The 143724-nt window shown below is 40.1% G+C and overlaps 7 protein-coding genes across 13 annotated transcripts; 6 read left to right on the top strand and 1 right to left on the bottom strand.

The window, feature by feature from the left end:
* Nucleotides 1-5049: 5049 nt before the first annotated feature.
* Nucleotides 5050-19957, top strand: gapdhs (glyceraldehyde-3-phosphate dehydrogenase, spermatogenic). Its single transcript, XM_033640167.2, has 11 exons — nt 5050-5149; nt 14193-14248; nt 15683-15779; nt 16136-16242; nt 17039-17129; nt 17227-17345; nt 17493-17574; nt 18482-18633; nt 18744-18906; nt 19226-19323; nt 19467-19957. The coding sequence occupies exons 2-11, from the start codon at nt 14220-14222 to the stop codon at nt 19534-19536; spliced, it is 1008 nt and encodes a 335-aa protein (XP_033496058.1). The 5' UTR covers nt 5050-5149; nt 14193-14219; the 3' UTR covers nt 19537-19957.
* Nucleotides 19958-25875: 5918 nt separating this feature from the next.
* On the top strand, nt 25876-27949 carry LOC144464426 (lymphocyte antigen 75-like). The gene is made up of 4 exons (XM_078171227.1): nt 25876-26162; nt 26264-26331; nt 26620-26894; nt 27743-27949. Exons 1-4 carry the CDS (start codon nt 25876-25878, stop codon nt 27947-27949), a joined length of 837 nt encoding a protein of 278 aa, XP_078027353.1.
* A 1573-nt stretch (nt 27950-29522) lies between these two features.
* Nucleotides 29523-36206, top strand: tmem147 (transmembrane protein 147). Of its 2 annotated transcripts, none has more exons than XM_033639933.2 (8): nt 29523-29623; nt 30460-30565; nt 31913-31982; nt 33092-33157; nt 33307-33443; nt 33553-33637; nt 34046-34167; nt 35347-36206. In XM_033639933.2, exons 2-8 carry the CDS (start codon nt 30489-30491, stop codon nt 35465-35467), a joined length of 678 nt encoding a protein of 225 aa, XP_033495824.1. In that variant the 5' UTR covers nt 29523-29623; nt 30460-30488; the 3' UTR covers nt 35468-36206. The 2 variants fall into 2 exon arrangements, with proteins under 2 accessions (XP_033495824.1, XP_078028064.1); XM_078171938.1 differs by having other exon boundaries at nt 29559-29623; nt 30463-30565.
* An 8583-nt stretch (nt 36207-44789) lies between these two features.
* sult2st3 (sulfotransferase family 2, cytosolic sulfotransferase 3) lies at nt 44790-59029 on the top strand. Of its 2 annotated transcripts, none has more exons than XM_033640048.2 (6): nt 44790-45021; nt 53579-53787; nt 54423-54549; nt 54745-54839; nt 56002-56182; nt 56460-59029. In XM_033640048.2, the coding sequence occupies exons 1-6, from the start codon at nt 44886-44888 to the stop codon at nt 56573-56575; spliced, it is 864 nt and encodes a 287-aa protein (XP_033495939.2). In that variant the 5' UTR covers nt 44790-44885; the 3' UTR covers nt 56576-59029. The 2 variants fall into 2 exon arrangements, with proteins under 2 accessions (XP_033495939.2, XP_033495938.2); XM_033640047.2 differs by lacking the exon at nt 44790-45021 and adding an exon at nt 46987-47182.
* A 24558-nt stretch (nt 59030-83587) lies between these two features.
* On the top strand, nt 83588-92671 carry ncam3 (neural cell adhesion molecule 3). 3 transcript variants are annotated; one of them, XR_013492223.1, is made up of 17 exons: nt 83588-83877; nt 84609-84680; nt 84812-85012; nt 85189-85326; nt 85583-85726; nt 86266-86383; nt 86861-87015; nt 87662-87795; nt 88092-88227; nt 88384-88551; nt 89057-89176; nt 89665-89792; nt 89911-90079; nt 90194-90383; nt 90505-90630; nt 91220-92334; nt 92453-92671. XR_013492223.1 is itself a non-coding variant. In XM_078171937.1 (16 exons), exons 1-16 carry the CDS (start codon nt 83811-83813, stop codon nt 91260-91262), a joined length of 2106 nt encoding a protein of 701 aa, XP_078028063.1. In that variant the 5' UTR covers nt 83588-83810; the 3' UTR covers nt 91263-92671. The 3 variants fall into 3 exon arrangements, 2 of the variants coding, with proteins under 2 accessions (XP_078028063.1, XP_033495901.1); XM_078171937.1 differs by having other exon boundaries at nt 85586-85726; nt 91220-92671; XM_033640010.2 differs by having other exon boundaries at nt 91220-92671.
* Nucleotides 92672-98197: 5526 nt separating this feature from the next.
* On the top strand, nt 98198-135675 carry mroh1 (maestro heat-like repeat family member 1). 3 transcript variants are annotated; one of them, XM_078171935.1, is made up of 46 exons: nt 98198-98355; nt 99925-100004; nt 100255-100400; nt 101982-102113; nt 102210-102372; nt 104610-104708; nt 104917-105068; nt 105835-105975; nt 106095-106187; nt 113304-113382; nt 113763-113876; nt 114102-114175; nt 114336-114458; nt 114936-115043; nt 115296-115440; nt 115898-115938; nt 116437-116578; nt 116804-116856; nt 117098-117205; nt 117689-117808; nt 117955-118077; nt 118190-118336; nt 119365-119391; nt 121407-121529; nt 121631-121710; nt 121846-121987; nt 122634-122729; nt 123239-123343; nt 123597-123732; nt 123948-124060; nt 124255-124407; nt 124581-124637; nt 124847-124944; nt 125091-125256; nt 125550-125719; nt 125837-125974; nt 126365-126479; nt 128350-128496; nt 128629-128695; nt 128934-129055; nt 129297-129446; nt 129568-129702; nt 129972-130074; nt 130821-130886; nt 130977-131078; nt 131119-135675. In XM_078171935.1, the coding sequence occupies exons 2-45, from the start codon at nt 99983-99985 to the stop codon at nt 131051-131053; spliced, it is 4911 nt and encodes a 1636-aa protein (XP_078028061.1). In that variant the 5' UTR covers nt 98198-98355; nt 99925-99982; the 3' UTR covers nt 131054-131078; nt 131119-135675. The 3 variants fall into 3 exon arrangements, with proteins under 3 accessions (XP_078028061.1, XP_033496399.1, XP_078028062.1); XM_033640508.2 differs by having other exon boundaries at nt 130977-135675; XM_078171936.1 differs by lacking the exon at nt 119365-119391 and having other exon boundaries at nt 130977-135675.
* Nucleotides 135676-136399: 724 nt separating this feature from the next.
* ccka (cholecystokinin a) lies at nt 136400-142023 on the bottom strand. The gene is made up of 4 exons (XM_033639929.2): nt 141912-142023; nt 139444-139523; nt 138662-138851; nt 136400-138089 (listed from the first exon to the last, which is right to left on the bottom strand). The coding sequence occupies exons 2-4, from the start codon at nt 139519-139521 to the stop codon at nt 137950-137952; spliced, it is 408 nt and encodes a 135-aa protein (XP_033495820.2). The 5' UTR covers nt 139522-139523; nt 141912-142023; the 3' UTR covers nt 136400-137949.
* Nucleotides 142024-143724: the final 1701 nt, after the last annotated feature.

Raw genomic sequence — 143724 nt, 5'->3', positions numbered from 1 at the left:
TCGATGGTGAGTCTTACTCTTAAAACTTGATGCTTCTTTGCGCCTCTTTATGAAAATTATGGCAGTGCTTTGCATTTAGTATTGGCAGCTGTGTGCTGCCCTCTGCTGGATATCTCTGACGCTGAATACACCTCCCATCTTTGTTTTCTGTTCTGTGATTTGATTTGAATGTGGCATAGAAAATTCCTGTCACAATGAAAAACTATTCACTCAGTTTCATTTACACATAACAATGTGTATTGTAGGCTGTATCACTTTATTTCACTGTTGGATATGCTTTCATTTCAGCATTAAAGGTGAAAATAGACACGTTTTTTGCTTTAACTTATCATTTTTAAGTAAGTGTTGATTGCACGCTGTAATGGCTATAGAATAATGACATCAACGGCGTTTAGATTGGTCCTCTATAAGTCTCGCTTTCACTATGCAAAATTGAAGGCTTCATTTACAGCACAAAAGAAGTGCGTCATCCATTGTGCAACCAATCAGTCGCTATACCTTGTTACGAAATAATATCAGTGTACGTTCTTTGCAGCTACTATGCCCAGTAGATGAAATGGCAGACGGTGGAGCAACTGAAATAACTGTGGAAAACAAAAACTAATGTGTCCTGTTGTTGATTGTTGCCAGGCTCCGAGGACGACTCTTTGCGTCAGTGCCACCAACAATAACACAACTTGGAAATGCTAGGGTCTGAAAAGCTGTCTGTTTCCACTTTAAAATTTTGTGTACACTGGAGGTAAAACATCGTCCTCAAGAGTATCTTGAAGTTTACTGTTCAGAGGAGAGAATCATTCATGTTCCCCTTTAGATTTATTCAGTCAGACAAAGGATTCAAGCCAGGACGTTTACCTTTAAGCGGTGTCTGTCATTGTTTGGCTACCGTTGCTTTCTGCCATTTTCGAGCTCTGCCAGAAAGTTTGGAAAAATTTTGTAAATGCTGCAGCCCCAGGCGCACGCCATGTATAAGTGGTGTCAAAGGTTTAAATCTGACTAAAGATGGCTTTGCTGTATTTCATCCCCTGTCCTTCCCATCTTTCCTTTTATTTTCCACTGTATACTTTCTTAAAAGGCAGATACGCCATAAAAAATAATTGTTATAATGAATGTTTTAACTTTGGCTAAAACCTGGCCCTCTAGGCTCTCTATCCAGACTTTGTGGTTTACTGATGCTAAGCAGCTCTTGGCATGAGCGTAACTCTGCGATTAGTGCCCCTTTAAACACTTATAATTCACAGCCTATGAAAATATTATCAGAGAGGGCCAGCTCTCTGCCTGAGGGGGTCAGGAGGTTGTTTTAATGGTACCATGGGCTCAGTGTGTTGAACTGTTCAAGCTCACAGCATTAGGGTTGTCTTAAATCACTTTCTGTGGGTTGAGAATGTGAAGAATAACTATACGAGATATAATCATATGTGTATGGAGTAATGTAAACGCGAAAATTAGGCATAATGCTCTGGCTATTAAACCCATGACATAACTGGAACATGTGGAAATTATTTCAAAAGTTTGAATTATAATGACAAATGGTTTGTTTTTCCAATGTTGTGTATGAGGGAAGCTTGAATTCTCATCTGCACACCCCCACACACCTCTGCTCAGACCTAAATTTCCTGTTAAGTAGTGGTAGGAGGTGTATATGACAGATTTGTCATTTGGCTAGTGGCTCATTTCAGCTGACGGTTTACATAAGGAAGTTTAAATATCAATAAATACTTTGTTCTGCCTCACAGGTGCTTTCTGTTTCCAAGACATAATCTATAGTGTGTGGAGGAAAGAAATGCCAAAAATAAAAAGAAATGTTTTGACTTTGTGAATGACAACCAAAACCAGAGAATGCACTAAAGATATGGTTTTCCACATATCATGGTTGGATTATTGAATGGGCCTATGGGCACGGGTCCAGGGGCCCAAAGTGTCAGAGGGCTCCCCTAGCCTGCGAAATGTCACTCAAATTAACATGTACCGACCTGGAAGAGACTCTAAATGAACACAAAGAGATGCAAAGAGACAGAAAATGACTGTAAAGAGACATGAAACAACCACAATGAGAGGCAAAATTACAAAGAGATGTATAACAACAACAATAAGAGACAAAACTACCACAAAGTCTTTGTCTTCCTATGTAGGAGAGTTGGTGGGGCCTTTTGCCTGTCTGTGCCCAGAGGCCTATTGTTTAATAATCCGCCTATGTCCTACATCATTTCATAACAGATTAATGAATTATATACGGTTGTTTTTATTTCTTATATTTTAATTTCCTGGCAATTTCCTAGAGTTGTGAGGAAATGACCCACTGGAGCAATGCACAGACTGATTGAAATGGCATGTTTTAAGTTTTAAAAATAAGTGTATAGTTGTGAAAGTTACAATTTTGTTATCTGTCTCCATTTTTTTCGACCCCCTGTCAAACAAGTTAAATGACTCACTCTTAATAACACAAACAACACGCACATGACATGGTCTATGCATGAGAATCATCTGTAACCTTCTGAACTTCTGCCTTACATCGAAACTGATTATTTACAGTTGCTTTAAACTCTTATATGAAAGAGATATGGCGGTTAATAAATGGATCACATTGACACATTCATAGTATTGTGCATTCATTATACCCTGCTTTATTATTTATTCACTCTAACAATCGTTCTTAGATAGCAGAGACATTTGAATAAGCATGAAACACTGGCCCTCAAGAGATGCGCCGGCATACTACTGTGTTACTGTAAGGGCAAGGTCGCCCCCTGTTGCACAATAAATAAATTGCATGGGGATTCATCCTGCCCAGCCATGCCACAGTGCCAGTGATTATGTTCATTTGAAATTAGGTTTAGGGACCAGGCAGAAATTGGAATATTACAGAAAAACAGATAATTCGACCATGGACCCTGAAGTGTCTTCAAATCCACACCGTCACCCTGTTATCACAGTTACTGCCTGTCCAGTATGGTATGCAATAAAGATTTATTTTGAGTTTCAACTTCCCGTAAAGTGGCTTCACTTTCATCAAGGAAATGGTTACTAAGCATGTCTTTGGTTTGACAGCAAACAGTTATTCAGAGGCTGAAGGTAATGATTATTTCAGCCTATAATATCACCCTGGACAACCACAGGACATTTCCACATCTGTATCTCCAGATATCCAAAGCATTTACATTACAGCACTCACTAACTCTTCCTGACCTAATGCCTTCCCTGCACTGTTTTGTTGCATCTATGGCCCTTTCACCTCCCTCACTTTGTACAGAGCTGTTTCGTATTACAACAGGGCCTCTTCATAGTGGTGAGACCCAGCGCGAGGTCAGGTCAGACCAAACATAATGATAGGTTAACGTTTACTGCCCCAACTGCTTTTGCAACAACATGCTGTCTTTTCCAGTAATGTTCACGGATAAAATATAGTGTTTCCACTGCAGTGAGCACCACAAACATATGAGCTGAGCTCCTCTGTGAAGACAAACAGACGTCCTCCAGAAAACCATCCCGAAACATCCTCTATTATGCATGTACTTGTCCAAACTATACTGAGAGTCAACAGAGATAGTTGTGGCAAAGAGTCTTGTTAGGAACTGCCTTAAGTCAGCCCTGCACAACATTGCAGCAGTTCTTTATTTATTTCATCTAACATAACAGAAATTCTTCACGCCAGTCTTGCTGTGTAGGACGGTGGTTTGTCCAGGAGGTGGCGCCACAGTTTAACTTGTGGTCCCGAGTGAGCCCTGTGATGGTGCTGAGATATAAAAATGTTTAGAATTACAAAAAAATAAATAAATTATTACATATTTTAATTTTACTTTATTATGTGTCATAAACAAGGAAACAGAGCAAGGAAAATGAAAAGACGAAAGCAAAAAACATTGATTCAATCAAACATTGATGAGGCATTTAAATGAAACATTATCTGATTCATAGCTCAAACTAAACTTCTCTTTACATTTAGACCACTGTGAGCAGGGCCAGTTTGCTTAATATATAGGTTACAGGCCTTAAATATGATCTTATGTTGCTTTACAATGCGGAAATCAAACGCCAATCCGAGATGAGGAAGTGCAAGACGGAACGTGCCGTGTGCAAGTAATGTTGGCTAAGGAGCGTTCCTTCCTACTTGCGCAGACTGCACTGCAGGGATTTCCCATGTTACACTACTGTACTGTACGTACGCATCTTCCCTCACGTAGGCTCGTTCACACTCTGACACGTGCTGTGACATGAGGAGAGGATAGCAGAGGAGAGGACAAAAAAATTAAAGGGAAAGAATAGGAAAAAAATATCAGAAAAGAGTAATTCGACCTCAGTGTAATTAAAATACACTTCTTTTTTTATCGTTTTTCATCTACTTGCATCTACTTACATGCAAACATACAATAAATCAAGCCTGTTTAGTGGCAGGATAGCATCTCTCCATGGCAGCGTGACATGTTAGTTTCATGACCTCTTACATAACAGTGCTGCATCCATCCATAGCTACACTGACACACACAGCATCCATAGGCGGTCCAGTCTACAGTCCTTCACAGATCAATGCACAGTGGATGCCTGGTTATAAAACATGTGCCTGTATAGACCAACAGCCCAACAAGGCCCTGTCACATGCAAGGAGACCAGCCAACCAATTGCACTAATACTGTGTGGGTTTTTTTTTTTATTTTTTTTTTTTACTATTGTGACCTCCAGCTGCTCGTTTCCTGTCTCTACCCATTACAAAGAAATGGTGTCCATGTATATGCTTCCCCAGTTGTCCATCATATGCACGTGACCAGCTCTACACATGGTGGGAATGGGACAAAATGCTTCATCATTCCCCATCGCTTCCACGTTGGCACCCTGCCAGTGTCTCTGTCCCTTTGATGTCTCATCCGTCTTTTCTCTCTGTTAAATATCATCTTCCATCATCGACACAACCCTCGGCTTTATCATATAAATAAGATGTGTGAAAAGGATGTTAACCAGACCAGTGTTTCATCTAGTTACTAAGGCAGCCGTTAAGAGCCCGTGACTAGTCCCTCGTTCCAAATGGAGCCCAGCAGCAAGGGATGACGTGACGTCACGTCGCCAGGGCGACCAGGCTCCCCGAGGCACGTGTCTTGTATAAAAGCAGAAGGCGGCACTGTGAACTGCGCACACAGACTCAAGAAGCATCAGCCGTGAGGTAAGCTGCAACACCGACTCACCCTACAGTGTGTAGAGGCCCTTGCGACGACGAGCTGATACGCATTTGCTCAGACTATCTAAACTGAAGACGTTGAAAGTATTTGACAGGATTCAGACGTCACTAGTTTCAAAAGTTAGCTTATGTGTCGGTGCACTACAGTACATCACCTTGGTTAAGATACTAATGCAGTAAGCTGACGCAGTTTTAAATGAGAAGTTTAACAAATAACGGTAAATTCGTCGTGAATTTCCCCCAGACTGTTGCTGCTAAAAGCCGAAGATGAAGTGCGGAAGCGACCTTGTAGCCTTGAATTTCGTCTACCATCTTTAATTTAATCAGCCACGCAGCCGTTAAGTTAGCGCACGAGACACAGGCACGAGGATGAGGAGAAGAATAAGGTTAGCTCAAAGCTCATATAGCATATGGGTCTATAAAACAGCCTCTTTCGCAGGATGCACGCTGTAATGGTACAGGAAGAGAAAAGCGAGGGTGGGAGGGGATGCAGTCGTGGCCTTGCAGTCTGGGGAGAGGCTGTCCGTTGTGTAATACTGTGTACTTGAGTCGTTTCGTTGCATCATATGAAAAATCCAATGCAGCTATAAACATCCCGAAGCATTTGAATGACACGAAATTTAGCCTTGTTGTAAAGAAAATCTGTATAATTGAGTTATAAAGCATTCATAATGTATAATTCATTCATCTGAGGCTAAATTGTAGAGGGTAACGTGACATTGGCAGCTCCCATTGCTGCATCTTTGCGGAAGTGGATTAGACTCCATGTTACGTAACGTTAACCTAATACAAAAAATATATATTTATCACAGCAGAACAATAACCTATATAGGTAGACATGTAGCCGGGATTAAAATGGGGTTTAGCAAAAGATGTAATTTTACTGTAATAGTTGCGCTAAAATATTGTACAGAGCTGTAATGATGCACGAGGTGAATGAGTGCATGTGAATGGAGGTGAAGCTACGTGCTCCTCCTGGTCCTCACGATGAAGTCTGTCGTCGTTGCGTCATTAGATTTCAGAGATGAATTGTACTCTCGCAATGACAGGAAGCAGAGGTCTTTGTGATGCAAGAACCGAAACGGGTCAAACGAATAACCTTGGTTTTATTTCATGTCGAAAGATGAGAGAGGCGTGCTGAAAGCCTTCCTGTGATGACTCTGAAGGGCACAGAGACAGTGTGTAATGTCGCATGATTCTGCCGCAGTTTGACTTCAGACTCGACAGACCTGTTGATGCGGTTTGCAAAGAGGCTTGTGCTTTGGAAAATAACAATAGATAAAGCTCAAGTTAATTTCCAAATTATAAGGCTGCTTTATCATACACACAGTGTACCGGTGCAACAAGGGTCTAATTAAAAAACTGAATAGTGGAATCAGTCGAGCTTGTTTAATGGGGGACATTAGGGGGACACTAACAGGAAAATGATGTTTTATAAGAGTAATTATGTCAAAGCTACACAGTCCAGCTGTGCAAAAATAGACAATACTAATATTTATGAACTCATTAAGTATTTAGTTTTATTTATCATAGCAGTAATACAGTACATACTATTGACAATCCTAATGTTTGCTTAACGTTAGCCCCATTCAGCTCATTTAGGTGTGGTACATGCAGATGCAGCCATGTCTGGCCTTGTCTCACTCTTCAAGGTCATTACTCCAGCTGAGGAAGGTCAAAGTAGGCCCAGTGCTTCTGTTGTGATGCTGACCAGCTGCTAACCCATATTCTCAAACTCCTTATTAGTTTGAATAAGGTTATTCTTACTGTGCTTATGGATTTATGGATGGGGAGCCACACCTCCTAGCTCAGACTCCCTGGATGAGTGAAGGTCAATAATAACAGGCCCGATGCTGCCTGAGAAATGTTAAGTATTTAGGCTGTCTGTGTTGCCAAGCTTCAGGCTCTATGATAATAGTTTAGGAACAAAATTACATTTGCCATGCATCAGCAGATAATAGCTTTGCAGTATTTTTAATTAACATGATTTATGATTATAGTCTCCCTCTAAATTGATTTCTGAAACTGCCTTTCAAAGCACATGTGTAATTTTATTTAGAGTAGGCATTTCTTGTCCAAGATCCTGCCTAGTGAATATATTAAAATGGCACTAACAAGATCTTCAAATGAAATTAATCTACTAGTTTCATCAATACATTTGCAGTATTAAAATGTTTCACAGATACATCGTGACAGGATAGTACTGGCCGAAGATGTGCCTGCTCTGAGTAATATTATTATTATTTATTAGTTACTCCTTGCATATAAGGTTCAAAAGGTAGTAGCTTGTCATATCACGCACAATTGCTTTGACAGTCATTATGCTTTTGCAGGTGTTGCAGAATAGGGTGTCAGCTGTATATCTGAAGATGTCAGCTAGAACATACAAGCAATACACAGGACATGTAATTATAGCTTACCAAGGACTACAGCCATGTTATTAAAGAGATATGTACACATATGCTACTCGTGATGTCTCTATGACACTAGTCAAAGAGGTGGACTAGGTTTTCAGGTGCTTGCCATTAGAAGTACATATGCTTATTTTTATTGTATTAGATTAGTGTCTGTGTGTTACTCATGTTGGTCAGGCCAGAAAACTTTCCTCTTTTCTCTGTTACACACGTCAGGGCAGGCTGCCTGGGTCTCTGCAGTTAGTGAATACGTCACGCCCACTAAAAGTACATTTTGTTATGAGACTAATTTACATACAGTCATTCGTTCCTCTTGAGTTGGTTATGACTTGTTCTTTCTTTCTTAACACAAGTTTTCCACTTCAAGGTAGTGTGGCTGTTTCTAGATCGAGGTTTGAATGAGTGTCCCTCTCCATTATGCTCTGCAGCTGACTTATCAACCAGCCATCCTGTCCAGGATGTGTGTGTGTGTGTGTGTGAGAGAGAAGGAACTCCAGAGTGACTCAGCATTCTGCACCAAACTGTCACCAATTTAAGGGAAATAAAACCTAAAATAGGGAAGGACAGACACAACTGGGACATAAAATGCCCTTACTTGTACTACAAAGCAGTTTGGCCAAGTTTTTTTATATGGTTATTCAAAGGTGCAGATGTTTGCTACATTTCTTATATCATGCTAGCTCTGCAAACACAGCATTAAACTGTATTACTGTTCATTACTTTGAGAGACAAGAGGCAGCAAATGACAGGGTGCAAGTCTTAGGAAGGATATCTGTCATCTGCTTGCTGACATAAGCTCATACAGTGGACAGAGGGAAGTGTGTGTGTGTGTGTGTGTGTGTGTGTGTGTGTGTGGTCCAGCATTACCTCTGCAGAGTAGACACATGTCTCTTTCCTATTAACTCTTCTGCGGTTTGATAGAGCACACCTTTTCATAATTCATGATGGGTGGTGTATGTTTGTTCTTGTGTGCATGGACAAGTCCTGGTTGAACTGCAGTAGTAAGTTACTATATTCATAAAACCTCTCTCTTATCAGCTTTATCTAGTCTTATCATGAATATATAAAGTTATTAAATCATCAAACTACTATAAATTCAGTTTATGCTTATCATGTTAATTTGCCTCTGGTGAATTGTCTCATAGAAACAGTGAACCTCCTATGCGTTTGTCCCTGTCAGCAGGAGATCATGCCTGCTGAGTAGGACACACAGCCTGCGGTGTTGTGTGTACATGTGTCTGACAGGTGATGTAATGGCGTTGGACACTTAACTGACTAGTTTACGGCAGCAAAGTGACATTGTCTCAGTGATGAAACTATTAAAAGGAAGGAAGCATGTATACTGCTAAAGAGGAGACAAAAGAAAAGATATGCAAAAGAGAAGTTGCTGATGTTGAATACATAAAGTTTGACTCCACTTGTGCGTGTATGTAAAGGTGCATAACTGGCATTTATGGTTCAGTCACGAATGTCTATCATTTATATGTTTCAATGAGAGGCGTGCAAGGAGAGAGAACATTACCTAATTGGATAGTTTGTCTGGCCTTTAGCCAATCAGCCCGCTGCAGTGGAAAAACACCGGAGAGAAAGAGGGTGTGACAGAGGAATAAAAAGCTGGAGGACGGTCTGAATAGGCAAGATACACTGAAAGAAGGGCGGACGAAGGAGGAAGGCAGGGGGAGTGGTGTAGTGGGCAGGAAAAGCGAGAATGGAGTCAGTGAGTTCATTCACTCACAGTGGCAGTTTTACTCTTAAACTGTAACAGCTTTAGAAAACAGTGACTCGACAACATATTAATGGTCATCACTCACAGCATCACCATGGATAACTATGAATATTTTATTTAGTCTGTATCCTGCTATTATGAAAAAAGAAAGGCCTGACCTTGACTCAACTATGTGAAGGGAAAGGTGTACAGTGATCTGTCTGTGCTCTTCAAAACTCAGGTCCATATAAGGGTGAGACTGGAGTCCACACAATGTCTCACTGCTCGTCTAAGACTGTTGACATATTACAGGGAAAAGAGGAATCAGTGTTTGTTTGGCAAAGTGTTGGTGCTTGACAACAGAGGAGGTGTTGGCAGAAGTGACATACCCTGTCACACTCTTTCCTCTCCTACCACTTTCATTCGCCCAGCAGATTTTGTCTCAATTTTAAGATTTTACCACCTGATGCAGCCAGATTTCTTTGTGCTTTTCTGGTCGACTAGTTATGAGTCATCTTTCCCGCAGTGGGCCCTGCAGGGCACGCGCATACACGCTGGCATGGCGACCCTGTCCTGCACCTCCCGTGGTTAAACTTCATGTTTGTGTGAGGAAAATGGGTCGCAGCTCAGAGGGAGGGTCGGACTGTGCTAAATGAGGGGGATCAGACTGACAAAGATTTGCGAGGACAGGGAGAAGGAGGTAGCGGGTTGAATTTTAATGATTAGTTTGGGTGGTGAGGCAAAGAGGAGGGGAGGTTGGATATTCATGAAGCCCAAAAAGTGGGGAAGAGACAGTTAAGAGTGAACCAGGAGAGGATTTAAAGGGAAAAGAGAGATGTAGCAGGTGGACGGTGAAGCTGAATAAGCCAAACAGATTGAATGAGATGAAATATTAGGATGGATGAAAAATAGGTAGAGTATACAAGTGAGTTGCTGGGTGTACTCCTCATTAATTAGGATTGAACACAAGTAAAGCTCCTCTGGTTGGCTGGTTCCTCGCTTTATCTAACCAATCAGAGGAGGAGATGGGTGCACCACCCCTTGTCAAGAGACTGAGTCCCAGGTTTGGTCTGATCTCAGGTTGGTGATAAAGGAGATGTGCGATTTATGGATCAGGGAGGTAAGACAGAGGTGATGATGAGGGGGGAGGGTTGAACGGTGAGATAGAAAAAATTGGCTGTTGACTGGCCCGCCAATCAGAAGAGGAGGTGGCTGCACTGCAAAACAGTTTTGACCAAAATTGTGAGGAAGTAACTTTACTACCACTGTATACATCTGGCCGTCTGTTTGCCCCTTCTTCCTACATTTAATGAGTGTCAGCAGATTGCAAACTGCAGTGAACAATGTGTACCCACTTTGCTCTGCTCCACTCAATACACCCTCTATGAGCTGAGACATGTCTGTGTGAGCTCTGCCACAGACTGTGTGCTGAATACCAGATCAGGGCTGATTGGCCTTCAGTCAAAAGAGGTGGGACGATGTGGTAGAGAAGTAGGAAGAGCTGTTGGCTATATAGTATGCATCAGAAAACATACCGCACATAAAATTATAATGTTAATGCTCGACATAGAAATCTTATTATATTTTGATTGAACCATATTTTAACCATTTTGAGCAGAGTGGTTGTAAAGGTTGCTATCAAAGATTACAAATTGTATTACAACATATTTTGCATATCTCACAACTGCCTAAGACTTATCCAACACTAATTTGTAAACTAAACAGTGATACTGAAGTAGAGTATGATGTTGCAGCACCAGGTTTTGGTTCCTTTTATTCATTCATTAAAGCTGCATTGAGCAGGGTTTTGTCTTGGCTGCTCAGTGTGACCTCTCCCTCTTCTTTCATTGATTGGCCAAAGCCCCACACTGTTGCTAAGCAACAATAACAGACATGGAGGGGGGAGTGTCAGCAAGTTGGTACTGTGCAGGCAGTGAAAGCTTGCGGCTATGGATTAAACAGAGCAGTATCACCAGAGATCGTGAAGGCAGTGTAGTATAGTTCAAACGAGACAAGACCGTAGGACACCACGAAGACATTTTAAAAAATGACGTAATGACACAAATCCACAATATAGTGAAAAGAATACTCCTTCCATACATCGTGATGTATTTAGTGACCTCACAGACCACCACCATCTACAATGCTGCCTCGGTAAAAGGTACAATATTACGGCCTCGTCTGCTGTAGCCTTGTTTCTTGTTGTCTGAAATTTTTGACTCTGCCTTCTAGTGCCATCTGTTGGCTATAGCTATACTATCATAAAGGACACATGGAACTATGAGGGCATTGACGTTTACAAGGATTGAAACAGACATATCTATTTTTCATAAGTAAAGGGAGGATAAATGAGCCTTGATGCAAAAACTATGGCTGCCAAAGGGTGGGGAAATTTTTGTGGACTGACCAACCAACAGAGGGAGCTGTCGAGCTGCTGGCTCAGCTAAAAATCATTTTCGATGCACAGTGAAGTAGTCAAGTTGTTAAATTCTCTACATTTGGAGCCACAACCCTGTGTCTGAGTCAAACTTTCCACCTGCTTTAGTGAAGCAGAAGAGCCCACTCAATTCATTCAAACAGTAGTTTCATTTGTTTATAGAGCAGCCATTTTCTTTTGGAAAACCAAGGGCAACTGCGCTGTTTAGAGAAAAAGGAGAGGTTAGCATAGAGAGAGAGAAAGCCAGCAAGTGAGACAAAGAGTGAAAGTGCACAGGCGACAGGGGGAAGGAGGGTTCAAAAGAGAGGAGAGAGGGTGACTGCAGAGTTTGTGAATGCACAATAGGTAATGGTGGGAACCAAGTATAAAGGAGAGGAAGAGAAATGTGAGAACAGCTTGGCCATACTGTATGCACCCTCTCTCTCCTTTCTCTCTACCTCTTTCTCTCCTTTGGTGACCTTGTATAATGGATGCTAGCAGCAGAACACAAAATGGCTGCTCTATACCCTGAAAGGAAGGTGCTACAAAAGGCACACACAAAAATGCCCCAGAGAAGTGTGACCCTGTTGGAAAATTGACTGTTCACAATACATTCATTTTGACTGGCATCAGGCTTACAGTTCCAGTGAGAAAAAGCATCTGATTGTGCTCAATAACAAGTGAATAAATCCAGGTTAAAATGGTCAGTAATTATCGACCATTGTTAGAATGAGAGAGACGATTTATCCTAATCTGGTTGCCCCTTTTGTCTATTTAAAGTGCTCCCACAATGCATTTCACCAGATCGACAGCCTGTCCTACATGCTCTCCACTGGGACACACACACACATACACTCACACTCACACACACAACAGATTAGGAGATTACAGTAGTCTAAAATGACAACCAACCAGTTTCAAGGACAATCTGGGTTGCCCTTCTTTACTTGACCTGCGCCTGTCTGTCTCACTCACACACATTAGCTGCTGGTCAGGCTAGTACCTGGTCAGTGCAACTGAGCTGCCTGCTCACCTGCATGTGTAAATGTTTGGGTACATGTTACATGTAGAACTGTAACAAATCCTAAATAAGTCCATGAAGTAATTAAGATTTTTAGATATTGAAACACTCCTCAAATCAGGCAGTTAGTGCTAAAATATAATGATAAACTGAAGAATCAGCTCCCTTTTTATGCCTAAATTAACCTACTAGTCCACACACAAAATCTATAATGCAGTTTTAGGCAGTTTTCTTTGCCAAAAGGCAAGTCACATGACTTTGGAATAGATTTGGAGCTAAGTATAATATCAAAGTGCGTATCCCTTCTTGCACAGACAGATCAAGGACAGTAAAAGAGAGGAAGGAGGTGGAGTCAGAAGATGAATGACACGAAGGAAGGAAAGAAGAGGGGATGCAGTAGGTAGAAAAGATGAAAGCTGGAAAAGTAGCAGGCGAGGACAGAGGAGGTGTGGAGAGGAGAAACGGGCAGTATGAGAAGGAGGAGGAAAGAAGGAGGAAAAGGAGGTCACATAGTTGAATCAAGGCCAGGCTTTCTCTTTGTTCCCTCGGCAGACAAGTCTCTATTTGTTGCGTACCAACCACTTTCTCCCTCCCTTCTTATCCCAGTTGTTTTCTAAACATGTCCCAGCATGACGCACCTCCCTACTCCTGCAGCAGATGCACGTAAAACATGCCATTTGACTGCCTGTATTTTTCTGTCACTGACAACAAACAGAATCACACCCCTGCGCAGCTGCAGTTTGGTGTTCTGGTGCTTCAGCTCAAGTGCACACCAATGTACTATATCACCTGGGTGTGTTTTCACCCTTTAATGCTAATGCGTCACACTGCCTGTCTAATGCACTGTAAGGCTACAACTACTGTATGTTATTATAGTATTTGCATTTTCAAATGCATGAAGCTACATGAAGACAGCACATTACTACTAGCACATTACTACACTTTACTCTGTGTGTTTACACAAAAAGATAGGGAGGACAAGGCAGTGGAGAAGACATGCAGGGCAGATAGAAGAGCACAGATGGTGACAGTGTGAAGTGCAAATTGCAGGCTTTAAAATAGCACATGGAATAGATATTTTTTTCCTAACGGTTTGTGGAGCCTGAACAAGAGAGTGTTCACAATAAAATAGTGGATTATGCATGGTCATGTTACAACAATGTAACACACACACTCATTGTGTGTTGCCAACAACTGAACTAACCTGATTATTAAAGCCACCTCCTGCTGCCAGGACAACAGTTTATCTCACTACCAAACACTCGCGTATACTTCAAATGTTTAAACTCTGTGTAAAAGAAAAGAGGGCATTTGTTGGCACATTGTTAAGCCCCAATGATTTTTGGTCATCAGACTGAGCGTGTCTCCAGCTAGCTAAATGAGATTGGATGCATTTTCATGTTATTTGTATCATTTTGTTGCTGTTACTTTCTAATGTCATTGGTTTCTCTGTTTCTTTTATTTCTCCCTAGTAACTCAACCCCCCCCAAGCAGCAACCATGTCAGACCTCTGTGTTGGAATCAATGGGTGAGTTTGAAAACACACACACACACACACACACACACATACACACATACACACACACACAAATTATATGTACAGGATGGTTCAGATATATAGATTATATGATGAGGTTAGGATGTTGATGAAGCACATTTTTGGGATGGCAGTTCACCATTTTTTACAAGTTAGTTGACTGTCTTAAAGAAAAGGGCAAAATGCATTAGCTGTCAGAGTAAAATACATTTAAAATAATTTTAATAAAATCCACCCTTAATTTAGTATGCCAAATTTTGATATGACAGTGTGCCCTTGTGGTACCATGTATGAATATTATGTAGAACAGCACAAATGGACTTTATCAAATAATAATTGCACAGTAAAAACTGTACTTAACTTTGATCACATGTTGGTGGTTTGAAATTTGCCTTGTCACATGCAGCTCTTCACTGTGGCTACATGGTCTTCTTCTGTTTCTTCTTTAACTAAAATGGAAGGAGTCTCTGTCTGTATGTCAGTCCTTCAATTTTCTCAACAACCGCTCACCCAAACAAACTTCACACTTGACACATGTATTGCTGAGAACCCAAGGGAACTGCAGTGTCCAGTACAAGCCCTAGAGATCTATGGGACATATTTATTAGTTGTGTGTTATGTACAAACTGTGTTGTGTATTGAGAGGGGACATTGATTAACTGTTTCATCAACAAATGGCTCACTCTCCACTGCTTGCTTCAGTACATTCAAGAACAGATGAGGAAAGATAGAATGGAGATGGTTTATTGTAGTAAATTCAAAATTTTAAGCTTTAGGGATGTAACTTTCAAAATAAAGGATTATTTTCCTGGAAATAGCCTGATCCCAAATATCTGGCTGTTAGCATATGATGTGTATACTCTAGCATTGCTTGGGGATGCAGCAATGTCAGAGCAGGTGTATTGAAGCACAGTGTTAAATGTGACGTTGATGAGGATGAGCGGTTTTCAAAAAAGCTGCAAACAGCAATTTTAGAGGCCAAACCATCAACTGTTGCAGGCCAATTTTGAGCGGGCTTTGCACACGTAATAATGATATATCAAAATGACCTGACAACAAAAATGTCCCATGAGTATGGATTCTCTTCCTGATTCACAATAAAAGCTTTTAAGCTGTTGGTCATAGAAAAGCTTTTATTGTGAACTAACAGCGAAAAGTGTTTATCTGACATTAATCAAAGCTTCAGCAGTACAGCTGCAGGAGTGCAAGAACTCACGATTTCTGTTGATTGGCATTAATGTGCAGGGCTTCTCTGTAGCAGGTAAACTACTGGAAGTTTTGTTGGACTCTAATGACATCACAGATTGTGGCTTTGTTAGAGGATTCATGTGAGCTCCCACGAGTGGTCCGACATCCTGAGGAAGTTTCCCACCATTTTCCCAAAATAGCTATTATTAATAATCTCTCTCCCCCCTCACTCTGCAGTTTCGGTCGTATTGGCCGTCTGGTCCTGAGGGCTTGCCTTCAGAAAGGCATCAAGGTTGTGGCCATCAATGACCCTTTCATTGACTTGGATTACATGGTGAGAAAACTTACATGCACATACTTGCTTACAAATAATAAACATTTAAACTGCAGTATGTTGTTGAAAGAATCTGGTTCACAAAGCAACAAACAAAAAAACTGACCCATAGTTTCTACATTATCAATACCTGAGCTGAACGTGTTGCTTTCTCAATAGCTTGTTTGTCATTTGGTTTTAATTCTCTATCAAGATTACAAACCTAAACACTACCAGTAACTCTCCAAATTCAAAAAAGGAAACTGAGAAACTGTCAAGTATATGAAATAAGATACTATAGTGTGATAGTAATAACTTAGAGTGTGTCTCTCCCATCCTTGTCCTTATAACCTCATTATTTTCCTCCTGTCTCCTAGATCTACATGTTCAAGTATGACTCCACCCATGGCCGTTACCATGGTGAGGTCTCCCGTGAAGATGGCAAGTTCATAGTTGATGGCAATGCCATCTCTGTCTACCAGTGGTAAGTGAAGTTGATGTTTAGTTGTGAGTAGCATTTGCTGTGAAGATATCAAATATCAATGAGTTGCTGTTGATGTAAACTGGTGGCAACAAGCTTAAGTGAGGCCAAAATCCAGCCAACTGATTTATAATGAATGAAATATTTACTCACGTGCCACTTACGTACAATTTTTATTGTATCAGAGAGATCTCTGTAATAGATGCAGCCACCTCAGTGTTCAGTTTGAATTATTACAGACTTTTTGGTTTCCTGAGTGAATTCCAGGCAGTGGAATGAGGCTTTCTGTTGACTGGGGCCTCACTCATACAGCTAACCCTCCACTGACTGTACAGGCTGTTGTTTTAGTCCTTTTGAGTTAATGGCGCCTCCCCTCTGCAAAAGACAACACCAACAAAAAGGAGGGTTAGAGAAGAGACATTCCTGTTCCACTCTGAGCACTGAGTGTAAATTATTGAGGTGCCTCTCCTTGAGTATTCGGTTTTTACAGCACCATCTGCTTTTTTGGCAGACTCTTAACCTCTACATACCAAGGTGTTCATTGAAAAATTATATATATGTTTCATTACTTGCATGACGTTATCCAAAGAGGCTCTGCAGGCAATTTTAGAAAGCACAGGATGTACTGTTCTAAGATTAACCCTCACTTCTCTCTCACCATATGTAACTTGCTCATTATCTCTTTTCTTGTGTAGTATTCTTGTGTTCCTTGTCTTTTGTCAACCCCAAGTTTAACATTACTAAATGGTAGTTATAATAATTTCATCTTAGACCGACTCTGTTCTTTATCTCACTCTAGTATGAAGCCAGCAGAGATCCCCTGGAGCGACGCTGGAGCCCAGTACGTTGTCGAGTCCACTGGAGTCTTCCTCACTGTGGAGAAGGCCTCTGTATGTACACGCATGCACATACACAGAAACAATTATACAGGCTGCCAGATGGTCCAGTTTCTAAATTGTGCCCTTTTTCTCTCCTGTCCAATTACAGTCTCACCTCCAGGGTGGAGCTAAGCGCGTGGTTGTGTCTGCCCCTTCACCTGATGCTCCAATGTTTGTCATGGGAGTTAACGAGGACAAATACGACCCTTCCTCCATGAACATTGTCAGGTAACACCCCCTTGGTCTTGAACATACGTTCACACTGTACATTATTAATTTTAACAAACATGTTCCTTTATGTGGAGCAATGTCATTACATATGTCAAGAGAAGTGACTGTAGTAGTTAATGAGCATGCCTGTTGTTCTTTTCATAGCAATGCCTCCTGCACCACCAACTGCCTGGCCCCCCTGGCCAAAGTCATCAATGATAACTTTGGCATTGAGGAGGCTCTCATGGTAAGTCACAGTAAATCTGTGTCCAAATGTAATACTGAGATTTTCAGCCATTGTTGTGAGGAGGCCTTTTTCATGAATGTTACTGTATTTGCAGCCTTAAAGAAGTATTTCACTGCTGGAAAGAAAGATGTTTGGCTGTCTATGCAGTAGAAAGGCAAAAATACTGTTGAAATTGGTGCTACATGACCAGAGAAAACAGAAAAAAAGGCTGTGGCATTTGCTTTTGCTTAAGTAGTAGAAAACCTGTAATGACAATAAACAGTCCTGTGGTGGTGGGTGACATAATGCAAGTTTCTCATCCAAAAACAACATGGTGGCCAGCTGGTAACAAACAGTTTTTTATTACAGTTGTACTTGAAGTGAAACTGGTACTGCAGCACTGCCTACTTTTACTGTTTGATATCACTTTTATTCAGCCTATGTTTGCACAATACAGGAAACAGTATGGAGCCCACCTCCTGTTCACAAACTCTCGTAGTACAGCTAAACAGTGCACTAAACTATGTTTCAGCAAACATTTTAGGCGAGAAATAGGCAACGCAGAAACAGAATATCGGTTCATTTTTTATCAGCACAGCCTAGTTTTACTGTTTGATCTGAGCTTAGTCCCAGTTTGAGGTCTCTCTCTGTCTCTCGATCTGCTTTTTCACTCCTCGTGTCCTAATGCAGAAGTACATTCTGTAATTTGAACAACAGCCCTAGAGCCAAGGAAAATATGCAGGATGATGCGAAATCTGTCATCTGGCAGATTGACGTTGAGACATGATGGAACAAAGTTTACCACAGTTTATTTACACATACTATGCACATTGTTATGAAAGAAAGCTGGTTGAAAATCAGTGGAGTATCCCTTTAGATGTATACTAGAGTTACTGATGTTTCATGTAATATACTCTCCACTTTGTAGACTACAGTCCATGCATACACAGCCACCCAAAAGACAGTGGACGGCCCCAGTGCCAAGGCCTGGCGTGATGGCCGCTGTGCCCACACAAACATCATTCCAGCCTCCACTGGTGCCGCCAAGGCAGTGGGCAAAGTCATCCCTGAGCTCAACGGGTAAGGACAAACACACTTGCTGTCAGCCTGATAATCAGATGCACCTTTTGTAATTCTGCAAGCAGGTTAATAAAAACTAACTTTTTTTTTTGTCTGTCTTCTCTCTCTAGTAAGCTGACAGGGATGGCATTCAGGGTGCCAGTTGCTGATGTGTCAGTGGTGGACCTGACATGCCGTCTATCCAAGCCTGCATCTTATGCTGAGATTAAGGAAGCCTGCAAGAAGGCCGCACATGGGCCCATGAAGGGAGTGCTGGGTTACACCGAGGACCAGGTAACACTCAGTGTTATTTCACATGTACTGTGAAGCAAATACAGGGCTAGTGATAATGTAAGAACTAAAGCTTTAAGTTAGTGGAAGTAGAGTGAGGTGTGGTAAAGAGGTTCAGGATAGGTTATGCGCTTTTGTCCATTTAATTTGGGTGCATGGATTAAGATGAACATTTATTCCTATCTTTAATGGATTGTGATTCATTTAATTGAATGATGTAAATGGACACTCAGAGATATGCCCATTGTGACTATGAATGAGGTTGTTTTTTCCAGTTAATAATGACTTGAATCTGACTTGTAGTGGGGTTTGTGTTTTGCAGGTGGTGTCCTCCGACTTCATCGGTGACACTCACTCCTCCATCTTCGACGCTGGTGCCGGCATCTCCCTCAACGACAACTTTGTCAAACTCATTTCTTGGTTAGTTTTCAATGTCTTGGTCAGTCTCATATGTGAAACAGGGAGTTAGTGTTCATTTAAAGAGGAAAATGAAAAAAACAGTTTAACTTTTTCAAAGCCAAGCAATTAATTTCTTCTCTTCTTTCCACTCTGTCTCTCTCCAGGTATGATAATGAGTTTGGCTACAGCCACCGTGTCGCTGACCTGCTGCTGTACATGCACTCCAAGGAGTAGACACTTCCTGTCCAAAAAGGAAGTCAGGAAAGGGACCACCCCAACCATTATCCCTCACCCGCCCTTCTCTTTTACACACAGGCCCCACCCATAGCCAAGTCATAGCATCACAGCCCTTAGCTCTACTACAGTATACGTAGGCAGCAGCAACAGTGTGTTTGAGTGTTCTGAGTTTATCTGTTTTATTTTCCTTTAATGAGACGATCGGTGACAGTATTTGTGTCCGTGTGCCCCCTCTCCACCTCCCACTGCCACTTTAGATGTGTCCTTATGGCTCAATGCTATGGTAACTACTGTATCCATCTCTGTTGGTGTGTTTTAAAGGCTTAATCACCAGTGGACGGAGGAAGCTGAGAGGCAGAGCTACTGTAACTCCGCTTAAGAGTAATGAGACCAAGAAATAAAACTTAAAAAACCTTAAGCTGTTGTCTTGTTTTATTGTCATTTTTCTGTGTACTGTTTCCTGTGGAGCCTCGAAATGGACAAAATGTAGAAAAAGGTTATCAGACCAATCAAAATATAACTAAATGCATCAGTAATATTGTTAGTGAAACAATTAACTTAGCACAGGAACTATAAAGCCCTATGCTTTAAATCTCCAAGCACTTGGTTGAAAAAAAAGGCTTTTTTTTATTACTGCTGCTCAGGTCATGAAATAAATTAAAGCTTAATTTATTATAGTTTAGTTTGGGACTAGATGTTAAAACCCCTGATGCACATACTTGAGACAATGAGTGGGAGTGATAGTTTCCAAGTGGGAGCCAAAAAGTTAATGTTAGATGGATAGATAAGTAGGGAAGAGCATAGGTAGGTAAAATAGTATGGAGCAGAGGGAGGGCAGAGCCAAGGAGAGATGTCTGTGCAGACTTAACTCTCCTCTGATGGGCCATGCACTCTACCTCGCCCTGCTCCCTTATTTGATGAGGGAAGAGAAGAAACTAAAATTCCTTAGTTTTGGGGTTTTTTTGGTATTTGTACATGCTTAATCATTTACCTAGTCCCTATTTTCCCCATTCCCCATTTTCCTCACCTGTCAAGGGAGAAAGATCATTATTGTGAAGACATGTAAAAATGATGTTAACATACAGTACAGGCCAAAAGTTTGGACACACCTTCTCATTCAATGTGTTTTCTTTATTTTCATGACTATTTACATTGTAGATTCTCACTGAAGGCATCAAAACTATGAATGAACACATGTGGAGTTATGTACTTAACAAAAAAAGGTGAAATAACTGAAAACATGTTTTATATTCTAGTTTCTTCAAAATAGCCACCCTTTGCTCTGATTACTGCTTTGCACACTCTTGGCATTCTCTCCATGAGCTTCAAGAGGTAGTCACCTGAAATGGTTTCCACTTCACAGGTGTGCCTTATCAGGGTTAATTAGTGGAATTTCTTGCTTTATCAATGGGGTTGGGACCATCAGTTGTGTTGTGCAGAAGTCAGGTTAATACACAGCCGACAGCCCTATTGGACAGCTGTTAAAATTCATATTATGGCAAGAACCAATCAGCTAACTAAAGAAAAACGAGTGGCCATCATTACTTTAAGAAATGAAGGTCAGTCAGTCCGGAAAATTGCAAAAACTTTAAATGTGTCCCCAAATGGAGTCACAAAAACCATCAAGCGCTACAACGAAACTGGCACACATGAGGACCCACCCAGGAAAGGAAGACCAAGAGTCACCTCTGCTTCTGAGGATAAGTTCATCCGAGTCACCAGCCTCAGAAATGGCAAGTTACCAGCAGCTCAGATCAGAGACCAGATGAATGCCACACAGAGTTCTAGCAGCAGACCCATCTCTAGAACAACTGTTAAGAGGAGACTGTGCGAATCAGGCCTTCATGGTCAAATAGCTGCTAGGAAACCACTGCTAAGGAGAGGCAACAAGCAGAAGAGATTTGTTTGGGTCAAGAAACACAAGGAATGGACATTAGACCAGTGTAAATCTGTGCTTTGGTCTGATGAGTCCAAATTTGAGATCTTTGGTTCCAACCGCTGTGTCTTTGTGAGACGCAGAAAAGGTGAACGGATGGATTCCACATGCCTGGTTCCCGCTGTGAAGCATGGAGGAGGAGGTGTGATGGTGTGGGGGTGTTTTGCTGGTGACACTGTTGGGGATTTATTCAAAATTGAAGGCACACTGAACCAGCATGGCTACCACAGCATCCTGCAGCGACATGCCATCCCATCCGGTTTGCGTTTAGTTGGACGATCATTTATTTTTCAACAGGACAATGACCCCAAACACACCTCCAGGCTGTGTAAGGGCTATTTGACCAAGAAGGAGAGTGATGGAGTGCTGCGGCAGATGACCTGGCCTCCACAGTCACCGGACCTGAACCCAATCCAGATGGTTTGGGGTGAGCTGGACCGCAGAGTGAAGGCAAAGGGGCCAACAAGTGCTAAACACCTCTGGGAACTCCTTCAAGACTGTTGGAAAACCATTTCAGGTGACTACCTCTTGAAGCTCATGGAGAGAATGCCAAGAGTGTGCAAAGCAGTAATCAGAGCAAAGGGTGGCTATTTTGAAGAAACTAGAATATAAAACATGTTTTCAGTTATTTCACCTTTTTTTGTTAAGTACATAACTCCACATGTGTTCATTCATAGTTTTGATGCCTTCAGTGAGAATCTACAATGTAAATAGTCATGAAAATAAAGAAAACGCATTGAATGAGAAGGTGTGTCCAAACTTTTGGCCTGTACTGTAAATGTTATATAACAGGGGTCTTCAATGTTTTTCAGGCCAAGGTGCCCCAAGCTGAAAGATAGATGAAGCAGGGACCCCCTACTACATACATAGTATAAAATTATGGTTGCATATTTAACTCGATCTACATTAATGCGTAGGTTCGGCCTAAAGTGCCATGTAGACATAAACCATTATATGGTGCATACAATACTAAGCTATTAAAATTATAATTCTTCACAGATTCATTAATTAATGCATCATGGTCTCATTTGTCATGGATTCATGGGTAAGTCTATCATCAGTGTTGTGTGCTGTATATTAAATAGGCTGTGATTAATCTTTGACAGTAATATGTTGGATTCATGTTCATATGTAGTTTCAGACATGACAAGAAAAAACTTAACACATGTACTCAGAGCATTCCCCTGGGTGCTTTCAGTGTCATCTATAACATCTTTCCCAATGCACTGTCTAATGAGCAGCCACTCACTTTATACCCTATGACATCACAAATTTGAGTTTTAGCATTCTAGTTTTTGGATTTGGGAGAGAGCTGTTAATGTTCACCAAGATTTTTGGATTGTTTTAGATCTTAGTAGTAACATGTATACATTTTGAAAATGGGCGTAGTTCCACTTTAAGACATATACCATAACTAATAAGTCAAAAGCTCAATTAAAGAGGGAGAGGACAGATAAAGGGAAGTATTGCTGGACTACTGAAAAAAATAAAATTCTTTCCTCTCGGCCCAGTCACCACCTCTGTATTCTTAAAAACTAACCTTTTTCCACTCTATGGGTCCCGTTACGCCTCCTGTAGGAGCGACTCAGACAAAACATTTGCATCTCCTTTAAGGAGTAGAGGGAGAGTGACTGCACTGTCACCGAGTCTCCTATTTCCCCCAAGTGATCCTCTGTGGGGGAGGATGGACAGAGCACCCACTGTTGGGAACCCTCAGAGCCACCTGCTGCCTGTTTTAGAGCACTGCAGCCAAACCCAGCATACAGGATGCATCCTAATATAGAAGAAATGTCTCCCCTCTGCTTTTTATTGCCTTCACCACGTTATTCCCCATATACAGGAACTGACATGAAAAGCTTATAAGATGTTTAGAGCAAGTTTGCTGCAGTGCCACCTACTGTTATACTGAACATACTGCAATAGAAACAAAACATTTCACACATCTATGGGCGTGTCTATGAATTGGTTGCATATATTCAGAACAATATCACCTTTTTTTTACTGACAGAATTTAAAGTCATGTTCACAAAGACTGAACAGAATGTCTCCAGCTTGTTCAAAATACTACAACTAGAATTTTAACATGCACTAAACATTAAGACCATAGTACCACAGTCTCAGCACATCTGCACTGGCTACCACTAAGATTCAGAACTGATTTTAAGATTTAAAAGCATTTTTTACTGATTGCTTTTAAATCCCAGAAAGGTCAAGCCTCTAGCTATTTACTGAACCTTTAACTCATTATGAGCCAGAATGCAGCCTTACATCCTCAGGCAAGGCTCTTTTGGTTTGGGTTTAAATGTTATTAAAGCACTTCTTAAACACTGATTTTATCATTCTGCTGACACTCACATTTCAGACTGGTGTCAGCTGCTTTTGGACTAAAACACAGTGACACATTTTGTTTGAATGGAAAATATCTTGCTGAAATCTTTAGGTAAAAGGAGCCAGGTGGATAGAGGTCAGCCAAGGATGTGACCTTTAGCATCTGTCGACTGGAAAGATTAAAATCTGGTCATTTGCCTGCAGCCTGATTTCCCCACCATGCGTGGAGACTGGACAGTATTGAATGTAGAACATTTGAATTTAGGTTTCAGATTCAGGGGAACAGAGCCTTTCACTGCATCACATGACTGAATTTGGGTCCAATTTGTTTTTGTCATTTGTTTAAGTACAACATGCACTGACATGAAAAGCAAACTGAGGCCACACCCACACTATGGTTCATTGTATTTTTTGTTGTTGTTGTTGTATTGCGTTGTATTTTGTGTTTTTTCTCAGTAGATTAGATCCAATGACTTCTGGTTGTCTCCTGTTTCCATTAAAACTTTGATGAGTGAAAAATAGAGATTTCACTTAAGGCTAGAGAAGAAAAAATGAACATCAACACTTGCATTAATTTGTGTGCCCCCAGACTTCATCACAAATGGTCCTCCTTTTATGTAAGTTTTATGAAAACTGTTTATGTTTAACTCTTTTCAGAGTAAAAGTTAATATCCTTATGATTTTAAAGATAGGCTTTATACTATGCAGGAATTTCCTGTATGAATATGAATATATAGACTTATGCAACAGCCAGCAGCCAGGTGCCAGACCTTAAGCAGCAGGCATCCAAGAGACACAGTGCCAAAATAGCGAGGCAAAATGCCAAATGAGAGTGAATCTGGGGTTGGTTTTTAGTTTCACTTTTACTTGTGAGTGTTTACAAACAATAACCGACAATCCTTCATAGTTCACCTTTGATGAAATCAAACCCGACTTTTACTTTATGTATGGCCTAAAATTCTACATGGCCATTAAATATATTTGCACCCTATGTAGTAGTTTTCATGGTTAGCGGTGGAATCCGCCATTCCTGCCCTTGATTCAAACAGCCTTTACCTATGGATACCTACAACATGAGTTTGTTTGGCTGCACTATAAACACATACAAATTTGGTTCCTCTGCTGTAATAATGACAAAGAACTGTAGCTGCTCAAGGAGCGTTTGCTGTAGTATTAAACCACACTAGCTGTTACCATGGTAGCCACTGGTGTCATCAAATCAACCAGAGCTCAGATCTTACAACCTTAAGGTGACAAGACTGATTCAGGTCAAAGAGAAACTGAGGCATGTCCTGTATCACTGTGGCAAAAAATATACTCAGCATCACACCAATTTGTAATCCTAGTTGTATGCTGATTTTTCCTCTAACAAAAATATGTGGATGTATGTAAGATATGTGTATATGCTTTTTAAAATGTAGGAATCCATACCTCCATTGTCTGTAACCGCTTATCCTGGTAAAGGGTCGTGGGAAGCTGGAGCTGATTCCAGCTGACACTGGGTGAGAGCTGGGGACCAGGTGCAACCTGGACAGGTTGCCAGACAATCACAGGGCTGACTAATCAAGGCACACTCACATTCACGCCTACAGGCAATTTAGAGTCAACAATTAATGTCTTTACACTGTTGGGGGAAGCCAGAGGAAACTCAGGCTAATGCGTGGAGAACATGTAAACTCCACAAAATAGGGTCAAGTTAACTGCTGCACCACCATCCACCTTAATCCCACCTCAACTTTTTTTTTCTTGTATAAAATTAACTGAGTTACTTACCAATCTTATTCTAGTACCCCTGGTTGGGAATCACTACTCTAGGCTACCTGAAGGATCTTCTTATTCTGATAATACAATATAAAAAATGGCATGACTAACTCCATCTGGACTGTAACAGTGGACTGGTTTGGAGAGGTAATACTGGTCAGCTGCGTCAGGTGTGAGTATGTGGGAGGGACTAGGTATGGAGTTGCTTGCTATAAGAGCAGTGATAGCTCCTCGCCATCCACTGACTGGGTTGGTAATAAGGGTGTTGCAAACAGACACATCCTTGAGTTGATATGAAGGCAAGACCAATCATGGGGAACAAGAGCAGCTTTGAGCTAACACTCTCCTTCCTGCTCATTGCCTCTCTCTGTTTGCAGGCATCTATCATAAGGAGGTACAGATACTATCCAGTGGGGAAGATGAACTGGATAGAGGCGAGACAGTACTGTCAGAGGAACCACATTGACTTGATTACTGGGAACAAAGCACAAGGCTTTAGTCTGGCTAAGGAATTAAAGGAATTTAACATTGAAGAAGTCTGGATTGGTCTACTCAGAGACCCTGTGAATGACACAGCCTGGAGGTGGATAAATGTGAAGTGAGTACCCTGTTTGAATTTATGCAGATTTCAATACTATGAAATATACACATGGTAAAATTTACTTGCTAAGCGAGATTTCCACCATTTGTTTGTTTCAGAAGTAGAGAGGGGATCTCAGGAAATGACGTCTCACAGAGCAGCAGCTGGGCCGTTAGACAGCAGAGTAGTCACTGTGCAATTGTGGCTGATGAGTTTAAGTGGTACAGTTTGAGATGTTTGAGCAAACGTAACTTCTACTGCTCACAAGAGAACAAAATTAAACATCACAAAATGTTGCTTACCTGGTTCCACGCTTCTCAGTACTGTCAGAGTAACAATACTGGTGAACTAGCCACCATCACCAACGCAGATCATTTAAAAAAGACTGGCTGGATTGGACTGTATCGAGAGGCTGGTGAGACCTGGAAGTGGATTGGGGATCAGCCATCTGACTATCGAAACTGGGCACCCAAAGAGCCACTCAGCTATGACTGTGCCTCTTTTAATCTTGGAACTAAAAAGTGGTTCAGCAGAATGTGCTCCACAGAGCTTCACTTTGTCTGCCATGATGACAACCTGGTGGTGGTGAATGAGAACAAGACATGGGAAGATGCCCTGAGTCACTGCAGGAGCATGAAAACCCCATGTGTGAACCAAAGACCCTGCAAATACAAGCATGACCTCCTGAGCCTTGAACTGTCTGACTACAGCTATGTCAGAGACAGGATCTACAGAGCCACGACTGATGAGGTGTGAGACTGGGTAGCAGGGTTACACATTATCAAAAAAAAAAAAAAAGGAAGTTATTTTCACTGCACACTGTCTTAAAAAATGAATCAAGTTACTAAAAACTTTTTTTTCATACAGTACTGGCATGTGACCCTTTAAAGTGATGCAAAGTATGCCACTCTGTGGTTGTGTATTGTAAGAAATTCAACCAAATAGTGATTTTCCCCAGTTTATTTTACAATTTTTTGTATCACTGGGATGGAATTTGATGGACACATTAAATGTAATAAGCTTCACATGCATTTTTAGATTTCAAGGTTTTCAGTTATTAATAATTCAGTTAAAGACAGAAAATAGAACTGTAAATTGGCATTTTGAATTTAATTTTTTTTTTCATGCTATCATTAATTAATTCATTCATTCAGTATCTGTAACCACTTATCCCATTCAGTGTTGTGAGGGGCTAGCTGTCATGGAGCGAGGTTAATGTATCATTTAAAACGAATTATTATTTAAAGTTATAAAGGCTCTTTAAGATGCACCCATTTATTGATACATTAAACATTAAACACTGAGGGGTGGCATGCTCCAGTTTTTAAGACAAGTGCACCTTTTGAATAGATTGAATTGCTTTATTTCTTTTTGCCAAAAAGTAACTTTAAACTTCAGCAATTAAGGTCATGCACTGTCTGAACAGCGAGATAAGAGATAAATGTATTTTTGCACCCTTATTTTCACAAGCTCCAAGTTTCTTCAAACTACAGCCTCCTTAACAAACCAAGCATGATGGGAGTTAAAGTGTGAGGAGTCACGGATTAAACATTTTTAAAAGACAGACTGACACTCAGAGCTTGCCCTGTGTTTCTCAGGTTTGGACGAGCCTGCACTTTCTGGGAGGGAAGTGGTGTTGGGTGAATGGAGAGATGCTGGAAGACCAGGGGATGCTGCCAGACTGTCCGTCCCAGTGGAGGCACTGTGGGACCCTGTCCAAACATGACACAAACAACTGGATCATCAGGGACTGCTCTGAAAGAAGAAACTTCATCTGTTACAGAAAATTATTCTGGATAGTGTAGACTGTGTTGAATCAAAAGCTAGTGTTTAAAAACACTGGGCAAGGTTAGGTTTTAGAGCTTTTCAGTGCTCCATAAGACATGACTGTTTTGTCTATTACAACGTTCTGTATTCTATAGTGATAATCTTTTGCTTTAATTATAATTACTTATAATCATTTTTGAAAAAAGAAAATTAGATACTAAGAAATGTGTAATTCCTGTTTTATTTTGCTTGTTTGTTACCACACAGAGGAAGTGAGAAAGTCCTTCCTCTCTGACCTACCTTTATCAATAAGAGATGTTTGTGGTTGAAAAAATATATACATTTTTGCTTGTTTCTGTGACTGTTCACACATCATTATGCTTGTGTATCTGTACTTGAACATATTATGGCCATACTCTAACTTTACCCTGCTTTTCATTTAATCACTTATCAGTCATGTGAACGCATTACTTGCTCCAGCTGGGTTCCTTCAGTGCTGCAATCCTACTCTAACTCCCTAATGCTGTAAATAAAACACTTCCTAGGGCCTAGTCATCATGTACGTGTTTATGACTGGAGTTTTTGTTTATTTTTTCATAAAAAACAATAAACAAGAAAGGTAACACTTTTTTTACAGAAGTAATAGCAATCAAAATGAGGTAATAATACATTTTCACACATTTATGTGTTAATAGTGCAAGTTCATTTTGGCTTTCAGATTTTTGAAGGTTATCATCAGACACTGAGACATTGCAGTTCAACAACCAACTGAAAGTAAGTGCAAAAATATGTGAAACTTTATTGGAAATTAAAGCCAGTGTAAATATTATTCATGAACCTCTTATGTCCAAAGAAACAAACTAATTTTAATCATTTGGGTATTCAAATAACGTGTAGCTTATTATGTAGCACCTTCTCAGCACCAGAAAGTAGGCTATACTTGTCCGACTTTTAATTCTAGGAATGTGACACTAACTGCTCTAAATGCAAGGCAAGCAAGAGAAGGAAAACAGTGTGTCTGTTTTTTTTGTTTGTTTTTTTACAATACTTAAAGACAGCTAGAGTGGTTATAAACATTCTACAGTTAATACCAATAGCTAGCTATTGTGACCTGTGTTTCGATGATTGAATTTCTTACCCCTCAGACAGGCATTAGTTTCTATGAATTGCCCTAAGCATATATTGCATGAAATCCAAATGTTGCTAATCCATCTCAATGAACAATTCATCCTCTTTTTATATATTTAGCTAGCCTATATGTTTGTCTTTGACTATCTTACATTATCATGACAAATGCCTCATTCTTTTGTGAGCTGGTACTTATTTTGGAAGCTCAAAATCTACAATATTATTTAATGTCCATGTTTGCCTGCTTGTCATGGGGGTTGGATTTCTGACAATATAATTGTCTCGGATGTCTCGGAGCGTCATGAATGCACCAGAAAAGGTGGTTTTGAAAATAGTAACCAGGATGTAAATGTCAATAACTTACCCATATTTACAATACTGTGTGTGTGTGTGTGTATTGTGTTTATCTAAGTGTGTTAAAGCACGTTATGACGCTGCGTGGAGAGCATCTTGTGGAACATATTATTAAGTTCCCACCGATGACGGAGTCGGAGGCATTTCGGGGTTGCACCAACCATATTTCCGGTTGTCATTCATCGAGACAGTTGAACGACAATCTGCCTCTTTTCGGCTCTTCAGACACAGTAAGTGCTGGCTCTGAAAAACTCTGCTTAACAGTCGCTACCGCGTGTTTTAAATGGTAATTTAATAAAGACTAGCTTTATGGTTAAAGTCGACAAAGATACAATATCCCCGAGACTTGTTTGCTCGATACAGGAACGTGTCTGTAGTGACACCAGCGTCGGGGTTGTAGCTTAGCTAGCTAATGTAACGTTACAGATCACTCATTTCTTTAATGGCGTTATGGTTACGCAGCTTTGTAGCTCTGTATATGAATAATGAAATACACCCGATAAACATTTTACCTGGCGGTGACAGACTTGTTATTGCTTTGCAAATGCTGTGTGTCAACCTGTTTGTATCAGTGTAACGTTAGCTTCAGTATGACGGTAACGGTACAGGCGACAGTATAACGTTAACATCTTACAAAACTAACGGTCTAATAAAGTACCAGAACACATTTAAATGTAACATCAGTGATTTAAAAAAATAATTAACATGTCTTCAAATAATCGTCATACAAATATTGAAGCAATTAAGCAAATAATCGATTAGTCGATCACAGAAAATTAACCAAAAAAACATTAAGACAGTCAAACTAGTGAGCAAGATGCTACATTCCCTGGTTTTAGCATCTGGCATGCTCAAATCTCAGTTTTTTATAAATGTAAATGTATTTATATTTGAGTTTGAGGGTGTGTGAGAACTTGTGAGGGGCACTTCTCTATTTTGTAACGTGTGTGTGTGTGTGTCTGTGTCTGTGTCTGTGTGTGTCTGTGTCAAAATGTTTCACTAATGAAAAAAAGCCTGTTGTATCAACAGTGTATTAACCCCTGTGTTCTGTATCCCTCTTTTTCAGCAGGGAGCTGAATTTTGTGACCAGACATCATGACACTTTTCCACTTCGGGAACTGCTTCGCTCTGGCGTATTTCCCTTACTTTATAACATACAAGTGCAGCGGCCTGTAAGTATTTGTTTAAAGCAGGGATCTGCAACATACGTGGTGAATGATGCATGACTCTGTACCATATCATATCCATTATGTATGCACCAGTTGTGAAATTTTGGTACTATACCTATGATTAGAATAATAATATTGGTGATAGCCAGTACCCATGTTTTTCGTCATTGATTTGTTCTTTGTTTTGTTATTTATTCCCCCTTTTGTGCCAGGGAAACCAAAGTCATTCAGCCCTTCATTACACTATCTTTGAATGAGCTCATACTCAGTCACACACATTTATAAAACAACCTTTGAAATAACCTTCACAAAAAAAACCCTAACCCTTCTCTAAATTTATTTTATATTGCTGTGAAAACATAAACAAATTTATCATTTAAACAACTGTATTTATTCAAGTTTCTCACCAAAAACTACATTGTACATGATCACATTTGAGCACATCATGAGAACATTATTATTATTTACCTTCACCCAATACTATTTTTTTCTGAAAAGAGCTTGAAGACATTACGTCTCAGTGTGTCCTCCAACTCAGCAGTTAGTTCCAGTCATTAGCTGCTAACAGCTAACGTTAACTAGCGTTCCTCCTGTCAATGTCAACTTGTTCACAATTAAGCATTATCAGAGAAACAATAGGGGTGTTCCTGACGCATTGGTAGTGAGTTTACTACTCCCTTTTGTTCAGAAGGTGTCCAAATGAAGATCATCTGTTCCTCACAAACACGTTTTCTATTGTCCCTGGGATGACGGAATGATGGTAAATTCAAGCCCTGCTTTTTTAACCTGCGCAAGATTGATGTGACACAATGGAAAAACATCGGCCACTGCCATCATTGAATGTCATCTTATTTGCTGATAGGCCGATTGCAGTTCACAAGTGGAATATCTGCAGATACCAATGTGCAGCCAATAAATTGGTGCATCCCTATATCCATCTGTCCAGTCATGGCCAATGAAGCATAGTAAAGAATAAAAAGTAAAATACTGTGTTGTACTACTCTGAAAATTTACTGCCATGGCCAATTTTTGCATCATTATTGCATAGTTTCTCTGTAATCCCATGTTCCTAGGAACATATGGTCAGAGACAAAGAAGTCTGTTCATAATCTACTTAGTAATGTCCAAGGTTTGGGAGGGGGTCCACATAATCCTCTTAGAACTGTCAAGCATGCTCTTGAATTTGGCAGTACTTTTGCTTAACAACATAACTTTTGTTATTGTCAACATTAGTGCACTCTAGTCTTAAAAACATTGTGCCAGTTTCTCACAGGACTGCCTTGTATCTGTGGTGCCTCCTTATTTTACTGTTCTGCAATTTAACTCTGTGTTTGTGTGTCCAATCTTTAGCTCAGAGTACAATGCCTTCTGGAGATGTGTCCAGGCTGGAGCAACCTACCTGTTTGTCCAACTCTGTAAGGTGAGTGGGCCTTCTGATAATTAAATATCCAAGACCCTTGACCTTATATTGTAAATGAGCAACTATAACCCCATAATTTATTATTATTTATTTTCAAATTTGCAGTACTGACTTAATGATACAATCAATTTGTGGAAAGTTGTCTTACGTGTACAATAATTTGTGCAGCAATTCAACTGCTGCAATATGCTTTTCAACTAATAGTCTTATTTAAAGAATATTAAATAAGAATGTGTGTAGGATTAAGGAAGCTTTAGTAGCATCTAGTGGTGGGGATTGCCGATTGCAACCAGCCAAAACTTCTCTTGGTTAAAATTCCTCTAGTGTTAATTGTTCAGGTTTTTACCAGGAGCTGAATTATCCACAGAGGTCTCGTCCTCTCCAAAACTGACAGACAAGATGATTAAAATGGGTAAAAAAAAAAATACTGATTAAATCAGTTTCGTGTTAAAAATTCAGTGTTTTTCTGACGCTGCTCGTTGCTGAAGATCTGTTAACTACAGTGGCTGATGTGAAAAAGCAAATGGCCCCATCTAGAGCAAGTGTTTGGTTTGTCCATTCTGGGCCACTGTATAAATGTGTTGATGCAACATCGCACTCTCCATTAACGAAGACCCACTCTCTATGTAGATATAAATGCCTCATTCTAAGGTAACGAAAACACAAGGATTCTTACTTTCATGTGATTTTACACTAAAGAAAACATACTTATTATATTAGATTTCCATTTCTGCTGATATATCCCCCTAAATCCTGGAACTTGAATTCTTACTTATACTATTCTTGTATTTATATTTAACTCACTTTGTCATACGATGAACATATATGTACATATTTATTATTTTGTCTTATATTTAGTTTTATATTTAGTAGCATAATGCACCCATTTCTATTTTTATACATACTTCTTATCTGCTTTTTCTTGTGATTTCTCTAGGCTTATATATATAAGAGCAGCTGTAATGTGTCTTAATTTTCCCTGGGGGTCAGTAAAGTACTTCTGACTCCGACTCCATTATAAGGTTGAGTAGAGGAGATTGAGGAAATAAGGCACAAACTGATGTCATTAGTGTTTGTAAACAGGATTTGCTTATCTTTCTGTGTTTCAGATGCTGTTCCTAGCTACATTTTTCCCCACATGGGAAGGAGGAGCTGGAGTTTATGACTTTGTTGGGGTGAGACTTGTTCCATCACAGTAACAACATAAAGGAAGATTCATATTTTCTCATATTTGTTAATTATTATAATTACAAAAGAGAAACAAAGAAAGCTGGTAGAATACCAGATTGTGTGGGAACCTGTAATGTGTGCTTTTGTTTTTCAGGAATTTATGAAGGCAACAGTGGACCTGGCAGACTTGTTGGGTCTCCATCTGGTGATGTCTCGTAATGCTGGTAAAGGGGAGTACAAGATCATGGTGGCTGCCATGGGCTGGGCGACAGCAGAGCTTGTGATGTCCAGGTGAGCACTAATTCTGGTCCTGCTGAAGGAGCATTAGCTTTACTTTGTGAAATTATTAAACATATATAACAATAAAACTTACAGTTTGTGAACTGTTACGGTTCTTCAGGTGTCTTCCTCTGTGGGTGGGAGCCAGAGGGATTGAGTTTGACTGGAAATACATCCAGATGAGTTTTGACTCTAACATTAGTTTGGTGAGTAGCTGTCCTCTTCTGCTTTCTCACTACTCCCCTCTGTGTGTGGGTTTTACATCAATTTCTCTTTTTCCTCTCATCCTGCCGTTTCACTTCCTGCCACTGTGTTTTCAGTGCTGGCACATTTTGAATTTTCCTTTGCAGTTTTTGTCCCCACATTCACTCACATTGTTGACAGCAATGATTCATAGAAACAATTGAAATAAAATAACTGGTTATTGTTCCTGTGTTCAGATAAACATGGATCTTCAAATGTTTAATTCTCAGTGTGCTTTCTCTCTGTCTATCCCTAGGTTTATTATATTGCCATTGTATCTGTAATGTAAATGTTTATATGATGTGACTGAAGTGTGTAAATAAAAATATTTATATTTATTTATTTATATAAATAATTATTTTTGTTTATAGATTCATTACATCGCCATGGCAGCAGTAGTGTGGATGTTCACACGATATGACCTTCCTAAGAGCTTCAGGCTTCCTGTTACTGTGCTGCTGGCTCTTTGTGTCTACAAGGCCTTCTTAATGGAGTAAGCCTGACACACTTTAACACATACTTCTATGCTGAACATTTATTTATATACATATATATCTATATAGCATTTTGTCTACGGGGAAATTCAGCTTTGGTGTGATGTGGTGGCTGCTGTTTATTTTGTGAACCACAAGACGGCACTAGTTAATGGCATATGCATAGTAAAATTAGCCTGGAAATCCAGACCCAAATCAAGAAAGATTTAATTCAAATTGTGCTCTTGCGAGAACTCTGGATTTCCAGGGTATAGTAAAATACAAGTGCAAGTAAAAGAAACATACAGTTCACTTGAAGATGGTTTTACGGAATTTCCATTTTGTAAACGGGTTCATTGTCTTGGTGTCTAGATGTTAAACAAAATGCCACCACTAAATACTTGACTGTTTACTTGTGTGTTTTATTCACTTGGAAGAATTTTAGAACTGAAGGCTTTAAGGCATACTTCACCCACAAATTGACCATTTGTATATCAGTCAGTCATGCTGTGTTTCCTTGAATACGTAAAGAAAATGTTTTTCTTGAATGCCTCCATGGAAAACGGCGAACATAATGATTTATTGATCGACTGGGGACCACGTTTAACAACAGCAAAAGCATGTGAAAACATCAGTTTACAAACACTCTGTTGTATAATCCAACCAAATATTGCCTAGTCCTTTCCAGTCCAGTCCTTGCTTTAACCTTAGTAGTCTGGCTTTGAAGAGAGAGAAGATACATTTCACTTTCAGTTCAGTTTTAGATTGTAATGTTTTAGCAAAAGTGCATGTGTTTGTGAGGTATTGAGCGTATGACTGGAGAAGTGAGACTTGGATTATACTGCACAGGTTGTGTGAGTGTTTGTAATCAGATGTTTTGATATTATTTTGCTATGTTTGCCATTTTCTGTGGAGGCATGAGAGAAACAAAGCTTTCTTCACAAGTTCAAGATAACACTACACTACACACATTGATTTACAGATGGTCATTTTGTGGGTGAAGCATTCCTTTCAGTGTGGTCCAAAGGGAAGAGAAGAAAGGAGTTTTTAAAATCTCTGACAGTCAGTCGCTCTGATGGATGGTTTCAGCAACGCCCGTGCACCACTTTTCCTTATTTAACATTATAACTCACGTTGTTTTTCTCTCTCTCTCTCTCTCTCTCTCTCTCTCTCTCTCTCTCTCTCTCTCATGCCTTCAGGTTGTTTGTCCATGTCTTCCTGTTGGGCAGTTGGACAGTGTTGCTGGTGAAAGCTGTGCTGACCGGTGCCATCTCTCTCTGCTCACTGTTTCTCTTCGTCACTCTGGTCCACAGTAACTAAGTACAGCTCGGCACCCTGGGAAAAGCCTCTTTGGTCCAGACTGGACCCTGGTTGTGATAAATCAGAAGCTGACTCCTGATACCTTTTCAGTCTCCATATTCACCATACAATCTACCAAAGACTACTGGAAAATGCTTGTTGATACTGGGTAGCTGGACTGGTCTGATGAATAAACAAGGTCAAGCTACCAACCAGTAAGCTAACCAGTGCTACCAGTTTGTTTTGATCAGTCTGTATGGACCATTGATGGAAAACATGCACTGAAGCTTTGTTTGTGTTTAGTCCACCAGTTCTAACTGCAGGTTGAGTGGAGACATCGGGGAAGGTTCCTAAATGATTTGTTTACCTGAGCTGTATTGCTTTTGTTAAAAGTTGAATTTCGTACAAAAACACCCACAGATGAACCGAGACTTTTTACATACTTCATTCTTTTTTATGTGTTGTCCAATAAGCCAGCGTAAATGCTTAGATCATACAGTAAAGTGAATTTATAACAATCACACTGATAGTTCCTCTTTATCAATTTATTTATATACAAGTAAATATTACAATTAGTTCAAACCTAACTGTCACTAGATTTTTCTAATTATTGAAGAAATTGTATGAACAATTTAAAGTTTAACTCAAAAACAGGCCCACTGAATGAATAAATTGAGGTCCACTCAGCATTATGACACACTGTGTTGTATTGTAACACCTGTGATTTTGTCATGAAAATAATAAATGTTTTTTTGTCTTATCTTGCCCTCCGAGTTTTGATTGATCAGACTGTGGCGTTTGTTTGCTGTCACAAATGATCATATGTAATATTGAAGAAAATCATTTTAAACTCTTGAAAATCTTTTGGGCTCAACTCAGGGACAGATCATCTGAGCATGCATGATGAAAAAAAATCACTGAATTTTAACTATTAATTGGTTTTCACAAATAGATAAAAGGTTTCACAAATATGAAACATGATTTTAAACAGTCACTAGGGTCAACACGTGCATGCAGTCCAGGTTTGGTCTAAGTACAGAGGTTTTTATCTAGACCTGGTTTTTGGTGGTCTCTACAATGAAAAAAAAAATCAAAACTGGCTTTTTATCTGTTTTCGAATTGGAAACATGGTTAATTATATAATAAATCATATAAATGATCATTGTATTTAGTTATTTATTATTAAACCAATATTAGTTTAAGGTTAGTCCTTGAGTCCCCTTACTCCGTGTTCATAACAGCACATTGTTCAAAGCAGTTGTTGACTCATTTTTGTGATTCACACGCACCAAAATTCACCAGAATGCAGAAAAAGAAGTCCTGAAACTAAAATTTTCCTGGACGAGGGCCTCTCGACTCCCTGCCTAAAAAGTGTCCAGACTGGGGCTACATGTCACATTTTATTTCCTGGCCTGGATGATTTTCCCAGTTTGGCCCAGTCTTACCCTGAGCAGTTATGACATTTATTACATCCAATTGCATGGGTGACAAGATGCCAGTAAAGCAGCCCATTTCCTCCATTGCCTTCTGCAGTGCTGCCTGCAACGCGGCCAATCCAGGTGACACCAAAGCATGGTTGCAGCCTCTTTTCAATAGGTCTCAAGCTCCACTTGCCATGCTAGCATAGGTAGCGCGCTGCTTAGCGCTCTTGGTTTTAAGTTAGTACTCATGACTGTCATGTTGAAAATAAGCTAAACTAAAATGCATTCACTTATTATTAGTAACACTATTGCAGGTTCATTTAAGCAAAATATTGAATAAATTTTGATTGATTTTGTTTGAATGAAGCAACTCACGTTCATCATATTAATATGTCTAACATGACTCCTGCTTTCTCACTTTTTGATATTTGATATTTTTGTAGTAGACCTAAGCTGATCAGAATTGCATCACTACTGCTAATAATAAGCTGATAGATGGATTTCAGTTTTCTGTATTAAAGCTATGGTCTACGTTTAGAAAGATGATGAGAAAGATTTGAAAAAAGCACCCCCCCACACACACACACCCACACACACACTCCTCCCTCTGTGCTCCATGATCCCTCGTGTCCCCCTCCCCTCGGAGCCTCCTAACGACACACCCCCTCCCGCATAGCAACACACATACAGCATACAGTTATCTATGTCACAACATCCACAATAAAAACGAAATATTACCTGTTCAACAAAAACTCTACTGTATCAGCATCACTTTTCAGGCCCAGATCTTGCCAGAGCTTTCTACATCGGTCAAAGGATGGCCCAGTGTTTATTCTGCTTTGAGCCCCCAATTTGTCGCATTTCCTCTTCGTTTCTGCCTTTTCAGAGGCAGACTTACGCATCCTTTCGGCCTTTGCCAGTGGTGCAAGCAGAGGCCGCTTGCTGCTGTCGCTCTCTTTATTTTCCATATCGAAACTCATGTAGCTGAATCGCTCAGGGCCTTACAAACCGCTCATACTTTCAAATGCGGAGGGGGGTTGGACGAGGCGGGAGGAGGAGCAGAGGAGTGTCAAAATGGAGCAAGGGGATTGGACGGCGGGTAAGAGAGAGAGAGAGAGTGCAAATTTGAGCAAGGAGAAACTCCCATGCGGACCGGATGGCTTTGATTGGTCAATTTCTTTGCAGGCCTGCAGCCGCCAGAGAGAATGGATTTTTTTGGTTCCTTTTGCTCTTCACATTGTGTAGCTAGCACTATTGGGCCATAAACACCACCATGTTAATAATAATGATCAGTCTTTCCTAAACATAGACCATAGCTTTAATCAATATTCTGCAGGCCAGATGGAAAGCTTTGGTGGGCAGTATGCGGCCCACGGACCGCCAGTTGATGATCACTGCTTTAAGTCCACTAATGCTGAATCTTCCATTGTGTGTTTTACTGTTGTTAATTACTAACTTGTCAGATGTTTAAAAGCATGCAATTGGTCAGTCTGTTACATCCACAAAAATGTTCACTGCAGCAGCTCAGTGTATTTCTGCCAGACAGATGCCAAATAGTTCTCTATCTGATCCCACACTTCTCCTATTACATTTGACAAAGAAACACTGGAGTATTGAGGAGGCGCACTGGGAGAAAGAACAACCTGAATATGCCTGTGAATGGACTGGTCTCCTGATGGAGGGAGGGAATGAAAACATTTTAAAGGAGTGTCAAAGAAAAGGAAGACAAAGAGACTAATGGACGTAAAAGAATTTGGTTTCAAAAACACCTTAAGTGTTAACAAGACAAGATGAAGAATAAAAGAAAAGAAAAGAAAACATGATCAGAGTAAAAGGTAGAGAGAGGGTCTTTAGAAATATCTCAGCATTTGAGATGATACCAGGAATTTCCTCAAGTATCTAAGGTGAAACTGTCTCTACCTTGCCTTTCTCACCACTGAGTCAGTATGCAGCTCCCAGGTCAGGCCTTCGGTGAAGCGGACACCAAGGTATTTGAAGCTATCCACCCTCTCCACCGAGGACCTGTTGATATTAAGGGGGGCATAATTTCTTTGCTCCTTCTTCCCAAAGTCCACTATCATCTTAGTTTTGCTGACATTCAGGAGTAGGTTGTTGTCCTGACACAGGCGGGTCAGGTCCTCTACGTCTGTCAGGTAGACATTATCATTGTTGACTGGCAGCAGGCCCACTACAGCTGTGTTGTCAGCAAACTTGATGAAGGTGTTAGGGTCTGAAGTGGCTACACAGTTGTGTGTGTACAGGGACTACAGCAGGGGACTCAGCACGCAGTCCTGAGGTGCTCCGGTATTAATGATGAGGGTAGAAGAGGTGTGTCTGCCGATGTCATCACTGGGGTCTGCCTGTCAGGAAGGATCCACATGCACAGTGGAGTGTTTAATCCGAGCCCCTTGAGCTTTGTGACCAGCCTGGAGGGAACTATGGTGACAAACGCTGTACTGTAGTCAAGGAACAGCAACCTGACATAGGTCCCTTTTTTACCCAGGTGAGATAGGGTCGTGTGGAGGATGGTGTCTTCTGTAGGTTGGTTGGGACAGTAGGCAAACTGTAGTGGGTCCACTGTGCTGATTCATGAGGAGCAGATGTAATCCTTTACCACTTTAAGAAGCATTTCATCGAAACACTTCCTCATTACAGAGGTGAGAGCCACTAGACGGTACTCATTCAGGCAGGTTACTCTTGTTTTCTTGGACACAAGTATGATGGTGGACAAGTATGGTCACTTGTAATCTGTCATACTTTTTAGTCCTTGCTACATGCTTCCTAGATTGCCTTCCTGGAACTGTAGGTCCACTTTCTTCCTGTAGTCCCTTTTGCCTCTTTTACTGCTCTCCTTACACTGATGGCTGCTGCTACATGCTTTACTTCCTTATTTTGAAGTAGGTTTAGTTAAATAAATCACCTTTGTACCTTAAATTGTTTGTGTAGACTCTCTTTTGTTGCAAACTGTGAGCCAAGTTTGTAACAAATGGGGGCTCGTCCAGGATGAATTGTCTACTGTGGTGAGTAAGAGACAGTGATTGCTACTTTGTAGCAGTAGCTTAATGGTACATATGTGGTGAGTCAGTGTGGCTTGGATTTCAGGCTCAGGTGGTTACACCTGTAGGTGTTTGTTAACCTGCCTTATTTTTGTGTTTGCCTCTGATCTGGTGTGAATAAAACAGCCTCGTCAGTGGAACTACTTCCCCGATAGGTATTAAAACAACATCCATCAGTGGATTTGTTGTTTTTTGTTTTAGTTTGTTGCTTTTGTGCATTAGTATGGCCACAGCATTTTTTTTTGCTTTGGGTACACTTCCGTGATTGTCTAGGTAGGTTGCCATTTTAATGGTTGCCTGGCCGGGTCATTGGGCTAGGTGTTTAAATCTCCCACCAGCGCTATTGCATGAAGTCTAGGGTTGAGACAAACAGCTAGTTTCCCGGGTAGATAGTTCGCCAGGGGGAAGGACGTTCCACATTGTGGCTGTCACATCGGGTTGGTAGTAAACTTTTGTGGTCAGTTTGGGGCAGGTTAGCCTAGAGTGTCAGGTGTAAGTATTTGGTTTGTGTGGGCCAGCTATTGTTCCAATCATGTCTGCGATTAAAGATTTTGTGCAGAATCCCAGTGAAGGTCTATTGGAGACTTACACCAAGGATCGGTTGGTAAAGGTGGCAGAGCATTTTGGCGTTGAATCCCCAGTCAGGGACATAAAGATCATATTTTGTGTGCAATAAAGGATGGCTTGGTTCAGTTGGGGGTTTTGTCTGCTGCAGGAAAAGGTAGTGACACCCAGTCAGCCAGTGAAATTTCTCCTCAGGTCAGTCAACCAGAGCTGTCTCAAAAGTTTGAGGCCTTTAGCCAGGATTGGGGTGACTTTAACTTTTGAACAACAAAAAGAACTGTTGATTTTGCAGCATAAATTGGAAATGGAACAAGACCAGGCTGTTCCTGCACAGGAGCATGCTGTGGAAATGGAGAGGTTGAAATGTAATGTGAAGTTACGTGAAGCTGAGCTGCAGCAGGAAAAAGTGTCAGGAGTTTGAGCGTTACAAACTGGAATTAATCAAGGAGGCACTGGCCCTTGACGTTCTTGCATTCCCAATAAAACCCAAATCAACGGCTGATGCCTTGGTGTTTGTTCTTGCAGCCATTTAACCTTGACATACGCCACATTAAAGGCTCTGCAAATGTTGTGGCTGATGCATTGTCTCGTGCAATTCCTCTCTATTGTGTTTTACCAGGTGTCCCTTTTTGCTCTGAACTACTCTTCTCTCCCTCCTGCTCTGAATCTGTTTCTCCAGGTACCGGGTTGCTGAGTGGGTGTGGGTTGGGTGAGTGGTTTGGAAGTGGATTGGGCTGTTCCGGTAAGACGAGAGAACTATTGAAATGTCCCTGTATTATATAATATGGTATTGTATGGTTCAGCTTTTGAGGCACCCTTGGGGCCTCATTTTTATGGGTGGGGGTGTGATGGCCTTACTAATGTGTCTATTCCTTCACAGCTCTTCCTTGTGGCTGAAGAGGCGGGCCTCCAATCTTCCTGGCCACACCTAAGGGTGTGGTCTCACCTTATAAAAAGGCCTCAGTTGTCAGCTTGCTCATTCTCTCTCATTCTCTCTCCCCTGACTGAGCAGCTGACTGCTGCATGGCCAACATGGTGTACTTTGTTTTGCCTTTGTTTCATTTGTTCTGTTCCACACACACACACACACACACACACACACACACACACACACACACACACACACTGCAGCCACTCACGACACGACAACATGCTTTACTTCCTTATTTTGAAGTAGGTTTAATTAAATAAATCACGTTTGTACCTTAAAGGCGCTGTATGTAAGAATGTGGCCAAAATGGTTACTGCACTCAAATTCAAAATACTGCCGCGGGTCGTGTCCGTCCCCCCTCCCCTACAGATTTGAGGTTGCTGGACAGCGGCACGCTGGAGATTGATTTGTTTGCCCACGGGCGGCTGCCGTGGCAGGGCTGCGTCGCCGCGTCCTTGATCTTCGGTTTTCCAGCGAACCGTTCAAGCAAGTCCGGCTTCTCTGCTGCTAACGCTGCTGCCGGGATACAGCTGAGGAGGAGCCGGCTGCTAATGTTATGTACTGGAACACTGCTAATGCTGCTTGCCGTGCTGCTGTAGCTCAGTCGTAACTGTAAATGATGCTGAGACTCTACTGACTGTGTGACTGGTAGACGGCGGTGAGTGGCGCAACAGGCCAAAACACAAATTCAAAACATAAACATGATTTGTGGACTGTAAATTTTTTTTTTAAATGCGAATATTATGGCCGTACTATTGTTGTCGATGAGATCAGTATGTTATATGAACATTATTCCTTAGTCTCTGTGCCATATTAGGAGGATTTTATGACTATTTGCTTTAGATTTCTTACATATAGCTCCTTTAAATTGTTTGTGTAGACTCTCTTTGTTTGTAACAGTATCATCCAGTGAGCCAGCCTAAATGCTTTGGCTGTCCTTTAACGAATTAGGAGTATTCCCCTCCCTCTCCTGTCCTTTAAATCCACTAATGCTGAATCTCAGATGTGTCAGACGAGGTGTATTTTACCGATGTTAATTAGCAATATTTTAGATGTTTAACCCTATGTGCACAAAGTCGTACAATTGCTTTGTTGCTGCCATGTAGTAAAATGCTCTCACTCTGTTCCCACACCTCTACTATTGCACTCCAGGGAGAGAGGGTATGAAAACACAATAAAGAGGGAGACAAAGAGTTTAATAGACGTGCAATCCAGTGAAACATCTTTGTGTTTAGAAAGGTGAGGAGCGGATTACACAAAAGTTGTTGCAACAGGAAGAATGGTTCATAACAGAGGGGGATGCAGCAAAAATTTCTGACACAATCAAATTCAACTCCAAGCATGTGTAGTAAATAAAGCTAGTTAAATTCACAAGGGTTATGCTCCAAATATTTTATATTCTACCTTCTCTTCACACAGCACACCTCCTCTGTAATCACACCTCATGTTTTTCCCCTGTTGCCCCTTTTGTGTTAGTGTAGCTCACTCTGCCTGCACTCTCTGCTTCTCTCTTCCTCCTCTCTCAGCTGGGGTCCCTGGAGTCCAACAAAGCTGTCATTATTGAAATGCCACAATAGGCTTTGCTGTTACCTAATACACATGCACACTACCTTCTCTGTTTACTGTTGCTGCTTGTGCCGTTGCTGCAAAAATCACGCTCGTTTGTCAGAGAGAGAGAGAGATGGCTGCAGTGACACACTAACATGAGCCATGCCCTCGTGAATTTCAGTGGAAATAAGACAAGTGTGACTTCAGGATCAGGGTGGTACCAACCCAGGCCCGTGCATGTTTATGCACACTTTATGGGATTAATAGTATGGGCGTGCTGGACATTAGGAGCACCATTATTTCCATTCCAGGAATGCATTAACATGGAATCACAGCAACGTTTTGTGTCAAGATAAGTTTCTTAGCACCTCCTCAAACAAATCGTAGATACCCAGAGTTACACAGAGGAGACTTTTGAGAGTGCAGATCCCAAAGCACCCGCACATTTAAAATAAATGATTGTGCATACCAATCCTTTAAACCTGGCCCTCATGGTCATGTGGAGGACCAAACTCCTGAGCAAGAAAACAGCTGGGGCCAGAAACGGAACATGAGATGATGAAAAAAGGGTCCAGCCAACAGGAGCAAGACACACAGACTTTTGGGTGGTTTTGCCTCTTATTTTGTTGTTTTGCAGCTCTTTGGAGTCATTTGGGTCTGTTTGATATAATTTTGTGTCTTTTTGGTCATTTTGCATCTCTTTGTGCCTGCTTTGCCCCTCTCTGTAGTTATTTTGCATCTCTTTGCAGTTGGTTTCCACAATCAGTGCAACTGGCAAACAACTTAAAAACAATGTTATCTGTCTCTCAATTTATATTCAATATCCTCTTTATTATTTCACCCACAGCTATTTCAGCTAAAAGGCGTGTATGCCTGAGGCCTGTGTTATGAAGCAAGATTTGGAGTTAGTGGTGTGACTTCAGGGTTTTAAGAACTATGAAGCTGGTTCTCTTATTACCAGGATAAATCACTGTGGTAACTTACGCTGGACAGCTTACCTGCTCTGGAACAGGTTGGCCGTTCAAAGTAGCGCATCACGACCCGTCAACACCACTGACCATCAGATCACTGGAAAAAGAAATATCCCAACATGGACAAAAGTCCGGAGTGACATTAAAAGAGTGGGCATATATATTGTTATAGGTCAGAAGAATAATTTCATTGCAACTGATTTTAAAAAAATAACATGAGACACCTGTGTGATGAGAACTAGAAAAAAAAGATTATGATTTATCACTGACTGACTCCCACTATTATTAATGCAACAGATGGACCCCATCAGTCATGAACTACATTCCCACCCTTCATTTTGCTATCAGAAACAGTCTGGTATCACTTTAAAGTGTTTTATGTGACATAATCAGAGTAGTTAGTTCAGGCAGTGTTTTACATTTCACACTGATGACCTTTTACTGTCCCCAAAACCAAACATTCCCCCATATCGTTTCATCTCATCATAGGAACACGTGGACGTGCTGTGGCTGAACTGATAACTGATAACCAGCTTCATGATGCCGGTTTTTCAGACTGACAGTGTTAGGGCCAGATAGTAAAAGATATCCTTGGTAAGTTGAACTGGCTTCGTAGTAGGCTGCATTTTTCTGGTCTGAGGAATCATGACCAATGAATCACCTCACAGTCTTCCTTTATAAATACCAGATTATGTGTGGTGGAAAAGGCATAGGAGTAGTTTTTGTGCTTACACATCGTTTATGCATCTGGCCCCTGATTGTTTGCAGCACAGAGTTTAAATTCATAAAAATGTAGAAAGAAAGGAAGGCTCAGAGAAACGTGACCATATGTAACAGAAGAAACTCCCACACTACCTCAGAGAGGCAGCAAGGGAGAGAGGAAGGAGCAGCGCGTAGGTTATCCAGTTCCTTGCGCAGCTTTAAACTCTTGAGCCGGCCACAATCATCATGTCGTCACCCCAGTACATTGAGTACGGCGGGTTTCTCCTGCCATCTGAGGCGCACAGCGCGGAGAGCTTGGAGTACGCGCAAAACTTCTCTGTGGAAGACACCGACGTGTTTGCTGTGACTTACCCCAAGTCAGGTACGGTGTAATGGTTTAGACTTTTCAGCTGTTCGACCAGTCCCTGGGAGATATACATTTTAAACGGCATGAGCATGTTGTACGGAAATTCACCCTGATTCAGTATCGAAGTCTGTATAGGATTTATGAAATGATAATTTCAGTGGCTGTGTTTGGGTGCCCTAGAGTATGGAGTTAGTTAGTCTCAATCGAATTGACAGCTGGGTGAGGATCGTCTTGAGAGTGGAATTCAACTGAATCACATCATCTTACCCAAACATTGGAGTCTCCGCTCCCAGATAACGCAGCGCATCTATGCCGGTGAATCGACCATGGCGGATGAATGATTCAGTTGAATTCGACCCCCAAGACGATCCTCACCCAGCTGTCAATTCGATTGGCACTTTTCTCCCACCCCACCACCCACCCCAGGGGACAAGCAAAAAAATGAAAATAAAAAAAAAGATACAGGAGGTTTCTTTTTGAACAGGAAGCTTTCTAATGACTCCTCTCCTCTCTTTTAAAACTAACACTTCTACTCCTCTTGGACTCATAGCTTGTTGGGCAAAATGTCTAAAACTTAACATGACGTGTAAAATCTTGCAGTATTCTATGGGGTGCCGTTTGTAAAGTGGCTCACGCTAAAAATAACATCAACATTTTGCCACATTTAGTTTCAAACAATGTTTAAAAAAGTGTTGTGAATTTTTTAACGTCACCTTTTACCACATTTAAAGCAATATTTGTTAACTTAGAAATATATTAAATAGTTAAATCTAAATATTAAATGTGGCACCTAAATGTTAAATGTTAAATCTAAATATTAAATCTAAATCTAAATGTTAAATCTAAATGCTAAATCTAAATCTAAATATTAAATCTAAATTCTAAATCTAAATCTAAATCTAAATGTTAAATCTAAATGCTAAATATAAATATAAATATTAATGTTAAATCTAAATATTAAATCTAAATCTAAATGTTAAATCTAAATGCTAAATCTAAGTCTAAATGTAAAATGTTAAATCTAAATGTTCTGGGTGAAACTAAATATTTAGCTAATATGCAAATTCACATTGTCGGTCACCGGAAGTACCAAAAGAAAAGCTCAAGATGGTCAGACTGTGTTCATAGAATCAAATAACGAATTAAAACCAACTTATCGGGGGAAATGAACACTTGAACATACATTAGCGTGATAATAACTACTAGGGACACTAACAACTCAAAGGGAAAAAAAAAAAATTTCTCCAAACACGTTTCTTGTTATTTTAGGTAGTTATTATCACGCTAATGTATGTTTAAGTGTCCATTTCCCCCGATAAGTTAAGTTTCAGTTAAATGTTAAAACGGCTTGCCATAAACTTCCAGAATATCTGAGGTCGGCTGAAACTGTCAACTCATTTAAATCAGGGTTTAAAACATTACTATTTACTGCAGCTTACCAGTGAACTAGATATGTAACTTATTGTTAGGATAATCTGTAGCTATTGTTTTTATATTTGTCTGCTGTTGCTTTTGCTTTATATTTGCTTTTTAAATGCATTTTCTGCACTGTTTTTAACTATTTATTGTCTTGCTTTTAGCTTTTGTTTTTAATGATCTATTGTTCCTTTAATGTTTTATTTTAATGTATTTCTCTTGTAAAGCACATTGAATTGCCTTGTGTATGAATGGTGCTATAAATAAAATTACCTTGCCTTGCCTTGCCTTGCATGTGGGAGCAAGGTGCTACCTTCAGGGCACTCTTGGAAAGTTGGGGTATATATTTGTGTTGTTTGATTTAAAATGGTTTTGTGCAGTCGGTTGGTTTTGCTCATGTATAATAACAAAATGAACGCTTCACTAATCGGATATTCATCAAAGAGATGCAGTACATATCTAAATAATTTGTGTTTAAGATTAGGGGTCGTGAAGTTTCAGTAGCCTAAGTTGCGACTTTTCCCATATACGAGAACGCAGCAGGAAAGGATCTTCCTCTTCTTGTGATCTCGTGAGATTAATCTCGGCTTGTTATCTGAACTTTATCCCACATGAAGCAAAATGTCTTCTGAGGGAAAGTATCTGCTGTACAATGGACTTCTTGCTCCCAAAGAGACTCACTCTGTGGAGAGCTTCAAGTTTGCGGAAGAATTCACGTTGAAAGACGATGACGTCATCGGCGTCCTTTATCCGAAGTCAGGTCAGTGTTCTGTAACAATAACAACAACTGTCAGACACAAGTTGCTCTTGTCTCACCCATAGACTGTATAAAATAGGTATCAGTGCAGAGTCATGACAGAAACATAGTCTAGTCTATCTAACTTTTTTTTTTTTTGTTGTCCCAGCTTTGAGTTAAATAAGTGTTGTGTTCTGTACTAGACTCTCTCTTGGGAATGTGCGGAATGCTGCAATATTTTACACGTCATGCTTTAGACATGCCCAACAAGCTATGAGTCCAAGAGGCGTAGAAGTCTTAGTTTTAAAAGAGAGGAGAGGAGTCATTAGAAAGCTTCCTGTTCAAAAAGAAACCTCCTGTATCTATTTTTTTATTTTTATTTTTTCTGCTTGTCCCCTGGGGTGGGTGGTGGGGTGGGAGAAAAGTTTGTTCTTGTATCTATATATATATAATGTTTCATTTTCGACTGTGAAAACTAATAAATAAAGTGGAAAAAAAAGAAACCTCCTGTGAGTTACATCCATAGGTCACTGCACAGCTGCACAGCTGCAAGAGCCTGAATTTATTCATAATAAGCTTTTCGAGACAGAGGTACAAAGTGCTTTACATGGTTGAACCAGGTTTTAAAGCAATGCAGGAAGCACATATCACCAATGAAACAGATAAGCAAAGACTGTACTGAGACTTGAATAATACAAAAGAAAAATAATACAATACCCAAATAACAAGATAAGATTCAAATAAGACATGTTTAATATAAACAGTATGATAATATTAATAAAAGGCTTTTTTGAATAGACAAGTTTTACAAAGTGATTTAAAAGATGTCACTGATTCAGCAGCCTCAGGCCCTCTGGCAGTACCAGAGCTGTGCGGCCGCAAAAGCCCTGTCACCTTTAGTTTTGAGGCGGGACTGAGGAACAGCCAGCGAAGCCCTGCCTGAGGATCTGAGGCTGTGACCTGGCTTATAGTGTAGCAGCATGTCAGCAGTGTAGTTGGGGCCAAAATCCTGAAATGCTTATAGGTGATCAGTATAAGCTTCACTCAATTCAAAACCGACTGGTTACCAGCGAAGAGAGGCTAAAACAGGGCTGATACAGTCATGGTATCTAGTGTTTGTTTAAGCTGAGCAATTGCGATTTGCATCAGATGAAGGTGGTGTGAGATGGCTTTTGGCTCAACACTGTGAAAAACAATGAGTTTGTCCCACCTTTGTCCAGTACTTTTAACTAGTAATCATTCAGAGAATGTCAGAAAATAGTTTGTAAAATGCCTATCACCATTTACCAGAGCTTCATATTCTTTCTGAAAATAGTTTGTTTTGTCCGACCAACAAACTGAATCCCGCTGATATTTAGTTTACCATCATATTAGAGAAGCTATTTACAGAGTAACTTAACATCTGTCTGATAAGCAGTGTTTTACTGCCCTCTTTGGTGGGGAAGAGTTGCTTTAACATCATCACTACATGTTATTTGCACCAATGACACTGTGGTCAGCAGGGTGCTTTGTTCCACCTGTTACACACCAAACAGCGATGTGTGCTGGAGTACACCTGTATGTCACTGCAGCAAGGCAAGAACTTGAACCACTGGAGGTCAAACAGAAGATTTTTAGTATGTGTGAAGTAATTCTTCCTATCATTGGCAACATATCAAGTCTTTGGCCAAGTTAATATCAGACAGAGAAATCAAGCAAAGCTGCTGCTGAACTTTCTGTCAATGGAAAAATATACTGATTGACGTTCTACTTGTTAAATCATTCACCAGCATGAACCAAAGAAGCCTGAGTCCATACTGCCAAGTAAAAACACTGCACTGTGTGCTTAATTTGCACAAGATAAAAGATCATGTCCTCTCTCCTTTGACTGAGTAGGGCACAAATCAATCCGTTCCTGGAGGAAGGACGGCAGTATTGTGTAAACGAAGGTGTGCAGGTGGCAAGCCCATTTCTGATATAACCACCTTGTGCAGCTATCATGTTGCCTCTGGTGAACAGAAGATGACTGAGTGTCTTGGATTAAATAAAATAGTAGTCCTGTTCAGTTGAAACTTTGCTTCTTGGTGGTGTCCTCACTCCTGAAATAGTGGGGTGTTGATGTCAGCTTTGATATTCCTCCATCAGCCTTTTTCTAAATATACTGCCACAAGTTCAACCCTGCTGAATCTGCTTGAAGACCTTGATCTGGGAACAGTCATGTCCGCCGACAATTACATGTGTTAATGTGGCTTTCTCATGCCCTCTGAGACTCATTCTCCATGGAGGAAACCGATGTATTTGCTGTGGTGTACCCCAAGACAGGTACAGTGTATTTACAGCAAATGAGGATACAAACTGAATAATAGTCTGTTTTTCACAAATTCAGAATACATATGCAGTGGCAGACTCAGGCTGTCTGAGGGGCAGGGAATAAAAATGAGAAAGGGCATAAGCTACATACAGTGGTGCACCAGTGCATAGAAAGTTTTCTCACACTTACGGCAGCCTATATGGCACTGAATAACCTTTTCTCAATTTTAAGGTCCCCCAAAAGGGCACTTCATCTTTGTTTCTTCACTGGAATGCACCATGCAGGTATAGGGCTGAATGACTGAATGAATATAATTGCAATTTTTTTTAAGACTAATGCAATTCATTATGATTTTTTTTAATGCTTACCTTCTGTATTATTCACTACACAAAAGCAGTAAATTGTTTCCATAATATAACCAGCACAGCACTGGATATAATCAACATATTCTCTGCTCCGCTGTGTAGGCCAGACCTGCGTGTTAGGATGAAATGAGATGAACTGATATGAATAACATTTATTGAGCGATTGAATAGAGTGCTACACGTATGGCATTTTTTTGTTGGCTGACATGGAAGTTAGTGTCATCCTGATTCACCTTGACAAAGAGCCAGTGGGATTTTTCCTTTGGATTTTGGATTATTGCAGAAAATAAGCTCAGTGGTAACCAGACTTTATGATATGTGCAGGTTTTATTCAGCAAGATAATCTTAACAAATGAACACCACTTAATGATTTTTGAAGCTAACATTAGGCTATAAAAGAACTACACCATGGTCACATGCCTTCAAGACACCACAGCAAGGCTGTAAAGCTGCATTTGGCATGATAATGTTCTGTAGTATCATTTAGCCACTTGTTAGGAACCACCTTTTTAAAGACACAAAAAAGCTTAAAGATTCACCAGTGGGGTATTTACTGACACATTGTTGATGTCATAAAACAAAACAAGAAAGTCTCTTGAGCTTGTGTTAACCACAAACCTTATTTCAAGCATCTAACCATAAACCCATTCAATAAAGCCATTGCGTTTGAGATGAGTGAACAAGGAATGTGTTGGAGCCAAATGCTTGATTTATGTTTTGAGGAATATTTTATTTTTTCTAGTTTGCTATTATTATTTGATTGATTGGTTATGAGATATGAACATGAAATATTCTGGTTTGAATTATGAGTTGAATTGATAACAATTATGAAATTGTGAATTGTTGCTAATTTTGATTATTCGCTGCTATGCATAATTGATGCCATTTCTCACCTCCGCCTCCTCTTTGTAGACAGGTGACTGCAGCACCTGGGATATATTAGTGTTGGCTATTGGGGCCGGGAGAGCTCTCGGTTTTCAGGCACGCAGCCATACAGTTTTAGACCGCTGCTAAGTGTTGTTTTTTGTTTTGTTTGAATGGATGGAAAAGAAAGAAATGAACCGATATGATCTGTCTGTCACTCCATGATGCAGTAAGAAACCCCTAAGTTTTTTGGAAATAAACGTTTTGAACCAGAGGAGAGAAGTGTTTTGGATTTCATGGTCACTTTAAAACATTTGACAGCGCTGTAGCGCGTCGGACTTGGATGCATGTAGGCCGAAGAGCCAAGAGCATCTTTATAAGAAAAGATCATGCTTATAGAATGGTTGCACATGGACTATGGCTGTATTGCTTACCTCATTGTAAACAAGCCGTTAACTGTTCCTGTTTCAGCTTCCAAGTGACAGTCTGGAAGCACACGGGCTCTTCGCACGGATCACAGACACCGGTCTGCTGTCAACTCATCGACCATAACGCTTTCTCTCTTGCTCGACCCAACACTTGCTCACAACAGCAAAAAATGTAATATGCAAACATGGATTGCACTCAAACCTGGCCTTTGCCATTTTCACAAAGTAGTGATGTGAGCATTAAACCTTCTTGCATGCGGCGTTTTACAAGTTTTTTCTTCATCTTCTTAAAACCCACCTGTTTTCCCTGGCTTTTAACACTGTGTAAGATGTTGTTTTTATGTGTTTTTCACATTTTCTATTTTCTAATTATGCAAACTGTGCATTTCAACCTATTGTGTATTTTATAGTGCTTCTTATTTTCTCTGTACAACACTTTGGGACCTCAGTGGTTGTTTTAAAGCGCTTTATAAATAAAGTTGGATTGGATTGGATATACTCTCAGTCACATTTGTCAGGTGGAGCGTAGCGAAGTGCAGAGGATGAGTTGTTTAAGACCCGGTGTGTTTTTTATGCCTTTGCACCAGTGATAGCTGTGGCTGGCCTTTTTATCAAATTTGGTACAAACGTCCACTTGGACTAAAGAATGACCAAATTAGAATTTGGTGATTGGTCAAAGGTCTTTGTGACCTCACAAAACATGTTTCTGGCCATAACTCAATAATTTCTATGTAATTCTGACAAAACATCACACAGATGTCTCAAAGGATATAATGATGAGGTGATTACATTTTATATCCAAAGGGTCAAAGGTTAACTTCACTGTGTCATCATAATGTTCTGCAAAAACACTTTACACTAATAAATTGTATGTGCAACTTGAGAATAACTGATTATAACTTGGTAATTCTGTTTTGTTTTTGTTTTTATTGCAACTTTGGAGATTTAAAAATGGCGTTCTATTACATCACAATGTCAGTTTGAGTGTGTTTTATCATTCAGCCCTTCCTAGAGAGCACTGCATCATGTTTTATCTGTCATAGGTCACATCAAAGAGCGCACTTTAACTGCTTTTTCTTCTTTTTTTCTTGGAATATGGGGGCAGCATGCCACCTCCCTAATTTTACCATTACATGTTATGGCTGATATAAAGTACACACATGTTCTAGAGAGCAGAGGGCTGTGCCACAAAGCAAGTTCAATAGAGCCAGGCTCTTTTTGTCCGAGCTGGCTCAACAAACCCTTAAGCCTCAGCCAGAGATAACGTGGATTTCTAACATATTCCCTCAGATGACAATCTGTATCACTCATATATTGAATATTTACTATATAGTATGGCGCTACTTAAAGGAGCAATGAAAGGTGCTTTTTAAAGCCACTAATCTCACTTTGTGGTTCACCCCTCAGGTAATGGGAACAATGTGTGAACTGGTAAATTAATTCTAGTTAATACTTTAGCAAAATAAAAATATGGCACAGATACTGCACATTGTGTCTGCTGCCTCAGCACAACACAAATGGTTACACACAGTCAACCAAACTCTTCATTCAGTTACTCTCCAGCCAGCATGTGGGAACACTAGTGCAAGTGAATGAAAGTAGTCACTTCACTACTAAATTAAATTAAGCTCTACCATGTGATTCTCTCAAACCATGAGTAGTCTTGTTTGCATGTTAAAAGTCATTGGTGAGCTACTCTGACATTAGTTACGAATGATTTCAGGATATCTTTAAAGAATGTCTTTTTTTTCTCTACTGTTGTGTTGATTTTGATTCATTTCCTCCGTGGTTCAGATTGTGTGTTTGCACAGAGTAGAGCCCTCCACACATTACAATCAGTTCTCACAGAAAAACAAGTTGCAGACTGAGAACTGTTTCCAAGGGGTATAACCTCATTAGGATAACACTAGCACATAGTGTGTGTGAGCGTGATGTGCGTTTGAAATGGAATGTGCTCTTTTGCTCATTCATTGATTTACTTTCCATACCTCATTCCCAGCCAGGGTCATGGGAACAGAGGCTTTTGAAGGACGTTATTATTTTCAATGTCAATTGCAAATGAAAATCTGTAAATCTGTTTAGAAGTCACAGAGCAAGGCTGCTCTTTATAATGCCAGAACTTGCTTGAGAATCATTTCATTTTTATGTTTTCTTCAGTATCAAAGTAATCCAGTAATAAATGTGTGTATATCCATACAGTGCAAACAGGAACTTGGTAATTGCTAATTTGGCATACTTTTATACTTTCATTAAAATGTATACAGATACAGACTAAAAACAGGGCTCAAGTAGGAGGTGTTTGGGGACAGAGTTGTTTTAATTTTCTCTGAGGGGGGACCCACAGTGTCAGACTTTGAAAACCCTTGATTCAGACCATATAATGTTGCTTCACCTTGCTGTTGGTGCATTTCCTTAAAGCAGAACTTGCAGCAGTATTCTTATGTATCATCTGCTGCTCTATTCTTCTCTGCAGGTACAATCTGGATGCAGGAGATCCTCCCACTGTTGCTGAATGGAGGCGATCTGACACCGATCCAAACCATTCCCAACTGGGACAGGGTCCCCTGGCTGGAGGAGAAAAGACTGGCAGAGGTGGTGGACCAGTTGCCATCTCCACGGGCAATGGTCACACATTTTCCTTACCACCTCATGCCCGCCTCCTTCCACACCTCCAAAGCAAAGGTAAAAGTATGACATCAGCAGCCTTGAGAAATCAAAATATTGTAGATGAGAAAACACAGATATCTCATGGTACATGAGCGATATGAATGAATCATTGATCATCTTTCTGATGTTTGAAAATAATGATGATTGAGATTTTACCGCAATGGTTTTTGGAAACGTGATGAATTAGTGGTGCTGCTACAAGTTGTCACAGCCGTACATAATGACAGCTGCTCTGGCACCGTTGAACAATCTTGCCGATGAGACACAGTCGGTCAAATTGCACTTTCTTTACCGCATCTCTCATTGACAGGTCTAATGAATGGTTGTGGGCACAAGTATTGATATGCAAACAGATGTTTGAGGGCATTTCTACATCCATTTATGGTGAATTGTGGGTGAGGAAAATGAGGCTTGTGCACGTGCGCCAAGTGCCACAGTGATTGAGATTTATAAAACAGGATCAGATGTACGCATGGCTTTATAAATCTGAGTGTGCATACACACAGGTTTAGTCATGAATCTACACAGTTTTATGCATTTGGCCCCTGATCTGTAACTAACATCATCTTTGTCATGGCCTCTTTCTATAATTATTAGTACACACTTCACTTGACATATTATTGAATAAGTCTCATGTTTCTTTGCCACAGGTAATCTATGTCATGAGGAACCCTAAGGACATCCTGGTGTCTTCATTCTACTTCCATCAGATGGCTGAATTCCTTGAGGATCCAGGAACCTTTGATGAATTCATAGAGAAATTCCTAGAGGGCAAAGGTCAGAGATGTCATACCACATAAATACTTTACTCTGAAACATGTATGAATTTCAGCAGTAGAGTGGTTCAGCATGTTGGTGTATTACCACATGAACAGATTTTGGATTTTGATAGCAGAAGAAAGACAAAGTCACCCCTATTGAGCCGTGGTTGTGTGTATTTATACTGTGGTCTGTTGTCCATGTTGTCTTCAGTGCTGTTTGGAAAATGGACAGACCATGTGAAGGGCTGGAAAGACACAGACCTGGGAGACAGAATAATGTACATCACATATGAAGAAATGGTTCAGGTAAGACACTACCCTGAACTCTCACAGGCTCTTAATGTGCTGTCTCAATAGACCCTTTTACATAGCCTGCTCAAGGCCAGAATGTTGCGCAGTTATTCTGCTTCGCAAATTTGTATTAAAGGCAAAACAACAACACAACAACAAACAAGGAATGGGAACAGAGTTGTTTCACCTTTGAGCTGGCAGTGGAGGTTGTAGAGCCAGTAGAGCAACTGAAGTCTGTTGAAAAAGTGTGAGCAGGCAGGACAGGATGGGTGTGACGTTTTGCTGACATGTTATGTGCAAATGATTGCTAAAGTCATGTTATGCTATGGTTATTGTTTAGAAAGCACTGCCTGATGCTTGTGTTATATGTCACACTGGATGCCAATGTAGTTGTGCTACACATCACATCTGTCAGCCCGCTTGTGCTCTTTCATAATTACACTACATTGATCAAAAAAGACACCACTTTATTGACAGTAGACATGTCAAATTTATCAAGAAGTCTGCAGACTCCCTGACAAATCACACAGTTTTGTGAGTTGTGGAGTTAAGGGAAACTTAATAAACTCTGTGAAACGCTGATTATGGCAAATTATTAGTGCCTTGTTTTAAATTAGGAAAATGTAATACAATATGTTAGTTCTTTCTTTGTGTAAAAAAGTTTGTGTCTTGTCCTGGTCTGTTTAAGATCCAGTGTGTAGGATTTAGGGCAGTGGTTCCCAATTGGTGGGTCGTGGTCCAAAAGTGGGTCGTGGGTCCATTCTGAATGGACCGCAAGTGACTCAAACACATGTCACGTTTGTAAAAAACACACTTTATTTTGAAGTACAGTAAATTTCTGGCACATTGTGCCACTAAATCATCCTAAATCTTACACACTGAACCTTTAAGGTATCACTGCAGATAAAGTCAGATGAGTGCCACAGATGCAGTTATTTCTTAATGCATTTCCCACCCGTATTGCTTTGTATTCAGTGCAGTTCTGTTGAATAAGAAGGTATAATCAGTAACTAGACATGTCTCCCTCAGCCATCACACTACAATAGCCCACTTATATTTTATGCATTAAAAAAAATCTGTGTCAGTGTTTTACAGAAAGCATCAGTATGATATTTTAATGACCTGATCATCATGCTATGATAGTAATCATTTAAAGTATGCTGTGCCCCTCTTTTAGGACCTGCCTGGAGCTCTCAAGCGCATGTCTGATTTCCTGGGCTGTAATCTGAGTGACGAAAACATTCAGAAGATAGCAGAACATTGCTCCTTCAAGACCATGAAGACCAACACCATGTCCAACTTCAGCCTGGTCCCTAAGGTGTACATGGACTCAGACAAATCTCCGTTCCTCAGGAAAGGTGAGGCTGAGTGTGTTTATCATTACCTTCTCTGCTTTTGTCAGTGGCATTTACCTGTCTGACTGGATTGAAATGTCAACCTGAATGAAAGCTGATCAGGTCAATTTAGTCCAACACCAGTGTTCAAGTTGCATTACTAGGACTTAGACTCATGTTATTGGATTTCAGTCTCCATAAAAATATTTGACTTTACTTTATCTACCCAACAGTTCATTTTCTTTCATGAGAGATTTGTTGTGTTTATGTGACCGTCTTGGTGTGTGTGTTTTTGTATTAGGCATTGCAGGAGACTGGAAAAACCATTTCAGCTCAGAGCAACTGGCCAGATTTACATCGGTCATTCGCAAAGAGCTGGGGAAGGAGAGCTCCTCTCTGCCATGGAGCCTGGATTGACCATCGGTCAGAGCAAAGACAGAGAGGGAAAGAGCTGTAGAAATAAAATCAAGGCAAGTAGGAAGCTGGTGCTAACTGGGCCAAAATTTTTAGCTATTTTTGGTTTTAATATTTGGTATATAACTAAGCACATTTTATTGATTTAAAAATAAATACATAACAAAGAACCTCTTTAAAGTTGGTTGGATAAATATGTTGTTACCTGATCCGTCCTGAATGGAAATGCAGCATCTACAACAGTACACCCTCTGCAGTGAACACATTTTTGCTATTATGTGTTAAACTCGCAACAATTTTATGGATCTTATTGCAACTTTATGGTCCAGTACATGACATATTAAGTTGGTTTTTTGACCCTGAACATCATTAAAGCAATGACGCAACACTTATGCAAATTTGCTGGCTTCTCGCTAGCTCGCATAATATCCCTACATAATGCTATATTGAACAGAAAATATGTTTTTGTGCTAATTACTGCATGATTGATCTTGTGTGCAGTTTAAAATGTTTGTCTCTACTACTTAGTGTCAAACCACTAATATGTAATTACTGTGGAACAAATGTACAAATGTTTTTAGGCATTTACTTCAAGTCTTCAGTTTTCATAGGGAGGTATTGCCTAAATCTCCAGTGAATGCTTAATTTCTCTGTAACGGCGGCAGTAGCTCAGTCCATAGGGACCTGGGTTGGGAACCGGAGGGTCGCCTGTTCGAGTCCCCGTCCGGACCAAAATATGGAGTGTGAACTGGTGGCTGGAGAGGTGCCAGTTCACCTCCTGGGCACTGCCAAGGTGCCCTTGAGCAAGGCACCGAACCCCCCAACCGCTTGGGGCGCCTCACCAAGGGCAGTCCCCTCACTCTGACATCTCTCCACTTTGTGCATGTATAGGTCCTGTTTGTGCATGTGTGTAATTGACAAGCAAGAGTGAAAACATTGAATTTCCCCTCAGGGGGATTAATAAAGTAAATAAACTTAAACTTAACACTCATTACTGTGTTTTGGTTCATAAAACACAGGTTCTTACCTATTTGTGTATGTTTGAGGGAACAAACAGCGCTAACATCCACACTGATATGTTTTTGTTCTAAAACGCAAAACAATTGCATTCACACTACTCCGGTGTTTGCAACCCTCAGAACTGAGACCTTTGAACAGTGAATCTGCTTTTACATCTGGAACCTCCCGTCTACAACGGGCTTGGGAGGCGCCTGCGTTGAGGACTCGGCTCAGTTTCCGGAGTTACTCTCTTATTGTGCAGCCTCCTTAAGGAACCTGCTCCCATTTGATTTGGTGGTGGGAACCTCTTGCGGCCGCATGCCTTTGCTGACGTCGACCCCAGCAGGATTCGAACCCTGGACCTGGAAGACGAGTGCTCAAACCACTACACTAGGGAGGCCCCCAGACCTTTGAACACTGCTGACCCCGATTTAGATTTAAGAACTCGAGGGTTGTGTATTAGTCTGGACAGGCGGAAATTAAGACTTTTGAAAATGATGATGTAGACACTCACACTCACTTCCAGAAAGCGTTTTATCAGTTATGACATGTGAAACCAAAACATAATAGTGTGTTGTGATTTAATCCTTCTTTTGTTGGTATTCCTTTCCTCTAGGGATAGTACCGCTCTAGTACGTCACCGTATTTGCTTTACGATGACTCCCAATCTGGTTTCTTGACCGCCTTATACTCCTGTGTTACTTTCAGTAACAGTTCACCTTGTCGTTGGTCCAAGCAAAGGAATCTCTGGTCTTACTTTTTGTCATCTCTGTAGTATTATCTATAACTAACCAACCAGAGAGTAGACAATCTGCTTCCTGTTTACATCGACATGTACATGCCTGGTTAACGTGAATGGTCGTGTGTTCTCAACTCTGACGGAGATTATTTCTAAAATGGTGCTAAAATGCTTGTGTTTACGGATATTGTTTATATTTTACGGCGCTGTCTTAAAATGAAAGCGTATTAGTGTGGATGTGTCTCAAATCATATCTGACAATATGCTCAACAAAAGGAGTAAAAAAACACCTGATGTCATTGAAAACAATCTGCTGCGATAACTGGATTACTGAATGGATTGGATAAAAGTATTTCCCAACTTTTCCCAACAGTCTCAATCTGCAAAACTGTGTGAAATGAAAGGGAGAGAAATATAGTTTATTATGTGTTATCAGGTTCGAATGATTTAGTCACTTATTTACACGCTTATTCAGTTATACTGTCAGTGGGTTTTAATCATACACGTTTTTTCTTCAATTATGACTTTTTCCTGGACTGTCATATTTTATTGAGTCATTAAGTAAACTTTTACAATTCTGGTGTCTCAACTTTTAAGTCATGATTATTGAATTAATACTGGGTTAATATGCATTCCTTCAATATCTTAATTGTATTACTTGTTGTGTGCTTGCTTTGGCTCGAGAGTAAAAAATACAGTAAAACTAAAGGAAAAGTCAAGTCTTCTTGGTAATTTGTCCTTTTTTTAAGTGTTCTCTTTAAGGGATATGTCCTTTTTTTTCTAGCTGCTCCATAAACATGGGCCCCATTCTTTGTACGTGAATGAACAAGTTCTTCATATTAGATTTTTGAGGATTTGACATGAGTCTGGATGAGTGATTCTTCAAAGTTTGTGTAATCTTTAAACTGTTATTAAATCAGCAAAGTCCTTCAACCTAAATGAAACGCTTCTTAAAATGTTTTATTCATCTTTTATTGAGTGCATTTTAACTTTTGCTTTGATCTGCTGGTTTGGTAACCTCAGCATTTCAAATAAGAACAAGCTGAGGAATGTGGTCAAACTTTGCCAAAAAACAATTGGCATTAGCTTGAATGATCTTGAATGCCTGTATCAAGCTAGAGCCACTCAGAGGGCAAAGGCCATTTTGGCGAACCCTCTCCATCCTCTTCATGCAGAGTTTCAGCTTCTCCTGTCTAAGAGAAGGTACACTTTCCAAACAGGTATCTCAAATCATTTGTTCCATCTGCCATTAGGTTTTTAAACAAGCTGTAGGCAAGCTTGTTGGGAACGTTACACCAGTTAAACTGTGATGACTGTATTTACTGTATTTATTGTATTATTTATATTGTTATGTAAGATTTATTGTGTTGCGAGATATGCATGTTGTTACTTCTGTTGCAAACCAAATTGCCCTTCGGGAACATGAACGGTTTTCAAGTCAAATCAAATCAAAAACCAGCATGTTCCTTGACTTATAGTTACTGATTAACAGATTGATAAGTTACTGATTGTCTGATTAATAGTTACTGTATCATTACCAAGAAGTATAGTGGTGATACAAACGTACATGATAAAATGTAGTTTGAGATATGTTAAACAAAAAGAAAAAACTCAAACATGATTCTGACTGTCAAAAGAGCAAGAACATATGGCATTTATGTTTTTTTTAATTAAAATGGGAATGTGATTTTAGAAATGCAGACCTATGATTATAACTTTATAACTTCCTAGTCTATATATATTTACATTATCTATTCTAAACTAAATGTTATTTCATTCATGCATTTTAATTTCTGCACTATTTCGTGTTGTGTATTAGATTCTCATTTTTACTTGTGTGATTTTCTTTTATTAAATATTGTATGAGCATTTTTGGAGGGAGCCTGGGACCAAAGACCCACATTCAACTAACCACATTCACTGGCAATCGGATAATGTAATTATAATTACATTAATATTATGTTAACGTTCTTTGCACCTCACCAAGCAATACCTAACATCACATGTAGTCTAACCATGTTCACTGATTATATCTAAAATGATGTTTTCTTGGTGTTGCTGCATTGTTGACAGGGGTCTTTTTCTTCTCCATTTTTCGGCAAAATGCTTCAACTGTTAAACACAGCAGAAACAGTGCAAAATGCAGGCACCGTTTCTGGTCTGTCAACCATTAGTCTCGCCACCAGACAATCAGAGATCTCTAAAGACTGACTTGTGAGTCTAGGTTGATTTTTTTTTATTTTAAATGAAAGCCACATATTTATCAATTATTGGGGGGTGGTAGAAATCTGAACGGCATGATTAGATAATAATGATAATAATGAACATATACATTTATTTGATATGGTACCTTTCACAGAAATAAAATTGCTTCACAAAGTACAATGAAATAATCAAACAATAAAACATGCAATCAATAAAAACAAAGGCAATATAACAATTAAAACAAAGCAACAAGAAAGTCAAAGAAAAGACTATAAAACATAGAGCAAGGACCCAAAAAGAAATACAACAGGGAACAAGCACTAGACAATCTAGGAAGGGACAAATGGCATTTTGTTTATTTAAATTTTTTTAAGAAGACTGCAAATTGTAAACCTAATGGAGGGGAGTTCCATAGCCTTGAAGCGATGACTTCAATCAATCAATCAATCAATCAAACTTTATTTATATAGCGCCTTTCATACATCAAAAATGCAACCCCAAAGCGTGACTTCAAAGGCACGATCACCTTTGACTTCAAAGGCACGATCACCTTTGTTTTGAGTCTGGAGCAGGGGACAGCTAGTAGGTCCTGCCTGAAGACCTAAGAGACCTACTGGCGATATATTGATGGAGGAGATCACTGATGTATTCAGGTGCCTGACTGTGGAGGGCTCTATTAGTGAGTAGAAGTATCTTGAAATGAATCCTAAACCTGATGGTGTAAAGAAACTAAAATAGGAGTGCAGACTAATATTATTTATGTTATTTGTTATAATGGTATTTAAAGGGCCAGTGTGTAAAATGGGTTGAAAACAGTGACATCAGTGGTCAAATTCTAGATTGCAGGGCTCACTCGCTCACCCCTTCCGTCGGGTAAATGACGGTGGCCTCGTAGGGACAAAAAGCCTTGCGAACGAGTTTTTCAGGAGTAGGTCTATCTAGTGAGGAGGTGAATATTTATTTAGAAATCTAAACCATGTTACGACATTGTAATGAATCCCTCACAAGCAGGAGACCAGAGGAGCGTTCGGGAAAAAGGCCATTTTATTTGAGCACTCCAAAAACTCCAGTAACACTCCAGGGGGTAAAAGACTCCGCCCCAAACTCTGACTTTTCTGGCGTAACAGACACACTTCATACACACATACTCGTTTACCATAACGAGTGGGGACCCCCCTCCCCTCTCTGCTCCACCAATCTCCAGCCCGCACACTGACTGACAGCGTAGCCGGTAAACAGAGCTCAGCTGTTTATTTAGCCTAGCAATATCTCCGGACTATAGTAGCTGCAATGGACGACTTTGAACGCGATTTTGAAGAGTTTCTTGTAGCGGACACAGACCCAGAGCCATACCTGTTTGAGCCAGAGCATACAGATGAGGAACTCCATGTGTTTGATGCTGAGCAGGTGAGAAGAGAGGCTGAATGCACAGAATGGGATTCGGTGCTACTGCTGCCATCACTGGGGAGATATATCATCAGGAGGAAAAGTGCCGCAGAGAGTGCATCACAAGGAGTGAAGTTGCGTCTTCTTTTCCTCGCAGATGACGGTTCGGGTTCATTCTCTCCTGTTGTGGTAAGTGTGGTCCATTCGCAAACTTTATAACTAAAAAAACTTTCACTACTCTCTATCGACGAACTACTAACACACTCTGCTGTTTCCTCCTCCTTCTTCCTTCCTTCCGCTGTCTTCGTTGGTTCATTTATACACGCGAAACGTGTTCTCTGGCCGGCTGGATTGTCCGCTCGGTCTGCCGTACATACATGGCGGTGCAAGATGGCGACCTCTCTAAAGCAATATATATAATATTGTTATATATATATATATATATATAAAAGCATAATTATAAGGCTACGAAAACCAAACGAATTTTATTTTATAGCGATTATACACTTGTATAAACATATTAATGGGTAGAATATTCAGATTCAGATTCAGATTGATAATAAACCATGCCAAATATTACACACTGGCCCTTTAAGTTTAACAGAACCAGATTTATACTTACAGACAACTTGTTAATACCTGCATAGCTCTTCAAAGTCACAGTCATTAGTGCTGAATAGTATGAAAAAAATGCAGCAGCAGCAGCACCACTGACTGTAGGGTGCAGTCTAGCTGCTTTCATACAGCCCTCACAACCACAGAGCAGACAAGCTGAGGCATGCCCAGTGCATCCTATCTGCCTGGCAATAAGCAACAAAGAGCTGATGCAAAGGAGTGGTAGGTTACAAAACGTTAAGCATCTAGCAAGTTGAAAGTGTTTTATTCTATGGACAGAATAACAGCTAAAATGCCAGTGAAAAAATACAATGCCATTTCATCATCTCCTGTTCTTTGCATAAGCAGGCAGTTGTTGCATTCATCAAACAAAAGAAGTAATAACATAGCAGCTCTTTGAGCATACATTACGGATATTACATAAAGATGAATGTGTCAGACAGTCCTTAGTCACATAGTATCAGGCCTGTGTTTGTGTGAGTTTGTCTTGAAATCATTCTGTCCCTGTGGATAAAAATAGCTGCAGACAGTCTTTGAATAGCCACCAATCAGCCTAGAATGGAAAGTAAGAACTAAATTAACAGTATACCTTCTCACAGGGGCAACTAGCAAGGTGTTACAAGTAATGCACATGAGTAGAGAAGCAATTCTTTAAGGAACAAGTACTTTTCATGTTCCTTTTCTTTAACTATTTCTATTCCTTACTTGAACAATATTTGAGTCCCAGTAATCTTTCCACCTTGCTACATTTGTCATTTATACTTCAGCTATAATGAGTCTGCTCGAAATGCAAGCACTGAGTGTAGGGAGGAGAGCACATGAGGAGAACCTCTACTGCAGATGCCAAGTTGCCAGCTGCCTGCAAATAAAAGGAGCACCACCTGTCTTGACAATGATGTGGAGATCATGCCAGAGCAAAACCCAGAACAAGAAGCAACTTCAAGTGACGTTCCCTGACCACATCCGGACACACTTTTTAAACAGAAAATGTAGAAAGACAACAGCTGCATGATGACGTGATTGCTGTGCCTCCAAAGAAAAAATAAATAAATAAAAAAAAAACACATCTCCACTTTTTAAAACTCCTCTTCTAACCTCTGCAAGCACATTGAAAAATGTTGTACATACTGTAGGTAAAACTTAACATTAGCAAATTTTTCATGTCTAAAGCTAATATTTGATGTTATGCTAATAATATAAAGATATCTTCTAGCTAGCAGTCTGTTGACCTTTAAATTTATTTATGTATTTATTTATTTAATTTTATTCAATTAAAATGGAAAGTAACCTGACATTTGAGTAACTTATTATCCAGGTCATTTTTTATTTGTTTTTAAAATGGTAATTTTAACTTTCACTTGAATATTTTTTATAGGACTGATTGTACTTAGTGGTTGTATAGATTGTCAGTACTCCACTCACTGCTCATTGATGGATAGGGATTGGCTCTGGACTGATTTTTATATACCCCTGTATTATCATGTATATCAGTATTGTGTCACTATAATTATGACCCAGCCAGCATGTATGATTTGTCTTTCGTTCTTGTCTCGCATTCTGTGGAAATAGACCATACTGTTGGCTGAACACACACACACACGCACACACACATTTTTTGAAAGCTGCCACCCTGGTAGGAGTAATCTAAGTATCTGTCAAATGTTTAATATTCAGAACATTTCACTGACAGTGAAGTCAAAAAAATTCTGCAGCAGATCATTTATTTACATTTACAGTATTAGGTTTGACCAATAGATGGCAGCTGCATATCACCACTGTTCCTGCAGACTCTGTTCACTCAGTCCTACAGTACACCAAATACACAGACAGTTTGATGGACATGGGCTGACAGATTCTTAGACACTCTCACAAAAGTCCTAATCATAATATTTTATTTATAGAGTCTGTGTACAATCATGGAAACCCGTTGAGTGATGCTGCTGCTTGAATCTAAGGCTGCGGCTGGTGTTACTGGCACATTTAAATTAACACAAGTCTTTTTAAAAAGAGGAGACTCCTTATTTTAAGGGTAAATATGCACTCAACAGTTTTTTGGGCAACCCATCACAGGAAAACGATGTCACCAGGATCAGCCAAACAGCCTTATAGGTGATGCACTGTAAAATGATCATGAGGCAAGTCAATGGCAAATTTGTCAAACGATCGCATCTCCCAGTCCTGATAGTTTTGTTCCTTATAGCCTGAATTAAGTCACGTAGGAAACATCAGATGTGTCATTGATCTTGGTTTGGCATTATTCTAAACTAATCTTCTAATCCTCTTCAAAACCTGCCTGTTCAGAACGGGCCGATTGCTGCTTGCAGCTTTCTCGAGAGCCGCTAATCCAAGCAACTCCACACACGACACTGCACTTCCTGAGATCCTAAACAATGGGTTACACCTGTCATTGTATAGTTGTATCCCCTAATAATGCTCAAGTATACACATTATGTAAGTGCAAAAGGGCCTTCATGAGGTCAATGGCCGCTTATTTCAGGAAACAAAAGCATTCATTCCAAAAGTTACATCACTGATGCTTGAAAGGTTTGAGTTTGCCACAATGTAGCATCTCCAGTGTCTTTCTTTATCTGTTCTTGAATGTATTGTAGCGAGCAAGAGTGAGCAAACTGTACCTAGCATGCTCGGTGGTGTATCGGTTAAAAGGGGTCCCCTCTCAATACACTTCACAGAGCAGATAATACCTCACCAATAAATACGGCCTGTAGATCTCAAGAGCTTGCACTTTCTTGGGCCCTCAGCAATAGACTCGCCAACTGTGAAAACAATTAGGTAAACAGTTGTCAAGAAAATTGAAGGGCAGACAAACAGACAGACATTTTAGTTAAATTAAATGAATAAATATTAAAATGTTTGAATAATGATAAAATATTTTATTCCATTCCATAATCCTTTTTTAACTTGTAATTTCTGCTGACTTAAATGTTTTGTGTAAAAGTTTGTCTTCTCTTATCTGCAGCTCTGTCTTTCAGTGAAAGAGTTATTTTAAAAAATATCACAGGGTAAAGAAAATATTGGTCTGGTAAAATATCCTTAAAGCATTTACTGAAAAATATATGAATTTATTCAAACTGCAATTCCACTTTTATGTTACAAATTCAATGTCCATGCTTTACAAAAAATTTTGTCTGAAAATATTGTGTTCACCTTTTTCTCTGATAGTTGAAGATGCAGACATCCAGGAGGTTTTTAAATAAGATAAGATAAACTTTATTGATCCCACACTGGGGAAATTCACGTCGCAGCAGCTCAAAGCACAGACAGAAAGTGATGCTTGAATGAATACTAAGAAAAAAAAAAAATATATATATATAAAGAAGAAAATAACAAAAAAACACACATAAAAGGCAGAAAGGGGTCGGAGCTACTGTAACCAGCTGCCACTCTCGCGGCAACATCTTAGGAGCTGAATTATCCACAGGAGTCTTCTCTTCTCCAAAACAAATGCACTCAGTGATTTAAATCAGTAAAAACACTGAATAAAGCAGTTTCACACACAAAAAAAAAAAAAATCTGTGTTTTTCTGTCACCTACATGAAAACACAATGGACCTGTCTAGGGCGTGTGTTTGGTTTGTCCGTTCTGGTCTACTATAGAAACACGGCAGTGTTGCATGGCGATGTCCATAGACAAGGACTAAATATTGTATTATGTAATAAATGTATTATTACATCATATTGCACTTCTGTCAATATATCCCACCAAATCTTACAAACTGGACCTTTACACTGTGAATGTACATGCAGTCAGTATCATCTAGATGATGCTGAAATACCTGTAGTGAGAAATACCAGTCATGTCCTGTTCTCATATTCATTTCAATGATCATTTATTTGACTACAACCACTAAGCCACTAAAAGGTGTTAATGCACACTCCTCAATCACTGTTTTTGTCCTTCATTTTAGCTTTAGATTGTATACAACATTGTAGATGTAACGTTAATGTCTAAGTTTAGTTGGTTCATGCTCTAGAATAAATCCTCTGAATGTGTGTTTGTGTGTCCCTCCCATCTCTCCCTCCCCTGAGTTCTGACACTACCTCAATTACACGGTGGCCTTTTGTGCCTTGTGGAGGGTGTGTGTGTGTGTGTGTGTGTGTGTGTGTGTGTGTGTGTGTGTGTGGTGAGGCAGACGGTGTGGTGCCTGCTCCAGGACACCCACCTCGCTGCCGCCTTGTGCCCACTGGTCCTGCCCTGGGCTGCCCACAGGATGCCGGCCAGCTTTGATGCCCTCCTCTCATCAACATACTGTAGACATACACACTTGCACAAGATAGCCAATAACTCCTCAGAAGATCCTGTGATCTTTTTAAAGTTTGTAAAACTCAGTCAGCCAAGTCCTCTTAAGTCTGTAGATTTCCTTTGCCCAGAGCGATGCTCACATTTATCCGATGAAGCTTCAGTCGAAGACAACAAAATGTTTATGATCAGTTGCAGTGTTTGATAAAAGCTGCTTAGGTCTAAAAGTTAGTTTAATCAGTGCATATGTAAGGTCTTCTCACAATGCCCCAGTAACTTTTTTCTCAATTAGCCACTAACTTGCAAAAAATGAGAATTTGGATCCTAGTAAGCATTTAAAAATGCAGAAGGTCAGGCATGCAAGCGAACAAAGGAGAATGCATGTTCCAATCTCCACACCAACTACAGTAGAAGTCTCTGTAGCAGTTTTTATACCAAGCTTGGGAGAATAGGTGGAAAAGCTTGTTTATGAGTGAGCTGTAAAATAACCTGTAATGCAATGAAATAATAAAATGTTTTACCACTGCAACTGTATTTTTAGTGTCTTGTTACACCATGATGATTAGGTAGCCTACTTTGAGTAGCCTACAGGAAACGAATCAATCAAAAAATCAGTTGGTGTGAAAGTCAGCTCCAAACTGGAAGCAACCCTAGGCTGTTTTTTTGACCCAAAGGTTTTTGGTATCATCATGTTTTTGCACATACTTCCCCATAGTTTAAATACATACAAGCTTATTACTATATGCTTATTTGCTTTCCAGCAGAGAGTTCAATGAGAAGATCGATAGCATTCTAATGTCTAAGCAGTAGATATAAAGCCACAGCCAACAGCCGCTTAGCGTAGCTTAGCATTAACACTGTAAACTATGGGGTCAGATCAGTCTCATAATGAATGAACTCACGCAGGGTTTTTCACAAATGCACATGCTCTGGTTCACAGTTGTATTTTGGACTCACTAATGCACATGATCTGTTTCGCAAATGCACACTCTCTGGTTCACAAATATAATTTTTATGCAAACTTTTAATATAAATTCGGAAATCCCCACGCTCTGCTTCACAAATATTATTTTGAGGCACACTTCACAGATCATGCGAATCGCTGAACGTGCATTTACAAACTGCTTCTCATTTGTGAACCTCTCTACATTTGTGAGAGATATCTGTGTGGTGAATTTTGAGACTCCTCTGACATCGCAGGTCAACGAACGTCACCATTGGCTGATAAATCTGTCAATCAAAATACGATTCTGATTGACAGATTCATCAGTTAATCAGGTGTGCTCGCTTTCAGCCAATCGTATGGCAGTCTCACCTAATTTTTCCATGTGACACACACAGCACTCAGCAAAAATAGACAATGAAAGCGATATTTTGATAATCATATTGAAATTATACCACCTTTCACTACAGTGTCAATATCTAAATCAGTCACACATATGAAAAAATATAAATATTCATTTGTTACTCGTTTCCTGTTTCAGTTTCAAAATAAAACCCTTCAATGTTTCCGTCAACAGAATCCCTGCATTTAGCTTGCATTACTCCGTATATGAATGGAGTATTAACTTTTAATTATGGTAATACAGAAGTCATAGTAATGGTCTGCTCGGCAGCGATCAGCTCTGCAGCAGCAACAACATAGCAGCAGTGCTGTCTATGTGAACACGCGTGTGAGCAGCTTAGCAAGGTAGCCGCTGTGCAATGCTCACACAGGCAGTGTGGCCTGGGCGTAAGACTCCAGCTACATATTTCCTGTACAGACATGAAAGTATTACATAATATTGATGTGTGATATCAATCTAACTCTTGGGACAAGAGTTTATAAAGCTATTTCCTAAAATGCCAAACTATAACTTTTGTTGTAAAAAAAAAAAAATGAAATGTTAAAGCCGCAGATAGGCTGAACACAGCACACTTACGGCCTGAAAATAAGCCATAAATCTTTTAAATTGTTGTCTCATTAAATCTGCAGTCCCTGAAGCTGCATATTTTATCCATAATATTTCTGATGCTAAATTGCCCGTGCTCAATGTCCTTTTTAGACGCATAAAGCCCGCTGCCAGCCCTCCCAAGGGTCATATAGCCTGCTGTAGACATCAGCAGATAGACCAGTGATAACATACAGTGCCACATCTAAACATCCTCTCCTCCCTTTTTGTATGACACAGGAAAGTCGTCAGAAATGCTGATGCTCCACCACCCTTGTATGCTTTCTTGTAATATACAGTACATGGCATTCTTTATTTACTTTTTTGATTATTTTAGCATGCATTGGCTACTGATGCTGCACAATATTCTAATTATTTTTATATGCTACAATACTGATATTGCTTTATGTTTTTTACTTTTCTTTGCTTGTCCTTATTTACATTATTTTTTAAAAATCAAATACCTAATTCATCTTGTGTGACATCATTCTATAGGTTAACATTCATCTATGTTCTTTGGCTCGAATACGCCTGGTCTTTCCCAGTATAACTCATTTTCCTTATTTAAACTTATGTCAATCAGCCCAGAGCTGTTTAGCCAGTTTGATGATGGGTCTGTCCTCCCCTGCTTTGTGATAGACAATATACACATTCTGTCTGGCTACATACTATCTCTCCCACCCATCCCTCCGCTGTCTACATACCCTTCATCCTCTCTTCTGTTTACTATAAATGCGCCAACAATACTGACCCAACACATCAACCATATGTTTCCCCCGCACAGCAGACGTATACAGTGATAAATTCAGCCATGTAAACAGCTAGGTAACGTTTGCAGACATGCCAATAACCTACATTTCTCAGACACACACACAGACACACACACTCTTCAGTCACGCCCCACCCAGGGTGTCTGCACAGTTCCGGGCCGTGGGGGCAATTAGCAGTAATGGCAGGAAGCTAGTTAGTGTTATCTGCTGCCATGGCGGCCTTCACTGGCACTGACAGACCTTGGACCGGTCACGTAGAGACACAGACAGTCAGGCAGAGAGCCTGAGAGGGAGGAAGAGGATGTGGCCCCAGGCAAATCTCCAAAGAGGACATCCATATTTTTATACCTGCCAGGGTTTATCTTTAATAAATGAGATTTGAGGGAACCAAGAAAACTATAATACTATCTTTTATAGGTTCCTTGGAGGGAATATAATAGAATTAAATAAATGTATATGTTCCGTTTTTTTATTGATCAGAGATTCTCAGTCTTTATTAATCAGGTGCACAAATGTCCAGGTTTAATAAATACTTACACTCACTTTTAAGGTCCCATCTTGTTTGCCACCTCCTTGTATCTCTGAGCTGCTCTCCCCTGATGACCAAGTGCGCTGCCTGAGATCCTCAAGCAAAACTCTGTTACCTGTCACAACGTCACAGCTCTAAACAAAAGGTGACTGTGCATTTGCTGTTAAAGCACCCAGACTTTGTAATGAGCTATTTCTGACACCTCCAGCCACAGCCTAACTTGTCACCTCTTTGTCAGTGGATGTCAGCGTTGGACACTGATGGTCAGATCGACAGTCTGATCGCAGCACATGTCACGTGAAGTAACATTACTTTTGTATTTGTTGGCGAAACCTATTCAGAGACTTTTGTTACCTAAACTTAAGGAAATAAACGTAAAAACCATAGACGTTTCTAGCCCATTTTTGGGGGTGCTGAAGCACTCCTAAATTGCAGTAGTGGTGTAAGTATCTGGCTTAAACCAGGATATGTGGCACATTTCTTAACTTCTACCACTCAATACCAACACATTATTATCATTACCAGTCCTCATTTTTGCTGCATTTAATCGTAGGTCACTGTTTATGTTGTTAGGTAGGAGTTAGCTGACGTTTTTTCTAGCTAGGAAACGTTACAGGTGGTCAGTACCACTGTCCTCTGTTTGAACTGGAATGAGAGAAGCTAGCTGTTGTGTCATGTGCATGTGTTAATATTAAAGCCAAGGTGCTACTGACTAGCTAACTAACTGGATGCCCATTAACATTATAACTCCTACTGTGTGTGTGTGTGTGTGTGTTGCATACATTGTACCATAGGCAGGGTTGCCTCTCTTTTATTATTTTATTATTATTATTTTGTAGATTTCAAGCACTTTTCTTTTTTGAAGTGTATTTTTATTTATGTATTTGTATTATATAATACAGACAAGAAGGAAAAAGGCAGAGACAAACACTGAAAAAGTCAATTACTGTTAATGTGTTAATATTACATGTTGTGCATTGCATTTCAAATAAAAGTCCAAAAAATAAGTCCAAGGTCCATTTTTGGTATTTTTGGTACTCACTATAGGGGGCTTGTTTACTCCAGAAACATACATACTGTTTATGTGTATGTTGAGGAGCTGCTGTATCAAAATGAGTTGTCTTCCCCCAGAAATTAGGGTTACGATATGTTTCTTTTATGATTCCAATCCATTCCTCTTTTGCTGTGGCTCAGCATTTAAATAACCTTTATCAGATTTCATGGTTTAGTCACAGACTTTCCCAAAAAGTGTTGTGCTTTTCTTTCACAAATGTGGGAATGAAATTGTGTTAAAATGTACAAAACAGTGAAATTTATCTTGCTTGGCCGGGCAGCTCTCTGGGTGCTCAGCACCCCTAAACCTCTGATCCTAGAATCGCCCCTGGTAAAAACTAAGTGTTTTACTCACTCAAAAGACAGTATGCATTTAACAAGCAGAAACTGTACATTTCCTTTGAAAATAAGAATGTATTTTGAAAAGACACAATGTATGTAACGAGCAGAAACTGACACGCCGTCTGTGAACATCCAAAACCAACGCAGGAGGCCACCAAGCGTGTAATATTTTGACGTCTAGATCCACTGACAAAGCGGTATTGATGAGTTAGGATGAGAATGTGTTGCAGAGAGAGCAGGCGTACTGAGTCCATGTCCTATTTTAAATCACTCCATGAAACACACTTGTATAAAGCAGCTTTTAATTGACTTCAATGCTTTTATATTTACTCATATTAACTTTTTTATTTACCTAGTTTTTTTTGTGTGTTTGTTTTAATTCACTTGTTTCCTGAATTTATATTTGTAACTGCCCCTGTAATTACTTGCTTTGCTACGTGATGCTTTGTCTCTTTCCACCATGTCTTTCATTGATTTGCTTTTATGTATGAACTTCACTTTGTAACTCTGCTTTTTGAAAAGTTCCTCCTCTTCTTCTCCTCATTATCATTATTATTATTGTTGTAAGCGTTTAATCAGCAAATTGTAAACGTGCGTTCAGCAGTCATTTCTCGTATTTTGAGAGACAAAATGACATAATGGCCTAGCGACGTGCCACTGCTTCGTCTGCACTGTGGCTCCGAGCTGCAGATATAATGTCTCTCCATTGTTTCAGCAGCACGTCTCTCTTCCTGGACACAGGACACTCATGCGGAGGAGTGGGTGGTTGGGAGGGTGTGTTTTGGGGGGGGTCGGGGATAATGGAATGAGTAGCGCTGTAGAGCCTAAGAGGATGTGATCAGGGAGGCCCAAAAAAGACCAAACAAAATAAACAACAGAAATCCCTGAATGAGGCTTAGACACAATAACAGTCACGTACTGTGGGTTTGACCAGCTCCAGGTGAAATCATCAGACTGGCAGGCGTACATAGATGGCAGCTTTTGTGGTCTACTGTGAATGTATTTAGCTGCATTTACATCAACATCCAGCAGGACAGTTGTCATACAGCAAGTCAAGTGCCAATATAAAGTATGTTATGGGAGTGTCTTTTTAGTACAAAATTTTCTCTTTGCGTTACTGTTGATATGATGCTCTGCAAAGAAAACCAGACCAAGGAAATTTTGTACTTAAAAGACTATAAGATTGGAAGAAACTTGATCTGGCAAACTCTGACTGGTGATGCTTCACATTAACTTCAGCTGGGCCTTCACAGTTTTTTTTTAAACACAAAATGTGGACTGTGGGGTTTCCCCCTCATCTCTCATTTTAGAAATAAAGCCAGAGTGGAATAATTATGGTGACCAATAACGCTTTCGACATATGATATGAACGTGTGAGTATTGCGTTAAGATAAGCAGAGGTGGAGAAGAAGGTGGCTTCTGGGGCTCCAGCCCTGAATCTTTTAGGTTTTGTAAAATACTTTAAACTTCGTGCCACTCAAATAATAATTTATGTCCATGGTGTTTATGCTACTGTGTGCTTCTCTAAGGAAAGCTGATATAATCGGGGTGCCAAGTAGCTCACTTTTCCATGTGTAAAGGCAATGTCCTTGCCTCAGCGACCGTGATTTCAACCCATGGCTCTTTGCTGCCTGCCATCCCATGTCACTCAAGTACTCAAATATAAGTGTGCAAATGACTGTTCTGTTCTGTTGGCTTAATATGTAATTCAGAGTATTGTGGATCACATTTACTCAGCCTTGTTGTGTAATAGGGTTGACTGGTCCACCTTAAAGGTCTGTCCACCTTGAGTGAGCCCGATCAGGATCCAGTGGGCACCATGGGCCACATGCATAAATGATGTGGATGCACAAACCATGCCTGTGCCTTTTAACCACATATAACTCGTATTTATAAAGGAAGATCGTGCAGTGAGAACCCTGGTAAACCCTGGTAGCGAACCCCCAACACCCGGCAACCCCCCCTAACCAATGACCTATGACACAGCTCATTCTTTCTTCAGACCATTCATATACACATTTATTTCTTGAGTCTAGACCAACCCATAAGAGCCTTCATCCAGCTACGTCATTGAAGAGAGACTACTTCAACATTAAGGAAACTCTTCATCAACTTCTAATATACACAGAAAACTTTTGCTTTAACTACAGATGAGTTACTTTGTCCTAACTAAGCAGAAGCTTACAACAATAAAACAGTAATATCAATCAGTCCCTGTGCTACGTGACAAAAACATTGTACCCTTTTCCCCACGGTCAACCACGGTCATCTACCAACTTTTATTAAACTACTCGATTAAACACATTCATTTTTTTTATCATAATATATTCATAGGATAAATCACACATTTCTTACTATATAATGACGGAAATTGTCTGTGGGTGTGTCTGTGTGTCTGTTCCACGTTTTTCTCCTCACTGACTTTGTCAATCCATGTGAAATTTGGCACAGTGGTAGAGGGTCATGGGAGGATGCGAATGAAGCAATATTACATCAATTGGCCAAAGGGGGGCGCTATAGCAACCGATTGAAATTGCAAACTTTGAATGAGCATATCTCATGCCCCGTATGTTGTAGAGACATGAAACTTTGCACAGAGATGCCTCTCCTCATGAGGAACAAATTTGCCTCAAGAACCCATAACTTCCGCTTATATAGATTTACCGCCATTTTGAATTTTTTGAAAAACACTTAATATCGATCTCTTCCCAGGAAGTTTGACCGATCTGCATGAAACTCGGTGAACATAATCTAGGGACCAATATCTAAAGTTCCCTCTTGGCAAAAGTTGGAAAACTTACTAAAACTGAGCTTCTATAAGGCAATGAATATTGCGGAGGGCGTGGCTCATCACATAAAGGTGTATAACATCTCAAGGGTTTCACCAATCACCACACAACTTTGTAGGCATATGACCACACATAATCTGAGGGGACCCCTCCATTATTGACCTGATCAAACAAAATGGGGGCGCTAGAGAGCTAATTTCTTATCTAGGCCAAACTGCCATATCGATTTTTACTAAACTTGGTACATATGTAGAACAGGTCGCCTCAAGGTGACTGGAGAAATTTAACTCTAATTGGCAACTGGGTGGCGCTATAACAACAGAAAAATGGCTAAAATGTGACAGATTTCTGTGGCTGCAATTGTACTATCAAATTCACAAAAACTCTGTCTGAATACATTGCTCTTATTAATGGATTCAGTTGACTATTTAATCTGCAATTTCCTATGACCTGTATCCCAAACACACACCATGTGAAACTGTACATGGGCAACTGTACACTCAATGGGTATGGACTAGCAGATACTAATTCAATGACTATTACATAATATAAATCACATACTGATTCTTTATTTATTACCACACTTACTTCTTTAGCATTTTTAAAACTCTTTTTCGAGGGGGGCTCCTCTCCTCCACTGAGTCCTGGCTCTTCCTCACTGGTGACAGGTTTCTTATTGGGGACATGCAGGTCAAGTTATCGAAGACCAATTCTCGTTCTTCTTCTTCCTCTTCTTCTGGACCTTAAGTGGTAGAATGGCTTTGCTGTGCTTCTTCCTTTTCAGTAGGTTCTTCTGCCTCTGGGTTCTGCTTGTTCTGTATTTGTGGTTCAACAGGGCTACTATCAGGCTTTTTTCCTCTCTGCAGGCTGAGACCTCCTGGATTAGGCACTGATGTCTGTCTTTCGAACCTCTTTGACACCCCTTAGGCTTGTGCTGAATCCTGAATGTTAATGATATCTGTCTCCACCCTTGAAGGTAGCGTTGAAAAGTCAGAATTTTTGCTTATCCTGTGTGTGTGTGTGAGTGAGTGATTGTGGGAGTGTTTAAGAGAGAGGGGATTTACTGTATGTGTTTATATATAAAACATCTTTTCTTTTCCCCTCACCAACTCCCCAAGGCACCACTCCACAAAAGAAAAGGTTTCAGTCAACACTTAAGGCTAAGATAAGACCTACTAACAAATAATTTGTAGTAATGCGGCATGGAGAAGCTACGTGCCAGTTTACCCAGCATTGTTTAGCTGAACCTCTACCTTGTCCATTAGCGCTGCTGGCCCCGGTCTGACTCACTCCTTACATGTAAATGCACAAATGCACAGTATCTGTTGAGGCAAGTGAAACACTTCAACCTCCCGAACTCACAAGTTCCAAGAAAAAAAAAGTTCATTCATAAAATATACTTTTCCCCTCTCATTCTCTCAACAACAGGCAACTGACTGAAAATCCAGAGCACAAGAGCTTTTCAACAGTCATTTTTAATGATGTCGGCTAAATGAGAGGCCACATGTGTTTGGAAGAAAACATCCTTAGCGGAAATTCTAGTAAAATATCATTTGCTGGAAACCACTTACAGCTGACTGCAGTGTTTGGACATGAATTCAGTCACTCATGTGATGGTATGCAAAATAAACTATAAGTCAAATAAACAGGGCTCCATTCTGGTAAAATTTTGTTTGTATTGTTAAGCTCGGTTAGGGTCAACAACTTCCCCTTCAGTTCAAAATGTCAGTGGACACTTGAACTGAAGTGCTCCATTGTAACAGAGGTTATTTATGTAGTCCTTTAGTAAAGTAGTAGTTTAGTAGTCAGTTGATTTTTAAATGGAAAACACATCTGATGTGAATCCTGCCTGAGCGTGTCTGTGGGTCTACGTTCATCAGAGAGGAGGGATCATGTGTGTGTGTGCACGTCCTGGCAAAAATACTCAGGTGTAAGACAAAGCGTACTTTGCTGCAGGTCACAGAGGAGTCATGTGTGCACTGCTGGCTCAAGATAAATAGTTTATTTCTCTTCTTGTCCTTGTAAGGCAGTGGTTTGATCTGTTGTTAGATCCAAACGTGCTCTAAATTCAAGAGTCTGAGCACACATGCGTAGTTCCTAGACAAACTGACTACACGCCAGTTTACCATCTGTCTTCCTACTATTGTTGTTGCTGAGTGTATTTTGAATTTTAGTGACGTGCAGCAACAATGACAGAGGCTGGCTTCAGATGACACATTGATAATGGGCTGAATGTGTGAAGTCATGCAATGTAGAGTATAGTACTTCATAATTTCTTGACAAATGTCACAATGTCCCTGCATTCCCAGTCCGTTCCACGTTGCAATCAGACAACAGACCTGAAATGTTGTCACACATTACACATGTCAAAAAAAGATTTAAAAATTAGGCCTAAATTTCAGCAGCAAACATTTGGTCAGACCGAGATTCTCAAACTATCCCTGATCCTCATGCTATGTGTATACTACCATTTCCTTTAGTTATAACACTTGATGTAAAGGTTGTAATTCTTAAAATGTGCTCTGCAGTGCTTAGTTCTCACACTCTGATTGTTGCTGCAGGCTGAATTTTAATTGGAGCGATGGAACATCAGCGGCACATCTACAGCTGGATCGGCCTGAGTGGCCTTAGATGTTTCGATGAAAAATCTGATGGCGACATTCAGGATTGTTTAGACTACCCAGCTGTTTGATGAAGGACATGGCTTTGGCTGAAAATTCATCTCTTTGAGTAGTGCTATACTTTGTACTACTCTGGTCTCTTAACAAAGTCCCTAAAATAATCCCTCACGCTTATCTTTCTGTGGGTACAAGATAATCAGCAAGGCACTGTGCCACTGACCGTGCCACAGACCTTGGTTCATATAGCCATACTTTTTCTTAGTTAAGTTCATCCTGCCTGGATTGACATTTAACTGATGTGAAATCACAGATTCTAAGCCGATGGACCCACGTTAAAGGACCGTCACCTGTCTGTGTCCTCTGCTAATCCACTACGAGCTTCCTGTATGGAACAAGAGGCTGGAAAAGAGGAGCACAGAGCAGGAAACAGTCCAGGTCATTGCCATTATCAGCTAAAGGAATTGCAGAGGTCTGGCTGAACGGTGGTTCAGAATAGACACGACAGGGTGAAAACATGCACATACGGTGTACAAGTTGCAGTGTTTGTTTATTAGTTCATGTGACAACAATGGTTGGCGTAAACAGAGTTCTAGATGACCTGAGGGCGTATCTATTACTGTCCTCTCTGTGTATAAATACAAACTGGATAAATATAGCCAATAGCTGCATCACTTTCATTTTGATAACAAAGAGAGAGCGGGGACAAGGGAAGCATTTCTTTTGTTTAGAATCCGGTCTGCTGCTATTTTAGCAACAGTGATGATGTGACGGACGAGAGGATCTGCGTGCAAGTAATAATCAGACCTTGGACTACTGCAATGCTAATTACAATTGCACTGTAGCGTGATTGAGTTTACAATACCTAAAACAAGAGAGCGAGCAGTTAAGCTCAAAATCCCTATCACAGAACAGCTTACTACACCTAGATACCACATAGCTTGCCTGTGTTACACTGCTTTTCACAAGGCTTGCAAAAATTAACTGTTTGGTTGAAATAAGTCTCCCTGGAATTGTTCAGCCATCTGTTTACACTCTTTACCCATAAACTTGTAGGATTTGTGATTGGTGTTATGATGACATTTAACAATAAATTCCTTGGGTTCAGAATTAACCTGTCTGCAGATAAGACAGATCACTTTACCTGTCCCCTGAGATCTGACACAGTGAGAATTCATACATTTTTACTTGTCAATCATACAGTCCAGGGTGGCTTTTCCATTTCACTTCTACATCAGACTGCCAAGTTGTCTACCGAAATCACAAACTTTAGCTAAGAACACTAGCAGTGATGACAGAATGTAATTCCCATGACACTTGCACGGTATCACTCTTCACCTTCACCTTCAGATTCTTGTTAGGGGTGCGCAGTTTGATGAGGTAGCCAAGCAGAGTATTAAATGTAGGCTAATAAAAGAGCTGAAATGGACTATGTGATCAAAATGCATGTATTCCATGTCACATTATACAAATTGTTTCTGAGGGCCTCCATTGGCACACTGGCTGCACTTTGAACAACTATGCTGTAGCAGAGCAGCACATGGGATTTCAGGTGGGACAGAGGGGACACAACCCCTTTAATATTTAGAACATGTGCTTTTGGACTATAAATTAACTGGGTTTAATACTTGTTTATTTAACTGGGTGACTGGCGATAGTTGTATATTAGTTGTAAATAAATTTGGGAATCTGTTGAAATAATATATGATTTAACAGAAGAAATTTAAGAAAGGGGTAGGGACACATAAGTTTTACTTCTACCTACTCCTTTTCATTGTCTTTTTCTTGTTTGTATTTTTTATTGTGTTTTTTTATTTTGGTTTGCAATAAATTAAGATATTCATTCATTCATTCATTCATTCATTTGTCCCCCTCAAATAAAACCATGGAAGTAGCAGAGGACTTTTATTGTGGCAAAATTAAAGACATTTACACAGTGTGACATTTATAGATTATAGCATAAAATTTCACCAGGATGCCGAAAATTGAGTGTTTGATGTTTTCAAACTTTCTGTCAGAGGGCCGCCAAACCCCCTGTTTCATATGTGTGTGTGTCCCCTTAATGATATTTAAAAAACTATTTCCTGATTCTCTTTGGGAGCTAATTTCAATAAGATAATCTTGTGAAGAGAGCACATACTTTGAACATATTTTGCAACACACACATACATCGATTAACATTTAAATCAGCCAGTGTTATAGTCCTGCTGTTTAGTTTATGTCAACCATACTTTCAGCTGGAGAGGACGTGTCTGGCATGAGGCACTACACACATAATCACACATACAAACATACGCACACAAACCATTCTGGTGTCACGTGTGCAGGCTAAGCACTGATTATTATCGTTGTGTGTGCACTAAGTACTTCCTGCATCTTGATGTTGCAGTAATACTATAGTGACGTCATGTCGGCACTGTGCTGGGACTGATGGCATGATTTTTCTAATTTTGGCTGGTTTTGTGTTAGTATTTTAGTATTTAACTTTGACTTGAAATATTTCTTGTCCTGTTAGCATGAAAAATCTTAACTAAGTTGTTAGAAATTGGATATGTGGAAGCCCTACGATGTGGATAAGTGAGACGGTGACATAATTTGAGGGTTAGTTCACAGGCTCCAATCATCAGCCATCATAAACCATACGAATCTGAGACTGTAAATCTCACTCTGCACATTTGTGAAGCACAGTATTACAAAAAACACTGATCTGAGTTCAGTCAAACTCAAAGGAACAATGTGTGTCTGTGTTCAGATTGACAACATCCTAACAATATTTTTTATTACATTTTACATATAATAAGAGTATCATGTACATACATTCAAGCCAATCAGGACTTTTAGATGAGATTTAGTGATGTTATGTAATCTCCAAAAGTGGACAAACAATTGCTGAGATTTTTGTGTCCTGACTCCAAAAGATTTCATCTCTCAGGGTGAAAATAAAACCATAAAACAGTGAGGAAATAGTATAATGTTTTGTGCTTTAGTACTGTTTACTGAGTCAAGCTTATCTGCATAGCAAAGACACATGAGCACATACACATACACATACAGGTCTATTTCATCGGCACAAAGGGAAGAGTATGGGTGTGTGTTCTCCAGTCACGAGAGTCTGTGTCTGTCTCGCTCTCCTTCCTGCCTGTCTCGTCCTCGTGTCTTCAGCTGTCACTTCATTGTTTCTGTCTGTCTGTGTGCTACATGTCGCTGTATTTGTGTGTACATTGTTTTCGTCTGTATTATATTTACACAGACACAAAAATGTATTATGTAAATGTATTATATTTTTACTACATACAATGTATTTTGTGTACAGTCTGTGTATTTGTCAACAGCATTGTAAAACAGAGACAGCACGCGTGTACTGTACATATGCAAAGAAGTTTCTGTGATACAGTAAAAGCCCTGTTCATAAACAGATCAGACAAAAAAAACACCATATCATTAGGAAGACTATTATTTTACCTAAAACTGAACTAAAAAAACAGCATTAAATGTTTTCATAATTAAGGTTATGTACAGGTTAGTCAGTTAAAGAACTTACACTGCTCAAAAAAATTAAGGCAACACTTAATCATCATAGTGTAACACCAGGTCAGTTAAACTTCAGGGATATCAATCTGTCTGTTTAGGAAGCACAAGTGATTGTGAATCTGTTTCACCTGCTTTGGTGCAAATGAAAGTGACAACAGGTACAATGGAGAGGCAAAAGCAAAACAACCCCCAAAAAGAGAATGGTTTTACATGCTCGACTAGCACTGGCCAGAGAACATCAGAATTGGCAGGTCCACTAGTGGTGCCTCATTCTCGTCACAGGATGAGAGTAGGTTCATATTGAGCACATGAGACAGGCATCACATGTCAGTCTGAAGATGTCGTGGTGAACGTTATGCTGCCTGTATCATCATCCAGCATCACCGCTTTGGCGGTGGGTCACTGATGCTCTGGGGAGCAGCAGTACAACAGTAGTGATTGTCAGACCTTATGCTGGTGCAGTGGGCCCTGGGTACCTCCTGGTGCAGGACAATGCCCAGCCTCATGTGACCAGAGAGTGTAGGCAGTTCCTGGATGATAACAGCATTGATGCCATTGACTGGTCCTCTCGTTCCCCTGACCTGAATCCAAATGAGCACTTATGGCACGTTATGTATACACACTACTGAGTCGCAACATAAGTTGCTGTGATAAAATTCATACATGTTGGATCAACCTGTGATTTCAATGTTTTACTTCTATCCAGAAACTGCAACTTCAGTAACTTTATCATCCTTAAGTCCATGTTTTGTGTATACATGTGCTTAAAGTGCATGACCATACATTTTCCTGTGAGCTGTGCCAAAACGCACAAGTGCACAGCAGCACTGTTTCTAAACAGATCCAGTTTACACGCTAACAGAGGACTGCTCACTGTATGGCTGCTGTACACAAGGCCTCAATCACTGTCACTGCTTGTTCCATTTAAAAGCTTATTGCAAAGGTTAAAATTGAAGAGCGTATATACAGCAATTGACCAAAGCACTTTGTAATGAACACTGATATCATTGTGTAAAGCCTCTGTGAGAAACTCTGGTCTCTGTTTCACTACATAAACATTTGTGTTGTTGTTGTTGAGCCTTGGCCATCGAGTGAAACAAAAGTTTTATCAATTGTAAGAGTTAACAAGAAAATGTGATATGATGTAGGGCGGCTGTCAGTGTGTGCCCACCCTTGGTAATGGACCTAATTTACTGCCCTCATTATGAGCACACTCTGTTCTAATGAGCCATAATAGCACCTACTGATAATCAACCTGATAGGTGGCCCCTTTGGACTCTACCCCTTTGATTGGCTGGCTGGACAGCAGTGTGGGGACACTGATAGGCTTTCAAAGGGGGGAGGTGGGAGGGGCAGGCTGGCTGTTAGCCAGTAGAAGTGATTGGACCCAGAGGGCACTAACACCACGTAGATGAAAGGCCAGTGACGTAAGCTGTGTTTGGGTGTTTCTGCTAAGGTATTCATTTTGCTGACTTCTTTGCCCCATTCATGTTAAAACATGAAGCGTCAAATTTACAATAATGTTACATTAATGCCAACATAAACGATGGCTCTGTTCTATTCAAGTGTGCCAGTAGGCCATGACAGTATGACAGTGAGCCAACATGCACAATACCAGGATCCCAAAACTGAAACAGCTACATGGAATTAAACAATACCAGCATCACAATGGCCTTGTAAGTCTGTGTGTGTGTGTGTGTGTGTGTGTGTGTGTGTGTGTGTGTGTCATCATGGCAGAATGTGGTCCTGGAGACACTTAATGTAGCAAGAACTGCCGCAGGAGTGGCCCAAGTACTTTGCCAGGTGTTTGTAACACGAAAGGGCGAGGGAACCCATTCCAGGCAAAGACCTGCCGAAGACTGAGGATCCACCAGAGATCTGCCTGGGCCCCATCCATCACGGAGGAATGGGAATTCCTTGGTGACTGAATGTCTGTCTCTGTGTTTGTCAGTCTCTCTGTCTGTGGAAAGATTTTGTCAAATGCACTTGCGTCACAACCGTGCAAGAAGCATTCATGCACCCTCACAGGTGTGTAGTTGAGATCAAAAAGAAAGCTGAGCTTGAAGATGGGTGTGGTCCAAGCAAGAAGGCTGGAAGCAGGAGGGTAAGAAGAGGGGAAGAGGCCCTCCATTTGACCCCCTGACCCCTGACCCATATTTGTTTTAAGTCACAGATCAATGAATTGTGGCCAGTGTGAACCCAACTCAAAATGTTGTCTAATTAATCGTATTATTTAGACCTGTGTTTTTCCTATTGTGACATGTCAAAAAGTTTGCTGTGGAAAAGGCCTATTGTTGCTTGCTCGCTCAGTAGCATGGCTTGCGATGACAGTTAAACAGAGCAGAGCCATCGTTAGTGTTTGTAGTAACAGTGTGTTGTGTACACACTACTGACTTTAATCAGACTTTTACTTTTAAGTCTTTGAAGTCTACTTTGATGTGACTCCCACTTGACTGCTTATACAAAAGCTTGTTTTTTAGCCCGATGATTGAAAGTACTAGTTGACAATTAACACCATCGAATTCAGTTTCTTTTGCAATCAGTGAGTATGGGCTGTTCTTCGAAGTTAAGAAAATGTTTTCTTTGAGGTAGAATGGGTGTCACTGATTTCAGTATCCTAGGATGTACATTTTCAGGAAATGTGAATGGTGGCAGCGTGGTGAATTTGGCATACTGTGTATGCAGTTTGTTGCGTGTGCTTGAGAAGAATGTGACCCTTTTCAAAACGAGAGAGAAAAAAATGATGGAATGATAAAAATATCTTTCTCCATCTCTTCCTCCCCGAGGGGGGCTGCCTCCCTGCTTTCATCCGGTAGCCTGAAGGAAGTGAGAGAGTGAGACAGAGAGATAGTAAGGTGGATAGTGAGGGAGGGAGAGAGACAAAAAAAGGAGAGATAAAAACACACACACACACACATATATATATATATATATATATATATATATATATATATATATATATATGCATATAGAAAAATAAAGACAAAGGATGGGTAGAGACACATGTGAGTCAAAGGGGAGAGAAATAGGACATGAATGAGAGTGGGCCGGAAGTCACTCGGTACATCGCCTTCCAGAATGACCAACAGTAACTCTGTTGGGGTTAAAGAAGGACGGGAGAGCAATGTTTTCTCTCTCTCTCTCTCTCTCTCTCTCTCTCTCTCTCTCTCTGTCCCCCACCCCTTTCTCGTATCCTCTCATCTCCACTGCTCTTGTGGCCCTATATAACCTCTGACACAGACCCTCTCCCCAACACAGGCTCCTTGTGTTTGGTGGAGAGGAACAGCAGGTGTCAGAGTGAAACAGAGTCAGATATATATTTCTTTGATTTTTTGTTAAGTTTGTACACTTAGTATTTGTGCACTCTGTCCATCTGAGCTGACCTGGAAAACCAAAACATTCAGATTCAACAGCAAAACCCGCAGCGTTTTGATTTGAAGTCATTCAGGATTTCCCATCAACAGCCAGGCGAACATGACGAACAAGACGGGTCTCATCCTGAAGGTGGCCTTGCTGCTGCTGGTGCTGCTGCAGGGCACAGGTAAGATCTGTTGACACTATTAAGATTTTGGAACTACAGACAGTGTTGTAGTGACATATTTTGATACACAATGCATGGCTGAAGTATTGAGACTTGGAGCGAAAAGTAAGTTTATGCTGCTGTGTAAGCAGGGAATAATTACGGAAATAACCAATATCTGACTCTGACTCCTCCTCCATGTCTGTATAAACAAGGAAAATACAAGTTTCAGTTAGTTTCTGTCTGTTTAAACAGATTGAAAAAGATATGTAACATTCCCATAAACAGTTGACACCTTTCTGCAGCTGAAAAAGCTGATGAATTAAAGACTTTTTTTTTTCAAAAAAAATTGTGTGCTATAAAATGTGATATGGCACCTTAAAAGACCAACAAAATAATTACCTTGAAAAAAATGTGAAATGTAAATTGCAAATTAAAGTAACTATTACATTATGGGATAAGTTTTGTTCATGTTTTCACATTAGATTATGGTGCATCAAACCTGCAAAAAAAATGACAAATAGCAATAATCACTGCTCTGTGATGCTAAAGTTGGCTAGTTTAGCAACAATGTAGAATTTACAATGTTAAATGAATCCGTTGTGCCATCAACTTAAACTTTGCTCACCCACAGAGCATCAGCTGGTGATACATAATTGTGTAATTGAGAATTACTGGGTTTGCCTCTAAATGTGTTTGGTGAAAAGCAGAAACAGGTGCAAAAGAAAAACTCTTCTTCTCTCCTCCTCTAGATGCAAAGATGGAAATCATGACTAGTAAGCAAGATTTCCTCGTCGGAGAAGAAATCATTCTGGTGTGTAAAAGTGAGTCATTTCAGTTTCATTTAATGACTATTGAAACTTGTCTATTTGCATTACATTTTCCAGTTTGAACCTAGAACCTTCAAAGTATTAACTTTCATTCTGTCTCTGCCCCCTCTGCTTATCTCATCCAGTCCTGACTGGAGAAGGAGAAATCACATGGTTTAAGGATGGCACGGAAATCGATGATAGCGACATGGTGAAACATGTGGATGAAACTGTCTCTAAATTGGTCATTAAGAAGGCTACAATGAAAGATGCAGGCAGATATACCTGTATGTGTGAGTTAAACAGCGGACCCATAGATGAAGCTCTGACACAGATTTATGTTTATGGTACGTACTGGTAGTTGTTGATGAACCTGTCTGGTGCAATAGAACTTTATTTAGTTAAAGAATACAGATTGGTAACATTTGATTGGTAACATTGACAAACCAAACCTTCTTTTGATGATATTGTTCATTTGTATTGCATCAAAAGTAAGCATCCCAATCTTCTCCTCTTTTGTCAGAGGCTCTTTCATTTGGAAGTACCCCCAGCTACCATGAGTTTCTGGAGGGCACAGATGGTTTGGTGCCATGCATGGTGACTGGCAAGCCAGTGGTGGATGTTCACTGGCTCAGAAACAAAGAAGAAATCTCCACTAATGGTAGGAGCAGCACCCTGGGACACTTAAAGCTCTCCTGCAGTTTGAAGAATAATTTTATGATTTACACAAAACTTCACACATTGTGTAAACTGCAGCTGCAGTGGTGTGACTGAATTTTAGACTTTCATTCAGAAACATAACTTTCTTTTCTGTCTTTCTGTGTTTGCCTGTCTTCACCTCTTTCCATCACTCTTTGTATCTTTTCCATCACTTGCTGTCTGTCTCTGCATTTCTGTGCTCCCATCTCCCACTTCAGCAGGAAAGCGTGTGCGTCAGCTGCCTGATAATACACTCCTCATTGAGAATGTGAAGAGAGAGGATGCTGGGACATACTATTGCCAGGCCCAGATCAGAGGAAGGCCCATTAATGAGCAACTCCCCATCTCTGTTGTCGTCAATGGTCAGTATATTTTTCACATCTAGACAGTGGTCAGTGGTTTGAAAGATAATATATGACACAAAGTTCCACAGGTGTGGATTTCAGGGTAGAGCGGGGCACATGTCCCCCTCAGTATTTAGAACATGTGTATTTGTCTCCCTCAATAAAAATCATGACAGTAGCAGAGGACTTTTATTTTGAAAAAATGAAAGACATGAACTCCATTGATGCAGAAAATGTACAAATTGGTGCACAAAAAATAACCAGAATGCAGGAAATATTTGATTTTCAAGCACTTGTGAGGGAGGGACCCCAGACCCCCTGTTTCATGAGCCCCCCCCAACTGTTGAAATGAAACCTACACCCTTGTAACGTTCCTTTCTTTCTTGCAGAACTTGTGTGTAACATAACACGATGGCACTTATCCATTATGGTTAGCTATGCCTTACTGGCTAGGCACAAACAAATTTAGCATTTTACTTCGAGTTTTAATTATGCCATGACAAATCTGACGTGTAAATGAAGCATCATTTTAAATAAAATACATGTCCCTCCTGCAGTTCTTCCATCTGTGCGACTGAGAGAAGAAGTGAAAAGAGTGATGGCCGGACCAGAAGCCAATGTTTCGTTGCTGTGTTTAGTAGACGGTGTACCAAAACCCAACATCACCTGGACCATGTAAGTCCTCGCTTACAGAAAGTTGGTCACATCTTTTTAGTATCTCCATAAAAGGCACATTATGCATGAGTGTATTGATAATGTACACATATAATGTGGATGTTATTTAGTACCAGTAGTTGCTCTGTTAGCTTTTGCATTGTACTTCATTGCTTTCCTTCATGTCAGCTGACTTTTCCTACACTTTTTTAAATTATAACCTTGTTTGGGACAATCAACCATCAGTAAATTAATTGGGTCATTTTGTGTGAATATTTACACTATTGCCCTCCACTCTCAGTATTGCTATTGTAGAATGACATCTGGTGTGCCAGTGGGTGGAGCAATGTGCATGTGTGTCCAAAAAACATCTCCTTATCAGCTTTGTTAATGGTCTGTGGCATCATCTCTCCCTTCTCCTAATTTTGAATCCATGTGAATAACAAATCCTTACAGTATTACTCACTGTGTTTTTCGCTCTGCCTGTCTCCCTCCCAGGCCAGTAGCATATGACCCTTCACATCATCAGTTTAACTCAGACCGCAGCCAGCTGACCATACGGTCTGTTGCCCGGGTCGACTACGGAGAGTACATCTGCACCGCCACCAACAAGATAGCTGAGAGCAGTGCTACTATTTTGCTTCATGTTTTTGGTTAGTTCAATTTCATTTTTTTACACCTCTGAGACTGATAGCTCCATTAGCTCACTGAAACACGACAACCGGGACAACAATATAACAAGCATGTGAAAGCACCGCCACTCTTACTGCTGCTACGCCCTTGTATCCAATGGTTAAAAACAAGGGGCACGTTGAATCTCAAAATGGTGTGTGTCTCTTTGTTATTGTTTCCGGGTTGAACAACACGTTTCTTTGAATCAGTGTAAAATGGGCTTTGAAGTCCTTTTTTTCTCTTGTTGGGTGGGTGTGTCATAGGTGTTAACCAATAAGCAGCAACATGTATAGAAACCAAATTCTACTTTATTTCATACCTGCTTTGGCAGTGAAAATGTATGTTTCTTGTGCCAATAAAGCCCCTTTGAATTTAACTGAATTAAGAGACACACAATGGGGTGTTCAACGCACCACCGTTTCTGTTTAAATAAATGTTTGGCTAAATTTGGCTACAATCAAAAGGTCGAGTCTGAGCAGGTGCAGGTATTTAGTGGTGATGAGTCAACATATAGAGCTGCTGATTGAAGCTAAGAATGATATTATGAATGAACCTGCTGTTCAACCATTTTGACATATGTACTTTATCCTGTTGCACTATGGTGACATTTAACACGTTTCATTTCAGAGGCTCCAGAGGTGTTTGTGTCAGCAGAGCAGCAGAGTGTATCAATGGGTGAGCGTGTATCTGTGTCCTGTAACGTCTCAGGCCATCCTCAGCCTGAGCTGCACTGGCTCAACAAGAACAATGGACGCACACTGGTAAGCATATATGGGCACATAACACATGCTTACATACACATGCACATACACACAATGTCAGCTGTGTCACAATAAAATTGACACAGTCAGCCTATATGTAAAACATAGTCCTTGCCCATTTTAATCAACAACTTAACAGCAAATTAACAACTGTATAAGCTCTGTGACTAGACAAACACTTGCTATCCAACTCACTGACATATTTGCAGTGTATTGACTTTTAACAGCTACTCCAAAGACAATACATCTGAGCATTTCCAAATTTGTTTGATCCAATCTGTTCCTTCCTCTGTTAGGACTCCACCACCGGTCGAGTCCGTGTCGTTGATGGTGTGTTGGTGATTGATGAGGTAGTGCCCTCTGATGGTGGACTGTATTCCTGCATGGCTGTCAGCATCTCTGGAAATGCATCCAGAGACATTGCAATACACAGTAAGAGTTTATGTCTATCTTTGTGTTTAAGAAAGAAAAGTTCAGTGAAGGAAAAGTAGATTTAATCTTTACCTGTCTGCATACCTCTGACATACTTTTGGCAATTTTTTCTCTCTCTCTTCCCTCCTCCACTCTGACCTGCCTCCTTGTACACAGCCCAGCCTGGTCCACCTCACTACCTGTCAGTCTCACCTGGACCAACTTCAGTCATCTTCTCCCTCAAAACCACACCCATCGATGGAGGGACACCAATCACAAGTTTTGTCCTGCAGTGGAGGCAAAGTGCAGCAGAACAGTGGAAGGAGATCGCAGTCCCAACTTCAGGTAAAATAATGGCTCCTCAGAGAAGCTTTGCAGTTGTGTATCATGACTATCAGGAGAAAATCAGTTAAAATCACACCATAACATTATTCTGTCTTAAAGGTCCTGTGTGTGGGATTTAGGGGCATCTATTGGCAGAAATGGTATATAAAACTATGTTTTCATCAGTGTATAAACACCTGAAAATAAGAATTTGTTGTGTTTTTGTTATCTTAGAACGAGTTGTTTATGTCTAAATACAGAGCAGGATTTCTCCCATATTGTTTCCACAGGAGCCCAGAACAGACAAACTGAACACTGGCTCTAGATAGGACCATTCATGTTTTCGCTTTTTTGCATTGGAAATCATAGTTTTCCTTCACTCTTGCCACACATGAGAAGGTTCAGTTCTGTAACCTCACCACTAGATGCCTCTACATACTACACACTAGACCTTTAAAATACCCAAATGACATTTAATTATGCACAGTAGCTAATGTAGTATCTTTCTGTGTGCTTGCTTTTGTAGGTCCTCTAACTCTCACCAACCTCAAGCCATACACATTGTACACAGTGCGTCTGGCTGCCTTGAATGCCATGGGAGTGGGACAGTTCTCGGAAACAAACACCGTCCGCACCCAGGGAATACGTAAGTGCTATCAACACATCGGCAACATACACTGACAACACACACCATATCAATATTTCAAGCTATGTGTGCAGCTTTAACTGTATATGCAGCATTTGTGTGTCCATATTTTGTGTTTACGCATTTAAATTAATGTATAGTGTGTGTAAATATTCATTTACGCTAGTGTATGTGGTATATACAGTACAAGGCATTTCCTCCTCATCTACCATCACTCATTTTTCTTGTTCATCTTTCATGCTGCCATCATCATAACATTCCCATGACATCATCATCCCCTGCCCGATGCTCATTAATGCTGCTGATGACACCATGTAATCCACTGTCATCCATCCACAGAGGGTAAAGACCACACACTTATCTACTAAACAATAAAAAAATTACTGACATGCTCAGCTAATCTGTATTTAGCCTATATGAATAAAGATAAGGTGTTAGTTATTATTCATAACTCTTATAAGTGGATGTCTCCTGTCTGTGCTCTGTAGGTGAACCAGACAGTCCAGTGTTGTTGTCCAGTGAGATGAAAGTAGAGGGCAACTCCATCTTCATCCCTCTTAAACAGCTTGATGATGGTGGAACTCCTCTGCTGCACTTTCACATGCGATACAGACAGGTAAGAGACGGTATAAGTTTGTCTCTCGTTCTCAATGAATTATTCTTCATAGGTCCTTTTGTTTTTCTTATTGTTATCCTTTGGTCTTCTCCTATGCTGTCTTTTTATACTCTCTCAGAATAAAGAGCGGAGTGAGTGGAAAAATGTGGAGCTGCCATCCGATGCTGACTCTATCTCCCTTCAAGACCTGTCCTACGGCTCAGACTATCAACTGGAACTCAAAGCCATCAATGCTAATGGTTCCTCTATCCCTGCCAGGTTCAACTTCACCATCGCAGCACAGCCTGGTATGTGGCTTCCCATGCCCTAAACCAAATCCAAAACCAAAATCCACCGAGAAAAACATGTTTCTTGCCACAACAAAGACGTTTATTTCACCTTGACTTTTTTATCTCTCCCAGTGAGCAACCGCATGACCAAAGGCAGCGTGATTTCCATCGTCATGGTGATCTTCTTGGTGGTATTCCTGGTGGTAGATGTCACCTGCTGCTACAGAAATCGCTGCGGCCTGCTCATGTCCATTGTGAAACTCTTTGGACAGAAAGTCCCAGGCCTCAAAATGTTTGAAGACGGAGAGGTAGCCACCAATGGGTGAGTAGGTGCTACAGAAGTCTGTGAGAGTATATCCATGCAACATGAATATTTTAACAAAATAGCTTATTTTTGTCTGTCATCAAGTTGCCATCATCATATTTCTTTTGTGTGTCTGCAGAGAAGTGAAGCTGAAGGGTATAACAACTCCAAGAGCCAGTGTGCATGATGCAGGGGTTCAGACACTCACTAGGGACGGGCAGCTTGCAGAGGTCACCTGCGACAAAGCCCCCCTCACCAAACACGAGTATGTTCATTCACTCTCATATACAGCAAACCTACTTATTGAAGAAAACAGATTTGTGTGTTTAAATACTTGTCCAATACTCCATCCATAGACAACTGCAGGAATGAATAGTGAACCAAAGTCTAAGCTTCCATAAACATTTTTCTTAAGTCTGTGCCTGCCCCTCATATGCAGAGCTGATGGCTACATTAATAAAAGTAAAAATGTGCCATGGAACAGAAGAGTTACTGAAATCTCTGTTTGCAGCCTATTATAAGCAAATGTGATGGTCTTGTGAGTGGATTTTGATTGGCTGTCAATCATTCATGAAATAGCTTGGAAAGTGATTCCAGTGACATTGTTTGCCGCGGTCATTTTAGTTTTGGTATGGACTCTACCATCCACTTGAGTTAGTGGGATTTTTAAAAACTATATTTTTATAATTATAGCTACTGTTATAATTATCCTTCAGCCTTGTGTGTTTGTCTTATGGCTATTTCTGCTCATTTAGTCTGTCACATAAAGATCAAATGTATATCACAGAGTAAATGATTGATCTTTTGCGTTTTTTAAATCAACATCTCACTGATGATTTATTTCTTTCCTACAGGAAAAAACTGTCAGGCAGAGACCTGCACTTTGACGATGCATGAGACCAGACACCAGAGAAACAGGAAACAACAAATAAGACAAGTCAACGGACAAGTGATAATGTAAAGACAAGAAGATATCAAACAATCACTGAGTCTTAATAACTGAGTCAGAACAGTCAGCGATCCTTACCTTCAATACAACTTCCATGGGAAAGGTCAATCATTACTGACAGGCTGAGGGAAAAAACTCAGATGTTGTTGAGGTTTATTTAAACTGTTCTGTTTCAGACGTCTGTGCTGTTGGAGTGAGAGGACAGTGGGCTGAAAATCAGCTCGCATAAAGAGCTGTTGTTGTTCTGTGTGCTCTGATGTAGATTAGGTCAAAAGACAAATTTTACATTACAATTTTACAAAAATTCATTTTACAGGGTAATTTTGATGTCTTGTGTTTTACAGGGTAATATTACTGGTGTTATAAATTTAGCTTCAAATATTTTCTAAAAGTCACAACAAATGTTTACCTTCAGCCTTTTGAATGTTGTGCACAGACACAAGATCTTATTTTATATTTACTCTTTGGTAAATGTACCATGGATATCCTGTGTAATGCGCTGAAGAATTCTGTTTTTTACCTATATGTATATATTTTTTATTGTTATTAATGTTTTTATTAACATGCAACGTGGCTGCTCTCCTGATGGTTGTATAAGACTAAACATCTTATACTTTCAGATGAAATAACACTGTATCCTGATACTGACCTGTATTTTGAACCATTTAAAGGACATTTCAGCTTAAACTAAACTTGCCTAACCTTTATTTAATTATCATGCACTAATATTTATTGTTTTTAAACCATACATGAGAGATATTTATCACGAGAGGCTTTGAACTTGAGGCCATATTTGATTTTGTAATCAGCTCTATAAGAACTTTTTTTTTAATTCTCAGCACCTAATTCACGGGAGCATGTAATTAAAAGCAGCTTTTATTATGAGAACCTTCTTTGATGTACCTGTAATAATAGGTGTCATGTAAAACATATATACACCCAAACAAAGTTGACCACTGCTGTAAGTTATTCTGGACTTATTGTCAAATTGAAATTTACAGTAAGTAAACATGTTCAGAGGTGCTGTATGTGACTCTGGAGAAAGACAGATGATTCTTGAGTTTCATTCCCAGGGTGTCAGATACTGATGTTGTTATTTGTCAGCCTAGACTTGACAATCATCCATCTTTCTCCAGAGTTACACACAGCACCTTTCAAGTGAAAATGTTTCAGGTCAAATATTTAATTTACAGCTTTTTGTTTAGAAGATGCTATGCCGTCTTTCATGTTTTCAAGTGACCTGGCCGTCTTATTGAAGTGTTATGATATTGTTGTAATATTGCATTGACCGCTGTACATGGCTGTACATACACATGTTGTTACATCTTTTTGTTTGATAAAAACTTCGACTGTAAAAGAGCTTCATGTCTTTTGTGCTCACGAAATAAATCTTTGTTTTCTCATTTTAATAGCATCTCTGTCACAAACAGTAAAAGCATGAACACAGAATGGTCTTTCATGGCTGAAAAAATCAGAACTACCATCTGTTCAGAGAGCCATGAAAAGAAGAGATTACACTGAAGACTGAATTCATCATACAGGTTTCTAAAATCAACAGAAACTACATCTGTGGGGAGGTATACCCAGGTCCAAGCACCCAACACCTTTACATTTTAACACAGAATTTACAATCACACCCACTGTGACAGGTTTTCAAAGGAGTTTAGATTTTTTTTCTCCTTTTCAACTCTTGTATTTTTCCCAACTGATGTACAGAGTTTTAAGTATAATCTTTTTTTAAAGACATACAACAATACAAATATTTTTAGGGCTTTTATGCTTTGACTTGATTGCCGCTGCAGCAAGGACAAGGCCTTTGTACATGGGGCACCTACTCTACCAGGTGAGCTAATGGGCACCCTAGGTATACTCTTTCAAATGGCATGAAAAAGTGCTTTAGTTATGTTAGGTGGATGGGAAACAACAGGTGTCTGCATGTCAGTGTGATACTGAGTTATAGACATTTGAGGTTAATCTAGCAGATTTAATGTAGATTTTTAAACTTTATCAGATAAACATTTGACCATTCTGTACAGCTGTGTTGAAAACAAAAGTAATCAAACCCAACTGAAAAACTGTGGAGGTGTGAGTTTGGGTTTTGCAGGCTTGGTGTCCTGCCGCTGTGGACATGATGAGCCAATCGGCTCTTATCCTGAAAAAAGAAAATCTAGCTTCTGCTGCTAAATGTGTACAGCACAGGTAAGACTTTAGCAGCAAATACAGTGTTACCATATTTGGTGATATACATCATTGAGCTAAAATGTTGAGCTGTCATCCCTGGCAAAATTGGCTGGTCTTCTAAAGTGTAAGCATGTAAGCATTTCCATGTCTGTATAAACAAGGAAAGCAGTGGTTTCACTTGATTTCTGCATGTTTAAATAGCAGAGAAACCATATTAAAATCAGTTCTACTGCATCAATGATGGTGAGTCAGCTGCTGAACACCACTCAGTCCTCAAGCTGTCTCATGTGTTTAGCAACACCAGGAAACAATGAGCAAAAACAGGAATTCAAGAGGTGAACCTGATCTGGCAGATGTAATACTGAACAATGATGACTTTGACGAATGATAGTGACAAAAAGGTTTGGCCTCTTCCATACGCTCTTCCCCGGGTACTGTGAGCTCCAGCATAATCAGTTGTCTGGTGGAGTCTGAGACAATGATTATGTCTGGACAAAGCCATGTTGGTGTTATTCGGGCTGGGTGCTGTTTTCCAAGATCCAGTTCCAGTTTCCAGTCAGGGGCAGTGGTGAGGGGCCAGCCTCTGCACTGGGTTGTATGTGGGGCTTCTCTCCGGCTTTGAGGAACATGTTGGTCTTTGGCTTGTGGTGGCCCTTGATGGTGTCAATAGCAGTGGCAATGCTTTCAGCAGCTGCCCTAAGTACCTGGTCGTAGCACCAGCGATGCGCCCGTCTACAAGGGCTTTTGGGCAGATGCTAAGGAGATGTTCCAGGTTTCCCTTTCCTGGGCAAGGGGAGCAGGATGATGTTTCACTTTTGCCCCAGACGTGGACGTTTGCAGGACTTGGTAGGGCGTCATAAACAGCTTGGACTTTAAACCTAGTGTGATGGAAGTCTGCTTTCCAGATGTTGGGCCATGTGATCTTTCATTGATATGGATATTCCTCTATCAGGCTATCTGCATTTTCTCTCTTGAAGAATATGAGAGCTTTCGGGACACTCTCCAAAAATGAAATTCCTTAAGTTTTGACAAAATAATCTTTATTACCTTTACTCTCCCAGGTGTCTGAAGACAGACACACTGACTCTTATATGCAGCTGACAAACTATAACACTCCTGTTTTATAAAACAGATGGACATATATGAAGCCTGAGTTCAGTGCACACAAAAAGCATATGAATGCACTGGTGTAGCTTTGGGTGACTGGAAACCTGCACTGTATTATTAACATAAAAGAGATGCTGCCAGTCTTTTGGCTTGTTTTGCTACAGAGATCTCATAATCATCAAATTAAGACTGATGCTGTGCCATTCATCAAAAGTAGTTCTCATAAAAATTTTATTCTTTGTACACCCTATGAAAACTGTCACCCAAAGGTTCAAGCTTTCTCTGTGAATACCCAAGGGTTAATTTGTTTTGCAGATGGGAAATTCAGCATTCCAAAACAAGATATCACAGGAATACAGATTTGAAGAAGCAGTGTGTAAGATATTTGGGGGATTTAGGGGGACTTAGCAGTGAAGATTGCTGATTGCAACCAGCTGAAACTTGTTTGAATTCCTTCAGTCTTCATTGTTCCAGAGGTTTTTACTGGGAGCCAGATTATCCCCATAGGAATCTTCTTCTTCAAAATAAACAGACCAGGCTATTAAAAAACGATAAAAACACTCAATAAAACATTTTCACGTCACAAATCAATGTTTCTCTTACACTTTTCAAGTTGTCGCTGACAGGCCGCTAGCTCAGCACCTTCTAATGTGCGCTCATCTTTTTTCTCTAATAACATAAGAGCTACATGTTCAGGAGGTTTTAGGAGCCAAATTATCTGCAGAAGTCTCCTCCTCTTCAAAACAAACACACCCACTGATTTACAATAATAAAAGTAGTGATTAAAGCAGTTTCACGTTAGAATAACAGTGTCTCTCCAATGATGCTGGCTGCAGGGGTCTGCTAACTACTTCGGCTGAAGCGAAAATAAGAAAACACAGTAACACCAATGATCAGTGTTAGGTTTGTCTGTTTTGGGCTACTGTAGAAACATGGCGGTGCAACATTGCGATCTCCGTGGCCGAGGCTCATTGTAAGGTAACAAAAACACAATGATTCTCATATTCAGGTGATTATACACTAAAGAAAAGATTTTTATATATTAGAAATTGTATCAAATTTCTGCCAATATATTCCCCTAATTACTACGCTGGACCTTTAAAGGACATTAAAACAGTACCATGTAGTATCCATTCATATCTCTGTGTGTAAATGAGTGTTGATGGTGGGGTGGGCCTTGTGTGTACATTTAGATCACAGATTGTGCCTTTAATGGTTCTTGGGGATCAAAGTGATAAACCAGGACTCTGACTCCAGTGTAAACAAAATGTAAACATGCAGAATCGGTCCAGACAGAATTGTTTCATTTCAGACCTTTCAACTGGTTTCCCAACTGTTCATGAGAGACACAGTGCGTCAGGAAAATGACTTCAGGAGTAAATCCAACAACCCTGGATACCAACAAGTGGGCCAGGCAGCATAGTTAATGCAAAATAGCAAACAAGGCTCCAGGTACCCAGGAAGAGGTGCTGAAAGCTCACCTCCAAACTGCAGAGCAGCACATTGCCTGTCAGGAGGAAAAGATAAATGAGCTTGCCACCAGGCTCGAGACAGAGATGAAAGAGAACAAGGTCTTGCAGAAACAGGTGGAAGATTTGATCAATGAGCTCCGGAGAGAAAGAGCTGAGAGACAGCATGAGCAGGACCTGAAAACAAGACTTGAGCAACAGACCTCAGCCAACCAAGAGCTGACCACTAAGCTCAAAGAAAGAAAAAGAGGCAAGTAAGGCTCTCCAGGCAGAAATTACCATGCTCAAAGAAGAGATAAAGGAACAGCAGGAGAAGACCCTGGTTGCTTTAATGGTCAAACTCCTGGTAGAAGAGGAGGTCTGTGTGGACAAGGTCAAGCAATTAATTTTTTTGTCACATATCATATGAATACAGTTTCAGTGAAATGAAATTTGTAAATTCCATCAGTTTGCACATTTAAAACATAGTAGTAATAATAATAAACACATGTAGGCAGGGGGATCCTTCTGACCCGAGGGTAGAAGCTCTTTCTGACTCTCTCAGTGCTAGCCGGGTGTATTTGGTACTTTCATCCTGACCTCAACAGGGAGAAAAGGCTTTTATCCTGGTGTTGGAATCTGTAATGATTTTCCTGTCTTTATTTTGCAGGTCCCAGAGAAAAAAAAGAACAGTTCACAGTAGAAAAGATTCTGCCACTTCTTTGATGTGAGGCGGAGATGGAACAAAGGCAGTAGTCCACATCCATCTGAGACTCCTACACCACAGCAACACAGGACCTTCCCGTCTCAGTAACAGTAACAGAGTGCAGGGTGGCACGGAGGCTCAGTGATCAACACTGCGGCCTCACAGAAAGACCCAGCTGAACTCTTTCTGTGTGGAGTCTGCATGTTCCTCCCCATGTCTGTGTGGGTTTCCCCCAAGGATGTTGGCTTTCTCCTACACACAAATGACATGGGGAAAACTGTAAATATGGGCGGCAGTAGCTCAGTCCATAGGGACTTGGGTTGGGAACCGGAGGGTCACCTGTTCAAGTCCCCGTCCAGACCAAAATATGGAGCATGGACTGGTAGCTGGAGAGGTGCCAGTTCACCTCCTGGGCACTGCTGAGGTGCCCCTGAGCAAGGCACTGAACCCCCAAACTGCTCAGAGCGCCTGTCATGGGCAGCCCACTCTGACATCTCTCCACTTAGTGCATGTATAGGTCCAGTTTGTGCATGTGTGTGTTCGGACCTGTGTGTAATTGACAAACAGAATGAAAAATTGAATTTCCCCTTGGGGATTAATAAAGTATTAGTAAAAAAAATTAAAAAAATAACTGCCCCCAATTATTTAGCATGCAATAAAGAGACAATAAAAAGCATGTTAAAATTAAAGCTCTGTCTGTATTGTTGTGTTTCTTGGTAGTTAGTTGTATAGTTGTGTTATTAAGTGGTACTACAGCTAACACTGTATACTGAGTGTTACAGGACAGCTGGACAGTTGGAGACAAACTTTGGATAGTATACACCAGATATGCCCATCTTCACCTGCAGCAGATGTCATGCACAAACCTTTATGTATTTTGGGTTTGGGGGTCCCCTTTTGTAAAGTGCTTTCACACATTGGGCCACGTGTCACACATCGGGACAATGATGGAATTTAGGACGAGGACACGTCTCCCATAATAGCCAATGGCAGAGAACATTTATTTTGCTTTAATTTCTAATAACTGCGACTCACAGCCAAGACTGTGCCGCTAGCCAAGAAGGTGATGCCAGTACTCAAAAGCAATCTGCCATGAAACAGAAAGAAGATTAAGCAACTATGTACAGACGAAGCAGAAGTACCATGACATTTTCACCAACAATTGATGAAGGCACAAAATATCATAAAAATCAACAGAATGCAGGAATTCAGTGCTTAATGCTCAAAACTTTAAGTCATGCAAACATGCGACGCACATACCACGAGAAAAATGAATTTGATAATGAGGTAAAGTCCTGCATAACAGTCTCTATAAAGCAGTCTTGTGCTTCAGTACAACAGTGACAGTGTGCAGAGATGTTGAGTAGCAGTTCTATGTGCCTCAGTGCTGTGTCACTGACTCTTTGGCCCCGCCCCCTGCCTGATACGCTCCTGCTGACTAGTAGCACATGACCAGGCGTGTTTACACCTGCAGTGACAGAAGGACATACAGCGCCAACACTGACTGTGCCACTGACAGGGACGCCTATTGTTTAAACCGAGATAAGAAGCCTAATTGTCGTGAGAGGTCATTGTATAGCGGTCGCCCACCGGGACTCGGTAAGTTAGCCTCGTTAGCAAGGCTGTTGTTTTCCTCCCGTCAGTGATGTGAGGACGCTGTCGGCTCTTCCGTAGCAGCTGCTGCTAGGTTAGCATGCTAGCGTGTGTCAGTGGGTTAGCTCGCTGCTGCAGCATCACCACCCAGGCTGGTTAAAGCCAGAAATTCAGTTATGACGCCAGCTACAAAGAGCCTGACGCTCAGGGTTTAACCCGGCTAACACTGTAACATTTGTTGCTTTTAATGCCATCTGTACGTAGCTTCGTAATCTCAGAAGTCACTGTTAGCTAATTCGTGTTGGATTCAGTTGGTGGTTGTCATAGTAGCTACAGAGGTGGCCTGGGCAGGTAGCTAAAGCGAAGGAAACTGATGTGACAAGTAGATATTAAAGCAGGTTCAGGTAATCCAGATAGACTGCAAATGTTTTTGGTTGGCGAGAATAATGTTGTCTTAATATTAGCCTTACTGAGGCTGCTATAGAGGTCTGTGTGCCAGCTGTATCCCATCATGCCTGTCATGTTAATTAACCGCTGGGTCTGTGTCAGTCATGTGAATGAGAGAAACTGAATGAAGCTAAATCAAGACTGTCTTCAGAGAGCTCCTGTGTTCTGATGTGACAACCAAATCACTTATTGTAGCCAGATATATACAGCTGAGCAGCCAATATTTGCACCAGGCATGAGGGGGATGTACATTTGTAATATTTTCAGTGAACTGGGATACTGAACTTACTTTGCCTTGGAGCCACTTTTGCTGATTGAAAGGAGACCAAGGGCTAGTTATTAAACAAACATCATTAATATTTATCAGTGTATTTAATAAGGGATCTGCCTGTTTTCAACCTTTCACCATTTGCTGTTCTCACTCATCTTCACCAAGAAGTAAATCCAGCGGTAGCATCCCTGCACAAGTCAGGTGTATGTTGGGGTATTTATAGGGTTTGAGGACATTCAGAGCCGTACATCTGTCCAGGAGGCCATGGGATCCTCCCCCTGTGGCACAAGAAGTATTTCCCCATATAACAGATCACTGTTATAAAAGGGAAGTCTGTAAAAATGTTGACAGGACACCTTGAACTTCAAACAAGGGCAATTATTGCAGTCTGTATTATGATTTTTTTCATTATGATTCATGGAGGTTTTATACTAGAAAAATAATATAAGTGTATCTGTGACATCATCACATCATAAAGTCTATGGGCTAAGCGAGAGAAACACTACTGCGCGTATTCAGTAGTTTGCCCACGCTGTGGGAATAAATCTGGGAACTATACATTTTTACATTTTATACATCTACAGATTCTTCAATGGACTTTTTTTTAAATAAACAAGCTCTGTTTTGATTGACTTTTCATGCTCTCTCCTTATTTACATTCAAAGTGCAAAAAATTGAATTGGTTTATTTTCATGGTGAATTAGAAAATAGTTGGTGGCTACAGAGCTCCCTATCTGGCCCACAGGCAGGAAGTTGAGTATTAATGCTGTAGGACCTTGACTTACTGCTAAGATATATGACATTAATATTCACTTTATATTCACATTTTATATTTTGTTCCTGAATCTGTACCCCAGGTGGGAAGCTACATCCTTGGCCTCAGGCTCCAGGAAGCCAGCCCTCTTGGTGTCCACCATGGAGGAATCGGATGTGGAACGTGAGCTCAGCTCTCCTCTCCTCTCCTCTCCTCTTTCCATCAACTTCTTTAATGTTTGCCGCAATTCAGCTACAGTAATCCATTTGTTCTGTTTGACACAGTTCTGAATGCCAGGTCATGCATATTTTCCCCCAGATTTTCCAGTTTTGCCGCACAGCTGTCTCAAACTTTGTCTTGCCATTTGTATTTACGCAGTTTCCCTCTTCTTCCTACTCAGATTTGTCACTGTTATGTTGTGTTTGCCCTCTAGAGGTGACCCTGGCGCTACTAGATGCGGCCACTGATAAAGACGCAGAGGTCCAGGAACAGGTCAGAAAGTCTATGTTGACCCTGGGAAAACAGCAGCCAGACAGAGTGTTAGCCATGTGCCAGGACTACCTCCTTAAACACCCAAAGGTAAAAAAAAAACAAAAATAAAACATCAGGAAACATCTCTGTTACACTGTATGTCTAACACTTCTCAGGTTGTCAGCCTCAGGCCTGCATAAGAGAAAGCTGGAACGAATTATCAGTATTCCTGCCACAGACATGATCTTTAGCCCTTGTCAGACATGCCAGATCAGCATGACTACATGAGCATGACTTCCATTAACTCGGCTTTTAGTGCTGGTGTTACTTTTAGTGTCGTGTCAAAACAGCTCACAGTTACATATAGTGAGTGCTGAATGCTGTGACTGGACAGTGCAATCATACTGTATAATAACAGTACAATAATACTGTACACATTAAGTGGAAGCTGCATAGGAAGCCCCCACACATTTGAGTGAAAGATTGGTACTTCTGTGATGGAAATGTCTATAGTTTTGAAAAAGATTTGTCTTGACTTAAGTAACCACTGCTAACAGTAGTCTGCTGCTAATCTGTTAAATCTGATCACATTTAAAAGGCCTCTCAGAGCCCCCAGCATGTGATTTAGTTTCATGTATGTACATGATGTAAAGATTGAAACAAGTAGTGATATGTCTGTTGCTGTCCAAGAGGGTTTTCAGGTTTTACAGATGGCAGTCAAGCAGGATGAATCATTACTGATTCATCTTGTGATTACTTTCTCTCTTATTTTCTCTCTCAATCAATTATCAGTTTACCAATGAAATGTGAGAAAATGTTGAAAATGTCCATCACAGTTCCCTGAAGTTAGACCAACAGTCTAAGCCGAATGTTTTGTCAATTTAACTGATAGAAAATGGACTGTAGTACTATTAAAATTGGGTGCTGAACTGGGTACTAAACTAGACACAAACACACACAGACAGTGAAATTAGAAAAGAGCAGAAGAACAGAATTTCGTTTTAGTTGACAAAGTCAGTCCTGTAGCCTGTTCAACAACTTTTTTTTTTGTTGTTACACATAGAGTAAAATACTGAAAAAGTATCATTATGTACTGGTATCAGTTTAAACGTGAATGGTACCCAACCCCACATACTACTGGGATGTAAGTTGACACACACCTCCCAATACGGTTTCTGCACTGCTAACATTTTACCTGCATGGGCCTATAGAAAAGAATAGAATTAGACTAAAAGGCTTTCTTGAATGTGGCCTCATGTTTAACAGGAATATATTCTTCAAATACAGATCTTTGTTTTTTTCTTGCAGCACATTTGCTCCTCAGAAATCTCACCATAGAGCTCTTTATCAGTTTGTTTCTGTATGATGCTGCAACATGCTATCATACTGTCACAGCCCCTGACTTGATTATCAAATGTTGGCATCATTACACTGAGGAAACATCTTGGGAAACATCAGTGACATAATAGATAGATACAGCGGATGTTTATTGAGATGTGCTGTATCATATTTCACTTTGCCTGTGTAAAAGCCAAATGCAGACATTTTACTGCAGATAAATGAATGCTGTGTCATTTATTAGCATTCCATTGGTTTTGATATTGTAATTTAAATGCGCTCTTTTTGTTATTCGCGTCGTCCTTCTCTTGTCTCGTTTTTCTTCATCTTCCTCACCTCGTCTTTCTCTAGTTGGTCGTGAGCCACAGAGTTGTGATTCTTCAGACTATTGAGCTGATTGTGGGGTGCAGGATAGAGGAGATAAGTTACCCCAGAATAAAGAGTATCATCACCTTGGCCTCAGATGAGATGACGCGATCAAAGGTAAAGTATGAGATTTTAATCATTCATTTTTTTATGTTTCTTGCAAAATGCAGATGATAAATGATGTTTCTTTCTCCATCTTCTTGGTTCACTCAGGAGGTCATCCCTGATTGGCAGCAGGCAGCCAGTAATATCTTGGTTGCTGTGGGTAACAAGCACATCAATGACATCATGGAGGAGATACTAAGCAAGTTTCAGCCAGGGCTCCTTCCTCACTTCTTTGTGGTCCAGACACTAGCAAACCTTTCAGACTCCAACGGTAAGCAAATATTTACACACACAAGTTCAAAGAAACATCACAAGGCCATAAGGAAGCACACACGCACGCACGCACGCACGTACGCACACACACACACACACACACACACACACACAAACAACCGGGAAATCAGAACTTCCTCACAAGGCAGGTATTCAGAGGGGTTGAGAAAGATATAAACCTGTTAAACCCAGCTAAAAACAGTATTTATAGGACAAAAAGTTTGCACAGCACCTACTAGGTTTGTTTAGGAGCAGTGTCAGGTGGTTTGGAAATTGTGAGGTCTGAACCTTCTGCAGTTAGAATTGTTCAGAGCCACTGAACTGATTAACTTATTATAATTGATTAGTGTCAGATATGTAAAGCCTGATTTATTTTCAATCCTATGCCCTGCTGTCAAAGTTGCCCCACCCACTAACTTAAAACCCCCATAAAACTCCAACTCCAAATTCTCCACCCTACAACTAAAGGATTAGGATGTAATTCAAACGTGCAGGAATCGGTGTTGGGGCTGATCAAGGCATTTTTTAACTGATCGGGATTTGCTATGTTGAGCTGTATGGAGCCCTGTCCAATCCTTTTTTTTTCTGTTTTTATTCACAGAACTTTAATGCACAGCAGCACAAGTGCAGCTGTCATCAGCCCTTCAACTCAACATTCGTGACAGCTTGTACAGGGGATGCATTTTTTTTATGACTTATCAGTTTTATTAAAGCCCAACATTAAACATATTTAAGGGTGTGGCCGCTTGAATGACAGGCCGTCTGCGAAGCATCGCCACAGTCTATAAGTTAGATCCACCCCTCATTGCTCCACAGCTCCAGTCTTTTGTCCAGATATGGTCAATTCTGGCTCCAAAAAAAAACCAATAGGGAGATGGCAGTAATGCTGAACTCAAGCTTCAGAACAGCAGTTCACAAACCAATGGGTGATATCATGGAAGCTACATCCATTACTTATGCAGTCTACAGGCAAAACACCACCTGTCATAACAACAGCAAAACACAATAGGAGACTGTTAATTCATGTTATTTACCTAAGTTATGAGTGTGAGTTCTTTGCATTTGTTGTTATCTGTGGCTTATGGTGTTTCAGCACGGGTGGAGTTGAGCCCCTGCTCAGAGACGAGACAATGACAACCACACTCACCACGCCATTGCAAGTGCAACAAAATCCCCACGAGCTAAAAGCTAATGAGTAATTTTTTTTATGTATTTCATTCAAAAGAAGTACAGTCAGCGATAATAAACACAGTTCATTCCGATAACTCAGGCAAAGGCTGCACAGAAGGGTTCCCACAGTCATGGAAAACCTGGAAAAATCTCTTTTTTCCAGGCTCGGAAAAGTCATTGAACTGGTGTTGAGTGTAATGAAATTATTGCAGTAATCTCCCCCAGATACTGCTCCACAGTGTGTAACATAACAGAAATTATATTTTCTAACGTTTGTTGAAGTAGCAGCTCTAATATGGAACAATGTGTGGCAATGTTTTGATTACCATCACAAACGTTCCTGTAAATTTTCCCCATGTTCTGTCTCTTCCATGTGTGCCAATTAGCTAAATTATGTTTGAATAGATTTGAATCTGATATGTTTGAATAAGCGGGCAAGTGGGGCAAGAAAAATAATGTTGTGACTGTGTGATTTGACATGTTTCCATACCTATGCTATGTTTGAATTGCACTACATTTTTGAGATGAAGCAATAAATGAAGCCTTGGGTGTTCACGTGTGTCTCAGCGTGCCAATTTGCACTTTGGTTTTGTTTTAACTCCTCTGAAAGTAGAGGGTTGTAGTTCATGCATTTGCATCTTTATTATGTTAAAAACATAATGAAATAAAATCAAGACTTGATATGAGCAGATACCAAATGATTAAATAATATTAAGAGATTCAGATCTGGATCAGGGTCTAAAAGATCTGCAGCAGCACATTGGTTATTGTGTGTAGTGTTGCATGGATTTATTTTGCATAGCACAGCATGTTTAGAGGAAGTACTGCCAGTTTCAGTAGCTGTAAATCATTAACCAGTACAGAGATACTTTGAAATTCTATTTATTTTGATACATAATTTTAACAAATATATTCTCTATGCTTTTCTTTTTAATGTTTGTACATTATCTCTTAGTATTGGTATTATCAGTGTAAAAAAGCATTACAGTCTATGTCTCCCTGCTTTACAGAGGAATTGTCAAAGAATAATGTAACTTTAACACTGTATTCGTCCTTGTTCTCTAGTTTATGGAATGGTACCCTTTCTCAATGCTATTCTGGGCACCATGTTGCCCATGTTAAGCATGGCCAAACAAGACAACATGAAGTGGGTCTTCTCTTCTGGTAAGAAGTTCCCTACACGCTTTTTTTTTTAACATTTTCATAATTGTTGAAATATATTAACCCCCCTTCAAACAACACTGCCTGCAGATATTCACCTCCAAAAACATAAAACTTCCTCCCTTTAGTCTTTCTTACACTTTTATTATTGCATTGTTTTCTTCTCTCCATAATTTCCCTCGCCCACTGTTTTTTGTTTCTCTTCCTGCAGCTCTGTGTCATTTCAGCGACAGTATCTTGGAGTACCTCGCCAACCTGGACAAAGCTCCAGACCCCACAGTCAGAAAAGACACGTTCTCTAGTGAAATCTACACTGCTTTCGACATCCTCTTTAATAATTGGTTACAAAGCAGGGAATCTAAGGTAAGGTTGCTCTAGCTCAGTGTTGGGGGTTGAGCAGGAGGGTTTGACATACAGTGGAGAATGAAACCCACAAAGTGGTGTTCAGGTAGTATCTAAAGAAGATGAGTAAATAGAGAAGCTAAGGTAAGACCACTAAATCTTGTCATTTTTAATTTTGGATGCAAAGATGTAGACGGCAGTCTAAAAGGCATACTTTGAAAAAGCACTGCAAGGTAAAACAATAAGTGATGCATAAAAATCACCACAAATTAAAATGTGATCTGTCTATCCAGGCCATGGGAACTGCTACTTACTAGTATAGTAATTATATGTGTTTATATTTGGCCTATTCTTGGCCATGTTAACCAAGTCTAACAAGTTAACTGCAATGTCTTCATGCTGCAGTACAGATGACAGGGAACCTGCTACAACTTAGGCATGGAATATGCCAACAAATATTTCAGTACAAACAAACGCATAAACTCTGGAGAACAGATTATCTCAGGAGGATATCATATAGTGTTTTGTTTTATGGTCCATTTCTCCGAACTGTGATGAGATGGCCACCAAGCAGATTTTGATTTTTGCAGTCCTTTAATGAATGACCTATTAGTTGTGTTATCTTCTGAGTGACAGTTTCTTTTATATGTATTCTTGTGACTAGTGTTTCCCTTTTTACTCCTTCCCTATTTACACACATCTAGATGCTGTTACATTTTTGCGAATCACCTCCTCTCTTTCATAGCTGTAATCTAATGTACTATCTTTCTGTCGTTGTGTGTTCTAGTTGAGGCTAACAGTGGCTGAGGCAGTGGGCTCTATGTGCCATCTGATGGCCAGCGATAAACTGGAGGAGCAGATTCCTAAACTCATTCCTGCCATCCTGTCCCTGTACAAGAAAAACAATGAGCACTATGTGATTAGCAAGGTGGGTATGGGCTGCAGCATGAACGCAGTGGTCTGCCTATTATGGATTTTGTAACTATCACTCTCTCAAAACTGCCTCCTGGCTTTAATAGGGATTAAATTCTTGTTTTCTCCACTCAGAGTCTGTGCCAAGTTCTTGATGCTTCTGTCACCATGGGCAGCAGGGTGCTGGAGACACAGCTGGACAATCTACTTACTGCACTGCATCAACAGGTACACATGAAGTACATACTAAATTTAACACTGTAGATTTAACTGAACCAGGTGACACGTAACATACAGCGGGTAAAATAAATATTGAACACGTCGCCATTTTTCTCAGTAAATATATTTCTAAAGGTGCTATTGTCATGAAATTTTCACCAGATGTCGGTAACAACCCATGCAATCCACGCATGCAAAGAAACCAAAATAAATAATTTCAGAAATTAAAGTTATGTGTAATAAAATGGAATGACACAGGGAAAAAGTATTGAACACGCTTACTGAAATTTATTTAATACTTCGTACAAAAGCCTTTGTTGGTAATGACAGCTTCAAGACGCCTCCTGTATGGAGAAACTAGTCGCATACATTGCTCAGGTGTGATTTTGGCCCATTCTTCCGCACAAACAGTCTTCAAATCTTGAAGTTTCCGTGGGCCTCTTCTGTGAACTCTGATCTTTAGTTCTTTCCACAGATTTTCTATTGGATTCAAGTCAGGTGATTGGCTGGGCCATTCTAGCAGCTTTATTTTCTTTCTCTGAAACCAGTTGAGAGTTTCCTTGGCTGTGTGTTTGGGATCATTGTCTTGCTGAAATGTCCACCCTCGTTTCATCTTCATCATCCTGGTAGATGGCAGCAGATTTTTATCAAGAATGTCTCGGTACATTTTTCCATTTATCCTTCCTTCAATTATATGAAGTTTGCCAGTGCTGTATGCTGAAAAACAGCCCCACACCATGATGTTCCCACCTCCAAACTTCACTCTTGGTATGGTGTTTTTGGGGTGATGTGCAGTGCCATTTGACCTCCAAACATGGTGTGTATTATGGCATCCAAAGAGTTCAATTTTGGTCTCATCTGACCAGACTATATTCTCCCAGTATTTCACAGGCTTGTCTAAATGTTGTGCAGCAAACTTTAAACTTGCTTCAACATGCTTTTTCTTCAGCAATGGAGTCTTACATGGTGAGCGTCCATCCAGGCCATGGCGGTTGAGTGCATTACTTATTGTTTTCTTTGAAACAATTGTACCTGCTAATTCTAGGTCTTTCTGAAGCTCTCCACAAGTGGTCCTTGGCTCTTGGACAACTCTTCTGATAATTCTTTTCATTCCTCTGTCAGAAATCTTGCGAGGAGCACCTGGTCATGGCCGGTTTATGGTGAAATGATGTTCTTTCCACTATGGCCCCAACAGTGCTCACTGGAACATTCAGAAGTTTAGAAATCCTTCTGTAACCAATACCATCAGTATGCTTTGCAACAATAAGGTTGCGAAGGTCTTGAGACAGCTCTTTGGTTTTACCCATCATGAGATGCTTCTTGTGTGACACCTTGGTAATGAAACACCTTTTTATAGGCCATCATTTGGGACTGAACCAGCTGATATTAATTTGCACTGACAAGTGGCAGGATTGCTTTCTAATTACTGATAGATTTCAGCTGGTGTCTTGGCTTTCCATGCCTTTTTGCACCTCCCTTTCGTCATGTGTTCAATACTTTTTCCCTGTGTCATTTCACATTATTACACATAACTTAATTTATAGGCATCTATGGTTTGATTTCTTTGCATGTGTGGATTGCATGGGTTGTTACCGACATCTGGTGAAAATTTCATGACAATAGCACCTTTAGAAATATAGTTACTGAGAAAAATGGTGACGTGTTCAATATTTATTTTACCCGCTGTAGATGCTCATAAAGGGGGAGCTGGGCGGAAATCATGCTCATAGAGACTGTGCTCCTCCTGTAGTTATAGATCAGTGGCGATTTCTCTAAGACTGCAAGGGAAGCTCAGCTTCCCCTAAAATGTCAAAAAATAAGTGGTCAAATACAGTCAGGTCCATAATTATTTGGACAATGATACAGTTGTCGTCATTTTGGCTCTGTACACCACCACAATGGGTTTTAAATGAAACAATGAATACCTGCTTAAAGTGCAGACTCTCAGCTTTCATTTAAGGCTTTTTTCAAAAATGTAGTATGAACCGTGTAGGAATTACAACCATTTCTTCACACAGTCCCCCAACTTTAAGGGCTCATAAGTATTTGGACAAACTAACATAATCATCAATTAAACAGTCAGTTTTAATACTTGGTTGCAAATCCTTTACAGTCAATGACTGCCTGAAGTGTTGGACACATAGGCATCATCAGATGCTGGGTTTCTTCCCTGGTGATGCTCTGCCAGCCCTTTACTGTAGCCGTCTGCACTTCCTGCTTGTGTTTTGGGTGTTTTGCCCTCAGTTTTGGCTTCAGCAAGAGAAACGCATGCTCAGTTGGATTCAGGTCAGATGATATGACTTGGTCATTGCAGAACATTCCACTTCTTTGCCTTAAAAATGTCTTTGGTTGCTTTTGCAGTATGCTTCAGGTCAATGTCCATCTGCACTGTGAAGCATCGTCTAATGAGTTTTGAAGCATTTGGTTGAATCTGAGCAGATAATGGTGCCCCAAACTCTTTAGCTTTCATCCTGCTGCTCTTGTCAGCAGTCACATCATCAATAAATACAAGAGAACCAGTTCCGCTGGCAGCCATACATGGCCATGACATAACAGTACCTCCACCATGCTTCACTGATGAGGTGGTGTGCATTGGATCATGAGCAGTTCCTTCCCTTCTTCCTTCTCTTGTCTTCCCATCATTCTGGTAGTTGATCTTTGTTTTATCTGTCCATAGTATGCTGTTCCACAACTGTACAGGCTTTTTAGATGGTTTTTGACAAACTCTAATCTGGTCTTCCATTTTTAAGGCTAACCAATGGTTTGCATCTTGTGATAAACCCTCTGTATTTATTCTAGTGAAGTCTTGTCTTGCTTACAAGAGCAGCAGGATGAAAACTGAAGTGTTTGGGGCTACATTATCTGCTCAGATTCAACCAAATGCTTCAAAACTCATTGGACGATGCTTCACAGTGCAGATGGACATTGACCTGAAGCATACTGCAAAAGCAACCAAAGACATTTTTAAGGCAAAGAAGTGGAATGTTCTGCAATGGCCAAGTTATATCATCTGACCTGAATCCAATTGAGCATGCGTTTCTCTTGCTGAAGCCAAAATTGAGGGCAAAACATCCAAAACACAAGCAGGAAGTGCAGACGGCTACAGTAAAGGGCTGGCAGAGCATCACCAGGGAAGAAACCCAGCATCTGATGATGCCTATGTGTCCAACACTTCAGGCAGTCATTGACTGTAAAGGATTTGCAACCAAGTATTAAAACTGACTGTTTAATTGATGATTATGTTAGTTTGTCCAAATACTTATGAGCCCTTAAAGTTGGGGGACTGTGTGAAGAAATGGTTGTAATTCCTACACGGTTCATACTACATTTTTGAAAAAAGCCTTAAATGAAAGCTGAGAGTCTGCACTTTAAGCAGGTATTCATTGTTTCATTTAAAACCCATTGTGGTGGTGTACAGAGCCAAAATGACGACAACTGTATCATTGTCCAAATAATTATGGACCTGACTGTATGTACTCTTGTGTTTTCATTTCATTGACTAAAAATGCCCTAGAACGCGTTCAGCTTTTGTTCAGAATCAGCTACTGATCACAGGTCACTGACGCGACTTTCTTCTCATTCATTCCTGTAGCGTCACAGTGCATTAAACGGTGTTGAAGCTCAGCGTCCAAAGACTTTAATGGGGAAGCATAGAGTGGGTTGTTCCACTGCAGCAAAACTAGACAGTCATTGGATAAATGCTCAGTTTTGTCCCGCCCATCGGACGCTCAGCGTCTCTGGGGGTCTATGGGGCAGTGAGCTGGCCTCGGCTGGCCTGGACGCTGGGCTTCTGCATAATGATTGGATGATCTGTCTGAGGCTGAATCCCTTTTTGATTGACAGCGAAATGAGCGAATCAGCGATCTTGAAATATAAAGCACCACCGGATCATTTTTCAAGTTTCATTCCGTTGTTCCGAGTTGATCTGGAGACTTTTCCAATCCTCTTAGTGACTTTTTCTTTGTTAAAAACGACTAGCGACAAATCTAGCATCTTTTTCTGGTGTTATTGGAGACTGTACTCGTGTTTGGAGACTCTGACTTCTGTCGCTCTGCAGTTACTGTCCCCAACGAGCAGCGGGTGCTGCTGTGAGTCCTTCCATCGTCCCAAAGCACACACAGGCGGCCACACTAGCCTGGCGCAGCAGCCCCAGCTAGTGAGTGAGCGAGCTAGCCAGCTGCACATAATGGCAGACGATTTGAATATTGTCGACCGGATTTTGGCGAAACCATAGATAGTCCTCCTTACGAGGAGAAACTTAGAGTTAAACAGCAGGGCAGATCAACGCCTCAGATTGATTTGGTGCAAAGGGTGGGGAAAAGTAATCTTTGAGGTGTGTTTTGCTGTGGTTCTATGGCATGAGTGTGGTTGAAAAACAGCTTCAATTAAATGCTCCTTTTATAAGTTACTGCCTCGCTACAATATGACAACTATTATGATGTAAACTTAAAGTGAGCTTCCCCTGTTTGAAAGACCAGCAGCCGCCACTGTTATAGATATACAGTGGTGGAAAAAAGTTTTCGGACACCCATAAAATTTTTACACAGTCTCAAAAATTATCATGAAATATTTGTGGAAAAATCTTTTTTGTGTTTCAAAAGGTGTGGCTGCATTAGACAGATACAAACAAATACAAATTATATTTTTTTGTTTATTGTTTACAAGAAAAACTAACAAAACTAAATTCTTGACAGTTTCAATATGTCAGTTCTCAACATTGCCGGTATCAAAGTCAACAAATAACAGAGAATGTGTTCAAAACTGAACAAAAAATAAATAAACCATCACATCATCAAATTAATATTTAGTAGTTCTGTCATTGGCACGTAGTAGAGCTCTAATCCTGGCTGGCATGTTCCCCACGAGCCTTTCACACTGTTGAGGGGTAATCTTGTCCCATTCTTCTTGAATTACTGCTTTTAATTCTTCTAAATTCTTTGGTTTATGCTTTGAAACAGACCTTTTGATAATCCACCACAGATTTTCAATGGGGCTCATGTCCAGGGATTGAGCTGGCCACTCTAAGACCTGGATACTGTGCTCCTGCAGCCAAGTTCTACTGGCCTTGGATGTGTGGCAAGGGGCATTATCTTGTTGAAACATCCAGTTTTTACCTCGATGGAACAGTGCACGCGCAGAAGGGAGCATGTGGGTTTCGAGAATGGTACAATACTTGGTAGAGTTCAATGTGCCATCACAGACAGTGAGATGACCAACACCAGCAGCACTCATGCATCCCCAAACCATGATACTGCCTCCACTATGCTTGACAGTAGGTACTGTACATGCTGGAGATAATGCTTCGCCTGGCCTTCTGCGTACCCTCACATTAGTAGGAGGAAGATAAAGCTGGAAACTGGACTCATCTGACCACAAAATCTTCTTCCAATTCCTGGCTGTCCAGTTCTTGTGTGCCTGGGCCCAACGACGCCGGGCTAACCTCTGTCTCTCATTGATCAGGGGCTTCTTGATAGCCTTGTAGGACCTTAAGCCATGATCTAAAAGTCGGCCACGTACAGTGCGGGTGGAACACTGGACACCAGTTTGGTTTGACCACTGCTGCTGAAGCTCCTGTGATGTCATTCGGCGGTTTTGCCTGCACATGCGGATCAGGATGCGGTCATTTCTTGCTGAAGAAACCCTTGGACACCCAGATCTTGGTTTGTCTTCCAAGCTGTTGGTTCATCTTTATTTCTGCAGAGTGTATCCAACTGCCGAAGGACTGCATCTGCACTTCCTGGCTATCTGGCGGCAGCTGTACCCTTCCTGGCTGAGAATCTTTATCTTCAGGCGTGTTTCCTGCGTTAGGTTCCTTGTTTTAGCCATTTTTGTGTCTGAAGAACTTTCAAATGTGCTGGCTTTATGTAGACACGAAGCTTGGCAACAAAAATTGTGTCTTTTAATAAAAAGAACGACCTTCATCACTGGTACCAAAATGACCCAATACTCAAAATTTCTTATGTATTTTTATGGAACCAATCAATTTTAAGTTTTAATGGCTTTTTTAGGATTTATTTAGTATTTTGGCTGTGATTGTACTAAAAGAAATTGCATTTGAAGACCTAAGAGTGATTCTTAATGCAATATTTCACAAATGCATGGGGTGTCCGAAAACTTTTTTCCACCACTGTACATCCAGACCAGGTAGTGTTGACCAGACTTTTAAGCACTCTTACACAGGTATTCTGAATGCAGTGTGCAGCATTAGTTAATATGCGTCTTTAGCTTCTGTTGTGATAAATTTCTGAGTGAAACAGAAAATTTGAGCAGTGTACTCTCAGGGCCGTTTCATAGTCGACGCATGCGTCGCGAGCGACGCGAGCAATGCACTTCCTTTCATAGTCAACACATTGAACGCAAGCAACGCAGGCAACACTTGTGGGAGCGCCCAGTAACACACCTTGAGCAAACCGCAATAGAAGACTCAACAAACACTTCTGCATTATATCAGCTTTACCTGGGTCCGTCTGGTCTGACAGCAGTCAGTTGCCGTCTGTGCAGCACTTTCTATCACAAGACTGGCTCTCTGTCAAACCAACTGTAAGGCACTTTTTGTGTCTCAGTCTTCCTGCTTCGTGACATGACTCACCACATTGAAAGCACAAATCTGTGGCTAAATTGTGGGCATACTGGAGTTCTTCTTTTGCATCCTGTATCCACTATATGCTGCTTTCATTTACTTGTGTCAAATGACTGTTTGATGAGAGTCACTGTTGTCAGATGTTTTCATAATCTCATGACTCGGCTGACGCTTGGCTCTGTGTCTTGACTATTTCGACATTTTACCACAATGACTCTGCCAGTGTTAATGTGTTTATGATAAGGGTTGTTAGATGGGGACAGAGAGTATTTCACCAGACTGTTACAGGGGCAGTGCCTGTTACAACAGCTACAGTTATTGTTTCTATTGCAATCAGACACAAAGTTTTACAACTGTTTGTAAATACTAAACTGTGCATGTACACATCTGAATCTGGCAGAAGTTGTTAGAATTTGAAGAGGTGACTTTGAAAAGTGTGGTGCTTAACAGATCTCATATCATAGCGTATAATTATGTGTAAGGGTTCACAAGCTGACACGTGGCAGTCACAGAGATCAGTTTAACATTTCCTTTCTCTCCTCCAGGTGTCTGCACCTATTGATTACAGTAACCCTCCTACTGTCAAGAACCACAACGAGGTCCTGCGCTGCTTCAGCTTACTAGGTACTGAAGCTCTTCAGCTGTTTGTGTGTGTATCTGTGTGTCAGATTTGCTCGTTGTTGCCACTGCATTAAATTCTGATAATTTTGAAGAGAGTTGTGTGACAAAGTTTGTGGTGACCAGGTTAAGGGGTGATAGCTGAATGTTGTCCAACAGCTCCAGACCTTTCTATGTGTTCTAGATCTATGGAGTCACAAGAAAAGTAATACGATCATCCATTAGTACGCTAGACTCTGTCCACCACGACATAATCATATTAACTGTGACAGGCAGTCTACTTCTCTGCCCTTCTCTTTCCTGTGTTTTGCTCTTGTTTTTGTTTATCTGATAGTTTACATATTTTATTGCCTTTTTCGACCTCCTTTTCACTCCTTTCCCTGCAGCGAACTCCTTTCCAGACCGGATGGTCATGTTTGTTCTTCAGAAGTTGGAGAACAGTAATGAGCGAAGCAGGATGGGCTCCCTGGCTGTCCTTCGGCACCTCATCAACTCCAGCAGTGAGAAAATACACCAAGTGACCCCAGCTCATTCCATACACACTTATCTGTTAAAGCACAGCCACCAGTGATTGATTTGGCATAAGTCATTCAGCGTGATTGATTTGGCATAAGTCATTCAGCATGCCCTGAATTATGTCAAAGTCATGCAGAATACAAAATCCTACTTTATGTATCTGTTAATCTTTTCTTGTCTAGTTATTTGTGTTGTTGTGTGTCTTGCAGCTTCCACAATGGACAGCAAGAAGCTGCTTATTTTGGCCAGCATCAGACAACCCATGGCTGACCACAGCAACAAGGTAACACACATGCAGACACACACAGAGTCTCTATGTGACTATTCTGCTCAATCACAATCTCTTTAACATTTTTATTAACAGTTTAGTTAAGTGGGTTTTTTTTCAGATAATCATGATGTTGTTATGTCTCACACTCTGTCTGGCTCTCTCTCTGTCCCAGGTCAAGAAGCGTGTTGTCCAGGTGATCAGTGCGATGGCTCATCACGGCTACCTGGAGTTAGATGGAGGGGAGTTACTGGTTCGATTCATCGTTCAACACTGTGCCTTACCTGACACATATCGGGTACAACTTCTTTTGTGTTAAATATTTGATAAGTGGATTTGTGTGGAAGTTGTGTCTCATAACCATTTTATTCATTTATGTATAATCTTGCATAATGTGCCTCGTGTGATGAAAGAAGCTTGAGTGGTACTTAAACATTACTGCTCAAGTAATTTCAATAATCTCCATCTAATGTTTACCAAAGCTAATAAATGACAAAAAATTGAAGAAAATAATTAAGCAAACAAACACATACATAAGGTCAGTGGACAATATGGAAAATACACACCAACTAATATGTTACCAGTGCAACAGATAATGCATAAGTGTTTCACATCTGAAGCTAAAGCCTTTGAAAGAAGTCCTAGACAAGGCTTGCAAATAAACTGACTAGTTGTCAAAACTTCTGCATCACAGGAGGACATCTATTGATTGATTGATTAATGGGATGGAATATAAAACATTTATCTGTATATGAATGTGTTTGTGTGTCTCCAGCGAGGCCATAAGCCCATAGATCCAGAGGAGGTGACTAATGAGGCACTGAGGACGATGTGTGACAACACTCTTCATCTCCTGACTACCACTGTTGGACGACTAGCTGATGTACGTAGAGACTATCTACATGTCTATTCATCTGTCTGATCTGTTCATGACTGAGTCATTTGTCATCCCAAAATCATGCAACTGCTGACATCGTTGCAGATGTTTGTTTTACTGCAGTTGGATGTTCTGAAGTTTGAGTTTTATAATGATTTAGTTGAGATCAGGTATGTGTCAGTTAACAGCAGTTGTTGTCCACTGGGTGTTTTAGGTGAACAATGCTCAGACGCATAACATGTAATTTCTTGTTTGTAGGTGCTATGGCCAAAGCTGCTGTACTATCTGACCCCTTCACAATACAGCAACGCTACCACTCCTCTGTGTAAGAGTCTGATAGTGCTGGGCAACAAGAAGAAAAGTAGCCAGGAGCCCAGCTTCAACATAGACTTTACACAGGAAGGTAAGAGGAACATTTACTGACCAGGTGCATCTCTGTGAAGGTCATCTGCTGTGTGTGTGTTCCATGTTAGATATAAATCAGCTATAAAGAGCACATTGCAATGTGAAACAGGGCTGCAGTTAATGGTTGTTTTTATTATTGATTTATTGTAGATTATTTTCTAGATTAATCGTTTGGTTTATAAAACACCCGATAACAGTGAAAAATGTCCAAAGTCCAAGGTGATGTCTTTAAATGTCTTGTTTGTCAGTCAGTAACCCAAAGGTATCCAGTTTGATTTGATACAAAACAGAGACCAGCAGGAAAAATTACTTTTAACAGTTAATTATTATCAAAATAGTTGACAATTATTTTTCTGCAGACTGACTAATTGTTCCAGCTCTAATTTGAAAGTTACTATTCCTCTTGTTCTGTGTGATCTATGTCAAGCTAAATGTGTCTTACCTCTCTCCTCCAGTGAATCTTCCCTCTCCTCAAACGCTAATGGTCAGACTGCTGGTAAGTAAAACAACTCAATAACACATATACAAACTGGTGACTTTATGTGGAGCCAAAGCTACACACAGACAACTGTGCAAATAGGTTGGATAAACTACTTTTTTTGTGTCTACAGTATAAAACAAAAAGCTTAGAAACATCCAGTTTAATTACTGGGTTGAGGAACTGATTGTAATGAAGTATAATTAATGAATTGCAGCCTCTGGTTTAGACAAAATGTTTGTCATGCCAAATAATCCTTGTAAACTGTCAAGCCTGATTTTCTCTTTAATGCTTCAGTCACAATCTGTGATTATCATTGTATTAATTTCTAGAGCTGCTCTTACTCTACAGTATTCAACATGAAGCAGGGATCTAAGGAGTAACACAGTAATCCTACTCAAGTGGTCACTTTACTTGCTTAAATCAGTAAAAGGTACTTTGTAATTTAAAACGTCTCTGACAGGTATCTGTATGTCTGCATGTGTTTATGTCCTGGGTTGCTTCTGTGTTTTCCAGGTGAATGCAGCGTTCCCATTCAGTAACAGAGGTCATGGAGCTCCGTCCCTCTCTCTCCTTCAAACCCTCAGTGTCAACATCCACCCCAATACAGAGATACTCTGGGAGAAAGAGATACCTCCTCTGCTCTCAGTGTTAGAGGGTATATAAGGAAATAATCTTCTAATCTAGTAATATAATATAAAAATAAAATAATCTAGTCTTTTTTTCTCATAGTGACACTGCAGTAGACATTTATGTCTGCGCCACATGGTTTACAGCAGACATTTGTACGGGGGAGGGTGTCTTGGGACCATTTTCCTTTTCATTCACCACCTACAAAAGTTTTTTTCTCTTTAGTGGTCTGACTGTGTGTTGTTGTTTCCAGAGTCAACGGCAGAGAGCCTGGATGAGAAGCACTGGGAGGAAAAGTTGCTAAAGGTGTGCTTATCTACTGTATCTATGGGAATATTTTTTCATTCACATTATAATGTGTCGGTGTTTTATGTTTGAATAAAACCAAAATGTGGTGATAATAGAAGAATTGTTTCTTAAGCCCATGTTAGAGTGATAATTACCATTTATTTTGTACTAATGGTGTAAATGTTAAGTCTGTATTGATATGAAGATATTTAAATCTAACTTCATTTAATGAAATGTCATTTAAATTTTTTGTCTTCAGCTCTTGTCCAAAACCCTGGCTACTATTGATGATGACAAGTGGGTGAGTCACTTGGCAGTCGAAGCAACAAGATACCTCTCCACGTATAACAACGCCTTAGAGGAGAAGGTGAGCTGATTGAAAGCTATTGCTTTGATATAGTTACCAACATTTGTCCAGTGAAATTAAACAAATAGACATAGTTTTGTGGTGTGTCAAGGTACTAGGGCCCCACAGTAAGCCTAATTTAGTGCTTCATGTTGGTGATAATTGAACTCAAAAAGCTGACAGTGTTGAACTGTGGTTCATCCTTTGGGGCTCATGACCTCCTTAAACAGAGTCATGCCACCCTCATCAAGGGTGAAGTGTAAAGTAGTAAGTTAAAAATTTTAACAAATGTTCTGCAAAATTAAATGGTTGCAATTTGGGATAGTGTGACATTTATGCTATGTGTAGACATTATAACATGATGTTGCAACCTAGTGAGGGGCCCCAACCTGTAGTATGAGAACCACTGATAGGAACGCAGTGTAGATGGGAAACAGTACTAACTACAGTTAAGTACATAGTGTATATGCAAATAATTTACGCAGCATGTTTACATCTCTCTAGAGTTTCCTGTATCGATGTATTGGAGTGACTCTTCAGCAGTGTTTCAATAAGGAGGTGGTTAAAAAACAGCTGCAGGAAATCCTCCTTGCAGCACGACACAATGATGCCGTTGAAAGAGAGGTACCTGCAGATGATGATTTGTCTAATGTTGTGGTTTTGAAAAAAATCAGAAAACATCTCTCAGTATTTGGTATTGTGTTTCACACCAGAACAGATTAAAGCTCTAACTGATGATGGTCTGTGTCTGTGTCATCTGTATCTGTCAGGGAATTGCAATGGGTGTTGGCCTGTGTGCCAACAGCCACTTGGAGGGAACTCTGGCCAAGCTGGAAGAGTTCGGCAAGTCAGACGCCTTCAAGAAGTCACCAAGCATCTTCAATCTTCTCAAAGTACTGGAACCTTTTTGATTAACTTTAACAAATGAAAATCAGGTTGTATTACTTTTGCTGTGATAAAGCATCTGTTGTCTGTCTTCATCTCTCCCTCCTTTCCTGTTTTCAGGAACGTAATGATGTTGAGGTAGAGAAGGTGAAAAGCACATTAATCTTGTGTTATGGTCATGTGGCTCTGAACGCACCTCCAGAAAAGATTCTGACCCGCATTGATCAAGACATCCTGCGCTGCATCAGTAAACACTTCAATACCAAGGTAATGTAAATATTTATTTAACATTGATTTGTGATTAAAAATGGGATGCTCACACAGATTATGTGAATATTATGATTTCAGCCGACTAAAGCTGCCATCTATATTTGGTATTAGGCAGCAAATTTCAAGACTTTTCAATAATGTCGGTTTACTTTTTTTTGCCTCAAGTGCATTTTTACATTATTGTAATTAAATGGACTCTCTGTTAGGTTGGTCACTTAAAGCAGGACTAAATTTAAGAGAGCACTGACCCATTGACGTTGTATGTGTGTAACAGTCATCAGCAGTAAATGGTGAATAACATGTTGCATCACACCTCTTGGGATTTGTCTTTCGTATCTGAGTCAGTATCTCAGTAAACAGATAGGGCCTTGTTTTTGTGGCAGTGCATGACCAGCATACGGTACACAGGTGGAAAGAGAGTCACAAACAGGTGGGAGATTCAGTCAAGTGAGGTCTTTGACTTTGTACTGAGAAAAGATGTCCCACATCTGATTTTGGTGTAACATCTTCCTGGTGCCACTTTGGTAATTTTTTCAACAATAGCAAATAGAAAGTAACAATAACAGAATACTGCTTAAAATATAAATACATTATTTTAATTAAAATATAAGTTCTGTATTTTTCAACCCGGACCTGTCAATTTTTGTCTGCAAAAAGTGCTTGCTTTTGCCATAGACAGTCTCAGATTAGTGTCTGACAACATAATGGAAAGGATTCCTACAGAGGTTGACATTTTTGTTAAAGAGTAAGATCCTTTTTTCGGGGCTCCTGTTGGCTTAGCGGATAGAGCAGGTGTCTCTCTTTCCCCCCATCACACTGAGCCTATCCTATCCAATCTAATAAAGGCAAAAAGCCAAAAAATAATTTTGAAAAAAAGAGTTTGATCTTTTTTGTTTAACCAAAGAAATCACCATCACCAAATGCACCAGACAGTGCTTGAATAAAAATAAGACCCATTAACTTCCTACAGGTAGGACAGCTGTATTTGTATGCTCTCATGACTTTATTACCTCTATTTCATGCAGGTTCTGGGGATTAAAGTAGAGACAAAGGTATTGTCACAGGAGTACGGGCACTGTCTCTATTAATTTCCTTTTTTTACTTACTTATTAACTCTTCATCCTATTTTTATTTTATCCTGCTCTACCTTCTTACTCTTTCTCACTACTCTGCACACTTGTGGTGATATCATCACTAAAATCTTTACTGACAGTCTCAAGGCCAAGAAAACAAAGCTTGATACAAGGCAGCAACTACTTTTTCTATGAGCTTTTTTAGTGCTGTATCTTAGTTGTATTTCACACTGGTAGAGCATTAGATTTTAATGTCTGTTTCTGTAATTTGCCATGGTGGTGGAGCACATGCAGTTTAGTTTGAGGACTTTAATTTTCTTTTTTGAACAATACTGAGTAAAAAACAAACCAAATCTAATGTTGCAGGTGGACTGTAACCTGGCTCGTTCAGATAAGTCAAAATGCTCTACTAAGGTGAAATGTAGCACTTGATACACCATAAAACAGTCGAGTATCAAATGCTCCCCCGTATAGGCTTGAAAGGTGGCTGTTTATAATTTCCACATTGATTGAGAACAGTGGCTATGGTCACCTTGAATTGAGCCTCTCACAGTAGCCCCTAACTCAATTATCACCAAATTTCACACATGAAAAGTATTAAAACATTTTTTTAAGTCACTTTTAGTGCCCACAGGGAGTGTTTGATACTTTCAGCTGGATGTGGGGTGGATTATTATTCTGTTGCACTAATGAAAAATCCATCACATGGTTACCAGATGATGATACCTTGCATCTGAAGCACTATGAGTTTTGAAAGCAGCTGGGATTTCACAAAGCCTGCAGGGGCGAATTAACAAAAAATGGATTGCCACCACTGATAGCACCATGAATTTCTATCCGCCCCATCTCAACATCTGATTCACAATAGATAGGGCACTAATTATGTTGCAGCGCAGACACACCCATAAGTTATGCAGCTGAGTGTAATTTGTCTTTTTTTTGCATCTGATTGCAAATATCCATTTGTAAAGTACTGTAACTGCATGCCACTGTTAGTGCTGATCTTTGTGAATTGGACTGTTTTGGCAATGAGGCTTAATTGTTTCTTTTTTCTTATTTGTGGCAGTTTAGCGGCCGCAAAAGCTGAGCAATCCTTTTGTCAGTTCACCCCTCAGTGTTTCCTCTGGCCATTACTGAACCAAATGTGATGCAAACTATTTTTAAAATGACCAACATTGCTAACATAATGCCAATTACATTACTTATGTCTGTTTAATGAGTTTAAAGGGAAAGGTTCGTGTTAAATATGCATTTAACATTTGCTATATTTGGCTCTTTTTTTAAAGCTTTTACAATGGTGCTGCATTATTTATGCAGTTGTAAGCTGTTAGCACGACTAATGTGATGTGCATAGTTTGGCAAAACCACTGCACAACACCACAAACTGCATCTACATTAAGCTACCGTACCTTCCCTTTTAGATCCATCTCCCTTTGATCTACACATGAGGGCATCTCATTTTTCTTTCTTTCCTTCATTTCTTAACAGTGGATTGTCTTTTAAATGCTCACCAATGACTTACTCTCTCTGTAAAAGGGCTTTGATTATTTCTTGCTAAATCCTAACAGCTCTTGGTGTGTGTTCTGTCACCTCTCAGACCAGAGTCTGCGGGTGGTTTGCTGTTCAACCAATCTCTGATATCTAATCTCTAATCGCACAACTCTGATTTCAAACTTCTCTCCATCCATAGGCATGGAGGATCAATCTACAATATCACTATTGGATTGATTTGATTGAGTGGATTGATTGCTTCATTTTTGTATTGCTGGAATGACTTTGGATTGTGTTTGCTCCACTGACAGTTGTAGGGTTGCATCCACTGAAAGAGGCTGCGGTTGGCCTTGTTGTTTGCATTCCTGACAATTAGGAAAAAGCTATTATCCAATTTTCTTCATATTTAGCCTACTTTTCCTCTTGACTTGAATCTTTTAATCTGTGTTTGTTATTTCATACTTTCCGTGTTGTGTGTATGTATTTGTGTTTTTTTATTTCAGGACCTGACTATGAAACTCAGTTTGGTCCAGAGTGTTGGGCTCATAGCCAAAGCCATCAGTGAGTGTGTGAAGAAACAAGGCTACATCTTCTCACGTAAACAGGAGCTCATTACTGTTATGCTGGTCAGTAATCAGTCATCACAAACAAGTCGTAAATGTTTAATTGCTGATGTGGCAACATTTTTTCTGATCTCTCTCTCTTCTGTCGTATCTGCACTGGTCAGGATTTTATCAAGGCAGAGCCAGCTGATTCTTTGAGGACTCCAGTACGCCATCTTGTGATGACCACCTGTGCCAACCTAATGTATCCTTCAGCTATAATGACAGATGCTTATCACACACATTCACAAAAATCTGAGGTGTCCCTGCATTCTTGCACTAGGGGTTCTGTCATTTGTCCATCTGTCCAGTGTGTTATCCTTGACCTTTAGTGTTTCAGGCCTCTGGACCCTGCGCTGAGTGAAAACGAGAGCTTTGACCTGCTGAAGGTGTGTGTGAACAGTGTGTTCTCCCTGCCAACTGAGACACACACTCCAGAGAAAACCAAAGAAGAGGACATACTGGACCCCAAACAGAGAAAGGTAAAGTAAAGTAGGGCAACATGTGCATGCACACATTATACCTCACAAATCTGCTATATATAATTGAATTATGCCAACACAAATTTTAATGCTCACAACTACAGTGGAAACCACTTGTAATGGTCATAGTTACAGTGATCAGTCGCTTACATGGATCAAAAAGCTTGGGACAGAATCACTCCTATATAGTACTTTGCCTCAAGTTAACCAGTCTGCTTTCAGCTGGCTACCTGAGGCTGCTGCGTGCACATTGAAATCATAGGAAAAAGAAAGTCAGTCACTGAAAAATGTAGTCTCCTCAAAGCTTTTGGCTGCTAGTCATGGAGACAGAAAAAGGAATGTGCACAGGAACAGCACCTAATGCTCGGTCACACAGTGCCCCCATAAGGAAATTGCTGTACTGTGTTTTGAAACACAGTAAACTGCATTAGGAATAAAGAAAAAAAATCTGTTATAATAATCAGCTACTTATAGTAATCGGTATGATCTGCACGGTTGTGATCACTATGAGCTGCTTCCACTGTTTTAACATTTCTTCTTGTGTAGAGGCATGCAAGAACGTTTGAAACATGTACATTTCATAAAATAATTTTGTGTTTTTCTTCTCTTGTCTCTTCTTTCATGTTGTCAAACTAAATATATACAGGCATTGTACAAAGACACGCTGACTGCACTGCAGGAGCTGCTGAAAAGTGTACTGGCCAAGGATCCCACACCTGATGGTCTGCAGAGTGTCTTCAAGGTGAAGCATGGTGTTGCACTAATCAGCTCTTCTTGTCATAGTACTGAGTGTTAGTACTATTTCTATTATTGCAAACTGAGTAGTTAATACTGTGGCTGCAAGCAGTGGTAGCTGTTGCCATCACATTGCTGAACATTGCTGAAGAAGAGAAAATCCTTAACACTAAAACACTTCCCACTTCAGGTGATAGCTTTATTTAGCATTTTTCAGGCCATTTTAAAAATAGTTATTTCGAACATTAGTACTAACAGAGTTGATATCATAACTAAACAAGTAATGTAAGTTTTTTTGCTGTGTCTGGGGATACATAAGTAGTCCTGCTAGCTATTGCTGAATCCCTCCACTTTCTCCTGTGTGTCTCTCCTGTATCCCCATGACTTGTTCAGCTGTCTAATTAAAAAGAATAATTGGCCTCAGTGAGCTGCTACACATCAATAAGTAACTTTCCCAGCTGTATCATACTGCGGCACTGTGTCATCTGACATGACGTGTTTTATTATCCTGCGCAGCACATTGAATCATGGTTGAGCTCTGCACAGGACCACGAGAGAGAGAGAGCTGTCACAGCTACTGCTCACATACTGGCTTACTACCTGGATAACCTGACTGTCAAGGTACACACACACACACACACACACACTTCTGGTTGTTTGTCTTGTTTTGAATTTCTAACATAACCATCCTGAACACACCATAGATGGTAGCTGTGATAACCATGGGTGTATAATTCTTATTTAAACATAATCAATGATCCAAAGTATTAGAATATTTTGTCTTCACTTGATGTTAAAATTAAATATTAAACATTTTGTGTGACAGCCATTTTGTGCCTTTCCTTTCTTTGTATTTCTGTGCATCTTTGTGTAGAACATGGTGTCTTTCCACAACCTTGGAGCTCTGCTGGGTCGACTGTCTCCACGATGCTCTGACCCTCACCCTGCTGTACGCACTGCTGCTGTGGACTGTATATACTCACTGCTTTACATACAGCTACGCTATGAAGGTACAAAGACACAGGGCCATGACCTATTTTACCTTTGTCATATTATTCTATTTTTTTGCAGTCACTTAATGATAATTAGAATAATTATTTCTCATTCAACCTTCATAGTCAAACTATAACCTAGACTTTTTATGTCAACATACAACAACTAGTTTTTGTAAAGCCTGCTGTTTTCACTGAGTCATATTTTTGTCTTTTTCTTTCTTTGTGTGAAGGTTTCTCTCTGGATTACAAGGATGAAGCTGTGGACGGTCTGTTACCCCTAAAAGACAAACTAGAAAACCCTGACCATTCAGTTCTATATAAGGCCTGCTCTGACCTCACCAAGGTACAGTTTGTACCACTTAGCAAGGCTGTCTTAAAATTTGTAATACATGTATTAATTTCTTTTTTTTTCCTGTGTCCACTATTATATAATCATACAGTCAGTGTTGCCTTTTTAATGTTTTTGTCAAGTTAGTAGACATAGTGGTAATCTGTACAGTATAACTGTGTAATTGTGTCCTTCCCTGTGTGTGTCAGGTGATGAGTAAGCGTCTGCCTCAGCAGCAGCTGACGACGCTGGTGTTCATGTTGTTTGAAGGGCTGGTTGACAGTCAGGCAAACTGCTGCAGAGCCTCATCTGTCATCCTTAATACTCTGCTGAAGAACAGAGGAGGGGGACTTCAAGAGCTGGTAGCACACACACACACACACACACACACACACACACACACACACACACATAAACAGACTCTCACACAGCCTTTTGTCATATCTGCTGAGGTCGATAATTATATAGACATTAAATATTTGACGCACACACAGCTGTAGTGGAACACCAACCACAGTGCTTGTTTGTATGTTAGGTCCCAGAGATGCTGGAGGTGCTACACGTGCGTTTGCAGAGCATCACAGAGGAGCAGGTATGAACAGACATCAGTATGGCAATATTCAGCATGAACATTTTATTATTTCATATTATTTTATTTTATTATTCAATATATTTTGATATTAAGATATTTTGTTATTTTTTGTGCTTTGAATAACAAATCATGCAGATCTGATTCTCTATTTTCTGGCTTATTTTGCAACAATGATCTGCTCACTGTGCAATTACATCTTCATTGTTTAGGTGAGAGTGGCAGTGGGACAGACTGTACTAATCCTGGCTTCTCAGCATCTACAGACTGTTATCAATACACTGATTAACCAACCACTTCCTTATGACAGGTAAATATACAAAATCTATGTAAACGACTCTACTTTAGCATGGCCACAAAATGTTTCACTAAGTTAATTCAGTCACCTTATTCTTTGATTGTCACTTTTTTAATGGAAAACCCCAAAACATAAGGTATTTCTGTCTCTCTGTCCAGCTGGACCAGCGAGATGTGGATGGCCTTGGGAGCAGACCCCATTGTAGCCAATCAGATCATTGAGATGGTGATGGAGAAGCTTCTCATCATGGCGCCCTACGTAGACCAGAGGGAGTCAGTCATCAGAGGAGGGACAACAAAGGTGGCCACCAATCAGCCACTGGCTGTAAGTCACAAACACTCACAGACATGTCACTGAATACATTACATCTATTAAGTTAATTAAGTTATTCATACATGATTATATTTAGGCAGATTTTAAAGTAGTAAATGCCCACAAAGGTCTTTGGGTTTTCAGTTTTATGTCTTCTGGCAAGATATAATTGTTAAATTTGGTACTTTTACTATCGATCATTAGCCATTTTCTTTACGCAGTCTGTGTAGACCGTTTTATTGAGAAGGAGCGAGGATGATTCTCATGTTGACCTGCATGTTTGCCTGTGTTTTCTTTATTTCCAGATGACATGTGGTCTCAAAGAACTGCTATTAAATGGCCAGAGTCAGGAGCCGGCAGTCAGTCAGTTCCCTCAGCTCTTCTCCTGTCTCACCGTCAGACTCGGATCAAGTGTTGGGGTCTCAGCACCGAAGGACAACAACACTAAACACACCGCCTCCCTCCATGTAGCAGGGTGGGCATCTTTTTGTCTTCATAGTTAGTAAAATCAAGATGAGTTGTCTTTATGAACATTTGATTTCAGGTGTATCTGTGGGCTAACAATTTGGTGTCACTGTTTTTGGTGTTTCAGGGTAGCAGCTGATGCCCTGCGAATCTTGTTAGCGCGGGCTCAGTTAGATGAGGTGATGAAAAGGCTGGATGAGGATAAGGCCTGGGACGCAATGAAGGAACAGAATACACACATTACTGGAGTTACGCTACTGGCAAGGTACCTACACACACACTAAGCTGGGTGGGCTCAGTTTGAGATCTCAATTACAAATTCACACTAGAATAAATGCTTGAATCATCCAGTGAACATGTAGCGTGAATTTGCAACACATTTCTGCTAAACTGCTCATCAGTATGAATGTGATGATGCTCAGTAAATTTATCAGGGGTTCAAAAAGATTTAAAACCCTTTAATGAAGGTGTATCTTCGGCGTTGATATTAAAAAGCAAATGAAACATGAACTTTTCCTGTCTTAAAACGTGAATTGAAATATAATTTCTCTTGTCTTTTTGCTTATTTCTCTTTCACATAACTAGTGAATGTGTTTTTAATAATGAATCCATTCTTTATATGAAGGCTGTGTGTGGGTGTTTACCTTGTCTCTAGGGCAATGGCTAAGCATGCTGGTCCAAGGTTGCCCACCATTGTGGAGTGTCTGTGTCCCTCCTTGAACAACATCTATGAATGCCAGAGAATCACAGTCACTGCTTTCTTCTCTGAGGTGATACGTCATGAAATACTGCATCATGTTTATTTTTTAGTTTTTCTACATTTGGAAAGAGGCCCAGTATGACTGTATATTTGGGCCATTGTAGGTGAAAAACAAACGTCAGAGGACAGGAGTAATATTCTGAGAAAACACTTAGAAATCTACTGCCGGGGCGTTGGTAGTGTAGTGGATAGTGCCGCGCCCCATGTACAGAGGTGATGCCTTGCTGCAGCGGTTGCAGGTTCGACTCCAGCTTGCAACCCTTTGCTGCATGTCAACCCCCATTCTCTCTCTCTCACCCCATTTCAATCTGTCTTGTCCATTAAAGGCAAAAAGCCTTAAAAAAAAGAAAGAAAGAAAAGAAATTTGCCAGGAAGTCAGATGACGTAGTTTAAAGAGCAACAAAGTCCACTTAGGGAGTAAGGTAAGTCGTGGTGGATGAGCAGGTCTAGCACAGGACTTTCATTCAGGACACCGGGGTTCATGTCCCTTGAGCTGCCCTGTAAAGTATACCTCCACAGTTCCCACAAGGCCAGGGCCCCACAGTCTAAATGGATACCATCCCAAACCTGTCAACTTACATATTGATAGGAATTCAGATGCACATCATAATATCATACATTTCCAGAGACACATTGGTGTAAAATACAAACAAATTTCAACAAAAAAAATCTTTGCTGGTCCAAAGTTTTCTTTGACATATACGTCAGAGGGTCACAGTGAGGTCCACAAGGATGAAACAGGCTTACCTGATTGTAAAGACAGTGATTAGAATGGGCTACATTACAGATGAGGCAGACGCTGCAGTACTGTTAGCATCAGATGAGAAAGATACCACCATGCACCCCACAGCTTCAGCGTCAAGTGAGGGAGAGACACTGTGCTCCTGCAGCCTCATTGTCAGGTGAGGGAGAGCTCTGACAGCTTGACAGAGGTTGCGACACTTTATAGCTTGTAATATTACAAAGCTCCAACAATTACTCAGTACAATAATCTGTGTCCAATTTTCTAAAGTGGTCCATTAAATTCCATTGTGCAAAGTGTCCTCACTGTAGAAGATGTTAAAATTTGCTTACTCTGAGTTGCAAGAAAAGGGCCCACTCGGGGTTAGCTGAGGTGGGCCTCACATGTTTGTGTTACAGCTCGGGATGTGAGTCAACATTGGTCTATATTTTTAGACTTGGTTTACTTTTTTTCTCTTTTTAGGATGTATACAGCTGCTGAATGCACACTGTGTACATAAAACTGGGTTCGGCTAAAGTTTATGGCCATAGTGTGCATTCAGCAGGTTTATACATCCTAAACACTGACAATAAGAAGTCAGCCAAGTCTAAAAATAATACACTGATGTTGACTCAGTGGGGACGTGAACCCTGGTGTATTGGGTAAAAGTCCCGTGCTTGACCTAGTCATCCACAACCACATCCTCCCCATGTTAACTTTGTCAGTGTTTATACAACATCACCTGACCTTCTGCCAGTAAATTTGTGAGGTTTTACCCATATGCTTACCACTTTAATCTTAAAGAGTATCCACGTTTTTTCTTGTAAGTATGCCAGTTTAATGTCAGAGTTTTTTCATGGAATATTACCCAACTCCTCTGGCTCCTTTTCTGCCTCCTTTATTTTACCTGCAGTGGCCCTAATACACCATCGTCATAGCCCAGTGTTTCATTAAGCTAAGTGGAATGAACAGTAACTGCTCCCACCTGTTGCCATCATCATATCTAAACTACCATTGACTTTTTCATATCCCTGACCCCCATGTAAGTGACATTATGTATGAAAATAAAATGCCATCAGTTGATAAAGAATATCGATCAGCTTTTATTGACCAGCAGGCAGAGAGAATTAATAACCTGATATATTTTGTTTCTCTTCAGCTCTTAAACCATCATGTGGTGACGGAGTTGATGTTGATAGATGTGTTAATGAACAACATGATGGAGAGGATATCAGATCCCTGTTGTAATGTCCGCATGTTGGCTGTGCGGGGGCTCGGCAATATAGCCGTGGGATCACCTGAAAAAGTACGATGCTCACATGCACACCAGAACACATCCTCTGCGCTAACACATGCAGACTAGCTGTTAGATCTCTGACAGATATCATTTTTATGGGATCCTTGTGTCCTTCTTACTCTGACCTCCTTTGCCCGCTAGGTGAACAAATATGCCAAAGAGCTGCTGGCAGCCATGAGTTCAGGCATGGAGGAGAAAGACGATCCAGGTAAAGTGACTGCCAAGTCATTTTCTGTGCTGGAAAAAGTAAAGTCACAGAAATCTGTAGTCTGGCTCTCCTGATTGATTGCAGTGTTACTTAAAGCTTACAGTCAAGTGGTCTGGGGTTTCACTTTCCTTCTTCGCATCCATCATGTTTGTCATACAACATGTCCAGCGTCTCATCCTGGATGTTGTCATTAGTACAAATGGCTATTGTTCATCTCTGGTCTCTGGTCTTCCTGCAGGTAAGCTGATTACCCTCGAGGCCATGTCTGGTCTCTCTAAAGTTCTCCTCTATCTGGACAAAAAGAACGTCCACTTACTAGTGGTCTATATCTTCATGAAGATTAAACCGTTCTTGGAAAGTGTAAGTTTTGATGTATATATATTTTTTTAAGATGTTGTATGATGCTGTACATTGTATAAGTCTCGAAATAGTCATAAGTATCTAGGATTGTTTATTTTATATTATCAGTGCCTGTCGGCAGGAGTTCTTAAACTTAATGTTACAAGTTTTCTGTAGCTCTGTTCAACCTTGTTAGAAGGTGAAGCTGTTTCCCACACATACAGACACATACAACACTAACAGTTCCTTCTGGCTCATCCAGGAGAATGATGAGATCCGCTGTGCTTCCATCCATCTAATGGGGAATCTGTCCAAGTTTGGCTCAGGAGAGCCAGTGTTCAAAGACCAGATCCACAATGTTCTGGTCAGCCTGCTGTTACACCTGGTTGACCCAAACCCAGAGGTGGTCAAGGTACAGTAGGAAATGTTCATACACACACACACACACACACGCACGCACACACACACACACACACACACACACAAACTTTCAAAACAGCTTTTTTAAGTTTTATTTTTTTAAATGTGTCCAGGCATGCAAGTATTCAATGCGAGTGTGTGCTCCGGTGGTGGGATCGGAGCAGATCACAGCCATGTTTCAGAACCACCTCCACGAAGACAAGAGCTTGCACTACGGAGAGTTCATCAATGACCTTACCAAGTACCTGGTGAGACACACACGGTCAAATATAAAGCATGGATGAATAGGTGCACCTTTTTATAAAGTATGAAATGTATTCAGATGGTTCTTTTGTAACTTTGTAATAAGAAATGATACTATGGAAATCTGAACAAAAAATCCAAATTAGTTGTACTTCTGGCTTTAACGCAAAATGTATTTCACCTCACAGATTCCTTGCAAAGGCAGAACAGATGGTGTTGTTGAACCAACAGATCAGAGATAGTTATTGTTCTTTGCTTGTTTTGTGGTTTATAGATTCAGGACTTTCCAGGCATGCTGAACTTTTATCACATCTCAGTCATCCAGTTCTTCAAGAGCAACTGGCCTGAGGTCAGAGCAGGAGCTGCCATGTTTATAGGTAAGAGAACACCATTCTGTCACCTCGCTCCATGCCATAACTAACTTCTTGAACTTAAGTTTATGTATGGATCAGAAACTGACCATGTTAACATGCACAAAATACTCATTCTGAAAAAGGGGATATTCCTACTTACGAAAATGAAGATTCCACTAATATTCCTGTTAACGTGCAGCCGTGCATCCAGGATTAACATGCCCTAATATGTCCTTTATCATGTCAAATATGGAAAAGTAGAACAGCTGTTGCTTGTGCCAGGATTTTTTCAAAGATCGTGTTGCGATATTTGTACATCATGAAAAACCCGTTGATATCCAAGTCTTTCATAATGTTTAAAAGTAGGTGTGTTTTTCCTTTCAACCAGAAGTATGGGCTTTTCTTTTGGACATGCATCTCTGCCCAAACCTTACAAACTGTTGGCTAGATGGTTTGTGCACAATGTATCCATGACAACGCACAGAGCTGACAGTTTATGGGCAAGAGGGAGTGTTTTGCAAACTGTGGTAAAATCCCCACATTCGATGCGTATTCCAAATGCACTGTATACATTTCCAAAAAAATGTATTAAAACCCAAATAATACCAACATATCTCACATCTTAATCTGAAAATGCTGCATGAGGAAACTCCATAAATGTTGCCATATTTGGAGTGATAGTGGAAAATTGGTGTGCATGTACATGTAGTCAGTGTGTTCCTACTGTACATGATGTGACCTGATGATGAGGTGTGTGTGTGTGCTATCAGGGTTTCTGCTCGGGAATCTTCCAGAGGAGCATTTCTCCCACCTCAACATGGGCACCATCACTAAAGGTGATTCACTGCACAATTATCTCTTCCTTCAAACATGTAAACTCATTCTCCTGGCATTGACTGTGTATTTGGTGTGTATTCTGTCCTCAGGTTTAGTGATGCTGCTCCAAGATCCAGATCCTGTGGTGAGAGTGAAGGCTGCTGAGGCCATGGGACATTTCCACTGACACACAACACGCACACACACACACACACACACACACACACACACACACACGCACACACACACACATACACAAAGACAACGACCTACATACAAATCTCAGTGTTTCCTTTAGTCACAAGTGGTAGGTTGCCGCTACATAGAAGACAAGAAAAGTAATATTTATGATTTGGATTGCAGTTTACAGAAACATTTAGAGCCTGGCATTTAAATGTGCAGTCATTATAAGTGTTCAAGTAATGCAAATGCACCCTTCATTAAAACCAAAACAGGGACCAAAGCAGGAAGAGCCAGAAGCCAAACTTTAAGATTTACCAATGTCACGAAACCATACAAAATCAACACTGATAGTACTTATCCATACGCACAAATGCACATATATTTAGCCGTTAGCAGCTTCGTTTGACGCTTAACTATGGTACTTGAAAGGAGGTGATAATTCTTAACTTTATTTTAGTGACCAAAGACTGTGTTGCTCTTTACAGAGACGTCGTCTGCAGTGTTTAGCATTCTGTCAGAGTGACAGTACCAGAGATATACTGTGTTCTATCAATGAAATACACCATGTACCGAGACGTTTCTAATGCAAATGATAAAACACATTTGAACTTAAGTAAAAAGTTTTTTAAAATTGATATAGTTTCTTCAAATGTTATGTGAAAAGAACAGTAATGTGCATTTAAAGTACATGAGGACAGTTCCACATGACTGGTAGCTGAAGTGTGTGTGTGTGTGTGTGTGTGTGTGTGTGTGTGTGTGTGTGTGAAGTTGTACCAGCATTTCATGATAGTGTTGTGGATGTTAGTTTTAGTTTGAGACAATCTCTTTTAGAGATAGTTCCAATGAAGCGGGCTTGGTATTAGTGTCAAAAACACACTCCCTCTGATTAACATGTTTGGATTTTTTTTACAATCTGAGCTTTATCCCCACCAAATACACGACACCGTCAGTAAGTTAATGTGATATGATATATAAACTGCTAAAAATGCTGGACAGCTGAGTTAGTTTTGTGTGAAGGATGTACCTGAAAGAAAACAGGATGGTTACGGTCTCATCACGTCAATTAAGTCAAGTAGTCCCGGTCATCTAGCCAGCAATAACCAGTCAGTAACTACTTTTACTTTTAACTTTATAACCAATCTCTATCAGCAGGACTCGTGCATACTAACAGTCCTGCTTTTGGAGTGGTGCAGTAGCTAACATGAACTGGCTCGTTTAGAACAGAGTAAAGATGGTTTAGCCACGATTTTGAACCACATGGATGTATTGGTGCCAGGCTCACTTCGCTATTTACAAATCATTGCCACCGCTACAACTTAATGGCCGCACTTGCTGGCATGACAAGAATTCCTTTGGTCCACCTGAGACGGCTGCTTTGACTGCTCTTTCTTTATTCTGCACACATTTTATGATTTATTTTCACATTACCGGTCACAAGAGCGTTCAGCCACGTTCTGTATGAGCACTAATTACCACAAGAACGGTGCCAGGCATTCTGTGGCAGCCATGATAAACGCATCTGCCAACGGATGTGGTGATTCTTATCGTCTTAGTCAGTTGCATCGCCATTTAACATATATCTGTGAGAGGTGAATATTACGTTGTTAGCCAGGTTAAACCTACAGTCCGAAGTCTGAACCAGCCAGTTCCTGTCAATCAAACTATTACTTAACCAATGTTGTTAGGCAGAACAGACCAGTGTAGCCAGTTAGTGCCAAATGTTCACTGATAAAATATATTATAACATATAATAGCACCATAGAGATGCTGTAAATGATTTTCTCTTTGAATGCACTTAATGTTGTTTCTATGTCATTATTCCATCAAATGTTTGTACAGTTTTAGGCTACAGCTATTGGTTTGCAGGTCTCTTACTATCGTGTAAATATACGTGTGAGTGCTGTATTGTGTAAGGATGTCTTTATGTTACTGAAACATTTATGTCTCCAAATTAATTCACTCAAATGCCAACAAGAAGGAGTGCGAAAATAATCCATTATATGTCTTTATTTTAATCCATTTGGTGACAGAAAGCATCACATAGAGAGTCAGGTGAAAGCAATATTGTTTGTTGTAGAATACATGATTATATGTTTGTCTACCTTAAATATTTCTGTTGCACTTTCATGCTCTGTCATGTAATCCCTAATTTTTAAGAACTGAATTGCAAATGAGGAGCTGAACCTGTTTATACTTTTATCTTAATTTTAATTTTCTTCACAACAGATGAGACTTTTTTTTGCCCTTAGGTAATTGACAAAAGCTGGTTTCAGCTTAGTTTTTAATTATGTAACAGGAAAGAAAATGTTTTCCCTAATGTGTAGAAAAAAGCCAACATTCATACTGTAAAATTATCAGTCAATTATATTGTATTAGACCTTCAACAAACGGGCTCGTGGCTTCCAGCACTTTCTAACACTATGGCTTGGTTTAGGGTGAATGGTAAATATAAATAATGTTCTGAGTTTTAAAAGCTGTTTGAACTTTATACCATTGATATAATTTTTTCATGTCATCTATCTGTTTTTTAACATGTTGAATGCTGTTAATGTCCCAGTGTGTGTGACACGTGGCTCCATGTGTGAATGTGTGCATGTCATTTTTCATGTTACTGGATCAGAGGAGAGAGTGGATGACGGCAATCAGTGTATTTAAAATGAAGAAATAAACATCCATCAAAAATATAACTGGTGATTTCTTTGGTTTGCAAAATTGAATGTTCAACATGAATGTACTTTTTACGTTTGTCCATACGGGGGCAGTAAAGAGCAATGTACTGTGATCATGCAACAAGGATACCAGAAAATATCTTTTTTTTTTTCCCCTTAGGTGATTCAACCTCTTGATGTTGTCCAAGATCATTTCATTTCATGTCACAGTGTTCCAGTGTGTACCTCAGGTGCAGTTTGCCTTAATGCAACAACAGAATAGATGAGAAGTAACTTAAACACAAAGGTGCACTAATGAGTCAAATAATGCTCCCAGTCTAATTGCAGCATATTTCCCTCACCGCTCTTTATTTTATTCCTTGAGTTGTTGCCTGCTCTTCCATCATATTCATCATTAATGTAAATGTTCCAGCATAACAAAGCGTTACAGTCGTGTTTTGGGATTTTATTTTATGAGTGGCTGTGTGTCATGTTCACATGATCTCATATTGAGTCTTTCGGTCTTTGTGTCCGCGTGGACTGACTGACCCATGTTGGACGAGAAGAGTGAGTGTGATATATTGGGAAATTGCAACTGTCCTCTCTTTGTGTCTTTATAACAGCAGCAGAGTAAATATGATCCACTTGAGCTCTTGTATAAGAGCTTCATGTGCAGACAGATGGTAAACACTGCTATTGTTTGTCTCAGGCAGCAGGATAATTACATATGAACAGGTGTATTCTTGAGATGTACATGGTGATTTGTGTCTGTGAGTGGGACAAACCACTGACCTTGGCTTGTCTGCTGTGTCTTGCTTCCTAATGTACACATATATATATAGATAGATAGTGTGTGGAAATGCATGTAGTAAATTAATACACCTTATGTAACTTAAAGGTTCAGGTGAAGAAATTAAAGATTAAAAAAGTGTCATTCTGTAAGTATATTTGCTCAAGTACTGTAGCCTACATAGATCATACCGTACATGTACATAGGTCTGTTGTTGTTGAATGATGTTCCTTTGTGTTGACAACATTCTACTTATGAAGCTAAATGAATTGTTCTTGGATCAGCTGGAAAATGCATCATCACAAAGCTGACACCAGGGCTGCTTTTCTGACACCATGAAAAGTTGACACTTTAGAGATGCGTGATTCTCACAGGGCATTGCAGTGCAAACATATGGCCTCTGGCGCTCTACCTCTGAATGTTTTCCCAAAGGCCCCAAGTCTTAAAGGTTTATAAAATACCATCAGCTGCGTGTTATTTACATAATAATATAATGTTGTTTATCCCACTCTGCTATTTCCTAAAGAAATCTAATCAAAGTGAGTAAATGTTCTTCTGTTGGTCTAATATTTACCTTAGAGTATTGAAGACCACATTTACGTGGCATTGTTGGGGGCTCTTGATTTGCACTGAGAGCAGTTCAGATTATTATGGGATGGATTCAAATGTAGCAGATATATCAGCTAAACATTCAGTCTGTGAACTCTACTCCAAAATAGTAAGTAATGCTGTTTATGCTTATCTGCTAATGTTATGTAACATCAGACAATGTTTGCCTCCTTTTAGGTGGTATGAGTTAAAGTTAGTCAGACATTTGTGTGATGAATTCAGAATATGGAGACAGCCAGGGGAAAATTTGATATAAAATAGGATATAGCCTCAACAGGAGTACTCTCACAATGTGGTATTAGTACTTGTACTTCAGCAAAGTATCTGAATAGTTCTGCCACCACTGGATTCTGTACTCTTTTTTTTGTGTAAGAATATTTGTATAGCAATTACAATAGTGTGTCTCAGTTTGTGTAATGGAGAGCAGATCATCTCCTGTCTGCATGCATGTGTGGACAGTATGCAGCAGAATGTGTGTGTGTGAAGGCATTTCAGATGCATTTCCAGAGCATCCTAATTGTTAAATTAAGATGTCTTTGCTTCACTTTGAACAAATAAAACTCAATTTTTCATCAGAAATTATAAACAAGTACTCTTGTATCGCTTCATATCTGTTTTACAAACACATTTACATCAGATACAGGATCATCTATTTTCTGTTGTTGTGTTTGCGAACTAAAAGCTTGATTTTAGTACATTTTCACCACAAATGGGGTGCATTCAGGTTTATGTTCAGCTGTGTGGCAGAGAATCATTCACTTTCACTTGGTGTTCACCTTTTGCTCTTTCCTCATTAGCATTTGATTTAATTCAGCTGGAGACATGTTAAGATCTGGTATTAGAGTTTAAGTCCACTGTAGGATCTGTGGAAAGCCCCTCACTTTCTGCAGTGTGGTAAAGCTTATAGTTTCAGTTCCCAGGAGGACTGATATCTCATTCTTTACAGCAGCTTCTGTTCAATCAACAATTAACCACCCAAGATGGCTGACATTAATCTTTTATAACTTACATAACCAATTAAAATTTAAGATGTGTTTCAGAGCCACCTCTAACGCAGGACACTGGCTCATTATTCCAAGTTTTAGAAAAGCCTGATTTATGTAAACACTAGACACTACTCACAATATCCTGGCTTTCATGTAGCCCTGGTGAATTACGCCAAATGTTCATGTAGAAGGACACCCATAGACAGACACGGTAGGCAGAGACTACGTGAAATGCTTGGGATGAGCTCACCAACTGTGCCTTCGAAACATAATAACTCTGTAATACTAAAAAAGAAAGCATTTGCATTTCTTGCTGATGTAAGAGGAAAATGGAGCTTTATTTTGAATATCATTGAAACTGAAAGTTGGTAGAAACATAATATTTATCACAGAGACTTAACCTTTAAGAGTGCATACATACATAATCTTCCCAAAAAAAGAACAAAAACACTCTTCTATTCATATCTACAGTACTTGTAATCCCGATTCCTGACACGGAGGTCCATTATGTAATGATAGAGAGACTCCCAAGCATCTCATAAACAGTAGACAACACCTTGTGCTTTCTGAGACATATCTTGTGCTTTTCACACTGCACAGTTTTAGCCCAGGGTTCCCTTCAGCAGGCAGGGTTGGGGTGAAAGTTGTTGCTGTTTTAGACCCTTACTGACTCCATACTGGTACGTTAATGTAATGTTGCATCGTGCTGTTTTTGTTGCAGATGGTTTGAAATGAAAAGACTTTTTTATGGTGTACTTTTGTTAAGTTGAAGTGAATTGAAGCTCTGGGCTGCAGTTAGCTGAATGCAATCAAAGATCCACTTTTGGTCCAATTTGCCAACGACACCTACATGGCTCATTAAAGTCCAATATAAGGCCTTTAATACATTCTGAATTGTCAGTAAAATTAGACACTTAAACAATACTTCAAGCAACATAATTTTGAGTCTTAAAACACTGAGAATAGGGCAGAAATGTATATACTTTTTCGTTTCCAATTGTTCAAAGCCAATTAATATTATATCCACTTAAAAACATAACAAAAAACACATTACTTAATGTTGCTCAAAACCAATAAGCAAATGTCTGCTATGCTGTTAACACCAGTGAATATAACCTTGTGTTTGTCTCCTGTTGGACCTAAAGGATACTGTGGGTCTGGTGATATTCTATATTTTTCATATTATCAACAAATCCCATGAAAAAATGTCAACAATAAATTAAAAGGTCTAATAAATAGTAGTCAAAGCCTCAATTACCCTCTGTGTCATAGAGCTCCAGTGTTGTCCAAAAACAACAAAGCCCGTTTATGAGTCACACCATTACACTGTTCGAGTGATGTTTTTTTTAAATATAGCTGCTAGTGGTCTTTCTAAAAATGAAACCAGAAATGTGTGAGGTGTTGTTAATAATTGATGTCTTCAGTACTGTAGGAACAAAAGGGGCTTGAGGCTGGGAGTCACACACAGGGTAGAGAAGTCAGAAAGTATCGAGATAGACTAACGCACTGTTGATCTTTATTTTTTTCATAGGATTTCCTGACACTTATAACAATATAGAGTATTTTCAGCCATATCCTCAGCATTTGTGTTTAAATACAGTTATGACATACAGTGGGAGTGGTTTGAAAAGTGCTCTTAACTTCAGCATGGAGATTCAGGGTCCATAGATTGCAGGATTTGCCCTGTTGGGGATATTTTCCTCCTCTCTGCTTATATATAATGATGCTAAACTCACTCTGGGATCCAGTCAAGTCAGCCCTTGGTTACAGTAAGTGCAGTGTGAAAAGGGCTAATTATTTTTTGTAGACGTTTATTGGCGGTGATGAGGGTTGTAACTCAGGTTTCAGTGAAAGCAAGCCATTGCCTTTAGGAGGAGTATTCGTACTCCTCTGCACTGCGTCGTCCAAAGTCCATCCAGCCCATGTAGTCTCTGTCCTTTATCCTGTGGCCAGGGGCTGAACCGCTGGCTCTGCTGCTGAGGGAGGATCTGGTGTGGTAGGGAGAGCCTGGAGGGGACAGAGAAGCACACTCGTCACTCTTCATGACACTGATGATGTGATGAGGATAGGAAGATGTCATTCTGCTCGGCAGTGCACTTTTTCCTGACTGTATAGTATAATGAAAATGTATAACTCTGAATGAGGCTGTTGAAGTAACACATGCTGACTTGTTTTGTTTCCACTGCCGTCTTTGTGTGTTTCAATGAGACCAGTGAGCTCAGCAGGTCTCCCAGTCACACAGTGTTGACTTGAGAGAGGAACAGAGACACACAGTGACAGAGGGAGCAGAGAGGCGGTGGAGGGGGAGGCAACAAGGAGGAGGTATGGAAAGATGGAGGGAGGAGAGAGATAGAGCTAGAGGGAGGCAGGAAAATGCCAGATGGTGGGACTGAGACTCAGCATGAGTGACGGCTGATTTTCCAGATGGATGGATGTTGGGAAGATGGAAATAACAAGACCAGGAGCGAGATAAGACGAGAGGAATGCTGTGTGTGTAATGAGGTGAGATGACCAAAGGGAAAGACTTTCGCTCCAATTACACTTCCTATCAGTCTCATGCTGTACATGCAACCACTCACCTTTCCTGGAGATGAGTCTGGCCAGTAGCTGGCTCAGGCTGTTAGGAGCATCTGCGTCCTCCTGGGGTTCGTTGTAGTTGGCTAGGCGCCCTGTGGGGGGCGCCGGAGCTGAGCGGGCCTGGCGTGTGTGGTGGGCTGAGGCGGGAGACATGTTGTCTGAGACCAGAGCCTCACCCTCAGCTCTCTGTGACTACAGATTATAAGAAAAAAAAGCAAGAAGAGGGATGAGGAACAGATCTAAAATCAAAATCAGAAATATAATATAAAAATTAAATATATATATCTGTAACACAACCATTTCCACCAATTAAAAATAAGAAGACATTTTTTGAGACTGTGTTTGGACATTCCTCGTGCTTAGTACTCAGTGAATCTAGCAGGATTGAAACACTTATCGCTTTCCATCGTGGGTCTCCTGTATTTACTGTATGAAGAAATGTATTGTTAAATACTTTAAAGTGTTTCTCTCATTAGAATCCTTTAGATGTGATGGATATCTCGGAGAAATTCTCTTTTTTTTTGCTGCATACAAGCTTTCCCTGTCATCCCCCACCAACTCACTAGAACAAGAGCTAATGAGAAATAGACAAAAATAAACAATAAGCCAAAAAAAAAACCTCAGAGGAGAATAAACAAATCTCTTCTTCTTCGTGCTTTCTAACTCTAATGCTCTCCACATAAACTCCATTGGAATGGGGGGACAGTTATGGTGCTCCCCCTCTATAGGAAGATCCGCCACTGGCCACTGTGAATGTGTGTGTGTGAGTGTTTGTGTATCTTACCATGGACTGTGAGGGCAGACTCAGGGAACCGCTGGACAGAGCAGCCAGGAGAACGCACACACAGATACCTACATTCATGACTGACAAGAGAGAGAGAGATTATTAGCTGGTTATGGCCAAGTTAAAAGAAATCCACAAAACCTAGTGCGGTCATTTCCTATTAGCTCAGTTGCACTTTACTGTCACTGCCTGTTTTTCTTTTTTATTGTCTCCCTCCCCTTCATTAAAAATGTGCTTCTGAGGGGAAAATTCACACACAATGTGGGTTTTACAGAAAGCAGCAATAAATCATTTCACAGGCGTTGAAGCACAGTGAGTGGCGGTGGAGGTGGTGGTGTGTATGGGTGGGTTTGTGTGTGTGTGCGTGGAGGGGGTAACCTTTGATGGTTCAGCTGGAACCTAAGGCAAACATCATTTTGTCTTTCTTACACACTCCCTTTGCTCAGCCTGTCACAGAGTGAGGGAACAATTTAGCATTTGACACACACACAGGCGGAGTTGGTGTGTGGTGTAGTCTTGATGAATGTACACTGTCAGCATTGGCAGAATCCCAAAGGAAAACACACCAATTATCTCTAAATCTCCATTTTTCTCTTTGTGCTGTTTTTAACAAGGTTTACATGAGAGTCAATGTTGACGCAACAGCACTGACCGAATGAATTACATCATTTTTCTTTACTCTCTTGCTCATATAAACGGCTTGAGACACAAATGTACTGAAATCCTTTCTTGCAGCCCTCATCTCCTCATAATCTGCTGTTTATCTGCTTAGATAATCAACAGTGATTGCAGATTTGATATTATATTTTGCATGAAAAAGCTGTTCTATATCAGTGAAGAAGGAAAAAGTGAATAAAAGATGGCATAATGTCACATTTTTCAGACTGATCTGCTAATTTCTGATTAATCTAAGAGCCTGGCGAAGCAGTATATTAGTTGTGATGGATGATGCTTAATGCCAGAGGATTCTTTCAGAGCAAATCATCCAATTAGATAAAACCAACAACACCAGTCGCTCTGAGGCGTTCCATCTCCAATAATTCAAAACTCCACTCTCTCTGTCTGTCTCAGTGTTTCTCTTACAGCACAGAGCTCTCCATGGATCTCTGTGGATACATTTGTTTATGATTACTCAGAGTCTTTTCTTTGTCTAGTCCAGATCTCTGGTTCTTTACCAAGTCAAAGCATGGTCCTCTTGGCTGCATCGGAAAGTGCACTCACAGGAGGGTATAACAGAGAGATCAGACTGGAGAAGTCCCACGGCAGCTACTTTTATATTTCAGTGGATACTTCAACAAATAACCTTCTCTCCATACAGACACAATAAAAACTGAATGGTACAGTAACTCTTCTAGTTATTGTTCAACAGACATTATGATTACACACACTATCAGCTCTCTCCATCAACATACAGCACAGAATATTGAAATGAAAGCCTATAACTGTGTGGTTATAAATCAAATTATATCTAAAATGATATCTGTGTAATTTTATCATTGTACCACAATACACGTCCATTTGAATAATTGTGTTTAAATCGACACAGTGGAGGTGTAAACAGTCATTCACTTGATGCTAATATAATTCCTGTTAGCAGCTGGTCATTGTCTCTAATTCATTATTCAGTGGACTTGTAATGATGTGGTACTGTAATGTGTGTGAAAGCCGTCTCCCCTCCTCTCCTGTACTGTCCTCAGAAAAAAAAGAGAAAAAGAGAGGAAAAATATGAATTATTTATTTATCTAAAACACTTCCATGGTCAGTTATTGCATGGAGATGAATATTTCACCTTTTTTGGACACTAAATTGCACTTTTTTTCCTTACTTTTATCAGTGAGCACAATTCTGCCCATAATTTTTGCTGAAATAATAACTAGAGTACTGAACATGCATAAAAATATTGTATAATATAAACTAATATTACACACTTCAGGCAAAACTAAAGAGAAGAATCAAAAATTCCAGTGTCATCATCTGATTTTTTGTGGACTCAGACAGTAAGATTGAACAGCTTGATTAACAGTTCAACAGTAAATCAGCCACCTTTCATTATTCACTCATTCATTATTACATATCTGAAATGTCCTTAACGTACTTCAACACTTGTTTCATATATCTACACGTTTTAGAGTATTTGTTCCCTTTAAGCTATTACTAAACAGAGTGAAGAAATGTGGGTAAAAAAAATAAATAAAAGAGAAATCATGAAAGGAAAAAAATGAATAAAAGTAAATGTGAGAACAAAATATAAAAAAAAATACACCTCCTCCTCTCAACTTTTCAGGTTAAAGGTACAATTTCTGTATCTGTGTTGAGAGATATGAAAAACAAAGAAGACAAATGATTACAAAAAGAAAAAGAAAACGCCTTTAAAGAGTGGGTTACCTACAGTATCATTTGTCCATCTGTAACATAAAAACTGGAAGCAATTAATGCCATAAATTTCAGAATCAGTTTTTTCTTCTTACCTGCAGTTGGCGTGGAGCAGAAGATGCTGAGTCTGAAGATGCTGAGCTTTGCTCCTTCAGTGTTCAGGCTGTGAGTGAGTGTGCCAGAGAGGAGATCATGGTTTATACTGACACACAGGAAGGGGGAGGGGCTGGGACACGTGGGAGGAGCCTATTGCTGGCGCAGAAACCAACAGCACTGACGCAATTGAGGACGCAAACGCGCACACATACTGCAATCGCACAAACGCACACGTACACTAAACTATGTGGAAAAAAGGGTCATGACAAAAGTGACAGCTTTAATTGTGTCGCCTCCTCTTTGCTCACCTGTGTGAGAAACAAAAAGGGGAATACACACACACCTACACACGCACACACACACACACACACACACACACACACAGAGTTTTGGTGGTTTGAGGCAGTGAAAAGAGAGGCTGAAAGGCTCTTTAAAAGTAGAAAGCATTACTGCGTGTCTGAGCATCTAAGTGACACACGCACACGCACACACACACACACACACACACACATACACTGATAGATGGATAGATATGAATACACTGAGACAGGGAGGTGAAGACACATTGAAGTACAGAGGAGTGAAAGGACATCTCCTGTGAATTTGTACCCTGTATACATATATACAGATGAAAATAGTAAGTAAAAAAACATATTTCCAGTCAGTCACTGTGTTGCAGCCTTTCTTTCTAACAGAGCTGAAGCAAGATGCAGTTTAATGCCCTTCCAATTTCACAGAGGGCGAAACGACTCCGGCTGATCAAAACCAGGGGCATAGTTTAGGTATGACAGGCCATTACAGTTTCATAGAGGAAATTTCTCTCTGGTGCTTTCTTTTCTTCATACCACCTGGTCCGAAGTGACCACTGGCATGTTGGAGGAAAAATGCTGCTGATAGAGTTTAGAGAGAAAATGTTTTTGCCTCTCAGCCTGAAAGATTTCTCTGTTTCATTATTAACAGTATGATTAGTCAAATACATGATGCTGTGGTTTGTGTGGTTGTTGTGAATAATAGATATCACAAACTTAATCATTCATCTATGGTGACACTTTAAATCTTTCATGCGTGATATGCATTATATTTCGCACTGTAACTGTAACACATAAAATTAAAATTATACATTTATGCACAAGAACCAGACACCCTGTGTTTAGTGAAATGCTAATTTGCAACACCTGCCCACAAGAGGCTTCTTAAATGTTAAAATAGTAAAAAGAGAGAAAAAAAATACATTCACAAGTGGCTAGATAAACGAAAGAAAGTCATCCGCACACCCATACATAAAAATAAATCCAGGAGGGTCACTTCCTCTCCAAAAAACAACCAGGTGATTTAAACCAGTAGAAACACTGAAACACTTCATGTCAGTGTTTCGCCAACACAGCACCTGCAAATGTGAGCTTACTTTTTTTTCTCAGATAACTTAAGATCCAGACATTCAGGAGGTTTTTACTGGGAGCAAAATTATCCTCAGAGGTCTCTTCCTCTCAAAAACAAACAGACTTGGTGATTTAAACCACTAAAAACACTAAATAAAGCAGTTTACTGTTAAAAAAATCAGTGTTTTTCTGATGCTTTCATTTTGGAAGGGCTGCTAAATATGGCCAATGCGAAAATGCAAAAACACGAAAAACACAAAAGGCCCTGTCTAGAGTCAGTGTTTGATTTGTCCGTTCTGGACTACTGTAGAGACATGGCAGTACAAAATGGCGATCTCCATAGGTGAGGACCTGCTCCCTATGTAGATATAAATGGCTCATTCTAAGGTAAAGAAAACAGAACAGTTCTTATTTTCAGGTGATTATACACTAT

This window comes from Epinephelus lanceolatus, chromosome 10 (assembly GCF_041903045.1).
Source record: "Epinephelus lanceolatus isolate andai-2023 chromosome 10, ASM4190304v1, whole genome shotgun sequence".
NCBI classification, from domain to species: domain Eukaryota; kingdom Metazoa; phylum Chordata; class Actinopteri; order Perciformes; family Serranidae; genus Epinephelus; species Epinephelus lanceolatus.
The sequence above is the reverse complement of the archived record's forward strand: the minus strand, read 5'-3'. Positions and strand labels throughout refer to the sequence as shown.

Excerpts from the sequence above, each read along its gene's own strand:
- gapdhs (XM_033640167.2), top strand. The coding sequence starts at position 14,220 with ATGTCAGACCTCTGTGTTGGAATCAATGG. Across the intron at positions 17,346-17,492 it reads TCCTCCATGAACATTGTCAG|CAATGCCTCCTGCACCACCA; the intron begins GTAACACCCCCT and ends TTCTTTTCATAG. Across the intron at positions 19,324-19,466 it reads TTTGTCAAACTCATTTCTTG|GTATGATAATGAGTTTGGCT; the intron begins GTTAGTTTTCAA and ends GTCTCTCTCCAG.
- LOC144464426 (XM_078171227.1), top strand. The coding sequence starts at position 25,876 with ATGGGGAACAAGAGCAGCTTTGAGCTAACACTCTCCTTCCTGCTCATT. Across the intron at positions 26,332-26,619 it reads GGCCGTTAGACAGCAGAGTA|AGCCACTCAGCTATGACTGT; the intron begins GTCACTGTGCAA and ends GGGCACCCAAAG. Across the intron at positions 26,895-27,742 it reads ACAGAGCCACGACTGATGAG|GTTTGGACGAGCCTGCACTT; the intron begins GTGTGAGACTGG and ends TGTGTTTCTCAG.
- tmem147 (XM_033639933.2), top strand. The coding sequence starts at position 30,489 with ATGACACTTTTCCACTTCGGGAACTGCTTCGCTCTGGCGTATTTCCCT. Across the intron at positions 30,566-31,912 it reads ACATACAAGTGCAGCGGCCT|CTCAGAGTACAATGCCTTCT; the intron begins GTAAGTATTTGT and ends TCCAATCTTTAG. Across the intron at positions 33,158-33,306 it reads GAGTTTATGACTTTGTTGGG|GAATTTATGAAGGCAACAGT; the intron begins GTGAGACTTGTT and ends TTTGTTTTTCAG.
- sult2st3 (XM_033640047.2), top strand. The coding sequence starts at position 47,044 with ATGTCTTCTGAGGGAAAGTATCTGCTGTACAATGGACTTCTTGCTCCC. Across the intron at positions 47,183-53,578 it reads CGTCCTTTATCCGAAGTCAG|GTACAATCTGGATGCAGGAG; the intron begins GTCAGTGTTCTG and ends TCTTCTCTGCAG. Across the intron at positions 53,788-54,422 it reads TCCACACCTCCAAAGCAAAG|GTAATCTATGTCATGAGGAA; the intron begins GTAAAAGTATGA and ends TCTTTGCCACAG.
- ncam3 (XM_033640010.2), top strand. The coding sequence starts at position 83,811 with ATGACGAACAAGACGGGTCTCATCCTGAAGGTGGCCTTGCTGCTGCTG. Across the intron at positions 85,727-86,265 it reads CATCTCTGTTGTCGTCAATG|TTCTTCCATCTGTGCGACTG; the intron begins GTCAGTATATTT and ends TCCCTCCTGCAG. Across the intron at positions 90,384-90,504 it reads GGAGAGGTAGCCACCAATGG|AGAAGTGAAGCTGAAGGGTA; the intron begins GTGAGTAGGTGC and ends GTGTGTCTGCAG.
- mroh1 (XM_078171935.1), top strand. The coding sequence starts at position 99,983 with ATGGAGGAATCGGATGTGGAAC. Across the intron at positions 115,044-115,295 it reads CTGTTGGACGACTAGCTGAT|GTGCTATGGCCAAAGCTGCT; the intron begins GTACGTAGAGAC and ends TCTTGTTTGTAG. Across the intron at positions 116,857-117,097 it reads GGGAGGAAAAGTTGCTAAAG|CTCTTGTCCAAAACCCTGGC; the intron begins GTGTGCTTATCT and ends TTTTGTCTTCAG.
- ccka (XM_033639929.2), bottom strand. The coding sequence starts at position 139,521 with ATGAATGTAGGTATCTGTGTGTGCGTTCTCCTGGCTGCTCTGTCCAGC. Across the intron at positions 138,852-139,443 it reads GTCTGCCCTCACAGTCCATG|TCACAGAGAGCTGAGGGTGA; the intron begins GTAAGATACACA and ends TATAATCTGTAG. Across the intron at positions 138,090-138,661 it reads CAGACTCATCTCCAGGAAAG|GCTCTCCCTACCACACCAGA; the intron begins GTGAGTGGTTGC and ends TGTCCCCTCCAG.